A 143,222-nucleotide genomic window follows, 5' to 3' on the forward strand; every position below is an offset into this window, starting at 1 on the left:
GCAGCTTGCAGCAAGCCTGGGGCAGGATTCAGCTCAGATCTGCTTAATCTGCAGTTTTATGGTTAAAAAGGATGAATGCTCGTATTTAGTCTAAAGCAGTGCAGAAATATTAGATGCTTTTGCTTAGAATCCAAGGCTGACTTAATATTAAATAAGCAGAGAGACGGGCTTTGCCCATTTATGTAATGGTGATATTTTTAAATGGCTTGCATTGATCTGTCAGTGATGTTTGGACATCAGTAGTACTAGAGCGTTTCAAGCTGGGGATACTGTAAATCAGGAGCAGGGCTCCAAATAAACGCTTTCCTGCACTAGATTGTGGTGAATTGTCTGGCGGATTTGTTTGGGTTCATGTAGAATTATAGAACGCCTTTATTTGTCATACACCAATCAGCCATAACATTAAAACCACCTCCTTGTTTCTACACGTACGCATTGTATCAGCTCCACTTACCATATAGAAGCACTTTGTAGTTCTACAATTACTGACCGTAGTCCATCTGTTTCTCTGCATGCTTTGTTAGCCCCCATCTATATGGTAAGTGGAGCTGATAAAATGGACAGTGAGTGCAGAAACAAGGAGGTGGTTTTAATGTTATGGCTGATCGGTGTATATACATATGCTATTTTTCGCATTTCCCAGCTTGTTTTGGAAGCTGGGGTCAGAACGCAGGGTCAGCCATCGTATGCCAGAGTATTAAGGGCCTTGCTCAAGGGCCCAGCATGCAGTGGCTGCATGGCAGAGTTTGAATTGAATTTGAATTTGAATTGATAGCCCAAAGCTCCGCTCACTAGGATACCACGGTCCTATTTCTGTACACAGCTAATAAGCTCTACAAAAAAAGAGTCCAGATCTGGAAAGCTTATTTATGACGAAGTATTTATAATATAATTTGGCATTATTGAGGCCGTGTTTTCATCTGGTTTAATTATGGGGTGTTTGGCACAATGTGATAAGCTCATAACTGGGTGCAAAAGCCTATGAGGTGTGGACCTATTTAAAATGATTTTTTTATTTCTTAGGAAATTGAACAAATAAATAAGGTAATGAAATTTCTTCTTTTCACTCTCCTTTGTGTGCAGCTTGGAATGTGTTCACCTAAAAGTGTACTGCTGTAATAAAACACTGCAGCAAATAAATAATAACTGCCCTACAGACACCCATGAAGGACTTGTGATGTTGAAGTCATCAGAATTTTTATCCTTAGCACCGAGAGACCAGCACCGTTTTTGTTTGTTTGAATCACCTATTGTGTGTGACCAAGGTCTGTGACTAACATGCTCATGTGTGAACGTAATTGATTGTATTGAAATGTCACCACCACACAGTATGTAACAGTATGGAAAACACAACCCCCAGCGGACGCTTTCATTAAGAGTTTATAAATAGTTTGGGAAGCTTTTCTTGACTGTCAGTCTCAAACAAAGAGTGTGCTGCAGGACCTAAACACAACCGACCTCTATAAGAAACAAACCATAAACCACGAAGCCTTCAGTCGTAATGTGACCCGTCAATCCCACGTCAGGAACGAAGGCATTTTTCTGTTACCATGGACATCATAACAAGTGCCAACCAAATATTTATCTCAGGCTGACGTCAAACAAGATTCAGATAGCCTGACCGTGTTTAGGTCTTCGGAGTGTTATGATACTTATCATGGTAATGACAGAAAACAGACAGTAAATAAAGCCAGTGAAGGAATTTACAAACATGCTACCATTCTTCACAGTCGGTTAGGTTTGGTTTATTGAAGAGCTCTGCAGTTTGAGCTTTGAGTTTACAATTAGGAACATTCATAGCTGAAGCAAGGGCTGCCAACTGTGAAAGACTTTGTGGGAGTCAAGAAAAAACCACCAGAATTGATTTATTTATTATTTATTTATTTATTAGGATTTTAACGTCATGTTTTACAATTTGGTTACATTCATGACAGAAACGGTAGTTATTCGTTACACGAGATTCATCAGTTGACAAGTTCAATGTTAAACACAGTTGTGGACAATTTTGTGTCTCCAGTTCACCTCACTTAACGTCTTTGGTCTGTGGGAGGAAACTGCAGCTCCCGGAGGAAACCCACACAGACACGGGGAGAACATGCAAACTCCACACAGAAAGGACCCGGACCAGTGCTACCCACTGAGCCACCGTGCCGCCCCCACCAGAATTTAAAATCAGCAGAATTTGGATCTTTATATTTAAGGAAAGTTGATTTACAGTTGGGATATTATAATAAATTCTAAATTCAATCTATGATAACAATAGGAAACTGGATAGAAGGCAGAAGGCCGGAATACCCCTTGAGTACTTGGTTGTCCATCACGGTGTATAACACGTTTAGCCACACTACCCTGATTTGTAGCATTACCCAGTCCACTGACCGGCATGTTATTGGGAAGTGGGAAGAAACTAAGCTATCGGTAGGCAGACACATCATTCCAAGACACGGCAGCGGTGAGAAATCTGTACACGCAATGTCAAAATATGTTAGGATCCAAGATACAAATTCTATCTTCTTTCCGAGCTTCTTCTTTACTGATCATGCGTAATAATTATTTGTTGTTAAATAATGAATTTATTTACTTGTATTTTATAATGTTTCAGAAAATGATGATAATAAAGGTCAAGGAATCTTTAGACTAATTAAATATGCAAGTATTTATGTATATTCATAAATATGCAGATTACAAATGCCTACATGCCCAAGTTTAACTACGTTTAGTATTTTTTGGTGCACCAACGTAATAAGGAACCAGAGCTGTAGATTTACGATGTACTTTTAGATAATATAGCTTTATTAGCATTTGTAACTACTTTGTCAGCTTCATAACTGCATCCAAGTGATTTATATAACAGTAGCTAAATAGTTTATAAAATACCATAATTAACATAACTCCATGTTGATGATACGAACAGACGAACAGGCTGGCGGCCAATGGTTAATTAGCCTAACAAATTAAGTGTGCATTTTCACCATTACATTCCCAGTTTGCACCTTCTACACACCTTCTGGCATGTTTAAAACTTCCTGTACGTCAGCAATATCACACCAAATAGAGCAGAACTGAACTAGAGGAGAACTAATAGACAATAAAAGAGCCAGCGCTAATATTTTGCGAGAGGTTATTCGCTTTTATTGTGATTATATAGAATGCAAGGTCCAAAAAGTAATGAGACCATTTTTTACCATGCTGGCTTTGGCTGGCCTCTCTTATAGCTGCTCTGATTTATTTTAAGTGCTTATTGTCTGTGAATAATTTAATAAAAGGATGCTTGCCTTGCCTTGCCTTGCCAAAAATATGATAGTTAATATGAAAGGCTTTACTTTTACAAGAACTGCAAGGACGGTTGAGAGTCGCGGTCCAGTACTGCTGAGCTGCACTATAAAGGTCAGTACATCCAGAGACTGAATCTATATGGACGGCTCTGAAAGGGTTTCCTTCCCACCATTAAAAGCAAAGTAAAATCACCTGGTACACAGAGAACTGTAAGATGCATCTAAAACGTATAAAGGCTCACAGAAGACACAGCAAGTGAACTGTAGCACGGGTGATGGACACATGCTAAACGGTCACTGAAATCCAAGCACACATCCAAGCATTTTTACTATAATTGCGGTAATTGCGATAATTTGTCAAGCGTGTTCTTATTATCCTCTTTGTTCACTCTCTACAGGGTTCCCGTCACCCAAGAACAAGCCAGTCTTAGGTGAAATTAGTCGAAATCGTGATTACAGCAATTTTGATCATTTTACATGAATGGCAATGTAGGTGACGAGAAAATTGATCACAGCTGTATAACCGGAACCGTTTTGTCTAATTAGCTGGTAGAAATAATTCCAAATCTGGAAACATGAGAATATGTTGAATATGCTTCTGAATTTGCTGTGGAAAGCTTTCATTTTGCATAATTTGTATTCTGATGATGATGATGATGATGATGATGATGGTGGTGTTGTACATGAACACTTTGGCTCACTTTCCCTAGTGGGATAGGTTCTGGCAACTTTTTTTTCCTATAACTAAAGTAAATGTTCATTATTATATTTTTCTACCAGATTTTAATGTTGGTGAATGCTGGAGATCTGCCTCCTTTCTCTGTTGTCTAGTTTCTCTTTCCTCTCCCACATATTAGCCTTGCAGTTGTCGTCTAAAGAGATGAAACCTTGAGTTATGAAAGCCCACCATTAAATTCTTCAGCCTACTTTTGTATTAGTCATTGACGGCATTATGCCAGCCGATAACTGTGAAACTCTTACCCAACCAAGGCTAACCGAATAAAGAAGCTCTGAGTAACTTTTGCAAAAGGAAAAAAATCAAGTGATGCCATTTTGGCACAGAAAAAAAAACACAGCTCTGCATGAAGCCTTGAAACTGCGTCTCATTATTCTGACATTGCAGTTTATGTATGTGTTTTTGTACTGATTTAGACTATAAGTTTGTATACAGGGCAGTGGTAGCTCAGTGCAGTATTTGCCAGGTTGCCACTGTTGGGCCCCTGAGCAAGGCTTTGGATAAAAGCGTCTGCTAAATGCCACAAATGTACATGTATACACCTTAATGTTCCAGTTCATCCCAGTAGTGATTAGTGAAGTTGTTATTTATTTATTTATTTATTTAATAACGTTGTTTTACACACTTTAGTTCACTTTAGCTTCAGAATCGGTAGTTACTGCGTACACAAGATTAATCAGTTCACAAGCTTAATGTCAAACACAGTCATGGACAGTTTTCTCCAATCTCACCTCACTTGCATGTCTTTGGAGTGTGGGAGGAAACCCGGAGACATGGGGAGAACATGCAAACTCCACACAGAAATGAACCGAACCGCCCCACCTGGGGATCGAACCCAGGACCTTCTTGTTGCGAGGCAAGAGTGCCAAACTTAGTGACGTTGAGGACAGATTTTTGTGCAGGTCGGGGGAGTTTTTCCACAGAACATATTTGGAAGCATATAATCTATTTTATATCATTTATTTAATCTACCTGTAAGCACAGGTGTGGCTAAAACGCCGCTCTTAATAATATGAAGTCATGTCCACATACTTTTGACGTTTTATTCTTTTTACTGTCTGTGTAATCTTGCAACTAGCAGGAAGTTAATTCGCTTAATTAATACTCCTTAAACTGAATGTGTTAGTGATGCCCTGTCAGAGTTTCACCGCGACCCTGACCTGCAGTAGAACTGAATGAATGAACGGTGGACCTGTATACTGTACTGCGTTGCTCGAGCACACGCGACACTCACACTGCCCTCCGCTAATTGGTCGGTGACATGCCAGCTCGCGCTGCAGGCAGCCAATGAGCACGCGGCACTGTGAGGATTGGCGCGTGGACTCGGTGGGAAAAGATGCTGCGCTCGCGACCTGAACTTCAGTTATATGTGCTGGTCTCGCGCGGTGGGTTTGAATAAGTGACCGTTAACGGAATTTAACGGAATTTAACGGAAAACAGTAAACCGAGGACTTTTATACGGAGATAAAGAAAATACTGAGAAACTTTCGGTGTTTTTGGGTTTATTTTGCGGATTTGGAGATTTTTTTAATCAGAACTACACGCCGGTTATGGACGGTTTAAGATTTGTGATGTTCATTTCAACTCTCACCGCCTTCCTCTCAGCTGTAAGTTCACTGTTTACATATTAAAAATAAACTTGTGATTGTCTGTATAAATGTATACAACGTATATTGTTTTTATTTATTATTATATTATTATTTATTATTTTTATTTACATTTTATCCTTAAGTTTGTATTGATTAAAACGGTGACATTATTTTATGTATGTTTTAGGTGTGTATATTTACATACATTTATATACACCGATCAGCCATAACATTAAAACCACCTCCTTGTTTCTACACTGACTGTCCATTTTATCAGCTCCACTTACCATATAGAAGCACTTTGTAGTTCTACAATTACTGACTGTAGTCCATCTGTTTATCTGCATGCTTTGTTACCTCCTTTCATGCTGTTCTTCCCAGGTTTGTGTCTGATCCACTCACACCAGCACAACACACACTAACACACCACCACCATGTCAGTGAGTGTAGAAACAAGGAGGTGGTTTTAATGTTATGGCTGATCAGTATACACACACACACACAAACACACACACACACACACATATATATATATGTAATTTAAATATCACTACAATTGGTTTGTTTCAGTTATTTATTATTTTACAAAACTAAACACACTTTTATGCATGGATAATTACACATGATACACCGACTAGGCATAACATTATGACCACTGACAGGTGAAGTGAATAACACTGATTATCTCTTCATCACGGCACATGTTAGTGGGGGGATATATTAGGCAGCAAGTGAACATTTTATCCTCAAAGTTGATGTTAGAAGCAGGAAAAATGGGCGAGCGTGAGGATCTGAGCCAGTTTGACAAGGGCCAAAATCAAAAGTGGTCCAAGGAAGGAACAGTGGTAAACCGGCGGCCAAGGCTCATTGATGCACGTGGGGAGCGAAGGCTGGCCTGTGTGGTCCGATCCAACAGATGAGCTACTGTAGCTTAAATTGCTGAAGAAGTTCATGCTGGTTCTGATAGAAAGGTGTCAGACTCCATGCCTCGACGGGTCAGGGCTGTTTTGGCAGCAAAAGGGGGACCAGCACAATATTAGGAAGGTGGTCATAATGTTATGCCTGATCGCTGTGTTATGCCACAGAAGTAACTAAATAAATATTTTGTAATGATCTTATATAGTGTGAAATGCATTGATTTTATAAGCAGAACAAAGAGGAACAGAATGCATTGTGGTGCTGCCAAAGCGCTCCAGGAACTGGGGGGTACTGGGTTTGATCCTCGTCTTTATTTACAGTTTATGTGAAGTCGGGCATGTTCACCATGTGCCTGTGTGGGTTTCCTTTTCTGGATTATCTGTTTTTTCTTCTTTTATCATCAACATGGCAGTTGGTGGATTGGCTACTCCTGGTTGCCTGTAGGTAACAGTGAGTGAGTCATTGGCTGAGTATGTGATGCCATGGGATGGACTGGCATCCAGTCAAGTGTTTTTCTCCCCGTGTGTTTAGTGTTTCCTGGAAAACTTCCATCCAGTGCAACCTTGTTCTGGATAAAGCATTTACTAAAGATGGTACTGAATAAAGTACAGGGGTATTCTGTAGAATTTCTAATCTGCACAGTAGTGGTAATAACATGTGGTAATAAGGTGGTAATAATAATAGGACATCATTTCAGTCTTCTGCAGTATTTACAGGGTTTGGTTCAGAGCGGTTCAGAAGTTCAGTGATTAATAACCACAGAGCAGCATGAGAGCTCAGGTGCTTGTTTGCCCTCGAACAAGGTGCATGTTTTTCTTGACAAATCATATTGTTAGAAATGCTAAAGGAAAAACCGTCCTGCAGTTGCCGACCTGAAACCTGTTTATATCCTTCTGACAGTCTGGGTTAAGATCTAACGTTACAAATTAGTCCTTCAGCCAAACATCCTGCTTTGTAGAGGTCAGATTCTGAATGATCTCTGACACTGCTGGCATTTAAATTAGCGGCGGGTTGCAGAATATTCGGATGTTGCTTGTTATCTTGGACAGACGTTTCTTTGCGAAGGTCAGACCCTTTTGACAGGGCTGGTTTTCAAACTGATATGATCTTGACATTCAAATGAATGTTTCCTCTGAACGAGGCGCTCTGAATTCTGATGATTAAGCAAGCGTTTTAAAAAATAATCTTTTTTATAGCGTTTATTAAAGCCATTGATGTCTGCAGGAGTGTAGCTCGAAAATCTGCGCTACCTAAAAGATTATTACTAGGTCTTTTCCCCTGTTTAAGTTTATTTTTAGAGTTACAGACAATAAACTATAGTGCAGTAGAGGATTTAAGCATAGACCAAAATGGAAAAGAGAAGATGATAATTTATCAGAAATTTCAAACTTAATGAATATTTCATGATTTGTGGGTTTGTGCATTTGAATGCATTTGTATATATTTAATTCATTTGATGTCCTAAGGGAATTTCTGTGCACCCCTTCCTACTTTTCAAGCAGTGAGCTATTTAAATCTTCAGTAAATTTTACTATAGCTATGATAACTATAGACTTCTTGTCTTTTTTGTATTTAATTTTTACTGGATATAATTGCCATTTCATCCCTTATATAATTATATATATGATTGTATAATAAACGAATGATGCAAAAATGTTTGATTGTGATAACCTTTATTTATTGCTTACTGAGAGAAAATGTAAGTACCGGCTTCTTAAAGCTGTTGTTGCTTGTAAGTATAGAATCCACTTCTAAATGCTCCTCTCAGCAGCTCTGAACCAGGTTATTATTATCTATTTTTCTTATTTCACCAGATGTGAGTATTAATGCAGCTTAGCTTGATTTTATTCTGCTATGTGGGCAGGTTGTATGGCCTTGAGTTTGGACTGTTTTTAAAATGGCGTCTGACCTTTTTATGGTAGCGCCAATTAGCGGAAACATGCTCACGACCAAAGTCAATGAGGCATGACGGACACCACAACAGGAGCGCAGATTTAAAAGTTAATGATTGTTCTCTTTGGTTAATGTCCTTTCTAAGTTTTGTGAAAAACTGCAGACATGTTTCTGCATCAAGCAGTGTCCAGATGTGCTCATTCAACCCTTTTTACATTAACAGCTGTCTTAACAGCTGGCAAAAGTTTGATGCCTCTTCTATTTAGGTTATGTTTGTGTAGGGAATTGTGCAGAACCTCTTTTTAGCCCTTTGCTGTGATGGAGGGGATTTGCTTTTCATTTCTGGTCAACATACAAGCATGTTTCTGATCTTTCAGATCTAGCCTTGACTTTTCCCATCATTTTCATTTTCTAATGACATTTCAGACAATAAATATTGCAAGCTGGAAGAGCTTTGATATATTTTTTTTATATCACTCTTTAAATTAAACAAGATCTAGCTTAAATTTTTGTTTTTTTTGTCTGCTGCACACCACGCAATCAGTCAGGAAAAACGGCAAAGTGCTAGAGACAAGTGGAAACCAGCAATGGAACTGTACACTGGAAGCAACTCTGTCAGCTACCCAGTCCACCAGTGAGCTTCAAATCAAAGGCTTGCTAAAGAAGCAAGAAGGGAAAACTCAGCAATCAGGCAGCAGCTAGGCTGCACCATCCACAGGAAACTTAAACCAGACTTGACAGCTACAAAACCCAGAAATAAGCTGGGCAGGTCTAACCTTATCTCTGAACTCAGCACAGCTATAAAGACTGCGGTTCCTTTAAATAACCCATTTGTGCACCACTTTAATTACTCTGAACCTTGTAACCCTTTGGCCTATAACCCTGTGAAGTGATTAATTAAGAACATTTTTTAAAATCTGTCCTAATAGTGACCTCGCTGTACTGTCTAATATCATCCGATACCATGTCTCAGTCACAGATGGGTGCATGCCTAAATGGGTGTTTTGTGGCAGTTCTGGAGAAATCCTAAGGAATGTTGGTTTAAAAAAGGAATGAAAATAATTGTCTGAAACCTGCTGTGGTATTTATAGGCAGAACTGTCCATAATTGAGCTGTTAATCCATGTTCCCAGTGACTCAGTCTTCTGCCGTTCAAAGGCCAGCGTGTTAATTTGTTCCCAGTAGACTTTTCATTATCAGTCTGTTTGCCCATTCCATTCATTCACCATTTATTCATTAACTGTCTGTTTTAGCACCACTTTGTCCTGGTCAGGGTCGCCGTGGGTCCGATGTAATGAGATGACATATTTTACACAAACAAAACCTATTGTACGTATACATTTTTATATTTTTCACTTAATATGTTTAACTCAGCAAATATAGAGTAGACATTCTGCACTAGAATTAGCAAAAATACCTGTAATAAGTGCTGCATCAGGTGGCATATGATCCTTCCTGAGGTGAAATTGTTTGTGCTATAGGTTTTGCACAAACTTCAGCAGTAATCTCCAACAAATCCCCAGTATACTTATGTAAAATATAAAACAAATGAAATGAAAAGTATAATAACACATATTCCACTCAATAGCTTTGCATAATGTTAGGATCTGTCAGTGTTCCCATCAGTGGTTGATAAGAATGTTTTAGAACAGCAGGAACCCCAGGGTGTACATTTGCCCCCCCCATGTTCATTTCATGGTTATGATTTTGCTCCCGACTCTGTCAAACTGACCTCACTGAACAAGTCCGAGTACCCGTGCAGTAGCTTTATGAAGCCCCTGGCGATGCAGTGACCCGAAAGCAAGTCTCTCACACCTTGTCCTGCACTCACTCGCTTTAATTGGGTTGAGACTGACAGGTCTGATCTTTGCTTCGGGAATGTCAGTCTCATCAGGATTATCATTTATCCACACAGAACACTGTCCCCAATCTAAAAGTTTCAAGATTAAGGTCACAAAAGCATCGACACGTTTACAGATTTTACAAATTGGAAAATGAACTGTGTAGTAAATTCACTGTGAGGAACTGAACCATAAATAGTAATTAAAAATAATTGAAGGATAATATGAAGTCATTAAAAAGTATTATTAGGGAAATTAAGACCTATTGGCACTAACAAGTGCACAAAATAATAATAATTTATAATCATTTACATTTACATTAATATTAAATAGTAATAAACGTAGTAATTGCAAGTGATACAGAATGATGTCAGACATGAACATAATGATCTGGATGGTGATAAAACCCCGAATGAAACCCAAAACAAACATGGATTTGAAGAGATAATTTAAACGCAGAGGCATTGGTGTGAGGATAAGGCAGATTAGAAATTTGAACGAAGGTTTATTGGTCTAGTACTGGTGAATCGGTTAACCATTAAAATCCCTAAAACGATGGCAGTACTGAAATGTAGAGAAGATGCTTGATGTATTTCCTCCCTGAAATACAGATGTGGTATTAGATTACGTGGGTAAACAGGCCATCCAATAACATTAAGTGCTCATAAACTTTTATTAAAATTCTGAGTCATTTCTCACCTCCTTGTATGTGGACATTTATCCAGTTTTAAAGTGACTTAATGCTTAATTTGAGAGGCTGGAGTGTTTTATTCATAGCCCGTGTTTGTGAGCTGTGTTATGCATTAATTAATTAGTGCCTTCAAGACCCGAGGCAGATCCTCTGAGAGCAGAACTTCAGAATGAATGATGTCGCATGATTCTTCTGACTGCTGCATATTAATTGACCCGCTGAGTGATGAGCATCTAACTCGGCTTGCAAAGCTGTACGTCTGGAGAGACGAGAGAAAAGCTCCTGCTCCTATTATGAAGCTTGTTCATTTAAAAGCGAAGGAAGTAACGGTAATGAGCTTTGCTAAATACAACAAACTTCCATATATGGAGTGCAATAACCATCCAGATCCTAAACTCACTCAGCAGGTTAAGAGGAGGATTGTGGGATGCGAGTTTGGGAACGAGCTGGTCCGTGAGGAGAGCATTTAAAACAGGGTTTTTCAGACTTTTTTTTCAAGCCACCCACATTTTGTCCGTGATTTTTTACCATGACCCAGGCTACACAAACGACACATCAGGACAAAACAGAAAAAGAAATCTACTTCATTAATAAAAAATAGTGGAAATCTGGTCCCACTGTGGTTTACAAGCTGTAACGTAAAGCCTCCACAAGCAGGCGTTCATGTACAAGTTCATTTCGTTTTTATGTACCTTTAAAATGAGTTCATTTCTTTTTATTTTTTTTGCGACCCATTTTTTGGTGGTATTTAAAAGACTTGGGGTTGATTAACTGTACACATGTATTTTCTGTTTATATTACTAAACCCTCACGAATAGGAGGTGGAGCGTGCAGGCTTTATCAGGTGGATCATGTCGTCGTCGTCGCTCTACAGGGTTCCCTGAGCCTGACACAAGCACCACTGCAGGAGAAAGAAATGCTTTAGCTATTAAGTGGCAGCCACGAGGGAAAGCTCTGTGTACAATATGATGCCTGGTTTATTAATAAGCAGACAACAAACAGTGTGTTATTTACATATCATCTTTCATCAAGGGTTGAATTTTTAATGCATTTAATAACACAATATTTAATGGTAGTATTTTAATCAGATTTTAGCTGGATAGGTAAAAAGCACTAAAACACAAATCAATCATCACTTTAAGTAGATTTGCTCGACGTGAGCCAAATGCTGGATGGAAAAATTAAGAAGAAGTTGCAAACAAAGGTCTGGCTTAAAATGAAGCTTGTTTAGTTATTAAGTGGCAGATTCATGAGAACGGGCGTCAGAAACTTCAGGTCACGATACTCTGGTTTAACATCAGACCAAAGATTTATCACTAATATGTGTGGGAAAGTAAACACAGTTAAAGATCAATACTGCACATCTGGCTGGGATTGACTTCAAACGTGAATCTTATCTTCATTTCACTGATCTAGAAGAGTTAAAGCCGCTGGAAACACCAACACCCCCCCCTGGGTTCAAACGTGTTGTTTAGTGACTTCTGTTGTTTTATTGTGTCCCACACAGACCAGCGCGGTTCACATGTGTGACGTTGTAAACGAAATCGAGCTGGAGAGGGAGCGATGTGAAAGCAAAATCGAGGAAAATATCACATCAGGTAATTTTCTAGAAACTCGACTATTTTTCCTAACTGTAAGCACCAGCGTGTTAGTCAAGGTTGTGCACATTTCTGAGGATTTTATTTGTAAGGATTTGACAATGCAGGTAGGCTGATTTTTTTTAAAGGGCTCCTGAATGTCCGTACAAAAGCTTGTTTGGAAACTGCTTTGAGCTACGAATTGACTTTTCCTTCGATGAGTCAGCCTTAAGACCCACAGCCCGGTGTAAAAGACTGTGTGAAGTGTGTGTTACTTTGTTGAAAGATAACAGGAAGAATAAAGAGGCAGGATGCCCACACTCATCCTACACACTGGTTTGAAGAAGGTACCTATCTGGTGCATTATTTATTGATTATTTTATAAGCTGCTGTGCAGATGAACTTTGTTGGTATACAGTTAATGACTGGTGGCCAATGTGTTTCTCTGTACACTGGTTTTATGAGAGTCTGATAACAAAGTCTACAGAGTAACGGATTGGCTACAGTCAGTAATTGTGTACACACAAAGTGTGTCTGTATCGTAGATGTGGCTGATTATAAAATAATCACTGAGTGTACGCACCTAATGAGTGTGTGTATCATGAGGCCTGATTTATGGCCATCAAAATTTAAAATTTACAGTTTGTGTTGGTTACTGCACTATGAGGCAGAACTAGCAATCCTACGGCAATTCAGTTAGCAATCACGTAGTCAAAACGTCCAAGATGTCAGAGTGTAAAGCAGCTAAAAACACGACACGGGAAACTGAGTTTGGAAAACCAACAACCAATTTTGTGGACGCAGAGGGGGGTCAAAACACGGACGAGTATTTTTGTATTCGATGTTTGCTGGATGTTCTAGGTTTATATTACATTTTTATGGTAGCTGTGCTATGCATTGTAGCTTCTATTTATTCTCTCAGTGTTATTTAATGACTGCTGTGAAATGTGGCCCGTTAATGTAGTACGACCCTTGATATGAATGAGTGTGTGTGTCACGAGTGTTATGAATGAGTGTGTGGTCTCTCTGTTTCTATTCCTACTGTATAAGAAACAACAGCAGTTAGCAGCACAGAGAAAATGCAGCTGTGTCACGATGACCGAATATTTAATCTAACCCTCTGTCACAGGCTGCAAAGGAATGTGGGACATTATTGCTTGCTGGCCATCAGCCAGTCTGGGAGAGCAAGTGGTCATCTCTTGTCCAAACTACTTCAGCTACTTCAGCGACCACCAAAGTGAAGGTGAGCAAGCACAAAGCCGTTATTTTACTAAATGTCATTCGGAACGGAGATCTGTGTCGAGCCTCAGCTTTTCATTTCTTTGTTTTTTTTTTTCCATTAGCCCTTGTGGCTTTGTACAGGAGATGGTGTATTATTTACTGTACCAGTAGTTTTAGAAAATTCCCAAGTAACAACGTGTCGGAGAATAACAGTGAGAATAAATTCTGTATTTTTAAGGCGGTTTGTTGCAGGATTGAGATGTTGGTTGTTGATTGTTGGTCGCCGTCTCATGAGATATTACTGGAGGAAAAACATACACATTCGGACAATATGTCAGAACTAGGCAGTTGTAGCCTAGTGGTTAAGGTACTGGACTAGTAAGGTACTAGGAAAGGTTGCTGGTTCAAGCCCCACTACTGCCAGGTTATCACTGTTGGGCCCTTGAGCAAGGCCCTTAACCCTCAATTGCTTAGACAATGTATACACTTTGGATAAAAGCATCCGTTAAATGCTGAAAATATAATATTCTTATTTTTGCTTCGTCTGTAATTTTTGTAACAGAAAAAGGGACAGAAAACAACATTACTAATAAATTAAAACAAAATAAAACACTCACACGCTGATGTAAAAATAAAGACCTAAATTATTGCAGCTCAGGCGGCGCTGCGGTAAAATACACTAGCACACCAGAGCTGGGATTTCGAATATATCATATCTAATCTCAGCCATCTGGCTAGACTGGGTGGCTACACGAACAACGTTCGGCTGTTGTTCCTCCAGGGAGGGAGCCGGATAGGGACCTCATAACTGATGCAATTACGACCTCTGCTGGCTGATTAATGGTGTCTGCACAGAGAGAGGAATAATGCTGATCAGGGTGTGGCTCTCAGTGCACAAGGCTGATCCGCATATGAACTCACCTCATGCAGGTGAAAAGATGCAGTCGGGTACTGCTCACGTGTCGGAGGGTGTGTGTGTGTCGGTTCGCTCTCCTCAATCAGGGCAGGGGTCAGCATCGGTAGAGAGGAAGCGTAACGCAATTGGGTAAAATTTGGACGTGCTAAAAGTCGGGAGAAAAAAATGGAGAAATTGCATAAAACAAAGACGTGAATTATTACCTAAGCTGGCAGATATTATTGCTGCTCGGTTGTTAATTTTGCTTTTATATCTTGAGTCAAAACGAATGTACTGTCGCTTACAAGCAGCTTATTCATCACATTCTGTCTCGTGTTCTGATGTTCAGTTTATCTGCGCGTGTGAAACTTTCATTATCTTTCATAACGGGTGTCCCAAAATTCACGCAAGATTTGAATTTGGCGCCATTTGTGCGGTACAGTGTTGCCAACAAAAAAAAAAGACAGCGTGACAGCTCACAGTTCAGGGTTATTAACAATGGAGCGCTACACGAAAGAACAACGCGTTTTCATTGTTGAGCAATATTTTAAAAATAATGAAGGTTTGGCAGCTACAGTTCGCAATTTTCTTACAAAATATAGTCGGAATAGTGATTTAACTTCATCAACTGTGAAGAGATTAATTAAAAAATTCAGGGAGACTGGATCAATTAGTGATCTTAGACACTCTGGCCGTCCTTCAACAAGTCGTTCAACACAAAACATCGAAGCAGTTCGTGAGAGTGTTGCTGAGAGTCCAGGAACATCAATTCGGCACCGTGGTCAAGAATTGAACATTTCCAGAAGCTCTCTACAGCGTATTCTCACGAAAGATTTGAATCTTCATGCTTACAAAGTTCAATTGAGTCAAGAACTGAAGCCTACTGACCACGCACAGCGAAGAGAGTTTGTTGAATGGATTTTGGAACAACAACAAGTGGATGCCGATTTTTCGAACAAAGTCATCTTCAGCGATGAGGCTCATTTTCATCTTGATGGCTTCATTAATTGTCAAAATTGTCGCATTTGGGGTTCAGAAAATCCACGAGTGATTGTTGAGAAACAAATGCATCCACAACGTGTCACTGTTTGGTGCGGATTTTGGGCTGGAGGCATCATCGGACCATTCTTCTTCGAAAATGCGTCTGGTCAGGCAATAACAGTTAATGGTGCTCGCTATCGCGACATGATAATCCAGCTTTTTGTGCCTAAATTGCAAGATATGGATGTGGACGACATGTGCTTTCAACAAGACGGTGCCACATGCCATACAGCCCGAGAAACAATTCAATTACTGCATGAGTCATTTCCTGGTCGTGTAATTTCCCGTTTTGGTGATCAGAATTGGCCGCCCAGATCATGCGATTTAACGCCGTTGGACTTTTTTCTTTGGGGTTTTTTGAAGTCTAAGGTTTATGCCATCAAGCCCACGACCACCCACGCCTTGAAGGAGGAAATTGAGCGCTGTATCAACGAAATTCAGCCACATTTATGCAAAGCGGTCATGGAAAATTTCGACAAAAGAGTGCGTATGTGCCAGCAAAGCCGTGGAGGCCATTTACCCGATATGCTATTCCATACATAACCCTATACTGTATACTTTATGAATCAATTAAAAATGTACAATTTTTAATTAAAAACCTGTGTTCTCTATCAAAATTAATTCTTGCGTGAATTTTGGGACACCCCATATAATCCTCACGGCGCTTCGGTGTCAGCGACGTTACCTCTGAATCTCATTACCTGTCACGGATTTTGAAAGAGCGTCGCATTAATGACAGATTGAATTGCTTTTATATTCCACAGTCTTTACTGATTCTGTTGGTGTTTTGACTGCTGCGGTTCCGTCGTGCTCGTTACGTCTATGATACTTGTTATTTCTGGGCTGTGAATTTGTGCCACGACGCTCCTCTCATCGCTCTTGCTTACAAACAAATCCATCTACGTTTACATCCAGGAACGCCCCAGTGTGGGGGGCTATATCGCAGCATGACTCACAGGACGAGCCGCTCGGTCGTGATTAAACCGGGCCCGGACGTTTAGGAGAAGCCTGAGTGATTCATCGTCGGTTTCACTGAGGCTGCAGCACTTCTGAACGAGCGGGAATGTGACAGCAATGCAGAATGGAGCAGAAACACTCAATTAAGCAAACCAGTACTAGCATATGCCACTCATTTACTGTCTGTTTTACCACAATTTTATCCTGGTCAGGGTCACGGTGGGTCTGATTCATTGGGCAAAAGGTAGGAAACACCTCAGACAGGTTGCCAGTCCTTTACAGGCAGAAATACACATTTACCCACGGTAATGAAGGGCAATTTTTAGTAACTTCAGGATTTACTGTTTTGCCCCTAGGTGTGTGTGAGTGAGTGAGTGTGTAAGTGTAAAGATTTAGGACATGTAATTCATTTACTGTCTCTTTCATCACCACTTCATCCTGGTCAGGGTCACAGTGAGTCTGATTCATTGGGCAAAAGGTAGGAAACACCTCAGACAGGTTGCCAGTCCTTTACAGGCAGAAATACACATTTACCCACGGTAATGAAGGGCAATTTTTAGTAACTTCAGGATTGACTGTTTTGCCCCTAGGTGTGAGTGAGTGAGTGTGTAAGTGTAAAGATCTATGATATGTAATTCATTTACTGCCTGTTTTACCACAACTTTATCCTGGTCAGGGTCACAGTGAGTCTGATTCATTGGGCAAAAGGTAGGAAACACCTCAGACAGGTTGCCAGTCCATCACAGGGCAGACACAAACACAATTTACCCACAGTAATGAAGGGCAGTTTTTAGTAGCTCCAGAATTGGCTGTTTTGCCCCTAGGTGTGAGTGAGTGAGTGAGTGTGTAAGTGTGAGTGTTGCCTGTTAATTGATTGTCACTCTGTCCAGAAAATATTTCCGCCATGCTTTTAGTGTTTTTTGGTCCGCACTGGACCTACCATGACCCTGACCAAGATAAAACAGTTAGTGCAAGTAAATGAGTGAATATGTAAAACCTTAGTACTTTATTATGAGAGATAAAAAGCATAAAATAAATTGGTGCAAAATGGTTCATGACATGATGATAATGTACTTGGAACTTTGTTACTGTCCATTTGCATTTTTGCATTTTTTTTTTTTTACAATTGTGACCAAATACAGTCCAAGCTATTGAACGTCAGTGGAAACATGTCAATGGTGGGGCTTGATCCAATGACCTTTGGATCACTAGTCCAGAAGCTAGTAAGCAACCCTAGTAGGTCTGCACATAGCAGGCGGGTGAAGCTAACTGTGCTGAGCAGACATGAGAAATAAATCTTCTCTGTAAACATTTTGTTGGACCCAAAATCTCTTCAGCCCAACCTAAAGTTATCAAGAGAAGAAAATCAACAAACCACAAAATACCTCCAGTTTTCTCAGCGTGTCCATGTACCGCGACTTGTTCATCGTTCATTAGATGACAAAAACGACCCGCTTCTGGCGGCGTGTTTAGTCTGCGTATCTGACAGCTGGAGCCCCAGCTGTGTTGTTTATGATATCCACACCATATTCAGCAGGGGGGGGTTTAAAGGGCATTCTGGGCAGCTGTGCCACTGTTCCAGACTGTAAGACCACACAGAAAGCACCGCTTTACTGTTAAAGCGACTGGAACGGAATACATTGTTCTTCTAAATTACCGTATGTACACTCATTTATGCATATGTGCACTTTAGTTCAGTCATGTGTACATATGCACCAGTTCTGGAGGCGCAGTAGTATCGTTCATTGTATACTTCTACATGGATGGATGACTGGGCTTGGTTAGGAATCACCAAGCAAGTAATTGGCTTCTCTCAGTAAATACAAGAGACGCTGGACTTGTTTGTTTGTTTCTTGTCACTGTGTGTATTTGTCACACTCACAAAGACTACTCACTCGCGCAGAAGCACGTCCACGTAGCACAAGTGACTTTCAGTCTGTGTAGGTTAATTCACACCGGGTGTGTTTTCCCATGCTTCCACGTCCTAGTGGAGCTGCTTCTTTGTTGTGAAGCAGACCGAGGAGTAAAAGACAGAAGGTTGTAAAACTCAGACCGAGGCCCATATATTATTTACTGAGATCGATTTCCAGTTAAATGTGGTCAGGTTAAGTAAGTCAAGTAAAAATCTCTTTAAAACATCCTCCGACTGTCCGTCACTCTATAAAAGATCAGTGATCTAAAGCGGGAGTTGGAGTATAAATGATTGATCCAAGGCACTCACCGGTAGAATGATCTTTCTGCGGTGACTTTGGATGATTTGATGGGGTTTTATAACGGAGATAAAAGAGTGTGAGGTGCACGGTGAGACCTCAGATATTAATTAACTCTACCAAACACTGAATTGACAGGGAATCGACCTGATATTTGGTTATTTGTCCCTGAGCATCCTTGGATCCTTGACCACTACTGCTACTACTACTAATAATAATGATACATTTTTCTGTATGGATAATTTTAACCCAGCATGTCTTTGGCTTACGAAAGAACTAAATCTTCCAATCATTCAGTCAGAAGAGGACGTGTGAGGTCAGAGAATCCCTGGTCCATAACTGACGGTCATGCACGCCATTTATTTCATAGAATTGATTTTATATGCCAGTGAAATTTGGTCGAAACACCTAAACTTAGTTATTAGTTAAGTGTCCACATACTTTTGGCAGTAAAATGTATTTTTTTTAGCTTCCTGGTAATTGCTCAGGTTTATGAATGTGGATAGATAATGAGAGAGGTTTCATCTTGGCCCGGTATTATTAAAAAGATTTAAAAATAGGAATTAGCCATTATGTGTGGTGTTAATAATAATAGAATTTAATCTGTAACTTTATTTGTGTCTTTTGTCCTAACTGTCCGGACTGTTCCGTCCTCGTTCTTCACCTCAATTAAAAACTCTGATTAATGAGGTGCGCCGAGTCATTACAGCACTAATGCAGCGGCTGGAAAGTTCTTACCAGATAAGTAAGACTCAGGCGTGATCTGAAATCTGGCTGTTATTTACACCCATACAATACAGATGTTACACCCATACAATACAGATGTTACACTGCTGCAATACAGATGTTACACTGCTACAACACAGATGTTACACTGATACAATACAGATGTTACACTGCTGCAATACAGATGTTACACTGATACAATACAGATGTTACACTGCTGCAATACAGATGTTACACTGCTACAACACAGATGTTACACTGATACAATACAGATGTTACACTGCTGCAATACAGATGTTACACTGCTGCAATACAGATGTTACACTGATACAACACAGATGTTACACTAATACAATACAGATGTTACACTGCTGCAATACAGATGTTACACTGCTACAACACAGATGTTACACTGATACAATACAGATGTTACACTGCTGCAACACAGATGTTACACTGCTGCAATACAGATGTTACACTGATACAACACAGATGTTACACTAATACAATACAGATGTTACACTGCTGCAATACAGATGTTACACTGCTACAACACAGATGTTACACTGATACAATACAGATGTTACACTGATACAATACAGATGTTACACTGCTACAATACAGATGTTACACTGATACAATACAGATGTTACACTGCTGCAACACAGATGTTACACTGATACAATACAGATGTTACACTGCTACAATACAGATGTTACACTGATACAATACAGATGTTACACTGCTGCAACACAGATGTTACACTGATACAATACAGATGTTACACTGCTACAATACAGATGTTACACTAATACAATACAGATGTTACACTGCTGCAATACAGATGTTACACTAATACAATACAGATGTTACACTGATACAACACAGATGTTACACTAATACAATACAGATGTTACACTGCTGCAATACAGATGTTACACTAATACAATACAGATGTTACACTGATACAACACAGATGTTACACTAATACAATACAGATGTTACACTGCTGCAATACAGATGTTACACTGCTACAACACAGATGTTACACTGATACAATACAGATGTTACACTGATACAATACAGATGTTACACTGCTACAATACAGATGTTACACTGATACAATACAGATGTTACACTGCTGCAACACAGATGTTACACTGATACAATACAGATGTTACACTGCTACAATACAGATGTTACACTGATACAATACAGATGTTACACTGATACAATACAGATGTTACACTAATACAATACAGATGTTACACTGCTGCAATACAGATGTTACACTGCTACAACACAGATGTTACACTGATACAATACAGATGTTACACTGATACAATACAGATGTTACACTGCTACAATACAGATGTTACACTGATACAATACAGATGTTACACTGATACAATACAGATGTTACACTGCTGCAACACAGATGTTACACTGATACAATACAGATGTTACACTGCTACAATACAGATGTTACACTGATACAATACAGATGTTACACTGATACAATACAGATGTTACACTGATACAATACAGATGTTACACTGTTACACTGATACAATACAGATGTTACACTGCTAAAATACAGATGTTTCTGCTGAACATTGTCTGTGCATTAACGGGTCACTTGTCATGTGCAGGGGATCAGTATCTGTTGTTGTTTTGCAGAAGCTGAAAAGTCAAGTTTTTGACCCACACTATAGTAATCAAAGGGTTTGAATCAGGGTTGCCAGATTGCTTTAATGGTTTTTAAAACACTAAAACGCATTAAAGCAGCTTCAGAAACGTTAGCACATTTTGTAAAAATTATATCAAAACAAACATCTGTGATTTGTTAACTGACGGGACAGAGGCATGTTTTCCACCGAGTTTCATTATTTTTTTAACCAAACATCTTTAAAATACATTTACTTTAAACTAAAATATTTTTAAAATGTGCTTTTGCACAAATGGTCACAAAAATACTAAAACCTGACACAGTAACATCACAGAAAGATGCCCTGAGTGTTAAGAATGGACTGGTATATTAGCACTGACAGGGTGAAATATCAGAACATAGGAGTGCACATTGTACTCATAAACCAGAAGATCTGAACACTGTATCACTGATGCCAACCTGCATTTAAAATCACAATTATTGACTTACTGCCACCTTCGAGGTTTCTTCATACGTTTCTACACTCTGTTAGTTATGAAGTTTGATACTGAAAGTGTTTTCAGGTTTTCGCTTTTGCACGTCGTTGCACGACTTGATATGGGTGTTCAGTCATGCTGATACATGTCAGATCTCAATGGATTTGTGTGTGTGTGTGTATAAGTGGGTGTGCTTGCCATTGGACAGTGCAGTCGAACTGGAATAAAGATGCAGCAATCTAAAGATTTGCATTGCACATACATCATTGTCAGTGAAATATTCGATATTCATTACATTCCAGTCACTCTTCCTTGCAGTAGCGGTATGTCTGATATTTTCCACTGGAAGACGCTTTTATGAAGTTGTCTTCACATTAACGGCAGGTTGTTTTGTCAGGTATTTCCTTCCCTGTAATTTGCTGTGGAATATTTTAGAGCTCCTTACATGTCAGTCTCAGACAGCAGTGTTCAGCGCTGACCGGTGCGCTCACAATGAGAAGATAATACAGACATCGTGCATGACGGCGCTCAGAATTGAGACTTACGTCTCGACTTAGCCGGTCACAAAGAAACATGCCAGGCTATAATTTATCCAGCAGATTGTACAGAGATGATGTGATCTGCTTTATCGGTGGGAATCTTTTTACATTTATTTAGCGCTTAAAGGAAAACCGCCTTCGTATGATTCGTAAGACGGTGAGAGTGGATCTCAGTCGAGGCTCAGTGAGGGGGTTTAGGTGTCTGTAGGCTTGCTGAGAGAACACGCTGTACCTTCATTATCTGAAAGCTCTGCTGCACTGCTGCTCCCTCAGCTCAGCTCAGCTCAGCCCAGGTCCTCTCACCTAACAACACCAGCTTCAGCTACAGAGCTGATTCTGATCGTATGTACAGTGCTCTGCTCTTTATGACCTCCACTCTGTCTCTGTCATCCAGGTAATCTCTCCAAAACGTGCACCGAGGACGGCTGGACTGAAGTGCACCCCATAACCATTGCTCTGAACTGTGGGTATAATCTCAATGGCACAGTGGACGATGTAAGTCTGAATGTACATCACAGCAACTCAGGTGGAATTCTTTTTCTATGAATTAATAGGGCCACATCAAAGCACGCTTTGTTAGCGGTCTTAATTATTAATAGACACATACAGATATGTGTATTCAGATACAGGTAGTTTTTTACTAATGTTTAAAAAGGCATGTCATGCTTACAAACACTGCACGTTAGGTACCGTCTCTCTTTTGAAAATATAGAAGACTATCCTACTAAAGAAATCTCATCTTAGGGTTAAAAATCTGACCTCAGAGTTGAGAAAGCTTGAATTATTTAATTTAGATTTTCATCACACCTTTGTATCGTCCGCCTCTGAATCCGAGTTTTAATTTCCTTTCTGACTCCCTGGATCATCTGCTGCTCCTCTGACAGGCGAGTGTGACCCAAATAACATAGCTGTAAATGGCACTTGACATCCAAGCGTTTTTAATATAATCTTCAAAATGACCAGCTGTGAAATAGTAAAAGCTACAAGGGACCATTTAAAACCAAAACCGTTTATATCTTCTCCATAAAGTGTCATACCTAGTAAAGCTCATCATAAACCCTTGTCTGAACCCTTTTACTTGGAATGATTTTAAATCAGGGTTTACCAATATGCATGTTAATGATGGCCACATTATTCTAACACGGTTTACTGATAATTATTCATTTAATCTGTTCAGGTTTTCATTCCCTACATAGTTACAGGGACAACAATAGCAATGCATTAGCATTGCTGATTCACTGATCATTCTGTTTCACACATTGTTGTGTAGATTCGAAAGCACACAAAGAAACAATTTTCACTGATCAGCCTGATAGTATTTTGTAAATTCGGATGCATTTTGATTTGATTCCTGCAACACACACAGATAAATTATTCAAGCTACACTATTCCTTGATAAGCAGGTGAATTAGTAAAAAGTGAGGGCTTCATGATTGGTTTTAAAATGAGGATCCACCAAGGGGCTCGGTCTTTTCAGGGCTCTGTGCCACTTGGTGCCACTTGGTGCCAAACTTTGCAAAATAATTATCATTCAGTTCAAAAAGAGCATCTCTCACTACGAGATTGCACGAGATAATTTAGCTCTTTCACCATCTATCATACATAAGAAATCTCAGTCTGTGCAGAGCAAAGCCGTAAACCATCTCTACATCGTGTGGGATCTTCAAGCCCTCGGATGGAATTGCACGAGCGACCGCCATGCTGCTGTGATAAATAATAGTCGCATGGCTTTGGGAGTAGTTCGGAAAACCGCGACCTGAAACTCTATTCTGCAAAGAGAAAGTCGTACATCAATTCCAGACAGTAGAAATGTATGCTGGGACTTTAATGAGTCCATGTTTTTGCTTGTTTTTGGAAAAAAGGGAACACAGAGTTCTTGCTTGTTAGCAGAGAACGGAGCAAAAGCCGAAACCTTTTATGGTATGAGGGTGCATCAGTGTCCATGCCATGGGTGACTTGCATATTTGTGCAGATACCACTGACAGAGACGTCTTTTCTCGGGAAGTTCATGGTTACTTCAGCAAAACAATACCAGACCCAATTCTGTACACAAGCTTTATACAGTGATCATAATCCTGTAGTAGTAACTCTGGCACGCACAGAGAACGACGAATGTTTTCTTATATGAGTTCGTCCCAGCTTTCGGAATTTGAACTCTGATCTTAGAACCGAAAAGCCAATTAGCGCACCGGGTCGCCGTGCCCTCTGGAATAAAGGATAAAAGCGTGGAGCAGACCGTGTGCTCCTTAAGTGTCTGACCACTCAATGTTCTCCCTCTGGCTTCTCTAACTCTGCATCAGAAACTACAGCGGGGGTCATTCGAAAACAATTATGGAAAACCTGACCACAGAAGAAAAGAAGCACCAGTGAATCATACAGCTCTGGTGCACACAGGAAAGACAGTTATAGATAGATTTCTGAGATACAACAGAAGAAAAAAAGGGACCTTGGAGTGAAAATGCTGGTTCAATTAGGGATGTGGCAGGAAGGTGGATAAATGAATATGATTCAGCTGCTTGGGGCTGCAGCAAGAAAACAGACGTGTATGCACGTGTATGTGCGTGTATGTGATTGTATGTGATTGTATGTGCGTGTATGTGATTGTATGTGCGTGTATGTGATTGTATGTGCGTGTATGTGATTGTATGTGCGTGTATGTGATTGTATGTGCGTGTATGTACGTGTATGTGATTGTATGTACGTGTATGTGATTGTATGTGCGTGTATGTGATTGTATGTGCGTGTATGTGCGTGTATGTGATTGTATGTACGTGTATGTGATTGTATGTACGTGTATGTGATTGTATGTGCGTGTATGTGATTGTATGTGCGTGTATGTGCGTGTATGTGATTGTATGTGCGTGTATGTGATTGTATGTGCGTGTATGTGATTGTATGTGCGTGTATGTGATTGTATGTGCGTGTATGTGATTGTATGTGCGTGTATGTGATTGTATGTGCGTGTATGTGATTGTATGTGCGTGTATGTGATTGTATGTGCGTGTATGTGATTGTATGTGCGTGTATGTACGTGTATGTGATTGTATGTGCGTGTATGTACGTGTATGTGCGTGTATGTGATTGTATGTGCGTGTATGTGATTGTATGTGCGTGTATGTGATTGTATGTGCGTGTATGTATGTGCGTGTATGTGATTGTATGTGCGTGTATGTGATTGTATGTGCGTGTATGTGATTGTATGTGATTGTATGTGCGTGTATGTATGTGCGTGTATGTGATTGTATGTGCGTGTATGTGATTGTATGTGCGTGTATGTGATTGTATGTGCGTGTATGTACGTGTATGTGATTGTATGTGCGTGTATGTGATTGTATGTGCGTGTATGTGATTGTATGTGCGTGTATGTACGTGTATGTGATTGTATGTGCGTGTATGTGATTGTATGTGCATGTATGTACGTGTATGTGCGTGTATGTGATTGTATGTGCGTGTATGTGATTGTATGTGCGTGTATGTGATTGTATGTGCGTGTATGTGATTGTATGTGATTGTATGTGCGTGTATGTGATTGTATGTGCGTGTATGTGATTGTATGTGATTGTATGTGATTGTATGTGCGTGTATGTGATTGTATGTGATTGTATGTGATTGTATGTGCGTGTATGTGATTGTATGTGATTGTATGTGTGTGTATGTGCGTGTATGTGCGTGTATGTGATTGTATGTGCGTGTATGTACGTGTATGTACGTGTATGTGATTGTATGTGCGTGTATGTGATTGTATGTGATTGTATGTGCGTGTATGTGCGTGTATGTACGTGTATGTGCGTGTATGTGATTGTATGTACGTGTATGTGATTGTATGTGCGTGTATGTGATTGTATGTGATTGTATGTGCGTGTATGTGCGTGTATGTGATTGTATGTGCGTGTATGTGATTGTATGTGATTGTATGTGCGTGTATGTGATTGTATGTGATTGTATGTGCGTGTATGTGATTGTATGTGCGTGTATGTGATTGTATGTGCGTGTATGTGATTGTATGTGATTGTATGTGCGTGTATGTACGTGTATGTACGTGTATGTGCGTGTATGTGATTGTATGTGCGTGTATGTACGTGTATGTGCGTGTATGTGATTGTATGTACGTGTATGTGATTGTATGTGCGTGTATGTGATTGTATGTGATTGTATGTGCGTGTATGTGCGTGTATGTACGTGTATGTGCGTGTATGTGATTGTATGTGCGTGTATGTGATTGTATGTGCGTGTATGTGATTGTATGTGCGTGTATGTACGTGTATGTGCGTGTATGTGATTGTATGTACGTGTATGTGATTGTATGTGCGTGTATGTGATTGTATGTGCGTGTATGTGATTGTATGTGCGTGTATGTACGTGTATGTGCGTGTATGTGATTGTATGTGCGTGTATGTGATTGTATGTGCGTGTATGTGATTGTATGTGCGTGTATGTGATTGTATGTGCGTATATGTACGTTGATTACAGATGAATTTCTTCCATCATTGGAACTCAGTGTGGCAGTATGAATGAAAAACGCATTCCTCGCTCAGACGTGAGGCTTTGTACACTGGTCTTTTTATCAGTTATGTATGTGAATGACGTCTGTCAAGGCCTTCACCAGCAACTCGACATAACTTGTTTCAAATAAAATATTACTCACTTTAATGTGAACAGAATAAAGTGCATAACTTTAATTAGTTAAACCTATTAGTTTACATATTTATTTTATCCAGTTAAAACAGTGAGAAGCTGATTAAGCTGATGAAAGTGTTAGTGATAATCTAACTAAATCAATGCACTTTGAAATCTGTAATCATTTCCATGCCAAATGCACCACTGAGATTCGAACCCTGGACCCCTAACGTACCTAACCCGGTACCTAACGTGCAGAACTACCATCAGTCCAACATTTAATCGATTCCTTTAATAGGTGGCTCTAGTGTTTCTGATCAGCTGATCAGTTTATACGTTAATAATAGGTTTTCGTCCAGTTTGTGCCAGTAAGCAGATTGGCTGCTCTAAATTGCCTCTTGCGCTGGATAAGTGTGTGTTACGCCATGTGATGGACCGGTGCTCTGTCCACCTCATGCCCAGTGGACTGAATGAATAAATGAATGAATTATGGATGGTAATAAGCAGCAGACATGAAATTGGATTTGTGTTCACGTTGTCATTCATATAGAAAATATTTTCCTCATGTTGTTTTTATGAAACAAATGATGACGTGGATTAATTACCAGGCCAATGTTCTGTCAGCGATGTAGCCTCGGAGTGATTTCATTAACAAGATAAAGCTACAGCGCTGCACAGCGGGACTGTTAATGCATCATTTATTTTACTTTGTTCTGACGTCCGTATCTCAATGTGCAGACATTTTTACTGCACCGTTCATTTATTATTATTGCAACATTTAACAACATGAAAATATAAAACATAAAACGACTGCTTATTTTGACTTGTATTTAAACATTGTTCATGTAAAATGTCATGTAACGTCTGACTGTATGAAAAGTCCAGAGACCCGAGGCATGAAATTATTGCTTCAATTATTTATTGTAAAATGAATCTCTATCCTTATTACAGAACCTCTAAACTAATTCAGTTCTGTGCTAAAACATAAAGAGTTTTTATACAGTTGTTATTCAGACAATAGCGAGTATTAATAAATCTTCTGTCGATATGTAAACATGGTTGCTTCCTGATACAGAATCCTAAGAATCAGTTCATTTGATATCACGATATGTTGACTCTAGGCAAAACATTAAAACATAAAACATGTACGTAACTCTTTTTATAATCATTTTAACCTCTGATATTTGACTACAAAATATTTGAATTCTTAATGATAACCTTTGAAATGGCACCTCAGACATCTATATGTGTTCTTTAGTCTCCTAAATGTGCAGTTGGTGAGGATGGCAGTAGATTCACGTCCTGTTCAGGGTGTTCCTGCTTTGCGCCCAGTGTTTCCCGGTGGATACCGGACCTGCTGCGACCCTGACCAGGATAAAGTGGTTGATGAAAATGAAATGAAAATAAAAACGAACCATCTGAATTTGAGCTTATTTCTAAATGAATGCATGCTATAACTATAATGGACAGCGCTGTTAAGGCTTGTGGTGAGGCTTTAATGTCCAAACCAAAAATGCACTTCAAGTTCCTTAGGAAATATCTTAATTTCTCATGAAAGGATATTATAATGTTCGTAAATGTTTAGTAATTGATTAAGAATACAAATCCAGTACAAACATGATTTGATTAGTTGTAGTATTTGCATGATATTCAGATTTTTATCATATATACTGTAAGTTTGTTTTAAGGTCTAAGTTGAATGATCACAGTGTGTTTTGTTTTCAGGATAATTTCTTCCGGTCGATTAAGATCGGCTACACGGTTGGACACAGCGTTTCTCTCATCTCTCTGACTACGGCTATAATAATACTGTGTGTCTTCAGGTAAGAGAAAATCAATATCAGTTTTATTATGCAGTTTCATAGACACTGAGATACTCTACTGATACTGTTTATTGCTTTTAAAGTTTCTTTTCTGAAGAATGAATCATCCAGTACGAGAACTAAAGTGATTTTTTAGATAACAACAACAACACACACCTGATTGTGTAGGTCAAACTCCTGGCTCTATAAAAAAAAGTGTGATGGTGCATATTTGCTGAATGTACTGTCAATAGGGAAGTCAATGGACATAAATAAGACAGCAACAATACACACCTGATTGTGTAGCAATTCAGCAAAGAATGAGGGTTTCGGTTTTCCAGACCCTGACAGAGAGAGAACGGTTCCATTTATTAAATATTCATGTGTGTACAGAAAGAGAAAACTCCCACAGAGGAGGAATTAGGAGACCATTCCACAAGATTTAAATACTCCATAGAACGTTCTACACCAGTAATTTCATTATCAAGTTACTGTGTAGTAATAATAATACATTTCTAAAATTTTCACTTGGCAAAGAAGTGTGTTTTAATTATTTATTAACAGAAAAAACACTTGTGGACTCGTAAAAGTTCCAGGATTGGCATTAAATCCATCCTTTCAAATGTATGTAAACTTCTGTTTTCCAGTCCAGTTGTAGTGCATGTATGACAGTATGAATGTTGTGTGTGTGTTGTTACACCTCTGCTGGAATAGCCCCAGTCTCCGCTTGATCAGGGTTGTACTGGTTTTTCAGCGACATGTACAGTACTGTAAATCCTGAGCACATTACAGATCAAAATATTTACACTGTCAGCTGTAGTGACGTGTTACCAAATAAAACAAAACGTCATTGGTTTCTGGTACCTTCTGAAGGTGTCGGCGCTTCTAGTCGATTTTCTAAAGTCACGAAACTCGTGATGTCAGTTACGCCTACAGTGTTTATCAGAAGTTGTTAGTTAAGCTTCATATCAGAGTTCACAGTGCAGCTCAGCTCAATCAATCTAATCCCATAATCACCTCCAGCGCTGAGGTGGCGGGCTAATGCAGCTTAAACACATCACTGCTCAGCTCAGCGGGGTTCTCCAGGCCCGTTAGGGAGATTTAAAGGATAAGATCAGTGTTTGTAAAACAAATCAGTGTTTATTATATCTGCCAGCTCATCACCTAGCTTACTCTCGGTAATCCCACACTCTCATTTCGGTCATTAAGTTTGTGTTGTGTAGTTTACCACGGCACAGCTCATCCCGGGGAGCACTGGAGAAGATTACACCCACCAACAAAGCATTAAAAGTAATGAAGTGTGGTATTGCTTACACATAAAATGCTTTGTTGTTGTTGTTGATGGTTCACAGCAGCTTATCCGCTTCGATTTGTCGACAGGGAAATACTTTAGGAACACACCCCGGGGTCTTCAGTAGTTCGAGGGTTCAGCTATACAAACTCCTGGCTCTATAGCAGGGGTTTTCAACCTTTTTGGACATGCGCCCCCCTTCGTGTGCCAACCGCGACTTGCGCCACACACGCCTCCCCTTGGTGAACCACCACTCAGAAATCATAGAGAAATTCTATCGGCACATTATATAAATTCGTGGTTCACTTTGGTCAATCATAAGCAGTTCTTGCTTTTTCATGTCAAGCACACGCAGAAGTTCATCAATTACTAAGTTGGTTAGTTCAGGATCATCTGCTCTGACTGAGAGAAAACGTTTAGCTCCACAGACAGAACGACTCTGAGTCGGTGACCGATCTGTGGTAATAACCAGTTTAATTAAGCCTGAGCTTTTTAAGGTAAGCGAGTCACAGTTCTGTAGTAGTTGGTGTTTATTTGAGAAAAGAAACTTACGCTGCGCTTAAAATGAATCGACTCATGAATCACTTGTATATCGATACAGTGAACAGAGCGACACAAACACGTCCTATAACAGCGGTCGTTGCTTTTGACACCGGTTATCTTCACTGTGAGCTCTATTTTGAAGTTTTTTTTTAACTAAACTGAATAACATTAAACGTGCTTGTGTGCGTGGTCAGTGAGACTAATCAAATATGTCCCCCTTGGGTGAAAAATGAATTGCTTTAGTTTTAGAAGTAAAAAAAATCTCATAATGCCACGCCCCCCGGTCAGGCACACGCGCCCCCCCCCCAGACAAGTACTGGCGCCCCCCAGGTTGAAAACCCCTGCTCTATAGAACAGTATGATGGTGCATATTTGCTGAAGGTGCTTAATATTTTGATATGAATGATCTGTGCTGTAAATGGGGAATTCTGTGGACACGTTTAAGCTTAAGGGAAGAATAGGCTGCAAAATGTTTAGGAACCCCTAGTCTAGCTCAGGGTTTTGTCAAACTTTTTTTCAAGCAACTGCACATTTTGTTCATGATGTTTACCGCGGCTCAGGCAACAAAAACGATGCATCAAAATGAAACACAAAACAAAATATAGTTAATTAATAAAAATAGTGGCAATCTGGTCCCAAGATGTAACATAAAGCCTTCACATGGGGGCATACATGGACATTTCGTGTTTCTGTGCTTGTTAAAATTAGTTTATTTAATTACTATTATTATTATTATTCTCTGTGACCCAGGTCTGGGTGATAATCCTGCCTGTACAGTGATGTGGCAGGTTCAGAAAACAGAACCTCAGGAGTTCTGTATGTCCGTTATGCGCTGTAGTTCTGGCTACACCTAAACATGCACAGACTCTGAAAAACTCACCTTTACATGCAAATATAGTCACCATGTGCATGCACACCAGATTAAAGTTTAAAAGAAGCCCTTGAGGGCGCCCAGGTGGCACAGCGGGATAATCGACTAGCACACCAGTGCCAAGATTTTGATCTCCCGGGTTCAAATCTCGGCTCTGCTACCAGTCGGCTATGCACCTTCTAGCAGGCACAATTGGCCCGGGGGGGTTATCAATGCCCTGCAAGGACCTTGGTTGCCTGTACAGAAAGTGAAGGAGCGCGGAGATCAGGGCGTGGCTGTCTGTACTCGAAGCCGACCTCATGCACAAATCCACCGAATTATGGGAGAGTAAGAAGGGATTGGTGGACTGGGCACATGTCACAGGGAGTGTGTGTCAGGCAAATATACCTCCTTGGGTGCCACCAGGGTTCCTAGCAGCGGATTGGCTATGATAAATCGGGAGAAAAAGGGGTATGCTCATCACCTTGGTGCTCCCAGACTCATTTCAGTCATTAAGTTTCTGTTGTGTAGTTTACCACAGCACAGCTCATCCCGGGGAGCACTGGAGAGTATAAAAATAAAGAAAAATAAAGACCTTATACCCATCCAGCCCCTAGTCAGACATGTCTTGAGTCACCACTTAGGGTTCAATGAAGACAGACATCAAGGCACTAGTGCCTGTATGGTGGAATTGTCTGTTTAAGTCAGCGTAATTCATCATTCACTGTCTGTTTTATCACCACTTTATCCTATTCAGTGTCGTACTTGGTCTGATTTACAGATCAAAAGAAACACCAAGGACAGTTCTTTTTTAGTGAGCACTTTTAATTAAAACAAAGCAAAAGATCTTTACTTTTGTAAATGTTTCAGCATTTTCTAACAGGGTTTGATCAGATCTGGGACTGTTAGACTGTTATCTGTTTGTACTGCAGTAAAGAAATGAGTGGGAAAGCACAAAGCACAAAGCGATCTCCTCTAATGCCGTGGATGTAAACGATCCCAAAGGCCAGAAAATTCACAACAGTGTACAACAAAGAACCAAAACTCAGTTAATTACTGACTGGAACTAGACTGGAAAACTAATTAAAGGCTCAGATTTGCAGCGAAAACACTCATAACTTCACAAAGAATGCTGACAGAGATTGTTCCAAACACACGGGTTTACACTAGAGATGCAGGCAAGCGTTTATTTTCTGTGCGGACGTGGAATCACGTAGCTGTGATCTCACGTGTAATGACGTAAAAGCAAGGACCATTTCACAACATATTAAAAAGATAAAAAAAACTTCATCATCATGCTTTATTTTATATTAAGCTTTTAAAGTGCATTATAAGAGCATGTGGACACCAGACCATGAGAGTTTAATAGATGAATGGATTGATAGGTGGATGTTTAAATAGATGAATGGATTGATAGGTGGATGTTTAAATAGATGAATGGATTGATAGGTGGATGTTTAAATAGATGAATGGATTGATAGGTGGATGTTTAAATAGATGAATGGATTGATAGGTGGATGTTTAAATAGATGAATGGATGAATGCATGAGGAGAACGTATTTGTAAATAGATAAATGAGTCTGTAAAGATGGATGAATAAAAAGCTAAATGGACCCACATTCCGTTAAATAGATTAACAAGTGAATAGATGGATCAGTGGAATGAAAGAAGGCTGGTGGTTAGATACATTTCTCTCCTTTATTTATTCTTTTACTTATATTTCTTTTATATTCATTTTTTTAATTCATTTATTTATTTATTAGGATTTTCCCATCATGTTTTACACACTTTACATTCATGACAGTCACGGACAATGAGGAGGAGGAAACCGGAGCTCCCGGAGGAAACCCACACAGTCACGGGGAGAACATGCAAACTCCACACAGAAAGGACCCGGACCGCTCCACCTAGGAATCGAACCCGGGACCTTCTTGCTGTGAGGCGACAGTGCTACCCACAGAGCCACCGTGCCGCCCTGGTGTATTTGTAGTGCTCATGTATTCTGTGTTTAGTTCTCATTGTCTTTTCTCATTAGAAATAAAACGAGAGCTCAGTGGTGTACTCTAGTATTGTAAAGTTTGTACTCTGTGTATTTATACATAATTATTATATATTGAAGTAATAATAAGGGCGTGGTCAGGGTGGTGTTAATGCTGGAGGAAATCAGAAAAACAAAACCATTAAAAGCTAGAAATTAGCGCAGAATAAACAAAAATGAAATGATTATAATTGTGTAGCCGCTGTAGATCTGAGCAAAACAAACACGTTTTCACGCCGCCTCTTTGTGCTCCCGGCTTTGTCGGCTGCAGCTTTGATTACTTATGGGACTCTGACTCTAAAATGCATTAGTCTGGTTTTGTGGGTTTTTTGGATGAGACGTGGATGCGAATAAAGTCGGCAGGTAAAAGCTGCTCTGGAAAATGGAGACTGATTCAGCTGTAATGTCATTCATTTGTGAGCCGAGCTCATATCTCTACATCATTATTGTTATTCTAAGCAAGAAACTAGTGTTTAATTCGTAATGTATGTTTTTAAGTCACTTATCCTGCTTGCATAACACGAACAGATGTTTGTCTTTGCAGCAGTTCGATTAGATTTGAATGTATTTTTTAAAAATAAATTAAACATTAGGCACAAGAGAAAAAAGACAAGCCAAAGCATGTCAAGTGTGTAAACATTGCATCTCCATGAAAAGATCTTAAGTGGTCTCTTTTCTAACTACCATTAACAACCCTCGTTAGCACAGTCAGTGTCAGTGTTTGGCAGTCTGACAGCTCTTAAGTGAAAGCCTGCCATGTTGTATCACCATCCAGCCCGAGCAGAGAGCAGATGATGCTAAAAGACCAGATTTAAATAGCAGATACGAAAAGATGATATGAATAGTTTAATGGCACCAATGACGCATTTGATTTATTTATTGATTGTAGCGCGTCAACATGCGACTACCACCTCCACTAACTTTTTTTAAACATAAGTAACAACGCTAAACGAGTCGAGTGCTAGATTGAACCATGTGTGACACATCAGCTACTCCAGGGTTTTTGACACTTTTTTAAGCGACCCACATTTTGACCCAGATAACACAAGCAACGCATCCTACTCTCTCTGTACAATCTGGTCTCACTGTAGTTTACAAGATGTAACATAAAACCTCCACAAGGAGGCGTTCACGTACACATTTTTAAATATTATTAATATTTTTCTCTGCGACCCATTTTTCAGCTTGTGACCCACCTAAGGGTCGTGACCCAGGAATTGAAAAACGCTGAGCTACTCGATCCTCCAATGTGCCGTGACACGATCACAGACCAATTATTCTCCCTCTGCCCTAACTATTTAGGAAATGCGGATCATAGATCTGTTTTACAGTGTAAATAATTAATACTTAGAATAAAAAAGAAGGGATTTGAGTGGAAAAAGGCGAACGCTTAAGTCGAGCACAAAGCAAAGCCTCAGCACCGCGCTGAGCTGAAAGCTAGGCTTTATAGTGGTGAGCTTAGCTGCGGCATCTTAACACTAATGGGCTCATTTAGTTTATTTTGAACCACTACGTGTCGACCTGTGCGTCCTTCTGTTGGTGGAAGTGGTAGAAGCAGACTGACCTGTTATGGATAGAGACATTTTTCACTTCTGATGGTAAATACTGTCATAATCAGTGTCAGATCACTGTTGATATAAGATTTTGCTTGTGTGTTATCTGAATTTTGAACAGTTTATTATCTACTTATATCACTGAATTCACACAGTTTAGTAATGTTCGTCCTGGACTATTAATACTGAAAATACCTTTAAATAAAATAAACGTATCCTGTACGTATTTTTGCTGGTTATTAAATAATATCAGGACCACGCAGGGAATTTTGCGAATGTTAAGCCTAATTTTGGGAGATTCGATTTTAATCGCTTTTAATATCCAAATGATGCTCTGTGTTAATTATCCGGCCTGAACGCTTTCATTAAGACTCAATTATGTTTTAATCAGCCATCATTGTACCACTAATGTTTCTAAGGACACATAAAGATTAGTGGAACAGGGTTTATTACTGGGAAGTATTAAATAAAATACATGTGCACACTGTTTGCTTTGTGTTTGCACAGGAAGCTTCACTGTACGAGGAATTACATCCACATGCACCTTTTTGTTGCCTTCATCCTTAAAGCCATCGCGGTGTTCACCAAAGACGTCGTCCTCTACGATGTTGTACAGGAGTCGGACAACTGCTCCACCGGTTCTGTAAGTTCTGTTTATTTGAAGTAACAGTACAGAGTGTAGCAATATATTCATCATTCATGTATTAAAGTTAAACTTAATATCACTGTTAGCTCTGTAAGATTGGGATCACGGTTGGTCTTTGGTGTTGCCATTGACGTTTAACATCACTATTAATGACTTCTTTACACTGACGCACCTGCAATTTGGACACCCGCTGTTCCGCCCTTTATCCTCCTCATGTTTATTTATAATTTAATATATCAAAGTTCTTTTATATCTCAAACATGCTGTGAAAGGACGTTCAGACTAACAGACTCAGCTGTGCAGCAGCGACTGGAGATGTTATCGTCACTTAAACGTCAATCATTGTTCTCACGTACTGTTATTTTGTCCACTCTGTACCATCAAACACTATAAATGTAATCGTTTTTTAGTAGGAGTTTGTTTTTCATTCTGCGTCTTATTATGGGATCAAGAGTAAGTTTTTCTTTGGAGCTCACTCAGCTGAACACTCACTGTGGATCTAAGCTTATTTTATAATTGGGAGACCATGCTGACTGTTGTTTTATATACTGAAATACAGGGTTATTATCGTGTGGGTGCTTTAACTGGGACTGACAGGTAGGTATATAAAACATCTGTGAGCTTTTCTGGTTTGGTAAATTTAGGTTTGTTTACTGATGTATCTGAGATGAAGATACATTGGTTTGTTCTCCAGACTGACTTTTCACGTGTATTTACTAGTTACTGCCACCACACTGATGCCTAATGCAACATTTTTTGCTTCAAGCTCTCGAATTTACACCTCATTTAACCAAAGCGACTTATAGTTATGACTCAATACAATTCAAGCAAGTGAGGGTTGCAACCAGCAACCTTCTGATTACTGGTCCAGTACCTACCACTGGCAGCTCTTATTTTCCTGATTGCTGCATTTACTAATTTAATAAGTGGGGAGCACTGTCGCCTCACAGCCAGAAGGTCCCAGGTTTGATTCCCAGGTGGAGTGGTCTGGATCCTTTCTGTGTGGAGTCTGCATGTTCTCCCGTGTCTGCATGGGTTTTCCTCCGAGAGCTCCGGTTTCCCTCCACAGTACAAACACATGCACGTGAGGTGAACAGGAGGTACAAAATTGTCCATGACTGTGTTTGATAATAAACTTGTGATCTGATGAATCTTGTGTATCGTGTAACTACTGTACTGTCATGAATGGAACCAAAGTGTGAAAACATGTCGTTAAAATCCTAATAAACAAATAATGAATTTGTAAATAGTACTTAATAAACACATCCTCATACAGAGCTACGAAAACAGTGTGATGCAATAATATGTACAGTGAACAGATCATTCATGTTTCCTGCTCACAGGACGATTATAAGGAGAGAAAGATTAGAGAAATCGTCTCAAATAAGCTCGACAAATCAGGTCAAACTCCTGAAATGAATACATGAACCTTCTTATTGTTGGACGTGGGATAAATCTGTTATTGTACTTAACACTGGACCCAAATTCATAATGGAGATAAGAGGACAGGCTGCCCGAATACATTTCACTAAACCGTTTCATTAGTAATGTAATTTTAGTTTCACTGCACATAATATATCATTAAGAGAATTAAACATCAGGAAATTGCAGGCATTTTTTTTTTTGTGTTGAACTATCACTCACCTCACTGGAGCCTGGAGCTCAGGGGGCAATGACAGATCATTACAAAAATTCATTATGAAACGATCTGCAGCGGTTCCGTATTAAGCACGTGGTGAGACCTCAGAGAGGCCGATGCATCACGAGTCCGCCCTGTCTCTGGCCTCGCCCCCAGCCGCAGCTTTTAATCCATTTCGTGTAGCAGGAGGCTACGTTTTGGCCAGGCTCTTGGACCAATTTTAGATAATGCGCGTGCATTAGATGAAGTATGTTCAGCCAGCACTGACCCTCTTCATTTTCTACATGCTAAAAGCATAAATTTGTTTCCATATGCAAAACCCTTGAACTTAAGCCTTTCTGGTTGTGCTGTTTAAGAGGCTTGTTATTGCATTACTGAGCTGTGGGGGAGTGTGTTTAGGTGTTAATATCATCTTAATAGCTTTGTACAGTTGTGTGTTTAGTTTATAAAGTCTTGTATTGTGTAAGTTTGCCGTGTTGTATGGGTTATAGACATTTTCATAGATGTTTCCTCTTACATGGTAGCGCACCAGCACTGGGACTCTGAACTGTCCGAGTTAGAATCTCAGCTCTGCTACCGGTCAGCTGGGTGCCGCCTAGCAGGCGCAAGTGGCAGTGCCTGCAGCAAACAAAGGCTAAAAAAAGAGGGTGAGGTCTTCAACGCTGTTTAAGGACCCTGGTTAGTAGCCCGAGGCGCCTGTATAGAAGTGGAGGAACGTAGTGATGAGTGTGTGACACATTAATGCACCAAAGTGCGGCGAATGAGAAGGAATCGGTGGACTGTGCGTGCTTTGCATCCTATCGGGGTCTCCAGCAGCAGAAGACTAATTTGATACACTAAATTGGGAGAAAAAGGGAGAAAATGCAAAAATAAAATAGAAAAAATCTTTTTTTCTTTTACTAATTCATCCTCGTTTAGACTGAAATGAAATAAACTGTTATCTGCTCTGTGCTGAACTACCAGACACTATTGCTGAAAGTCTTATTATGTATATATTTATTTATTTTTATAATCATGCCTTTCTCACTTGCCTTTGTTCCCTCTCTGTAACACACTGGTTATTTGCTGTAGTCGTGTCTTTGTGCAGTAATTAGTCGGAGTGCAGAGGAAGCCTGATTGATTTGTAAATTCGTTATTTTAAATTAGCAGCTTCTGTGCTTGATTGCGTGATGTTTTTGGGGGACGTGGACGTGAACTATAATTCCAATAATAAAGCAGAAGAGTAGTGAGTGCTCACTTAGAAGAGGAATTGTCAGAATGAATGAATTTACTATACAACTCAGTCATAAATGTATGTGCTGGATGTGTTTCCAGGTCGGCTGTAAAGCTGTGATGATCTTCTTCCAGTACTGCATCATGGCAAGTTTCTTCTGGCTTCTGGTTGAAGGTCTTTACCTCCACGCCTTACTGGCTGTCTCCTTCTTCTCAGAGAGGAAGTACTTTTGGTGGTACATCCTGATCGGCTGGGGTCAGTAGCAATCGAATTGAAGGCGTTATGAAGCTGTCACACACACACACACACACACAATGATGAGCCAAAATGTTCATGGCTTATGCAGTGCTTATTTTGTAACAGTTGTGCGTGTGAGGGACAGGGATATGTGGCCTGATGACTGGGTTAGAGTATCTCCAAAACAGCAGTTCTTTGAGGAAGGACAAGCTCCAAACCGCTGACAGGTTGTTGGGCAGCCAAGACTTATTGATTCCAGGGGAAATGAAGGTTATGGCATCTGGTACTGACCGACAGAAGAGCTGCTTTGACTCAAAATGAAATTGCAGATCATTTTAATCCTGGTAATAGGGGATTGTGTCGCAACACATCGTACATCGAACCCTTCTGTGTACCGGCTGCTCACAATATTTACAAAATAGAATAAAGATGGTCACTGACAACTTTCAAAATATTTTCTTCAAGGTTTACATTTTTTTACACTTTACATGTTTTCTGGGTTTATACTTCCCGCAGTGTGGACTGTGAATTGTTAAATAATGACATAAATTGTACAGGAGTTTGTGTGTTATTAGTTTAATCAGAATGTATCTGTGATTGTTAGTAATTAATGGTAATTAAAGCAGAAATCCGGGTCATTCTAACATCCTTTTTCTGCTTGTAGGAGGGCCGCTGGTCTTCATCACAGCCTGGAGTTTCGCCAAAGCCTATTTTAATGACGTTGGGTGAGTTAGTCACAATAAACGCTTAATAAAGTCATTTATCAGTGAAATAAACTCCAACAGGCTTAAACTTACTAAACAATATATCGTAGAAGCACTGATGTTGTATACGTATGTTTCTGCACACGTATTAGCTGTATTCATTTCACTTGTTAAGTTTTACCACCAGTCAGTTTTACCACTTAAGCATCAGCACAGACGGTGTCATTTCTTCAAAAATCTTAATTTAAATTATTAACAGAAACACCCTCCTCTGTTGTTATTTTCTGTCAGGTGCTGGGATATCATCGAGAACTCAGACCTGTTCTGGTGGATTATCAAAACACCAATATTAGCTTCCATCCTGGTAAGCTCTCAATCTCCTGCTCCCCTGAGTGGAATAAAAATCCACTTATTCTGCACGATAAAAGGTTATAAAGTGACCTCGATTATATTAATTTAACCTGAAGGTGCATTGTAAATAAATTACCTGTCACTCACTGGTTTATATGGGCTCATTTCTGTGCCTTTATCTTGTGTATTAGATGCAGGTGGAGATCATTTTAGCTGTGTTGTTTTCTGAGGACAGAAATGTGAGACTTTTATTGATGACAGTGCAGTAGTCATGGTTACCGTGATAGACAAGGACGAGCAGGTTTTCTCCGCTGCACTTTAAGGACTTTTTTATAGTTTTTATATAGTTAGCTGCTCATTTTTGCATATCGGAGGGTGTTTAGTTTGGGGTGTGTTCGAGACAGCTCTGCTCACTTTGACAGACGAGGCTCTCTCATGGGATCATGGGAAAGTCACACACCAAATGTCAGTAAAGACCAAAGTGTGAAGAACGCTCTCACACACAGGATGGAAGAGGCTGGAACAGACAAGCAGCGCTAAGTGAAAACGGGGCAAACCTGACTGACCCAGTTTACTCCCAGCCTCTGAAGGTTTTAAGTCTCATTGATTTATGCTCTTGTTAGCAATGGATTTTTCTCTGAAATTGTGAACCCACAAACTTTTGACTTGTTAGTTTATAAAGAAAAGTTGTAAAAGTTCTAAAAGCAGGTCGTTTATTTAAAGCCGTGTGATCACTTACATACATATAACCACGACCACATTGTTTCAACACAAATATTAATCATAATGAGCTCAATGAATTAAGTCCTTAAATATTAAGGTCTAAAATGTTTAAAAAGAAAAAGTATATAAAAAATATTAAGAAGTGTAGCAGTATTGCACATGTACAAATAACAGTATTATTGCACGATTACAATGATATTGAGGTGGGAGGGGTAAGAGGGCAGTATTTATTAAACACAACAATGGCCCTTGGGAAAAAAAACTGTTTTTCAGTCTGGAGGTGTGTGTCCTTAGGACCCTATAACGTCTTCTAGATAGAAGTAGAGAAAAGGGATTGTGTTTTAGAATGGCTCTGGCTCTGCGTAGACAGTTCTGAAGACGTCCTCCAGTGTAGCCAGGGACTGAGCAATAAGACAACCCTCTGGAGGGCTTTCCTGTCTGCTTTACCATGCATTAATACAGTACGTCAGTATGCTCTCCACAGAGCAGTGGTAGAACGTCACCAAAAGCTCCATAGCCAGGTTGTTTTAGCTTTTTGACAGAGCGGCGGTGTTTGTGGTCCAGGTGAGTTCCTCTGTGTTGTGGGTCCACAGAAACCTAAATCTGGAGACTCGTTCCACTTCTTCTCCTTTGATGTTTAAAACATCCTGGTTAATTATTGTTACAGCCACTGAAATCGATAGTTATCGAACGGAAATATTGAGCATGTGCTCAGTTTCCATTGCCTGTGGAGCTGACCTTTATAACGGTCAAAAAACCACTACACAGAACGTGTCCTCAAATTATCAGAGAAATAAGAGCAGAGCTGAGCTTCCTGAGAGCGAGGAAAAATAACTCCATTAGGACCCATTCTGTAAGAACAGTGACCAGCTTAAATGCTGAGAATTTGTAGATGTAAGTGTTGTTATTTGTAGTCCATAATTGATTTTGGCAGTCATGCTTGGTATAATCCACACCACCGAGAGCTGTAACTACCTCCATCGTCCTCTGCAGGAAGGGGGGCGGAAACGAGCGAACGAGGGCCAGAGTCGGAAAAATCCGTTTCCCTAGTTAAATGTTTATGTAAATTTGATGAAGTCTGGGATTTGCGCTCTCCATCAAGCGTGTGATTTGTGTCTGAGGCATCTAGGGATAGAGCAGACACCTCTCACCTCCACCCACTCGCTCACTCACCGAGTGCAGGAGAGGGAAGCTGTTACATGCACATCACACATTTGATGTTTCCGCAAACGTTATTGAAGAAGAGGCCATTAGCCCTGTTTTCTCTGTGGTGCGTCCTGCTGTTTCGGGGCCCAGCGTGCGCCCCGTTCCTCTGCTCACAGAGGTCAGCTTTATAGTTTGTGACTGACCAGACAAAGCAATACTTTCTGTGTCGAGTCGTCCATTAGAATCACCGTGAGTCGGACATTAGGGATCACGACACTGAACGCGTGAATACACAAATAATGATGCTGTTCTTTTCTGATAACAGATGAACTTCATCCTGTTTATTTGTATCATACGGATCCTGCGGCAGAAGATCAACTGCCCCGACATCGGGAGGAATGAATCGAACCAATATTCGTGAGTTTATTTGGTGGTTTAAATTGTTTATTTAAAACGTGTTGATTGGTGTCTGGGGTGAACGTGTTCCCACGGTGCTTAAACGGTGCAGTACAGAACTTTTATCATGTCTAATGAACCCTGTCCGAGTAATCGAGTCAGGACAGGAAATAAATCAGGACTTCTTAGGTATTTAAGCTAAATTTATTGGGTAGTGTTGAGTGCTGAGTGGAGGAAGTTTATCATGTTGAGTTTAATTCACACTTAATACCCAGGTTGGCTAATGTGAATACCCATTACAATACACATTGATGTCTTCTGAGCTTTAATAAAATGTGAAATCTTTATTAAATAAATGAGAAATCTCTCCAATATTGGCTCAATTCGGAAGCAGCAGTCCAGCAGGGTGATGGGGTGAAGACGTGGTGCCACTTCCAATTTTCCTATCGTTTATATTAATGAATCCTGGCGCTCTTTATAAGCGTAAAGCTGATATTGATATAAAAAAGGATAATCATCAGTTATGCGTCTGTGTATTTTCAATGATTCCGTGTTTTGCTCATGGCCGAAGGGCAGGTTTTTTAATATTGTGTTTTTTTTAACCTTTGTCTAATGCACTCAGCGATCCACCGAAGACCGAGCGTGCACTGATTTTTAACAAAGAACGCATTTTAGCTCATGTCATTTTAATTTATGACACAGAAGAAAGGCATCTGGGCTGTTTGGCAGTGCCCAGGGGCGAAGTGAAGCTCACTGCATTAGACTCATCTCCGTAAATGTCAGTGGCTCATGCCGGCCCTCTCCAGATGACTTAATGTCCTTTGTCCTTAAGTAGCTTTTTACGATGCAGCATGCATGAGACCGTCCCGATACTTGAAGCTCCCGCAATTCCATCCCATCAGTACGATTATGTGGTTATTACAACACTCGGTTTCCTCTGCTCTCCTAGTAAACTCCGGTTTCTTATGCTTCAGATTACAGATGAATAAATCTTTAACCCGAAGCTATGTTTTCCTCTGGCTCTGCAGGAGGCTGGCCAAATCCACGCTGCTGTTGATTCCGCTCTTCGGGATAAACTTCATCATATTCGCTTTCATCCCAGAGCACATCAAAACGGAGCTGAGGCTGGTGTTCGACCTCATCCTGGGTTCGTTTCAGGTACGAGTGCGGTTATCGGATTTTCCAGCATGAGCACCGCTTGCAGGTTCCCGCTCCGTGTCGTGTCGATTCAAACAGGCAGGCAGGGGGGGGTGTTAAAAATAATCCCACTCGTATCAACGACGGTGGCTCGGTGGGTAGCACTGTCGCCTCACAGCAAGAAGGTCCTGGGTTAGATTCACGGATGGAGCAATCCGGGTCCTTTCTGTGCGGAGTTTGCATGTTCTCCCCGTGTCAGATACGTGCAAATTGTCCATGACTGTGTTTGACATAAAAAACTTGAACCGATGAATCTTGTGTAACTACCTGTTCTGTCATGAATGAATTAAAAAGCATATTTAGCATTTACAGCATAATGTGTGTAGACAGCAACATGACTGACTGTTGCTGTGCATTCTGGGTGATGTGCCCCATCTTTTAACTTAACATATTTTCCTTTGCACTAGTTATAGAGGAACAGCCTCCCACATCCTAATAACACTGTGTCAGTCATATCACATGAATACATAAATGCACTACTGGCAGACATCCCTGCTCATTCAGCGGTGTGTAATTAATGTGCTTAGTTCTCAAGAGGCTGTGATGAATGACTGAGCGTGCACAAATCCCGTCTGATACGTGTGTAAATAAGACACCTGTACTCTGATTACAGGGCTTCGTGGTGGCGGTTCTCTACTGCTTCCTAAATGGAGAGGTAAGCGACAGATCTACTGATTTTTATTTGTATTTATTGCTAATTAGATAACTTTTGGTTGAATATTTATTTATTAGATTTATTATTTAGGTTTATGGCCATGCCAGATACTCAGGAATATTTTTTAGAATGTAGATGGGTTTTGCATACATTTTTAAAGAAACTGCACAGCTATAATCCAGCGCTTTGACTCTTTTTACCGCTTTCCCCTCAGGTGCAAGCCGAGATCAAGAGGAAATGGAGACGGTGGCACCTGGAAAGGTTTCTTGGCTCCGGTACCAAGTACCAGCACCCGTCTATGAGCAGCAACGGCGCCAACTCCGCCACCCAGATCTCTCTGCTGACTCAGCGCGCCTCCGCCTGCCACGACGACTCCTCTATAGCTGTGTAGCACAGCTGGGGAGCTCCGGTTAGCCGACACAGGACAATCGTCTTCTGTAGATCCACTCATGCTGTGTGTCTTGTGCATCTGGGTACGTGATGCAGAGTTCTGTCCGGGTCCTTTAAATTCAGATGGTGTGATGGTACCACCGCGCGCCATTTCGTATTCTGTTGAGGTGATTGGGCACAAAGTTTCACAGACACACTCCGAAGTGGGGAGGGCAATTGATTTGGAAGAAGCTCTGAGCTAAGCTGTCATCCGGCTTAATTTTAATGACAGAAAAAACAACAAAATAAATCAATTTCCAAATTTAATCAATTAAATTATATTTAATCAGACTTGCTCATCACTGTTTCCCAGAAAAGACGAGAATTCTTGATTAATGGACAAAGTGGTAAAATTAAAGCACTCCATTAACAAGCTGCCTGCAGAAACAACTTAATAATAATAAAAAGAAGATGTGTGTACTCAGACAAAACTAGATATGTCCAGCAACCTGTCTTGTGTATTCTTGCCTAATGTTATGCTTTAAGTGTTTTTTTGGTGGAACTGGACCCAATGTGCCAGTGACCAGGGAAAAATTACGTAATAATAATAATATCACTACTAATGAAAATAATAATAAATATCAGTTATAATAATAGGGAGTGTGGGTACCACTGTGACTTTAAATATGATAAACACAGTAATAATACATAACATTATTATTATTAATATTTCACATTATTTATGAATGTATAGTTGATTAATATTCTAATAATCATTTACACATCATGACATTCACACATCATAATGTCACAAGTAATAAAATGGATTAAAACTCATAAACCTTTGTTGACAGGCTCGTACTGGACAGTTCAGAATCAGAGTGAGCTGAGGAGAGGAAGGTAAGAGTGAGGAAGAGGAAGGACAACAAGCTAAAGTAAGGGAGCTAGAGATAGAGAGAGAGGTGAGAGTTTATTAAATCAATAGGATATTATACAATAGGTTTCCAGAAAAGTTGGACATTTCATAAAATGCATTAAACACATGTTTACAAATCATTTTCTTCTACATCGTCACAGATGATATAATAGTAAACTTTATATTAGGTCACGTTCACATCTGATTATCCAACAATCTCAGTAAAAACAGCGTCCACAAAATAAACTGAACACTGGTGTAGGAAGCACTGGCAGGTTTTAATCAAATTCTAAAAATGTAATTGGTTCATATTTGTTATTGTTATTTTTTCCATTGTATTTACTCCCCTCTCTCAAAGCATTTACTTTATTCAGTAACGTGTTCTATGTTTGTTACCCTATAAAAACACGTTAATAAGCTAACAGTGTCAGTACAGTAGAACAAAAGGACAGGACCGGGATATTCGTACAGAGGATAAACACCTCTGAATTTAATGGACTCGACAGATGAAACAGGGCTAATAGTAAAAGCAGAGGAGACGCAGAGAGCTTTTATTTCTCTGCTCTTTTTTTTCTTTTCTTTTTATGTGAACAAATAACCAAAAGTGGATTGTTGACTATCCAAATTTAAATGGAGATACACTGTAGAGAGAAAATGTGACATTTCTCCCAGACACATGTGGATCATTTTTAAAACCATACTGCATGTGTGTGTGTGTGCGTGTGTGTGCGTGTGAGAGAGAGAGAGATGATGGGTTTGGAAGTCGGATGCCCTTCTCTGCACTATCGGTTATCATTCCCATAAGACATCATTCCCCGTCATCTGATCAGTGTCCAGGTTCTTTGTGATTGTGTTAGTCTTTTTTATGCCATATAGCAGGACCACGACGGGTCATTTTTATGACTGGATGTCTGATCTTATCTAGTGATGAATTCTGAATGCAAAGTGGACGTTTACCTTTAAGAGATTGATTCAAACCGGAGCTGCCAAATTTAATCTTGTGCTAATAGTTCAGTAGAAAAGTGACACTGTGGTACTTTTAGATAAAGCCGGTCTGTTTTTATCAGAAGAACAAGAAATAACAAATTAATCCAAACTACACACAGTACGTAATGCTATAGAATAAAACACACACACAAAGAACAATTTACTTATAAACTAAAGCACATTTATTTGCAATAAATCAAAAAGTGAAGTTTGGAATCATTCACTTTTCTGCATGAATCACAACTGAAAAAAAATCTTTCGTATTTTATCATCTTGTGTGTTTTACCTTGTTTTATTTATGACTCTGTTATTGATGTATGACATTTATTTACAACAGCAGCACTTAAGTTGTCCGGAGCAGCTCTGTCAATTTTGGAACGGGCTTTTCCTCGCCACCCATGTTCCAGCAGCTCCTGTTCCTTGTTGGTTTTTGGAGAACACGATTGACTGGACAAATTTTGTGTCATTTTTATTTTTTCCTGACTTTGGCTAAAGTAACCACTGTTCCACGTACTGTGTACTTACAGACGTCTGATTGTGCAGGTGACTGGTACTGAAAGTTGCTTAAAAATGGCTCTTCGTGAAATTCCTGACTAAAACCTATGAGCGCTACACTTTTCCATTGTTACATGTGGCTTCGCGTGTCCGTGCCGAGACTGCCATGGCATACATGTTTTTTTTTCACATGTGTATAAAACTTCCCCTCAGCTGTTACAGTTCTCAGATCGTTGTGCAGGTACAGTGTAAATAACTTGAACTTTGTACAGGTTCCTTTCATAGACCTCGTAACGAGGATGTACAGTTTGTCTGAATGTTCATTCATTTCACATTTCACGTTCAGTTCGATATAACGTAACGCGTGCCAACGTTTAAAACACAAATGACCTCTCGTTTATTGCCATGATGAATGTACGTCCTCACGAAGTGGATTTGAAAACGTGTATTGCGTCTGTGCCCAACATGTCGTGTACTTGAGTGTGTGATTTTTTCTGTAAACGATAAGCTGCCAACCGTTTCGGACACGCTGTACAGATTTAAACGGGCCTTTTAACATAAATACATGATTAGCTTTAGCACTGGATAGCGTGCTTTAATAATCTGTGTGTCGTCCGAACTGTGGAGTGCTGAATGCATGCTGCACAGGCAAAATCTGCTTCTACATGCAGCCAGAAGAAGAAACAGAACAGATATTTCCAATCATATGTATTGTTACCGTATTGTATTTTTGTAAAGAAAAAAGGTAAATATTTAACATAAATATGCAAATAAACTAGAATTATTGTACATTATTACACATTCTTGCTCTCGGTGCCTGGTCATTTGTTCTGGAATTCAATTGTAAGTCCTTTCTAATTTTAGTACCGAATTCAGGAAACTACTCAGAATTTCTTTTGCAAATTGGTATCAGTTAAACCGGCAGACCTGGTGTAGGTTGATGGTACAAGTTTCCTATAAAAATCTGTTTAACAGTATTTTGTCTTCTGCCCTGACTCTATCTCTGATGAAAACTGTGTTCCAGAACGGTTGGTGCAGCAGGTAGACGTGTTTAATGTGTCAGTATTCGTATTTAAAACTACGACAGTCTCATCTGTACATGAGGAGCCAGTTCTGAATGTTAAAGCAGGTCTTCACATTAGTCAGTGAATCAGTCAGAATAAGGATATTATTTCAGCTGCTCTTGTTAGGCGTCGCAACAGCGGATTGTTCCTCTGCATGCTTGATTTTGATTGATTTTTACGCTGGATGCCGTTCCTGACGTAACCCTCCTATTTATCCCGGCTTGGCTCTGACGGTTCCCCTGAATGACTAGGTTCATGTAATGCCGTGCGCCTTTATTAAAGTTTCCTATAAAATACTGTTTTAATATTCCTTTTTTCTGCCCTGAAACTATCTGTGAAGAAAATGTCATTCCAGAATGATTGGACATTAATCATAGGCTGCCTGTGGTTGTATTATGACTCAGATACAGTTAAAAACACTGGGGGGGGGGGGGGGGGGGTCAACAGTGCATGACGCAGGTTGTGCTCGTTGTCATTGTCCACTTTTCAAGCCGTATTGCATGAGCCGTCCTTGGATCCAGCGCGACATCGTTTCGGCTCGCCTGTATTACGTTAAAGTGATGCACTGCAGAGCCAACAGAAGAAAAGATGCGAGCAGCTTTTCAAAACCATCTATTCACAGAGGGAGACTGAAGTTCACATTTTTTGACCATGCGGTGGTCATGAGAGCTTGGTTGTCGCTCCTCAGAGTTCAAACGGTCCCCGGCCCTAAAGCGTGTTTAATGATTAATGTACGCTGAAGCATTAGTGCTGTTTAACATTCCTAAATGTTCTCAGATAGACCAACACGTGCCAGGTTTATGGGTTTTTCATACATAATCTAATAGCCGTGTTTAGTAAATAGAAATTTTACTTCCACAACCTGGGTCCAATTTCTGCAGACTTTATTTAGATTAGAGTTACTATCGACATCCATTGCAGGAGACAATGACTGTTCTATTTATTTATTTATTAGGATTTTAACGTCATGTTTTACACTTTGTTTACATTCATGACAGAAACGGTAGTTACTCGATACACAAGGTTCATCAGATCAAGTTTTTTATATCGAACACAGTCATGGACAAATTTGTATCTCAGTTCACCTCACTTGCACATATTTGTACTGTGGCAGGAAACCGGAGCTCCCGTAGGAAACCCACACAGACACGGGGTGAACATGCAAACTCCACACAGAAAGGACCCGGACCGCCCCACCAGTGTTATCCACTGAGCCACCGTGCCGCCCCCATGACTGCTCTAAAGTAGGATTGCTCTGTGACCAGCTAATCACCGTTCTCGTGGTGTTCTTCATAAAGGATGAATGTTTTTATGTTCGGAGGGTGCTCTGTTCAGGGTGTATTCCTGTTTTTGGATGGTGACTGACCTGCTGATGGTGACCCTGACCAGGATTACATTTGCAGCATTTAGCAGACGCTTTTATCCAAAGCAACTTACAATTATAACTGAATACATGTTTGAACAATCGAGGGTTAAGGGCCTTGTGTAGGGGCCCAACCTTCTGATTACTAGTCCACTGAGCTACCACTGCTACCATGAATAAATGTAGGATGGACTACACACATTCAGTTAAAGTAATACATTCCAGAAACTGGTTTAATGTATAGAGATAAAACAGATCCCTGTGTGGTCGTATTTCAGCAGCTGCAGGTACGGTATCATAAAACGCTCTTTCGTGACATTTCCGTCTTCATGCCAACGTGGCGTGGTCTTTAGAGCCGAGGTTACTGTTCCACACGGGGATGAAAAATTAATGCAGTTTGATTGAGCTCATCCCTCTCTTTGACTAATCCATTATTTACGCCCGGCGTCTTTTCCCTCTGTCCAGTACAGCCGTGATTCATGTGGTGTACAGAGTTGGGTTTTTGTGTGGGCTGCACTCAGGGCGGTGCTGGTCTAAATCATTAAGACTGCAGTCCGATGCTTCGTGCATGCTGATATTCGCCGCTGCGCTGCGCGTCTCTTCTCGTCTGAGATTGTTTCGAGCCTTTTATAGACAAGGCTGTTCTTTTTTCATTACACATCTCTATTTCCTACCTGTGTTTTCCAATCAGAAACTCTGTATGAATGAGTTTGGCAGACTTCAGTGCTGCCTGACCCTGATTAAAACCTGGCATGATACAGGCGTTTACTGAGGTTCTATTTGTTCTTGTATAATAATCACCAATGCGCTTTAGTCAAGCTTTAAAGTGCCAGTTTCGGAGCAGAGGCTTTTTTTCTTCCTGGCCTTGGCAAGAGACCACTGGTCCATTAACTTTATAATGAGTGCAGTAGCATAATTTCTACGGACGCACAGAAGTCACCAGCTACAGTCCATCATAATCACTAACGAGGAATTAAGAGGCCGTGCCACAAAGTTTAATGAGATGATAGAATATTTCACTGAATTAATTATATAAGTCGATGTATGTGCACTCCCGGTCAAAAGCTGGTCCAAACCCAAAATTCCTCTTAACGGTCGCAATAAAAACCACAAGAAGATGCCCTCCTGAGACCTGCATCGCCATCGCTCGTCACTGCCTGTTGCTGCAGTGAACTGTTGGAGTGTGTGTGTGTGGGTGTGTCCTTGGTTTGATTCCCAGGTGGAACAGTCGCCTCACAGCAAGAAGGTCCTGGATTCGATTCCCAAGTGGAACGGTCCAGGTCGTTTCTGTGTGAAATCTGCATGTTCTTTCAATGTCTGCGTGGGTTTCCTCCTACAGTACAAAAACATGCAAATTAGCCGAACTGGAGATGCAAAATTGGCCATGACTGTGTTTGACATTAAAAACTTGATCTGATGAATCTTGTGGAACCCCAACACGGTGCATTTACATTTACATTTTCATCATTTAGCATACGCTTTTATCCAAAGCGACTTACACAATGAGCAATTGAGGGTTAAGGGCCTTGCTCAGGGACCCAACAGTGGCAACTTGGTGGTGGTGGGGTTTGAACCGGCAACCTTGTGTTTACTAGTCCAGTACCTTAACCACTGAGCTATCACTGCCCTTCACTGCATTTACATAGCTGATAGGTGGGTAGCACTGTCGCCTCACAGCCAGAAGGTCCTGGGTTCGATTCCCAGGTGGTGCGGTCCGGGTCCTTTCTGTGTGGAGTTTGCATGTTCTCCCCATGTCTGTGTGCTGTCAGGTGAACTGGAAATACAAAATTGTTTTTCCATGATTGTGTTAGACAGACTAACCAGTAAGTACCTGTCCTGTCATGAATGTGTAAAAGAGTGTAAAACATGACGTTAAAATCCTAATAAATAAATAAGTAAATACATAGCTGCAGTAAATAAAAAAGTCTCCTGCATTTCTGGTGACCCCACATGACTGAAAACCTACTGGTGACACTTTTGATGAAATTTTACTTTGTCCTTGTAATGTAAAAATACAAATAAGGCCCTCCAGTATTGTATGGTAATGATAGCTGATATATATTCCACCCAATCAGCATATTTTCTACCGTTTAAAGCAGCGTGGCGGATGATAAAAGGACCTGGTCTGCACAGAACAAATCCATTTAGGAGTGAAGTTTCATCAAAGGAAAGCCGACACCCAACTCCAACAGCATGCAAAAACCCTCCAACACCAAAGCGCTCGGGGTTTCTCTCATCTTTACAGAACACTTACACAGTCGATTTGTGTGAGACGGCAGACGGACTGTGTTTACTCTAAACACCGCAGTCTGGTACGAGGGACTGGAGGAAGTTCTGTGTTTATGGACACTAGATACCCGAGCTTTACATTGTTTTACATTTTGTATTTGCTTTTATGGCATTAGCAGACGTCTTTATTCAACGTGACTTACCTGCAAATTAATACAGCACAAATAATTGATCATTAATCTAGTACACGGAACAATAAGGTCCATTTTTGCTGCTATAATTAAGTTTCCTGAAGCTTCGACTCTGAAACATGACTGAGATTTGCCCACGTAGCCAAAAGAGCATCACTGAGGTCAGGCACTGACTGGGTGATAAAGTCTGCTTACACTTCATCCCCGGGGTGTAAAATGGGGTCGAGGTCAGGGCTCTGTGCACACCACGGTACAGTCCACGAATCATTTTAAGTGCTACACGCTTTTGCACTCTAAATCCTCTCTTAGCCTGTGTGAGCTGTCAGTTTAAAGCTGAGCTGCTGTGTATGTTTACACTTTACAGCAACAGCATAAAGCTCTGACCAGGATGACTTTAGCAGGTTCAGTCCCACTAATTAAAACTGTGTTTACATAATTTGGTCAAGAAGCTCAGATCCATTACAGAACAGCTTGTTTTCAAGCCACCTAAGGAGAACGGAGGTCCCTGCTGAGTCTTGTTGCTTTTAAGGTTTGTTCCTGTAATTTTAGTGGAGTTTTTCCTTGCCACTGTCACCCTAGGTTTGCTCAACAGGAGGTTTTTGGTCTGTGGGTCCTGGATTCTGTAAAGTTGCTTTGAAATGAAGTCTATTGTAAAAAGCACTATATATATACTAATTATCTCTGATTTTAACAGGAGAACAGACTGCTTCTGCAAATGAAAAAATATTTCACACCAAATTACTAATTGAATGGTAATAAACTAATTAATTCGATTTAGGATGTCACGTTTTCTGAATAATCATTGGGCGCAGTGCTGTAACACTCTCTGGTCAGGGCGCCAATCCATTGCAGGGCTTCAGCCATACCCTCCTCAGATATAACCAATCATGTCAGTCTAGATGCCCGGCTGGCTGATAGTACAATAGTGGTGGTCTAGCATAATAGACCCCTGCACCACCTGAGCATCTGGGCAAATTATTATGTGCTTGTTTGACTTCAGTTGTATTAAAATGAAGTATACTGTATGAACATTTACTTAGGTTTTATGTGTGATGTTGCTGCATGGGTGGAGAACACACGTGCAGATCTGATTAGTTATTAGCTAGGGCCCTACTAAATTCACAGGAAAAAGTGCTTGATTTCTCGACCTTGTTTTTCAAAACGAGATTTCACAGATTTTTAAAGAAAAGAGCCACATTTCACATTTCATAAATTTAATGATAGAATAAATAGGAGCTACAGTACACAGCACAGCCTACATTAATAGTTGAATGTCAACCTAGAACATCCAGCGACGGTGCGAGGCTTCATGTTCGGTCTCAAATACGAAAATTCTCGTCCGTGTTTTGACCCCCTTTCCTGCGTCCAGAGAATTGGTTGTTAGTTTTCCAAACTCAGTTACCCGAGTCGTGTTTTCAGCTGCTTTACTTCGACATCTTGGACATTCTGACTAACTGATTGCTAACTGAATTGCTGTAGGATTGCTAGGACGCCTCATAGTGCAGATTAACCAGTAAACGTGAGACACTTGAACGCTGCGTGAATGAAAAATGTTAAATTGCTAAACACAAACATTAAAATTTGAATTTCACAGCAAGCTGCGTATTACACAGGAAACGGCTCATTTCACGGCCGTGAATTAGGTAGGGTTGTTGTTATGAACCTCACAGCCACACTTACATTAAGCCAACAAACAAAATTATCTCCCCTTCTGCTCCCTGGATCGTGAGAGATATGAGACTGACTTGAGATTTGAGTTTTTTTTGCTCAGCAGGTCATCATGCTACCTGCTGTATCTGACAGACTTAGCAAACATGCATGACCGATGGTGCTTGCGCTGCATTAAACACCACCATTTTTCTCCCATTTAGTCAGACCTGCCGCGGTCGGTGGCAGGCCGAGCCGCGAGGATAAATGATGCGTTTAGAATTCAGCTCCCCGCTTGGCACTGTGTTGGCACAGGCTGCATAGCGAAGCAACAGGATAAATGGATAAGCAGCGAGAAACCGTTTCAGCGTGATTCACTGGGATTAAATTTGTTAAACTTGTGACATCGTGTTGAACCTCCAGTAATGATCCTGACGGCTCCCTGTACCCCTAAACGCCACGTTCTTTAATGATGCAGAGCTGGCGTGTCGAGGACTGATGCTGGCATCGACAGGAAATGTTTTTAACGAACGCTGAATGCTAATTAAATTATTCTCAAATGAAAGACGATGTTTTATGTGCTTTCACACAAAGACAAGCTGCTGTAACCACATTAGCACTCAAACTGAGCTCTGCTTACACTTCAGCCAGGATCACAAGACCTTCTTGTTGGCAAACTTAAGCCATCAAGCTGTGAAATTCAGTAGTTTTACATCACAGACTTTTCAGGCAAATGGATTAAAAGGGTGCTCGGGTGGCACCGCGGTAAATTACCAGGGTTCAATAATCCAGCGATGCTATTTGCCGGTCAAGCGTCTACATACAGAAATGTCTGAGGGAATGAGGGGGCGCACAGAAAAGGGAAAAGGGCGAGAGGGTGTTGGGTTGGGGGGTATGATGGATTGGCATCCTGTCCAGGGGTGTGCTACTACACTGCGCCCAATAATTCCTCGTAAACCGAACCCACCGCGTTAAATGGCCCAAAATTTCTCAGTCAACTAGTCGCAAAACCAGCTATGAATGAGATCAACTCTTCAATTCTATCCATTCCTTCCGCTGAGGGACACTAGGAGTCTCAGAGTCAGGGTTCGAATAGCAGTGGTGCCACCTGCCTGGATTGGCACAATCACGTCTGACTGATGAAGGATCGAATAGATACCCAACATCTGCAACATCTTCGACTTTCCTACTTTTTGCCTGTGGCACTGGGACAAATGGTGAAGGCGTACAGAGAGCCGAGTGTCCGGGTGTGGTCCTCTGTTTGTGTCAAAGCTCTGTAAGAATCCTCCGCCGGTCAGTGTAAAGACTCGTAAGAAGTGGACATGTGCTAGTCTGCGACCCCCCCTCAGTCAGTGAGCAGTGGGGAAGTGAGGATGACCAAATTCAGAAGGAGGGATCATTTTGGACAAATGATGGCGCTCCCTGAAACACTCACTGGAGAAATAATCCAGAGCCACGAGGAAGCTTTTTCAGTCTGAATTATTCAGAGAGGAGTTTTTCCTTACAAGATTTTAAAAATAGACCTGCTTCATCCTCGCATACACAAAGCACAGAGATTTGGGGGGGGGGGGGGGGTGATAATGCAGTGGAAGGAGCCGCAAAGAATTGATTTAATATGAGGAGGAAGGACGAATTTTTATCCTCAAGCAAGAAGTAAAACAGATTGGTAACAGAATCCCTGAAGAGGTCGGATCATCTGACTGCAGGAGAATTTGAGTTTTATTAACGGACAGCGATGCACATTCTGTTATACAGGCTTACATGATACAGGATGTGTATGTATAAATAATATCAAATATTAATATCAAACAAATACTGGTGCTATAATCCTTTTAAATACGGAGTGTCAAGCTATCATAGCAAATCAAAATAAGGACGTTCATTTATTGTCTGTTTTACCACTATTCAGGGTTGCAGTGGGTCCGATTGACCAGGCGAAAGGTACAAAACACACACACACACACACACACACACACACAAAGGGCAATTTAAGTAGCTCCAATTGTCAATTCCACAAAGACACGGGGAGAACATGCAAACTCCACACAGAAAGGACCTTCTTAGCTTTGACTATCCAGTATTTCACTCAGATCAGTATAACAGAAATGACTGACCATTACACTGACTAACAAATCCCTTGACGTGTTTGGCAGCGGGGCAGAATCCAATCACAGTATATCCCTGGAGATTTAGTAATCAGAAGGTCACTGGTTCAAGCCCCACCACTACCAAGTCGCCACTGTCGGAGCCCTGAGCAAGGTTCTTAACCCTTAATTATGTGAATTGTATCAGTCAGAGTTATAAGTCGTTTGGAAGTGTACCTGCTAAATGCCATAAATGTCTTCTAAGGCCAGAGGTGAACATAGTGCTTCTATTTTACATTTAATACAGTGTTTTTAATACAAATGAGGATTTACACATTCAAAATATTAGATTACAGATATTACAGATATAACAAACATCGTTCATTCAGTCAGCAACATTTTAATAATCACAACTCACCCAGAAAACAGCACAAACTTGTAGATGAAACACCCTTCATTTATTTATTCATTCACTTCTTTATACGTTTATTTAATTATTGCTTATCATTGCGAGATTGTCAAGTTAGACATGATTAGTTGGTGCAGCATGACCAGGTTCAGCTTGTGCACAGGATCAGAATCTTCATCTGATCTTATCATTCTTACACAGAGAAAAAGGAAATAATCTGCTCTGAAATCTGCTTGATCCTTGAGCTCCTGGAACAGTTGCAATGGGAGCAATTTAGCAACCCTGTATTTTTCATTATGGGAGCTAGACAGTGCTTACTGGGTTAGAAGTAAGACCTCCTGCTGGTCCTATTACAGCACAGTAAAACGTGTTCAAAATCTCAGACAGCAGCAAGTCGAGATCTGGATCAGCTCAGCCAGGGACTAAATTTATAGTTTAAAGAGTTTCATCACATCTTGAGCTGATCGTGTTTACGTTTTCTAAAGTATAAAACTACTTTAATGTTGGTATCAGTTTTTAATTGAATTAATTGAATGTTTTTCTGTATTTACACCATTAAATCCTATAAAATCATTTAAAAATCCCAAATCTGTGACATAAAGAGTAGAAGTGTGTTTGCAGAGCGCCTCCTACTGTTCAGACACAAATACTACACCTCCAATTTGGTAATTACTGTATTAAAAATCACTTCATTTAATAAATTATTTTTGTAATCTGTTCATTTTCAGTTATTGCATTCTTATCAGGGTCGCGGTGTTTCTAGACCTGGACCTTGGCAAAACAGATCAAAATTAAATTTTCCAGTTAGCTGTGAAAACAACTAGGAACTTTCTATTTTGCAGCAATTATTTGTAGAAATTAAAATCTAGAAATCAAAAACCTAAAGTGCTTATTAATACAATTCATTCTGTACCCATTATCTTATCTAGTCACCTATTATTTGGGACAGGTAACATTTGTGAGGACTCCCTGTAGTTTTTTATTAACAAAATTAATATTAGATCATCACTTTTTTTTGCAAATGATCTTATATCATTTTTATTCTGCCAAAGCCTATTAGCTCTTCTTCAGATGTCATTCCTCTACCTCTTCCTAAAGTGATGTTTGACATAACAGCTCCAAATGTGATTTAATGTGAGAGAAAAAAAATCACCAACAAACCAGATTAGAATTATTTTTCAAATATCTCAAATCTGAGGTGCAAAGTGAACTTCAGACAAAACGAACTGATCAAATCAAGTTCAGCAGGAATAAAAACACACCGACCTGTTCGTTTATAGGACTTTATTTACAAAGCATGATAAATTAGCACTCAAACAAATGTCCATGTGTGAATCTACTAGAAGACCGAACTTGCATATCATAGCAAAATATCAGATTTACAGACATTACAGATGTAACAAATTCATCATTCATTTGGTCAGCATAGTTAATAATATCACAACACTATTAGAAAATCCCCAGACGTATTCAAACCCACACAAACTGCACAAGCCTGCAGATTAAACACCCTTCATTTATTCAAAAACTGGGAAAAAACAACCCAACACTAAAAGCATTGAAAGATTGTCGATTCAAATGCGTGTTGATCAGATTCAGTTACTGAAGTGAGACTGTAGAGCAGTGTGTAGCTACTGTGTGCTTATTTAACCCAGCAAAACTTCTTATTATAAATCCCAATCCCAAAGTTTCTACATCATTTTCATAGACACTTGATTCTGACCATCCTAGGAGGCGAACTTATACCCTTCTGGACAACACAAAACTGACTGCTGAGCCACCTCCGTTCCAATAAGTTTTACCCATTAAACATTAACCTGTTTACATTAAAGCACATCCTGTATAACCATTTAGTAAGAGCTGAACTAAAGCACATGTAATTACATGTTGAATTTTCTGTAACTGGGTGTTAAAGAATATTATTTGGTGTCTGTAAATGTATTTTTATAGCATAAGAACACAAAAGCAGATATTACCAGTAGTACAATCTTACATATTTAAAACAACACTTCATTTAGAATATAAAAAACTATAAAAACAATATCACAATAGGGTAAATGGGGTAGGGAAATGATCAGAGAAATGAATAACACCTTTATGAAATACACCCTGGATCTTTAAATAATAAAAATGTAAGATTATAAAATTAAGATTTATTGGTAAAGTTGTTAGGTAATTAGGAATTACAGTCTAGAAAGGTGAACAAAACCAGCTGCCATGGTAGTCAAATGTAATAAATTAATAATGTTAATGTACAATAAAAACTTGAAGGATTATGCCCCAGTTTATCTTTATTAGGTCCTTAATCACGTCAGTTGAGCGTTTAATTGACGCAGCGTTGAGATCTAGGTTCGAATCTAAGCGCTACTATCAGCCGGCTGGGCATCTACACAGACATGATTCTCTGTGTCCTAGGGGGGATGGCTGAAGCCCTATACAAACCAAGAAATAGGGTACTGCTAAACATACCAGCTAATACTGTCAGCTATAAAATCAACTTCTACCAATTAAATGTACAAAAATACACTCGTTATAGATTTGTAAACAAAAAATTAGTGCAAAAGACTATTCTGACTAGCTTGCTAGTAGACTAGGTCCGATATAATGTAGACAAATTTATACTACAGTAACATTTAGGCAAACAACGTCATAAAGTCGATCTTCACCACTTATTGTACACAAAACTCGTAATATTTTGTTAAACAACTGAAGATTTTTTTTCTTTTTTAATCTTTGAATGATTCAGAATAGTAAAGACAAACTACCTTATATTCCAAAGTCCCTTAATTTGTCCCTTTAACCTTTATTACATTCAAAATCCTTTCTGAAAAAGCTTATTGATTTACAAAATAATGCATTTAAACAAAGAGCTTTTATCCTTTACCCACACATATCAGAGTCAAACTGTGGACGGATGTTGTTTAACACTCGAGAGTAAAATGTCAGGTGTATTTATACTGTTTGGGCCAGTCAGTCCTGGCAGGAAGTCTTTTGTTGAAAATCAATGTGTTAATAGCGTGAATAACTGTTGTGCTGTCGCCGTCCACTGCTCCTTACACCTGTGTGTATTAGCAGCAGCACCAGGGGATCCTGCATGTGTTTGTCCTCACACGCTGCAGTCCGAGCTCCTGTCCAGCAGCCTGCGGTTAAGACAGAGGACAGTGGAGACGACAGCCACGCTCATGTGGAAGGTCAGCTGCCAGACGTTCCTCAGGCCGAACAGGAAGCCGTTGCAAAGCACGATGATGGTGAGGAGTGTGAAGCACTTCAGCTTCTTCAGGGACGAGTGGAATAAATATAGGTGACACTGTAGGATGTGAGGCACAAACACGCCTTCTTTACAAGGTGAATCCCCAAAACCACTTGAATTACACACAACTTAAGGGTTTGCTTCTAAAACAGCTACAAACCTTTCCTTTGTTTTTAAATATGAGCTAACTTACCTGTAACACACAGCACACAAACGCCAGCAGAAACGCCACAACGTTCCACAGGCTATCATAATCATCCTGTCACAAACAAACACAGACGTTTATTAATAACCTCCTCATGACCACATAAAGAACTGGCTAGTAACTAAACGCCCAGCCAGAAGATGTGACTGGTCACTGTCATCAAACCCATAAGTTCTTAAAACTGGTTTGGTTTTCTTTGCATTAAGCTCTAAACCGGGAAATGAGACTTTCATACCATGATGATTCATTTCACTCGTCTGTTATGTACGTAATCTAAAGCAGTATGTTACCTGGAAGGTGTATTCGATGAGGTGGACTCCCCGGATCAGATTAAGAGCAGCACACATGATGTTGAGTACAAGTGAGAGGATTCCAGGCGCTGAGACCGGCTCCATTCTCTGATTCTGACCTAGAGTGAAGTTTAATCATTTGAGCGGGTCAGTGTGATATAAACACAAAACACTGTAGTTTCTTGTTTGTTTGAATTAGAACAGTGGAATAAACCTGGCGCGGCTGTCTGATCGACGTGGCCGTTTGCGGCTCCGTTACTGAGCTGGATATCATCCATAGTGAGGACAGGAGGGGGACTGAGCTTCAGCTCCTCCTGCACCTCGGACAGAGTGACTCCGAGCGAGGGACCTCCACTCTGGTTATAATGCTGCTGCAGCTTCTGGATCACACCATCTGCAAAGAAGAATCAATCCCACACACAGAGATTACATTCTGCAGATCATATACGGACAGTGGGAGCCTAGTGAGTGGAGCTTTGGGGTGTCAGTTGAAAGGCTGAGAGTTCGAATCCCAGCCACTGTCATGCAGCCACTGTTGGGTCCTTAAACAAGGCCCTTATGGAAGGAAGAAATAAGGAGGGATCCTCCCAGGCACTAACCGAATCCCAGGAACGGGTACGGCCGGGCCGCCTGAGCGACCGCGAAGCTATCGAAGCCGGCCGTGAACTCCCAGCGAAGATCCTCCAGGAAGCAGAAAGCCACGGCGGCAGGCAGGCTGGACACGCACACGCTCAGGTAAGCCACGCCCTCAGACGCGAGGAAGCTGCAACACATGAGGACAAGATTGTAAATCATCAGCTTTTATTCACTTCTACACACAAACATATTTCATTCAATCGAATTCATTTCTACGGTATCGCGTTTGTATTTTTAAAGAATGTTAGAATCCCAGGAAACTTGGAAAAAAACCGTTTGACCTTTGTGCTCTTTCATTTCTAAATCATGTATTAGCTTCTCAGGACACCATCCCATCACAGAGCAACACACAGTCACTCATGTGGCTCCCGCTCACAGTGAGCGAGTGAACTGTGTACGCTGGTAACTCACTAGATATGGAGCTCGTGGCCCGTGATGATCCCTCTCTCGGGCAGCGAGCCCAGCGACTTCGATAGGGCTCGGATTTGCTGTTTCCTCTCCTGCAGCTCTCTGCTGTGGTGAAAATCTGTGGAGGCGGACAAAGGGAGTCCATCCCTGATCCGCACCGCCAACACGAACACAATCAGTGACATGCTCCAACACACACTCCTACACGAACACACATCCTGGAAAACACACAGAGAAATAACAACATGAGCCAAGTTAGCCAAGGATGGAGTAACTCTAGAATATGATATTAACATCAAGCATGAGTTATTACACATATTCAAGAACTTGGGCTAACCAAGAGTTTTAATTAAAAAAGGGAAATTACTGACACGAACATGTAGTGAATTGTAATTCTACACATAATAAAGTCCAACCCTTCTTTAGATACAGCAAATTGTGTGTGTGTTGAGCTTAAACTCTTCATGATGTTGGGCTAGTGCATTAGACTGCTGTGTGATCCAATTGCCAATGTTATTCAACCCTAACCCTTTCCTGATCAGGGATGCGGTAGATCAGGAGCCTATCCAGGGAATGCAACCTATGATGCAAGTCAACCAGGATGTAGCACCAGTTCTGCAACCTTTCAACACTAAATATCGCGATAATGCCTTGGAACCATCGAAAGTTCTAAAGTATCGCGATATTTTCCAGTAAGCAGCACAAATGCATGTGTAATACTGTACAAGAAGCATTTGCATTTTTAGTTCTTGACGATTTACAATTTATTAAATAATTAATTTTAGTTTGTATTAATACATGTAAACATTAAATATAAACACATGATATACTTGAGCTTTTACTGTTTTATCAGCTATCTTAAATAATTGCTTTAATATATAAAAAACTAAGACAGTTTTACTCATTCTAGGGTTTACCAGCACTAACAGCAGGTGCATGGATAAAGTGATTAGCACATACCTCATTGTTTGCTGATAATCTCGTTTTGGATAATCCTTTTATATAAACTGTACTTCAGTAAAGACCTAATTATTAATAAATCTGATCATTAGTTTTATTTTATTATTATAACTGTATGATTATTTCTGGTTGACAACCAGAAGGTTTTTTGTTTTCCTCTCTACGTTGTTCGAAACGTCAGAAAAACCTAAACACGGTTCAATCCAAATCTGAGGATTTGACCCAGTAGTGCACTAGATACGGTGCAAATGTTAATGCAGTAGTGCTTAACGTAGTGCTGATGTGTAAGGGAGCTAAAATGTATTTGGAACAACGTCCGCTATTGAAGGAAGTAAGAAAAGTCTTTGTATGAAGAGAAAAGCCTTAATAAATGTGATTGATTAAATTCACCCGTCTGATCAAGTGCTTGTATTATGAAATTTATTATTTTTTAAATATTTAAGTGCTCGTAAATGTGTGCGAGCTACATTGATCAAAATTAATCGAAGCCTTTCTGTAGTTTCGATTGCCTGTTTGTGCAGAAATGGTAGGTTGGGTCTCAAATCTGACACTACACTACTACCAGTGCCCTAAACTAGTGCACTTTGCCTCACAATGTGGTTACTTTTAGGCACACTATTTAGTGTACGTAATGCGGTTTAGGACACCGCCCTAGTCTCTGCCTTCTAATGGAAACAGCGCCCTCTGTGGTAGCATTAGGTTCAACACTGATCCTGTTTGTGTCGTGTACAGATTAGCCAGGTAAGGGCGTCACAAGTATACATTGTTAAATTGCAAATATTGGCTTTAATGAGAAATGCTTGAGGTTGTTTGTAGCTAATATTATAGAACGCCATTTCTGTTATGAAGGTTGTGGGTTTAAAACACGTCCACACTTAACTGCATTGCTTCGGTAGCTTGGCTGTTAGCTTTAGCTTTAGCTTATCTGGACAAAACTTTGGGTGCATTCCACATTGCACACTACTCCACTATATAGTGTGTTAGAATAGTGCGCGAACTGTGCTTTCTGTTCTCAGTGGAATACTATGTAGAATGATAGTATGAGCTTTGTGTTTTAGTGCTAAAACGCTGTAGTATATTATGTAGTTGTAGCCTAGTGGTTAAGGTACTGGATTAGTAATCAGAAGGTCGTTGGTTCAAGCCCCACCACTGCCAGGTTGGTGCTGTTGGTCCCTTAAGCAGGGCCCTTAACCCTCAATTCCTTAAGACTGTAAACTGTCTCAGTATTGTATCTCTTTGGATAAAGGTGTCTACTAAATGCTGAAAATGTGAATGTATATTCGATGTTAAAACAGTAGAAATTTATAAATTAAATTTGTATCTACAATGTAGTATAAGAATCAAAATATTTGATTTGGCTTCAGTCAACCTTGTATTATCCAGCTACAGAAGCCTAACAGAGTTTGCAGACTTAACTATCAGCTGGTGAGCTCGTTTAATTATGTGATTATTCTTGTGGGCTTTAGCACATATTTATGTTCATATTAGACATATCATGGCTCAAGATTGTCCCCTTAGAAACAATAATCCTGCCAGTTGCTTTAAAATGTCACATATTAAAGTGTTTACTGTCACAACACTTTTACATAGTTTCTATTATTTTGTCCACCCCTCTACCTACATGGGAGTGTTTTTCTTGCTTGTGTGCTTGGCATTTTTCCTCTTTTCCTCTCAGTAAGCGAGCAGACCTATTACAAGCCCCTGATGCCAAATTGTTCAAAGTTCCACAGAGCAAAATTTGTCCTGGCTTGACATTCAGGATCTGTATTACTGTTGGTCAAAATCCTTTTTAATCAGAATGAACCAAATTGTATTGGGCAGATCTGAAAATCACAGACTTATTCAATCCAGTGCTTTGTTAAAATGACAGAGATTCACACAAGCACATCATTTCTAATCTCAGATAATGCATTTGACTTAATTACCGAAGCATCAGATCAGTATTGGTTGACAACTTGGTATTGGGATCAATATCCAACTGTAGAATAAAAGAAAAACAGAGAACAAAATGCAAAATTAAACATGTAGGTACACAATTAAAAGAGGAAATAATAGTTTGGAGAGGTGCAGTAACCAGTTTTACGGCCTGCCAATACTTTTCCGTGAAGCCCATGCTGATTTGCCTACTATGACATTTCCTCCTGACATTTGGCATTTACCCAGACAGACTGCATGTCCTGTTTGCTGAAGCAGCTGGTGAGAATCAGAGATCCTGTTTGCACTAAAACTCAGCATGAAAATCAGATGAGCTGACATGAGGCAAACACGTCATTTTAGCTCTGATGAGAACTGTAGCTTGGTCTGAACCACACACCCAGGGGACTGCTCGCATGCTTCATTTCACTTACTGTCAGGTGTGTATAAGATTCTGGTAGCACTCAGATTTGTGTGGTGCCAGACGTGCATCACTGATTTATCTAAATCTGATCTGTTTGTGTCATTTTTTGCACTCGCACGTTTCACTCGAGATGGCTTTACAGATGCCATATAAGGGGAAATTTCACTAATCTCATGATCTCAGTTTCTTCTTTCCATTGCTTCAGCAGCACAGTGTTTAACTTGGTTTAACTTTGTTGTGTTTTTACAGTAGCCTGCAAGCAGCCTGTACTGTCCAGTATGGGGGTGAAAGATCGCCCCCAGTGCTACTTTGATGTGGAAATCAACAGAGAGCCAGGTAAACACATTTTAAGCTACTGTTCTATATAAAGAATATATATAAACACTGGTTGTTAGTTATTAGTGTGGTGGATCCTCCTAAGAGAGAGCAAGTGCTGTCCAATATCTAGATACATATTTTAGGTACAGAATATTACCAAAAGTATGTGCACATGTCTTTTAAATACTGAGATTAGGTGTTTCAGCCACACCCAACAGAATAGGTTTAGGAAACCTTTGCAACTGGTGTGATTTGAGGTTTGATGGAGCATGGATTAGTTTTATGATGTTAGACGTGGCAATTTTGTCTTTAAATGCCTTGGAAGATCTATAAACATCTATAAACTAAACCTGTATTTTTCTCTTTTAGTTGGACGCATTGTCTTCCAGCTGTTCTCAGATGTTTGTCCCAAGACAAGCAAAAATTTCCTCTGTCTGTGTACTGGTAAGTATGTGATTGTCAGACTACCTAAGTCTGTGTTATTGCCCAGTCCTGTGCATGTGCTTTGCAAATTATTTTTTACGACCTGAGTGAGGATTTGTTTACAGAACAGATAATTAAGAGAACTGGAGTAAAGTTAAAATTATGTAGATTTTTGTATATATAAAGACGTTCCTTTAATTTAGGTTGATTAGCATGAATTAAAATCAAATCTACTTTCAGCTCAGGAAGTTGGTATGTGTTTGCAGGTGAGAAAGGTACTGGTAAAACTACAGGGAAAAAATTATGCTACAAAGGGTCTGTATTTCATCGAGTTGTTAAGAACTTCATGATACAAGGTGGAGATTTCACTGAAGGTACGTTTATATATTTATTCTTCTGTTTTAACATGTATACCTCATTCCTAGTGGATCTTCTTTAGGACCTTACAGATGCTTTCTGCTGCATGTATACTGCTGTAACTAAATTATTTGTTTGTTCAGGCAATGGAAGAGGAGGGGAGTCCATATATGGTGGCTACTTCGAAGGTAAACAGATATAAAGCTATAAAACACCTTTACATATCATAAGCATATATGTGTTTGGTATAAATCTGTTAATAAAAGGTTGCATGTGCAGTTCACAAATGGGTATTTAGTATTTTTCTTAAACACTTATAGTCTTCTTGTCCTTTCTGGCTTATATTTCTGTTTGTGTAAATGTCGGGTTCTCCCTGACTCAGCATGGAGCTTAGGGACATTTCTTTATTTAAAAAAAAAACTAAAAAAAAACAAAGAAACAAGAATCTACCTGCCTAAATGTTTCAACATATTTTTTTATTTGTAGAGATTGTGGTCTTTTGCAAAATGAGAAGGTAAGAGATGTGCACAGAGCAGTAACACAATCTAAACACTGTTCCTTCCCCTCTCTTCATTATATGAGCCAGGCGTTTAGAGGCTGCAGTGCACTTCTGTTTGATTTGTTGTTGATTTTTTTGTTCTTTTGTCCTTTCTAAGTTAAAATATGTATATAGGGTGTCCACATAGTTTCACCTCTCAGATCAGATCAGTTCAGTTATACAGCATTTATTACATAATGCATATTGTTGTTCACATTGTCTGTTTTTCATGATAGACATTATTGATTATAATAAGACACAGATTTTTAAATGTCAGCTTAGTGCAGTGGTTGTTAATCTGTGTTACATGTATGTAGAATGTATATGTATACTATAAAATTGTGTGAGACTTCTGTTGGGTGCTGTATCAGCCCAGAATTTATTGCTTAGGCTCATAAATATATAGCATAGTGTTTACACTGCCTCTGAACAATGCTTTATTTTATAGTCTGGCAGTTTTTGTCCTCCCGGCTATAGTGTAACCAGGTCTTAGATGTTGTGTTTAATATCAAAACATTGTGTTGTCGTTTCATATAAACCTTCAGTAACAGATGGAAGGCGTACAACAATTAGGCCAAATGAAAACACAATATTTTAGAAAATGTGTTAATATAATGTACTTCCGAATATAAAACGACTCTGTTCTACCTCGTGCATGCTCACAATCATACAGATATGCTTCTAAACTATCATGACACAATATCGGTTGGATAAAGTTTATTCGAATGCACAAAATAGTTTATTGATATCTTGTCTCAAAGCTCTCCTCTGTAAACGAGCCCGCCAGCACTCAGTCCGTGTTCTGTCTCTGTATCTGTATCCAACAGACGAGAACTTTTCTCTCAAACATGACAGAGCCTTCCTTCTGTCCATGGCCAACAGGGGCAAAGACACAAACGGCTCCCAGTTTTTCATGTGAGTATTTGAGTCAGATAAGAAGAGAGCGTTTGTGTGTGAGGTTCAATATAAATGTGATCATTCATATAAATGTGCATCCAAATGTGTCTGTGAACCATTTAATGTGACTGACTGGTCGATATTAAATGGCACATCGTTAAATGTTTCTATTATTTATACAAAATACCTTTGTAGTAGTATATAGGCCTGTAATATTAGACACTGATCATGTTTACATGTACAGTGATCGGAGTTTACATGCACTTCAGTAATCTGATAGTGGGAAAATCAGTCAGTGATTAGATTTACTGTAGTAGTACAGTACCTGATATTCAAGGTCAGGGGCTTAACAGACACATTTGGGCTTGTCTGATGAGTGGAAGGACGAATTAGGATTTACCTCGTCAGCATCCATCCCTGTATCATTTAGAAAAGCTCGATAGCCTATAGAGGCTGTTTACAGTTTGTAATGGATTCATTTCTCATTATTACATTACTGTAAGTTGCACATGACAGATGTTTTGTCCCTCTGTGTACGTTTTCTGGTCCCACATTAATCTCGGAGACACTGCATACAGTATTAATGTGTGACGCAGGTGCCCTCAGCACGCTTATCTCTCTTCTTTTTCCCTTCTCAGTTTACGTTCACAAATGTATTACAAAAAAACTTGGATCCTTTTTGCTTACAAATGTATTACAATTTTTCTCTTGCCATTTTTGTGTAAAATTTGCAGAAACTCTTAACATCCTGCTCTGCCAAGGTAATGTGTCTCTCTCCAAGGCTGTGCTTCTCTCTCCTGACTGTATTTGTCATTGTTAGCTTGTATTTGCAACTTGTTACCTGTTTTTAACTACAAATGATACTGATATGTGTTTAAGTTTGTAAACATGTCCTGTAAAATTATGAGCTGTTTAATTAAATCGGCACTGGTCAATCATAGACTTCACAATATCATATATTGTATGAAAGGAATTCTGCAATCCTGATATTTAAGCTGCAAATTAATCATGAATTACTTCTGTATTATTATACTGTACATTCAACACACTATACAAGACTTGTGTGTTAAGCTGAGTCTTAAATTGCTCTCCACTTTCTCTCTCTCTTTTTACATGTCGTCTGATTCGCTGTTGTCGTCTGAATAATCTTACTACTAAAACAGAACCACAAAGACAGCACCACATCTGGACGGGTGGGTTTACTTTATAGAAATCAGTCTTACATATGTTCTCTACTGTTATTTAGCCCCAGTGTTGACTTATCAAAGCAGTAAAAGTCATTCCATTGAGTTTGCTGTGTTCTGCGTTCGGTGAAGAACAGTGCCTTGAACTGTGCATTTATTAATAACAAGAAGTTTTGTGTATCTGTACTCTGTATTAGCAGATACCTCAGGTAGGATCAGGTAGCATATCTGAAAAAAACACGTTCTAATGTTCACAAAATAGCCAGTGAAACAGCTCTGTAATTGGTTTTACTTTTATTTGAACTACAGAGTTCACGTGGTATTCGGGCTGGTCATCTCCGGGTTTGAAGTGATCAAGAAAATCGAGGGCCTAAAGACGGACTCTGCCAGCAGACCTTACGCCGACGTCAGAGTGATCGACTGTGGGCAGCTGATTACAAAATCTGCCAACGATGGTAAACTTGACCTTTAAATATCCTGTTCTGGGTAGAATTCTCCTCTGTAGTGAGAGATCATGGTGATATAAAGCCAGGCAAACCGAATCCCACCCAGTAGGTAGGTCAGATCTGTCCCAGCTTATTAATAATGATTAGTGATGGACATGGGTGACGGCAGCGAGAAATCATGACGACAGTAATTGTTTCATATTTGTACTTTTTTATTAAATACATTTTATTGCTCTATTGCTGACCTTTAGTGCTGGAGGGCAAGAAGAGAAAAGCTTTCTACTCAGAAGACGACTCTCCGAGTTCAGAATCGTCCTCACTGGAGTCTGGAGAAGATCCTGATGATGAGTATTTGCACAAAAAGAAAAAGCTTTCGTCCAAAAGCAGGCGTGCAAAGAGAAGACGGAAAGAAGCCGGAAGGAGAGAGAGACGCCGCGAAAAAACAGCAAGTCAGGAGAGGTGAATAAAGTCCTGTTATATTTTGCTGAGTCAGTTACAGTCACTCAGTGACATTAGGGAAGCACTGCAACAAAGAGGGAAGGGTGAGGGTTTTTATTACTACATCATTTTTAGGGCGGCATGGTAGGTAAGTGGGTAGCACTGTCGCCTTACAGCAAGAAGGTCCCGGGTTCGATCCCCAGGTGGGGCGGTCCGGGTCCTTTCTGTGTGGAGTTTGCATGTTCTCCCCGTGTCCACGCGCGTGGGTTTTTAAATTGTCATAACATTAAAAAGACTTTATTTTTTTAAATATATTTAAATATAATAAATTCAATCAGACTATCAAACGTTTACAAAGGATTCTGTAAATGAAAGTGTCTTTTGCATTTTTTGTTAATTCAATAAAACATGAAATATCTGGTTTGTCTAATACATGTAAAATCTCTCTTTAAATAAATTATAACGTCCTCGCTCGTGCCGCACTACCTGATTTGCTTTTTCATCACTTCCATTCATATCGGCGCTCTCACATATTTGCAGCCCTTCTAAACGAGAGATAGTAGAGGAAGAGGATGGGCAGAAAAAACAGAACGTAAAGAGGGAGAAGCCTAAGGTCCGACCGGAGGAGATCCCTCCTGTACCAGAAAACCGCTTCCTGCTCCGACGAGACGTTCCAGCGCAGGAAGAGACGACCGTCATGTAATTAATTATCTTTCATATAAAACTGATTTCTACTTGGATGCACGTTAATGATACCAGGCAGAGAGAACAAATGAAGCTTTTGAACATGACACTGTGTTTTTCTATATTTTAGTGCTGAACAGAAGCAGGATAGTGTCCCAAATGTTTCCAAACCAGTGGTCACAAAGTCCGGTCGGAAGATCAAAGGCCGTGGCACCATGGTATGAACAGTTTAATGTCATTAAAAAACAGAAAACACATTTTTTTTGTGTGTAAAAATAAACAGTGGTTAACAAATCAAGGCTTTCATATTAATGTCTTTACAAACATTTAGTTCTTAATTTATCAGCCCATTTGAGTAAGATATGATTCCTTGTGCTGGTTATGTATATTATGTATATTATGTATATTTATTATTTCTCAGTCTGATGTAGCAAATCATTTGCTGTTGAGCGGAACCAAGGTAATCCAGAATTATCTCAGCTATGTGGTCAGAGTAAGAATATAAAACGTTAAAAACCGTATAAATTCTCACCGCAGAGGTACCACACTCCTCCTCGATCAAAGTCCCAGTCTGAGGAGGACAGAGGGAGCAGCGAGACTCCTCCACACTGGAAGGAAGAGATGCAGAGAACCAAGACCTACCAGCCTCCCAGTGTAGAGAAATGGAGCAAAGGGGAGAGGTAGGATTATTAATATGTTGTAGCGTATCACCATCATTGAATCAATCTCGGGGAAAATGATCACATGCTGTTTTACTTGAACAAAATGAATATTAAGTAATATTCAAACTTGACTGAAAACAATCTTAAAGCAGGACAGAAGCTTTCAAGAATCAATAATGAGGCTGAGGTTTAACATATAAGCAAAATACTATGAATGACACACAAAGCAAACAACTGATCATAATACTATACCATATAATAATCTATGCAACACATAGCACAAGGCATGCTTCCTAATAATGGAAATTAATGTTTTTATAGTTGTTCTCAATGCGATGGTCCAGATGGGTAAAGTGTTAGAAGTCTGGCTTTTAACAACAGTTAGTTTGTGAATACATTGTAATAAAACTCGTACAATTCATTTTAGCTCAGTGTTCTGGATAATCTGGCCTAATAAAATATTAAGTTACCTATAATTATAATCATTATTTAATGTGATAACAGACGATTCTGCGCAGTACACAACATGGCCAAAATTATGAACGTCAAGTCCATCAATTAACATAAAGAAAGCCTTATGCTTTAAAGTATTTTCTCCAGTTGTTAATGAATTAGTTCATTTATTTTTGGGTGGTGTGACAGGTAACTTGACTCGGTACTGGAATTCCCATGCAGATTTAACATGGCTAAATTTCTGGTACTGTTTCAAATGCCTTTATATTCCTAAAGCATAAAATCTGTGTAACTGTGATGTCTTCAAATGTATTCAGTCGATTTGGGACAGAGCATCTCTGTTCAGAAACAGTCTTTAGGTTACATTTATCATAAGCTGACAGTAACAGAATACTTAATTTGACACTGTCAAGCTTTATAACATTACTTTTATCGAAGCAGGGCTGACAACCTGACTGGTAAGATGCTATAATGCTCCTATGACAGTGGTCCTTCAAAAGTCAATTAGTATGATCTATTCTGCTACCATTGATCTATAGAGATTGCATGGTATGCAGCTTTTGTGGCAATACAAGTACACCACTAATTAAAAAGAGTGTCTACATAGTTTTGGCAACGTAGTTTAAGTTGTTTTTTTTCTTTGTATTGAACTATAGGCACTAATAACTAAAGCACATTGTATGACTGCTTACTTACAGGTGGGATGATATAAGTGGCACCCCGTGGTCACGGTCCAGGTCATGGTCCAGGTCTCGGGAGCGCTCTTCAGACCGGACGTCTGATCACTCGGTTCAGCATCAAAAACACAAAAGAGAAAAGAAAAAAGCCAAACACAAGAGAAAGTCCAAGAAACCAAAGCATTCAAAAAAGCATAAAAAGAACAAACTCGGAGTTGTATCGTTTTCAAAAGGAGAGACGTCTGCTTCGTCTGGTAGAGACTCAAAAGCCTCGAACCGTCTTGAAAGAAAGTCCTATTCACGCTCTCGCTCCCCTTCTACCTCACGCCACTCTCACAGGTCGAACAGGAGACGGTCCTCGTCCAATTCGTCCAGAGAGTCGCGATCCTACTCCAGATCGAGAGGCAGATCCTATTCCCGAAGTCTTTCACGATCTGAGAGCGGTTCATTCTCAAGATCGAAGTCGGGGAGTCTTTCCGGGCGATCCGTCAGCAGATCACGTTCTTACTCTAGGTCTAGCTATAGTTCCAGGTCCAGGAGCAGATCTAGGACTAGATCTAGGTATAGGTCAGGATCACCATACAGTAAAAGGCATACGTCAAGATCTTCTAGAAGAGCAAAGCTCACAGATGAAACTAAAAGAAAAGCTGGGAATTTATTACCCACTGCTGCACAAGCTGTGGAACCCAAAAGCTCCAAGGGTGAATCTTCGGCGACCGTCACTGTTTTGCCGTTAAGCGACAGCCCGCCTCCCTCTCGATGGAAACCGGGACAGAAACCTTGGAAACCATCTTACGTGCGCATCCAAGAAACAAAGTTAAAGACCTCTCCAGCTCTGGTCAGCAGAATCGCTGTGGAAAGAAAAGCTCCACCCAGCGTTCAGTCTCACAAGGGATCCGACAGTGCTGACCAGTACGACAAGCAACCCGACTCTCATATGAGAGGAGATTTATCCAGGAGTCCATCCTCTAGTCGTTCCAGAAGCAGGAGTCGCTCTAGTTATCAGTCCGTGTCGCCTGGTCGCTACAGCAGGTCTGCTTCATCTTCATCCTCAGACTCGTATTATTCATACTGCAAAAAGTCCTCAAAAAAGGAGAGACAACATGAGAGTCCTCGTAAGACGGGGCAAAAAAGGACCAAGGATGTAATACACAGCCAGGCCAAACAGGATACATCTCCGTCACATTCTGGTGATGAAAGGGATACTGCAAGCGGTCTTATCAACAGACAAAATGGTTCCAAGGTACAGGAAAAGGTGCTCGATTCTGTACCACATGACTTAGAGTCTACAATGAAAAATCTTAATCCAAACAAAGCAAATTCTAAAGGAGAATCGGGATCCGGTTGGCAAAGTGACGGCGAACACCCAAGCAAGCCGTTGCCTGTGCCTGCTGATGCTCAGAATTCAGCTCCAATTCCTGTAAAGGTGGAAGGCGAACTCTCAGAAATGAAAAAGATGAAACTCTGGGCTCAGTGCTCGGACTCTGAAAGTGACCCCGAAATTCCAGAATCGAAGGCCGGCGAAGTTAAACACGTGTCGGACAAGGAGGAAGGGGAGGCGAGTTCAGAACCGGAAAACGAAGAGCCTAACCAAACTGGGCTTTCTAATCGACCGGGGCGAGAATTAAACCACGACAAGGAAAATTCTGATCGTTTTACAAAGGTTAAAAAGCACAAGAGTAAAAAGTCAAAGCGGAAGCACAAGAGAAGAAATTCCGACAGGTCTGGCTCGCACAGATCGAAGAACAAAACAAAAAGATCCAAGAAGAAACACCAGAAGCCGAAGGAGACGTTTCACTGGCAGCCTCCGTTGGAGTTTGGTGAGGAAGGGGAGGAAGATGATTCGCTTGTGCAGCGAGGTGAAGTCAAAGATGGACAAACAAAACTAGTAAAAGCGAATATATTAAAAGAAATAAGCTCTACTACTGAGGCTTCTAGGAGTGGAAATGAGTCTGAAAATGTGGCGAAACACCAACTAAAGCTAAATATCAAAGAGGAAAAAAAACCAGCACGAAACAGACAGGGAGGGATGATAGCATTTAGTCAGTCAAGTCCTAGCCAAGACCATATGGACGATATGGAAATCTGTACCCCAGAACACAACACCGAGACCACCGCGGAACCACTGGTGTTGGAGCTGCACACAATAAAAAAGGATCCAGCTCTACCTCAGTCCTCAGATACAAGTCTGTCTGTTTTTACTCCTGCCAGTGAATTAGAAGCTGCTACCACGGTCATCTCTGATGATACCAAATGGAAGCCTTTAAAGGGTATGACCGTAGTACAGTCAGTCACAGCAACAGCCGTAGCCCTGAACGTAAACAGAACCCAGGAGCAAGCAGTGGCCAGAACTCAGGGCCTCAAGATAGAGATCAAGAGCATAAACCGGGTCCGGCCGGGATCCCTGTTCGATGAGGTGCGCAAGACGGCTCGGTTAAACCAGCGGCCCAGAAATCAGGACAGTTCCAGTGACGAGGGCTCTCCCACTCCAACAGGAGAGCAGTCGGGATCCCGGGAGCATTCCCGGAGCAAGTCCCGCTCTGCGTCCAGTCCCAGGTCCAGGCACAGAGACGTGTCTCGCTCATACACTCACTCGAGGAGCAGGTCCAGGAGCTCCAGCTATTCGTCCAGGTAGGAACGACGTTTTATTCTTCATATTTTTGTCATTTGAAGATTGTAACAGCCTTTCCGGGGTACACTATTATTGGGTTTCTTTAATTTCTACGTCTGCATGTGACAGGAGATACAGCAGAAGCAGAAGGAGATACAGTAGAAACCGGTCCCGGTCCCAGGGTAGCAGCAGTCACGGCTACCGCAGGTATGTGTGGAAGCTGCTGTTGTGAAGACTACTGTTATTTTACTAAAAATGAAAAGCAGTCATAATTTGTATCACTTTTAATTTTGCATGTTTGTTGATTTGTATTTTTAACCCTACAGTTCTGCATACAGTAGAAGTCGTTCTAAGAGCTGGACCAGAAGACGCCACAAGTCAAGGTTAGTGCAGGTTGTGGTCAGTACAGTGTGTGTTTCAGCCCAAGCCTGATTGATTTCACTGTTTTATTAAGGGTATACCACTGGTTAACTTTGTACTAAAGTTGTGATCATTTGAAATGGTCAGTGTGTACAGTAGTATTTAAATGACTGGTCAGTGTAAATGTGTAAATAGATTCCCCCCTTGTAAACAGATCATTTATGGAGGTATAATTCAGGATGGTGTGTGTGTGAGGAATGTCCGGATTCTGATGGGCTTATGCACTTTTATTTTAATTTAGATCAGACAGCTACGACAGTTATTCAAGCCGCAGTCGAAGTCGCAGTGGTGGCAGGAGAGGACGACACAGACGAAGTCAAAGCTCTGACCGCAGGTCCCGGTAAGCAGGTTCCACTAAACTGATCTTGATTTTTCGGTCATTGTAATTTTTGTTGTATCAAAAAACTGTAAATGAATTAATTTATTTATTACAGATCGTATCACTCCTATAGTCGCAGTCCGTCGAGGCGGGGCAGCCGTAGCAGTCGTTACAGCTGAGATGGGTTTTCATGAGGGTTTTTTACTTGGTCAGTTGGTATGAAAGCAAAACCAGAATCTTTTTCAACTCCATTTGTTTTTTATAAAAATAGTTTCTATATGAAACAGGTAATAAGAGCCAGTTTAACTTGTAAATACTTTGCTGTGTGAATGTACCATGCTCTCGGTTTCTATGTTACAGTTATGATTTTTTTAATAAGATGTGTATCTTTTGAGCGGACGTAGGATGTATATGAATGTACTACAGTATTTTAGGCCACCGTGTTTTCATATCATGTCTCATTTGTATGTGAAGTGATGGGAGTTTAGATGCTCTCCAGTCAGGAGATTAAAGCCTGGTTTACGCTTCATTGATGGGGCTACTGAGTGCCATCCGAAAAGCTGATAAACCCTAAATTCCAGTGGCTGCTGCTTCTACCTGTGCAGGACTGCATCTCCTAAAGATTTTCCTCTAATCGCTATGCTAAAGTACAATGTGAAGAAAACTTAGTGTCCTAAAATATTAATGACATTTTACTGAGTATCTGCTTCATTTATGCTCATCTCATCACTGCTAAGGGGGGTTTTGAGAATTGGATAAAATGGTGAGCATAAGCCCTCGTACCCCAGATCGTCAGGATCCTGTGTGTTTACATTTTTGGTTCATTGACATGACCTGTGTTCGAAGTATATCATGTGACTTCCCACTGCTAGGAATGCTGATTGGCTGGTATCATGTGAGAATTAAAAAGAAAAACAATTACTGTAATAGGACGGCACAGCAGCTGGACGATATGGGTCGAACCTTGCCGTTTGTGATGTGGTTACTGTAACGCAGTTTGGCTGCCCCAGCGCTGCATACCTGTATGCATATCTTTATTGGACAATCACCGAGGAGGTGGACGGAATTTTTGCTTGCTTCTCTTTGGGAAAGTCCAGCCAAGCATCAATAGGTTTTGAAAGTATAAACCAGGCTTAAGGATACAATAGACTTTTGGTTCTGAATGACAGGGTTATATTTAAGTATTTTGAATTCGGTGGTCTTTTGTTATCATGATGCCAGTTTTCTGATCTATCTTACATTAGAGTGGACGTATAGATTCGTCAGGCAGTGAGTGAGAAACTATCCATATATTTTTTTAAACTAAGTTCTGAACTAACAATGATTACTTTGGGATTTGCTGATAAAGTTTCTCATTATAACTGCCAATTTTTTATCACTGTTTAATACTGTTACAATATTATATTAGAGACGATGTTATAGTACACTCGTATATTAAACGGAATTACTGTACATGTGGGATGCTTTTTCAAAGCTGACAAAACACAGAAGATAATTTGGAGATAATTATTATAACTGCTGAGTGAGAAGTGCAGAATCTACTTGAGCTCAGAAGCACAAACTTTGCCCACAAATGCTGCCAGTATGAAGTGTAAACTGGTATTACGAAACATCTACTTGAAGTGTTGAATATCACAGTAAATTATGTAACAGTTATCAGCACATCCCTACTACAAATATTTACTTTTGGTTTGGTTTATCCAGAGTATGATTGATTATGTTTGTTGAGACAAAAAAATAATAATAATAAACACCAGTTTACTTCTGCATTTGGTTTTCATTGTTGAATTTTTGTGAATGATTTTTAATCAGCAGCAGTTCAGCTGGCTCACACTTCACGACAGACAAGACACTTTGTTTTTATACCTGTATGAGCCACATCCACATTAGATGCTGTTGCTGCTGGACACTGACATGGGTTTGACCGCACTCCCTTTCTGTTTCTTTGTGGAATTTGATTTTGAATTGATAGAATTTCCAGCAATCTACATTTAACCACCTATAATGACATAAAATAAAAAAATTAAATTAAAATATGCTCAACTGTGGCCACTGCAACACTTCATAAATCAAGCCTTTATGGCAGAGTTGGTTCTTTGTATAACGGAGCTCCTTTAGAGTGACCATTGGGTTCCTTCTTACTTCCTTGATCGAGGTCCTTCTTGACCAGATGCCCAATTTCGCAAGTCGTGCAACTTTAGTCAGGTTGCACCAAGCTTTGTTCATTTCAAAATCATTTCGGCCACACTCAGACTTACCTACTGCAGGGATCCACAGACCGTCCCTTGGACTTCATGGCTTGGTTTTTGTTGTAAATTCAATGTATATTTTGGGATCTTACAGACCATATATACTCGATGGGCCTGGATACTAACATGACCTTAGTAGTGTGTGTGTGTACTGGTAGGAGTGAACAGGTGCAACAGTGTTGTTGGGATTTTAAAACACATTATCCAACATCCACATGATCCAAACAAAATATTAAGCCAACATGATCCTGTGATGAAAAAACTGGTAATAAATTGGTGGTGTTGGGGCAATGTGTCCTAAACAAATATTTTTGCAAATAAGGAGGCCAGTAAATGTAAATGATACTAAAAAACAAATCTGCTGGTGCATCTGATACACGGATACACCGATTGCCATGTTGGTGTCGTTACGATGCTGAGAATGATCCAACAACCAGGTTCTGCAGTGTAATGTGTGCATAGACAAATAGGCTACATGCAGTAGTACACCTACAAAGGGCTTCCACGTGATAGGTGTGGCTTATAAAAGGGTGGATGTATATATAAGGTAGGTGATGCTGAGTGTAAACCCATAGTGAGTCTTCTTTGGAGGAGTCCTAACCAGGAGTAGAGGAATAGATATGTCCAACAAGCTACAGGAGAGACAACAGAACATCTTTGAGAAGCTCTTAGGTTGTGTAAGGAACATGAGAAAGTGTGTAGAGCTGCTGATGGAGGTTTTATATTAGTGTGGGGTTTTACTGTACAGTATTAAGCTTTTTCTACTGAAGATCTTTTATTAAACACCCAAATCAGGGGTGTGGAGGAAGGAAGGAACAGTATTTTGTCATAACTATGCGCTGCAAGGGTTTTTCCAATCAAGTTCGTCTTCAAAAAGTTAATTTAAATAAAGTCAGATAAAGACAGAATCTTCATTTCTGTAAGATGGTGTTTCTGAAGCTGACCTTGTGTCTGGATTGTTTTCTACAGTCCGGATCTCTTTAAAACTCATAAGCCAAAAAACCCATCTGATCCCTGAGCTCCAATCACCAGCTCCCCCTGCACAACAGGCCATGGTAGCGTCCCGCCTGGGTTGCCAGATAGTGTCAGTTAATAAACACAAATGATTTTTTTTACAACCGTTTTTAGTTTGATTCTTATTTTTAAGCTTTTGTTTCAGGGCGCAGATTGTAATATGATAGGATGAATCATTTAATTTAATTTGATTTAATTTGAGTATGTGGAGCAAATGTAAGAAGTGAAGAGCTTCAGGAATTACAGTTTTCTGTAATGTTATTTTCTTATACATTATTAATATTATTAGTAATAAAACCAATTTTTATACAGAATTTCTGTGGGGATTTTCTATTAATTTGATTGTGTTTGCTGTCATTAAATTCCAGTTTATTATTATTGTACCTTGTGAATTGAATCGTACTTCTTTAACATGTTTTTTGTTATCAGAAAAAAAAAAAAAAAAAAAAAAATTATATATGTATATATATATATAATGAATTTACTTTATTTACTGTATAATTATACTAATACATATATTATATCATATATATTAGCTTAAAACAGTTAAGTATTATGTATTTTGCTTTGAAATAATCTAATTGCTGTTATTAATACTTAAATATAATACTCAGATACGCAGATTTATTTATTATATTTATGAAATACATATTTTTTAAATGTTAGTTATACCGTTTATTAGAAGGAGGCGTTTAATGGAAAACAGTAGTAACAATCTGGCAACCCGGAGCGGGTCGGATAGAAAGCAGGAGAAATGTGGAAAATCCTGAGCTGCTGCTGATGGAGCTCTGAGGGCCTGAAACCCCCCGACAGGAGAGCTGCTGGATCAGGATGGTATTGTAGATAAACCGGGTCTGTTTATACATGTGTGTCCATGTCATGTGTGGATGTGTGCTGGGTTGAACAGAGAGGTGAGTGTCGCTGCAGTTTGTGCACTTCAGCTCTGGGTTTGATGATTCCTCTGTACATTTCTGCTGCTGTAAACAAAGTTTCACTTGCAAGAAACAGTGCAGAAGAGCTGCAGGGATTTACTGCTCCATATACTGCACATACAGAGTAAAATTCAGCTTCAGGTCGTGACTGGAGCAGTCTTACTTCTAATGCACATACAAGACAATGTGAAAGTCTGTGAGGATTGTTTGTGGGTGTAAATAAATTAAATATAGTTTAGTTTGCAGGATTGTGTTGAGTGATCAAGTGCACACCAATGCACACCAGTCTGAACATGATGGTCCTGAATAAGACTTGTTGTGTTTTCCTGTCTGCTTTAACGGGAAAAGTTTTAGTCCAGGGAGTGTGATGGTCTAGTAAACATAAATGTACATATTTTATTTATTAAACTTAAAAAAAAAAAAAAAAACTAGATTTTCTTTCTAATAAATTGTGTATTTAATGCATGATTATTTCTAAGGGTATTATTGATAATTAGTCTTTTTTTAATAAACTTTGCTGTTATATTGCTAAAAATAGAACAAAAACACTAATGAGCTTGGACATTTGGGCCTGATTCACATTGAAAGTATTAAGTAAGTCCAAACATGTTGAATGGGTGGAGATCAGAGCATCGGGTACCACAGTTTTTTTCCACAGCAGAGTCATCAATTCATTACTTCATGTCTCTTACTTGAAAACACAAACACACATGTGCTTAAACTAAAAAGGAATTCTTTAAACTGTTGCCAGAATACATTTCTCTAGAAAGGTTACTGTATGTTTTAGGATTAATATTTCTCTTCATGCGGCCCAAACGATCAGAAACAGCTGCAGATTATTATTCCATGGTGATTTTAGGTTTGTTTATAGCTGTTTGAAAATAGAAACCCAGTCTCTGAAGCGCCAGGTGAGAAGTTTATATGTAGATGCTGCTTCCACAGGCAGTCTGTGAGTTTGAAGTCAGTAGTGAGTGCTGCAAATGATCCCTTACTGCCAGCTTTTCTTGCTTTAGACCTGAGCTGTTGTTGCTCCCAGACATTTCCACTTCACATAACAGGATAGCTAATCAAGTGACGTGTTGTAAAAGTGGCCACTGTAGGATGTAATAACTTTATTATAATACAATATTGTAATGAGAGGAGGAGATGAAGTTTTTAGATGAGGTTTCTGGGTTGATCTGGGATCTCTTCTCATCACAAGTGCAGTTGTGCATTAATCCTGCCTCCAGCTCACATCTGGGCACTTGGGTTATTATCTGGGTCGAGTCGTGGCGGCGGTGCCACATTCTTTCTGACTTTTAGTTGGTTGCTTTTTTAAATCTTGGTGGTAAAGTGGAATTTGCTTTCTTGCTGAGCTTCAGCTTCTCTAACAGCCGTTGGATGAAACCTGAATCTCGGGTGTTTGACTACACTGTTGCCGCTCAGTGTTTGCCGGCATCTGTAATCAGTTTTATGTGCCCGGAAGGTGCAGATCCACGGGCTCGTCTTTTGGCCAGAAGTCATGACTCAGCTTCTGTTAGCCGAGGACACAATAACCTCGCACACACACTTGTGTATGAATGAAGGTCAGTGATTATACAGCAGCTGTGAGGAGTCCTTGAGAGCTCAGACCGACCTGCGCTCAGGTGGGAGAGACGTGCAGGAATGACTGTACAGTACAGTTAAAGTCAGAAGTTTTAAAGCAGTTATGAGAAAAAAATCTGAGGACTCTACCAGCTCGGTGTGAACTGTGTGTGTGCGTGCGTGTGTGTGTGCGTGTGTCTTACTGGACTCTTAGAAGGGATTCAGTCTTACACTATTAGTTGTCTGACTTGCTGAGGTGAAGGTGCTGAAGGACACGTAAATTAGGGAAGCAAATACAAACAATGTCTGTGTGTGTGTGTGTGTGTGTGTGTGTGGTTGTGGTTGTGTGTGTGTTTAGTTAGGATAGAAATGTACAGCTTCAGACACTTGTCTCATTATTTTTTTGGACATTAAACAAAAGCTTGCTGAACTAGTTCATATTTAACAAAGAATTTTAAGAGTTTTAAATGACCAGTTCTGAAATAGTTTACTGGTTTTATATTCTTTATAAAAGGTTAATCAGTAAATAAACAATATTAAGCTGGTTCATACACACAGCACAAAGCAGCTGAAATCTCTTTATTCTTAACCAGAGCTGCTCTTCTCTTCTCGGTCACGTTTACAGGAGGCAGAGCGACTATTAGTGCTAATGCAAAGTGGAGCCAAATTTTACTTTTTGCAAATCGTGAAACCAGGTGACCGGCTGTAAGCTTGAGATCAGAAATGACCAAAAATCTATAATCAAACTGCAATTTGAGCCAGATGTGGGGTCAAATTGTTGCCGTGTGAATGTAGGAGTGAATATGTCTTTGTATTATTATTATTGTCGACAGCTGGGCAGTATAAATAATGAATAATAATTATTGTGATCAATATTTTAGCACTGACAGTAAAAAATACAGTACAGTTGATTTTATACAAGCCAAACATGTTGAACTTTTAGCTCTCGGTGCCCTTTACAGCACTGAAATGTTTTTTTTCTTGTGGGCCATGGGAGCGGAGTCGTTCACATGAGCAAAAGTCACTCGACAAGGGGAGATCTCATTCCCTCTTTCTGTTCAACTGGTTGGCATTCCTCTGTTGGCATGGAGTTACATGGTTTTGGCCAAGTACATACCAGTCCGGGGGGAAATGTGCTAGAGGAGACTTGGAATACAAAACCCTTTCTGCGTTGGGTTTAAAAAAAAACCCAGCAGTTTTTGAGGAAAATCAGCGACTGATTTGTATTAAAGCACTACACGCTTGTTTATACACTTGCTCTTATTAATAATACAAGCTGAAATTATGAGGTTGTGTTTTGGTTGGTGGTGTGTATGAGAAGGAATTCACAGAGTGGACAGTAACTACAGCAGGAGAGACGTGAAGCATTAAAAACATCCAAAAATAATAAATCTACCATTGGGGGGTTTCTTGTCTCTGCCTCATTTGTCTATTTGTGATATTGAGACACTTCTTTTACTCATGATTGTTTGCACTGACCTTTCCCTTTCTGTCTTCTGTGTGAAATGGTTTCAGCTCATCGTTGAGAAGACTGGAGACCCCTCAGATGAGTTCTGCATGCTAAAGGATGTTTGGCTTCATGTCACCATTTGTTGGACAGCCTGAAATAGCAGCACCACGTTCCCCCTGACCTGTTAGACAGCAGTGGCACTTCATTGTACCAGGGTGGGCAGCTAGAAGAAGATGTATATACTGAGATTGCTCTAATCGTACAGCCAGGGGACAAAAGAGAGATGGACACAAGGGACGGGGGCGGCGCCTACAACATTCTGATGGCGGACGGTGGAATAGGTAGATTGGCGCACCACGCAAGAGCGGAGAGTTTATGCAAGGTGGAAGGTGGTGCCAGTCCTGAGAAAGAGGCGCCCCAGGAAACCTCGGCCTCTTTCGACAGGGAGCAAATCATCGTAGAAGTGAACCTCAACAACCAGACGCTGAACGTCTCAAAGGGGTCAGAGGGCAAAAGCAGAGGGCACCATGATCAAGAGACTGGCAAAGGTGGCAACGATGAACAAGATGACAAACAGAAAGACAAAGACTTTGAGAATAAGGAGATGGAAAATAGTAGCAGAGATGAGGAGGAGGACGATGATGATGATGATGAAGAAAACAACCTTAGCATTCCAGAGGTGGCTCGAGGCATCGTAGAACGACCCCGGCGTGGCACAAGAGCAAGCTCCAGATCTCTGTGCAAAGACCCGAGCGGTGCCACACTGCCGCAGGAGAAGAAGCAGCAGGACAGTCCGGGGCAGAAGGTGAAGCTGGAGGAGAGGCACTTTGCTTGTAGAAAATGCCCGCGTGTGTTTAACAACCACTGGTACCTGGAGAAACACACCAACGTCACCCACAGCCGCATGCAGATCTGCAACCAGTGCGGCAAGCGCTTCATACTGGAGAGCGAACTGCTGCTGCACCACCAGACCAGCTGTGAGAAGAACATACAGGTACACACACACACACAGTTACAGAAACACACTTATTAATTTACATTTACATTTTCAGCATTTAGCAGATGCTTTTATCCAAAGCGACTTACACAGTGAGCGGAACACAATGAGCAATTGAGGGTTAAGGGCCTTGCTCAGGGACCCAACAGTGGCAACTTGGTGGTGGCGGGGCTTGAACCGGCAACCTTCTGCTTACTAGTCCAGTACCTTAACCACTGAGCTATCACTAGCCCTTATTCAAGCACAGACTCGGTCAACTCAGGTCAACTTTTAACACCACAGTGACCCGAAGCATATAGCCAAAACAACACTGGCTTCTTAAGGCGGCTCAGCCAAAGCCCAGACCTAAACCCCCAATGGAACATCTGTAAACTGCATCCAAACTGATGGAGCTTGAAAGAATTCGGAATCAAACCCACAACACAACAAAGCGTGCAAAGACTCATGGGGTGTGAATACTTTCTAGATTAACAGTCTGTCACCCTCTGCTCTGCTGTGTGGTTGAAGGACACCGTCTCTTACGTCTCCGTGCCTGTGAGATGAAGTTCGGCTGATCTGTATGCGCGTACCGTGCCGGGCTGCGGGGGAACAGCTGGATCCTTCCATTAACGCGATTGTGCCGAGTCATTTCCTCTTCTGACTCAGGTGCTGTAAAAATGCTGAAACTGCAAATACTGACCCGTACATGAGCAACATTAGCAAAAGCACGAGAGCTGCCAGCTCCTTTAGTGCCTTTTAGAAAATGACTTTCTTTGTGTAACAAGTTTTAAATCTTTTAAAGACTTTAGCAGCAGGAGTCTTTTAAAGTGCGTTCGTTATGGGTGTTTGGTATTGATCGTGCTGCGTTACATCGAAAGTGCCCTTCATTACAACCCTAGTCATGGCACCAGGAAGATGCTTTTCTCTACAGCTGAAGAAACACAATTTCTACACCTGCTTTCAGCCAAAAGTGTGTAGACACCTAACTGTACGCTTCCATACGCTTGCTGAATATCCCATTCCAAACACAAGGGCATTCATATGGAATTGCAAACCCTCCTGAACCTATAACAGCAACCTCCACTATTCTGGAAAGGCTTTTCAAAAGGGTCAGAAGTATGTCTGTGGGAATTTATGCTCAACTGAACCAATAGAGCCAATGTGATCTCGGGCACTGATGTCGTCCTAGAAGACCTGGCTTGCAATTAAGCTTTCAATTCATCCCTAATGTGTTTAATGGGGTTGAATTTGATGCTTCTTACCGAAACCGTCAAGCAAGATTATTTTGGACTTTCTTTGTGTGCTGGGGAACAGGAAAACTCTTTGATAGCGGATGATTTACCACCTCTAATTTTATACACCTTTAGTAAGGTGTGGCTAAAACATCTGAACTCAGTAGTTAAGGTTTAGGAGTTGTGTCCACATACTTTTGGCTAGATGGTGTATGCTTGTTTTACAGTGTGTGACGTGTGGAAAGGAGTTTAAGAAGCTCTGGTCGTTGCACGAACACAACAAGGTGGTCCACGGTTATGCCGAGAAGAAGTTCTCGTGTGAGGTGTGTGAGAAGAAGTTCTACACCATGGCGCATGTCAGAAAGCACATGGTGGGTGAGTACGAACAGCACAACCGCACATAATTAACTACTAATGTAAAAAATATATATACTAAACATACATACTAATTCAGTAAGATTGTGAATCAAACACAGTCCAAACTTCAAACAGGGCTTCGAACTTACATCTTCAAATCACGAAGCCAGAATTAAAGTTTCTTGGGAATCACAGCAATAAAGGCTTTCCATTGGAGTTTGGAACATAACTGAGGGAATTCAAATCATTTCAGCTGCAAAAGGTGCTTGGGTGGTGCAGCTGCAAAACATTTTAGCCCACCAACATCCTTTGGCTAGTGATTGGCTAGTCTGAGGGAGGAAGGGCTGTAGGGATTCCTCATTACTGCTGGCTGATAGATGGCACATGCACTTTGAGATGGGAGATACTGGACTCTCTGTGCACGATACAGATCTCCATATGAACCCACCTGGTGCAGGTGAAAATAAGTGGTTGGTAATGCACACGTGTCGAATTGGATATGACTAGATTTGGAGAAAGTTGGGGGATTGTCTATGACTGTCTTATTACACACACGTCTATTACACAAAGTTTTACGTTGTCAGTGTGGAGCTGCAGCTGGAAACTACTGGAACAAATAAAGAACTGAAACCACATCTGTATGATATTACAAATGCAAACTGCTCATACAATAAAGGATGAAAGAAAATCCAGCACTGTTTTAGCTTAAGCCAGGTACGGAAACTTCCTTTCATCTGCTCAGGACTGATCTGTATTAGATTCTCAGGGGGACGAGTGCTGCACTGACCTTGTCTCTGCACCGAACCGCACACACTGCAGACAAACAGTCTGTGTTTAATCTCTCTTAGCATCAGAGAGGAAATCTTTTATCTAGAAGTGCTTCCTTCCTCCATCAGTCTGATCTCTCATCCACCAAGAAACATGAAGCATCTCTGACTGATCTTCGTCCATAATGAGCTGTAAACAAAACTATATAAACAATATTTTCTTAGTGATCCCAGGATTTTGTTTGTTTTTGTGCAGATAAAATGCTTGATTTTGTAGCAGCTTGGCTCAAAATTGGTGGAAATTATTATGATTATTATTGTTTGCATTATTCAGGGTTTAGCAGGGTGGTGGTGCAGTGGCTCATGCTGTTGCATTACAGCAAGAAGGGCCTGGGTTTAATTCCTATCTGGGTGACCAGGGTATTTTATGTGTGGAGTTTGCATGTTCTCACTATGTCTGCATAGGTTTCCTCCCACAGTCCAAAGACTTACATTCAGGCCAACTGAAGCTACGAAAAATTGCCCTAAGTGTGTTTGTGTGCCCTGTGATGGACTGCCTTTTGGACAATGAATTGCACCCACTGCAACCCTGATCAGGATAAAGCTGTGGTAAAACAGACAATAAATGAACGAATGGTTTAGCTGCACTCACACAATGACTGTAAAAGCATTTTAAGTCGACTTAATTGGACAAAACAGTGCTTTCACTGTATGTATGACACAATAGACGTGTATAAGTGAGCAAAGCTGTGTGTGTTCTTACCCTCAGCACATACGAAGGACATGCCATTCACGTGTGAGACGTGTGGGAAGTCGTTTAAGCGCAGTATGTCTCTGAAGGTTCACTCTCTACAGCACTCTGGTGAAAAACCCTTCAGGTGTGAGGTAAGTTACAGACAGTCTATATACGAAGCGCTAGGGCATTTTTCCAGTAGCTGGTGAAAATAATACTTGAAAAATAATTAAATGCCCAGTCTGTGTCTTTGGTTGGGTTGTATGTAAGTATCTGTGTGTGGGGGGTGTTTATTAAAAATATACAGTGTATCACAAAAGTGAGTACACCCCTCACATTTCTGCAAATATTTCATTATATCTTTTCATGGGATAACACTATAGACATGAAACTTGGATATAACTTAGAGTAGTCAGTGTACAGCTTGTATAGCAGTGTAGATTTACTGTCTTCTGAAAATAACTCAACACACAGCCATTAATGTCTAAATAGCTGGCAACATAAGTGAGTACACCCCACAGTGAACATGTCCAAATTGTGCCCAAATGTGTCGTTGTCCCTCCCTGGTGTCATGTGTCAAGGTCCCAGGTGTAAATGGGGAGCAGGGCTGTTAAATTTGGTGTTTTGGGTACAATTCTCTCATACTGGCCACTGGATATTCAACATGGCACCTCATGGCAAAGAACTCTCTGAGGATGTGAGAAATAAAATTGTTGCTCTCCACAAAGATGGCCTGGGCTATAAGAAGATTGCTAACACCCTGAAACTGAGCTACAGCATGGTGGCCAAGGTCATACAGCGGTTTTCCAGGACAGGTTCCACTCGGAACAGGCTTCGCCAGGGTCGACCAAAGAAGTTGAGTCCACGTGTTCGGCGTCATATCCAGAGGTTGGCTTTAAAAAATAGACACATGAGTGCTGCCAGCATTGCTGCAGAGGTTGAAGACGTGGGAGGTCAGCCTGTCAGTGCTCAGACCATACGCCGCACACTGCATCAACTCGGTCTGCATGGTCGTCATCCCAGAAGGAAGCTGACGCACAAGAAAGCCCGCAAACAGTTTGCTGAAGACAAGCAGTCCAAGAACATGGATTACTGGAATGCCCTGTGGTCTGACGAGACCAAGATAAACTTGTTTGGCTCAGATGGTGTCCGGCATGTGTGGCGGCGCCCTGGTGAGAAGTACCAAGACAACTGTATCTTGCCTACAGTCAAGCATGGTGGTGGTAGCATCATGGTCTTGGGCTGCATGAGTGTTGCTGGCACTGGGGAGCTGCGGTTCATTGAGGGAAACATGAATTCCAACATGTACTGTGACATTCTGAAACAGAGCATGATCCCCTACCTTTGAAAACTGGGCCTCATGGCAGTTTTCCAACAGGATAACGACCCCAAACACAACCTCCAAGATGACAACTGCCTTGCTGAGGAAGCTGAAGGTAAAGGTGATGGACTAAACCCAATTGAGCACCTGTGGCGCATCCTCAAGTGGAAGGTGGAGGAGTTCAAGGTGTCTAACATCCACCAGCTCCGTGATGTCATCATGGAGGAGTGGAAGAGGATTCCAGTAGCAACCTGTGCAGCTCTGGTGAATTCCATGCCCAGGAGGGTTAAGGCAGTGCTGGATAATAATGGTGGTCACACAAAATATTGACACTTTGGGCACAATTTGGACATGTTCACTGTGGGGTGTACTCACTTATGTTGCCAGCTATTTAGACATTAATGGCTGTGTGTTAAGTTATTTTCAGAAGACAGTAAATCTACACTGCTATACAAGTTGTACACTGACTACTCTAAGTTATATCCAAGTTTTATGTCTATAGTGTTGTCCCATGAAAAGATATAATGAAATATTTGCAGAAATGTGAGGGGTGTACTCACTTTTGTGATACACTGTATATTATTTATACTTTGAAGGCATTTAGAAGCTTGTCGATACCTGTCATCTGTTTATGTCTTTGCTCATTACTGATGTCACCAGCAAGTACTCTGGTACTCAAGTACCAACAAAGCATTAATGCAAAAAAATTTAATTTATTCAGACTATTTAGTCACTGTTACTGATTTTAAGTAGCTAATGTCAGTCCGGCTAAAAAGATAACAACAATTTAGTATACTTTAAACAATAACAACATATCACATGGTCAGACATGAATACAACATCTTTATCTTCTTCATTTGCGGTATGATATACATACGAGAACTCAAGACTGTTTATGATCAGAAGTGACAGCAGTGTTGAATCCACTGCACATACACAGGAGACAAATCTCACTAGTGTAAACATGGACGCTTGTCTAGGAGCAATTGTAGCCTAGTGGTTAAGGTACTGGGTCTCTGATTTAAGCCCCACCACTACCAGGTTGCCACTGTTGGACCCTTGAGCATAGGCATTAAGGGCATAGACAGTATACTGTACAGTACAGTATACGCTTCGGATAAATGTGTCTGCTAGATGCTAAATGTAAATGTTGTGTCCACCTCTTTCGTTTGCAGAACTGTAGTGAACGGTTTCAGTACAAGTACCAGCTTCGATCTCATATGAGCATCCACATCGGCCACAAGCAGTTTATGTGCCAGTGGTGCGGCAAGGACTTTAACATGAAGCAGTACTTCGACGAGCACATGAAGACCCACACTGGTAGGACCCAGTTTATTTAGCTAATGTAGCTTTTACATAAAAAATTGAGAATGCACATAAACACAGCTACATGTTTAAGCTGTTAGCAGACTACTGTGAGCATTAGGTGAGTCAAGGCCTTATTTAAATATGTTTATTAATAAAATACTCTCCTTTAAAACTGTTTGTTAACGCTTCAGTCGCAACGCGCCCTCTAGTGGTCATGGATCGTCATTTAGCCCTCACTGAGCCAGTCGTTACACTCTGTAATGTTAAATACAATGTAATAGTCTATAAAATAGTCTGTTAATGTTTAGAGAAGACTGTTCTTACTAATTTAGGACCAAGATAAATATTTATTTTGTATAACAGGTGTTTTCTTTCGTTTTTAATGTTACAACTTCTCCACTCCACCTCTGGACATGGAACCATATTGTGTGTTCATTTTTATGCATTGCTTTTACGGCATGTAAATATATATTTTTCTATGTAATTCAGGAGAGAAGCCCTATATTTGTGAGATCTGCGGGAAGAGCTTCACCAGCCGGCCCAACATGAAGCGACACCGGCGTACCCACACGGGCGAGAAGCCGTACCCGTGTGACGTGTGTGGCCAGCGCTTCCGCTTCTCAAACATGCTCAAAGCTCACAAGGAGAAGTGCTTTAGGATAAGCAGTCCTTTAGGAGGTGACACGGGGCTCGTCGTCACCCCCAGACGTGAAGGGTCTCCGCCTCGTTCTCTTCCTGTCCTCCACTCTCTCAGCAGCCTTCCTCCTCCTCCTCTGTTCTCCAACTCCAGTAACGACTGACAGCTCTTGGTAGTAACCTGGATGCTCTATTAGTTCTGTTTACTCCAAAGCAGCCGATCATGGGATTTTATGAACGATGAGTGACTCCAAAGTGATGTAGCAGGTTGTTAACAGTGTGTGACACTGTATAATCCATATAAGCTGTACAAGCAAAGACTTAATCTCATAGAGATATTTTATATTCAACATTACGCCTCGTACTGCTCTAAATAGTTCTCATTTTTGTTTGTTTTATGATACAATAATAATAATACACAGTTTTCTTTTACCCAAATGCAGTCATTCAGCCGACGTGTCTCACCAAAATCCTTTCCATACATGTATGTTACTCAAGCAGTTCGTTATGAATAATGCTATGACGTAGGTGTTTAGTACATTATATACTGTTACACTAATAATCGAGTTACAAGTTGCTGATTAGTGCATTTATTTTATAACACACACAATTACAAAAAACAGACCACAAAAGCTTAAATTCTAAAGTTTTAAGCTTATTAACAATTTAATCCAGTAATAATGAACTTCATATCTAGTCTTTGTGGTTTTAGCACTTTAGTCTTTGTAACAATGAGAAAATGCTTTAAAGGATCACTAATGTCCATCCAGCCTGATGATGCATTATTGTTACACGCCAGCAGCTTCAGCTTATAATAAACTATAATATATTCATTATAATTATAATCTTTCCTGTGAATAATACGTATAAACCCATGTAAAACTATAGTACTTATCTATGACAGGCCTGAACTCTCGGTACTGTTAAGGCCTTACTTCAAATATTAGTCTTACAGGATAATAATTTCTCAAAACTAGATCATGTTAAATATTACAATTTATGTCTACGTCAATTAATTGCTTGCAATGTAACATCATTACATACAGGCTGTACTTGCAGACGTGTTCTGGTGCTTTGTGGTGAACTTGTAAACAGTTTAAATGAGGTTTTCTCACCAGTTTTACTACAGAATTTATGTTTATATTTTAATACCAGAGGGACCAAAGCGGTGTTTTCTCCTGTTCACTGTTGTGGTTGTTCTCTCACACAAGTTATTATTATTATTTATTCATACAACAGAACATAAATTACATAGAAAAATATATTAATTCTAAAGTGGTGGTAAAACAGACAATGAGTTAAGAAATGATCTAAATCTTATAACATGAATTTATAACATGCTTAAATGTACTGGCGTGAGAAATAAACCCTGCATCATTTAAACTACATGTAAAAATAATTCTTTATTAATAAATGTATTATAATATAGTTTTAAACTTTTAGAATTTAAACAGCAGGCTTTATAAATGCTCAGTATCTGTATTCTGTAAACAAGCAGGCATTTAATGTACGAGCAGTTTCTTTGTTTACGTTGCGGATCAGCCAAATGTGAATGCATGTAATGGAGGACACAGCACTTTCGAAAGAGTTTATAGAGTTTAGCTTTTGTACATGTAATTAGGTCTAGAAATCTTATTTTCTTGAAAAAATACCCTAAAGCACCTTACATGTTAATGTTAATGTCATGTGTGTATAGTGCTGTTTCACATGCACTGAAATGACTAAATACTAAAGTATTTCAAATCAAACCCAGAGGTCAAAAAAATTTAATTATATTACATGTCGTGGATTTATTGCTCATCAGTGCAATGATGCTATTAAACATGAATAAATTAAAAAGTCTGAGGTTTAATGTATCTGCTAACATGATACGATGAAGCGACCCGTACAGGAGATTTTAATATTAAACTGATGATGATTAATGTTGTTATTTTGCCCGTATTCAAGTACGTGGTTTATAAGATCATGATGATAAAATGAGATCTGAACATCAGCAATAAAACTGGTGTAAATTTGAACATGTAAATTCCTGATTGTTGCTGTAAACACTAAGCTTTACACTAAGTCAAGCTTTAAGTTTTAAATATGGTAAAAAGTCAAAATCATCAGTTAATCAGTCGTGCCAACAATGTCATGTTTGTGAATTTAAAAGAATTTAAGTGAAACACTTTGTTGTGTACGAAGAACTAAAATGAACTACACTTAGTGAATTAGTTTCTTAAAAAATAAGCTCATTGGTTTATAATCTTATTATATTATAAAATAATTACAGAATAATTAATTACCTTCAAAAAGTTGCACATATTTGACCCGTTTGTTGTAAGTTTGTGTGAATTTGTAAATGAAAATCAGACGTTTTTAAGGAGTTAATAATCTGATGCTAATAAATGCACTTTCTTTTTGTAATTATTTGCTGCTAGTTTTGTTAAAACTACATCTGTGTGGCTTTCTTACATAGTTAAAGATGTATTTGAATTTTTATTTTGATCATTTTTACAAGCTATAGTTTTATTCAAGAACTGTTAGACGCCACTGAAGAGGGTTGTATAGGACAGAGATCATCTTGTTCTGGCTTGGTTTTACATTTTTAATTAGAAGAGTGAAGCGAAGCCTAAATACATTTGCACATTTAAATGATTTTATTGTGAGTGTAAAGTTTAGTGATTGTCACTTTGTTTAAATGTAATACCTTACATTGTACTTACTCTTCCTCAATCTGTATTATATTACCTTTCCAAAGTATATCATGTCTAATTTACTTTAAATGTGAACCCTGTTTCATAGCTAGCGTTGTGATGTGAGAACTTATTATACGATTTTTATGTGGGTTTTATAACTCTGTAGTTATAAGATGCAAAAATGCTAGAGGTGCTAATAATACTTTAGAATGTATTTTATGCCATTTAACATATCACTTACTGTTGTAAAATAACAAATCTGATTTATTTCAATATTAAACCTAATTAAACACTATAAACAAGCCAAACCTCCCAGTGTGGTCTTGTTTTGTGTGTGTCTTGTCTTTTTACTGCAGGTTTGCTGAAATGAAATAGATTATTGTTAAAGTTTTTTGTGCATTGCATTTGTGCCATATATATAAGAGAAGAAAAGAGAGGATAATGGTTTTAGGTTGAGTTATAGGCAAATCATAACAGGTAGCTGTAGGTTAATGGACAGTGCAGTCGTTCCTAGACAAGAAGCAAAGTGTTTCTTAATTTTTTGTGGGCTTGGCTTGTACAGTCGCTGCTAATTCTTTTAACGCCACGTAAAAAAAAGAATTCCTTTATTACTATTATTAAATGTTTAGTTCACAATAGGCCGTGTTTGTGTTACAACTTAGACTGTGTGTGTGTTTCATGTTTGTTTCTATGTTTGTGTGAACTTACAACAATCAGGACAAATTCATGTAAATATTTATTTACTTATTTATTAATTTATTTTATAAAAGAAAACACTCTTCACTATGGTAAAACTGCCGTTCTTTAATAGAAAAAAGGTGAAAAAGAGTTCAGTGTGTTTCAGGGTGTGGTCACATTTTAGTGAGTCTCAGGGCGTTGAGTCGAACACCCAGCACCGTGGCCCCGGCAGTGTAGCGAATCTCTCTCAGGATGCCGCTCCATTTCCTCTCGCCTTCATCATACCTGCAGAAAGATTTTTTCTTGGTGTTTATTTTGTCAAATTAAAAGAAAAATCACCAAACATTTCAACAATTTGCTGATATTTAAGAAGGAAAACAGTAAGACGGGTTAAACTGCGACCAATAAAAGGTGCATGGAACAGTTGTCTCTTGTCAGGCTCAGTAAGATAAACCAGCCCTAAGCAATCATCTTTATTTAATATCCACACAGAAAGACATGCCATCAAAAAAAACAAAAGCAATACTAAACTCTATGAACGAATGGACACCCCTCTTAATTACTAAGTTCTGGTGTTTCAGTCAGGCAAACTTGTTTTAAACAATTCCAGTGGCCTGAACAGAGCTCTGCCCTTAACCCTACTGAACATCTCTGGGATGAATCAGAACATCTATTGTAAACCAGGCTTCCTTGTCCAACACCAGTGCCTGAAAATTGACTGAATGGGCACAAGTTCCATCAGACAATATTTACATTTACAGACAGAACATCTCTCTATATTGAAATTCAATGGTTTTAAATGGGAAAACTTAAAAAGATCTTTAATTTGTGTTTTCGTGGTTTCAAACTAAGAAAAATTTGTTCTATTTATTCAGTCACATTCGTTTTACAGCAGAAAGTATTAAAATGCCTCTAGACTGGCACAAAATACACAAACATGTGCCTAACAAGCGTCTTTACACTTTTGACCTGAACTGTATTTATGTATGATTTATTATAGTTAGTATTTGTGGTGTTACTATGTTTGCACATTTTCCGCATGTCTATAAACCAATTCTACTTATTATATTTTATTCTGGAGCTGCGTCCTGACATCCTACCTCCAAATATCGTTCATCTCCTGAGGTGTGAGCTCATCTTCATCATCTTTACCAGAAATCATTGCAAATCCACCTACAGCATAGAGGCCGTTTCCTACTGTGATCAGACTGAGGGAACTTCTCTCCTGAGGAAACTCCACGAACTCAGACCACCTAAAATATTATAATTTTATATTAATAATTTAATATATTTAATATTATAATAAATCTACATGTTTAGGTTTCTCACAGCACACACAGAAGCTCTGTAGGGTGTAAATATCGTATTGATAATGCTCTGACTTGTTGGTTTTGATGTCGTAGACTTCCATGCTGCCGGTGAGGCCAGTTTCTGTGACTCCAGCAGCAATGTAGATCTTCTCCTTGTAAACGGTGACACCGAACAGTGAGCGGGCTGTCTGCATGGGTGCCAGGTCCTTCCACTCACCCTTCATCGTGTCGTAAGCACAGACTCTATTTACACACTGCCTATAAGCCCAATAATTTAAAATGTGTCAGAATAAAGAGTGAAACTCATGATTTAATGAAGGATTTGGTCATTAATGTGGGAAAAACATACTTGTCGTCTCCTTTTCCTCCGATTACATACACGATTCCATTGTGAGACACGGTTCCATGTCCATACACTGCATAAGGAAGTGGAGCTGATTCTTCCCACTTACAAGCTCTTGATTAAAAGAAGTAAAAACAACAAATTATCTTCTTTGAATACTTTACATGTTCAAAAATGTTTTTGTGGACAAAAGCTATTTAAAATGTAAATAAATAAAAAATTCACAGCTCATATCACACTAAAACAATGACACAAAATTTCATCTACATTTTCAACAAGGGGAAATATTAAAAGTAATTTAAAAACTAAAAGTGAAGTTATTATTTTTTATTTATAAAAAAGGCAAAATAAAAAAGAATCAGTGCAATTAATTAATACTTTAAGGTCCAAATCAACACTAAAACCGAATTTTATACTGAAATAGAATATAGTACGTGTATCTTTTATAAGAATCAGTATGTTTTGTAGTGGGTTGTGTTGGTGCCTCACAGCAAGAAGCATTTGGGTTTGATTCCCCTGGCTGGGCGACCAAGGTCCTTTCTGTGTGGAGTTATGTGTACATGTTCTCTTTGTTTCTGTGTGGGTTTCCTCCAGTTGCTCCGGTTTCCTCCCACAGCCAAGTAAATTAAAGCTACTAAAAGGTTTGTGTGCCCTGTGATGAACTGGCAACCTATCTTAGGTGTTTCCTGCCTTTTGCCCAATAAATCAGACCCACTGCGTCCCTGACCAGGATAAGGCAGTAGTAAAAAAACAAACATGAATGAATGAATGAAGAAATGAAATGTTTTGTGCTTACTGTCTGTCATAAACCAGAACCGAATCCAGAGTTTGCTCTCCTTCCTTCAGCTCTTTGCCACCAATCACAAAAATGAAGTTTTCTGATTCACCCATGCCGAACAGGAAGCGTGGCGAGGGCATGGGGGGCATGCCCAGCCAGTCTGAACTTGCAGAGTCATACTATAAAAGATTAGAGATCTGAATGAGTTAAAAACATCATCGTGCAACATGCGAATGAGTGTACGTTTGTGTCTAGTGATTTCACACGGAACCGAACCCCCCGTGACCGTGACCAGGATGAAACAGTTGATGAAAATTAAATGAAATTAAATAAAATAAACAGATAAATAGATCTTAACTCAGACTAGTGGTGATGTGATGGTTGCTTCTGTACCTGTAAGAAGTATGAGTATAGCCGCTCATCTTTGCTTCGCTCATCAAAGAAAAGTCCTCCAACCACAAAAATCTGATTCTCCTTGGTCACCAGGCTGCAGTGATTTTTGGGAATCTGGCTGGAAATTGCTGCCACATAACAGTCATTTCCTGTGGGGTCATAGGCCACCGCTCCAGTTTCACTTATCATAAATATCAAGTCTCTGAGGAACATACCAAACCTCAGGTTATCATTCAGAATGCCTGGAAGCAGCTCCTCCTGATCTTCATCCTCCTCTTTATTATCATTTCCCTCAACGCCGCCATTCTCTGTCTTTTTCTTACTTGTGGAACTTTTCTTGACTTCTGCAAGCTTCCCAGCTCGAGCGTCTTTGACCAGCTGAAGCTTCTTGGCGATCTCTGGATCAGATCTCAGCCAATCGTGCTTCTCTACCTGCTGGACGAAGTAATCCTCTGGGACGAGACGCAAGCGGACGCAGTCGAGAAGCGCAGGCAGCTCCTGAAGACGCTGGTCCTCGTCGTGACCTATCCACTTGATCACGGCCTCAAAGACAGCTTGTTCCGTCTCCACGTTCAGAGTGTCCGAAGCCAGGATGGCCGCCAGCTCGCTTGGACCCAACTGGAGAAGGTCCTGATCGCGGCTGATGAGCTGAAAACGTTCGCAGGCAAAGTTCCGCGCCGAGACGGCCAGCCGAGGGCAATCGAGCATCAACCCGAGACGGAAGATGGCCAAGCAGTTGCTCAGACTCAGGCGCTTCTGCAGGAACGACACACAGACTGTGAAGATGGACGGAATCTGGAGCATATTTGCGAGAGCAAAGATGTCCTGCACGTTCTGCTCGGTCACGTTAATGCTGGACGTGTAGAGGTACTTCAGGATCATACCCATCACCCCGGGTTCCACGTCTTCCAGGACGATCTCTCGCTGCTTGCTCGCCTCTGCGCCGGACTTGAAGAACGCCCGGAAGTAGGAGCTGCAGGCGGCCAGCACCAGGCGATGGCAGGGGAATTCCTTATCCTTGATCTTCAGCACGCAGTCCACCATGGTGTCGTTTTCCAGCAGGTCGTACAGGCCGTCCTGCAGCAGCGTCTGCTGGTACAGTCGTGGCTCCTCCATCGGGTCTACAGGCAAAGCCATGTTTGCTCCTGATCAGCTTCGATTCCTCGTTCTTTAGGCAGAATCTGCCCAGCTCTGCCTCTGTCAGTGTCCAGTTCAGAACGATGTGGCAGGGCCTGGTTAGTGGACTTCAGCTGTCCCAACACTTCAACCAGCCACTATCTGGTAGCTTTTTATAGGTTAAGCTCTCAGAAGGTGTGGATCTATTTTGGTACATGTGAGACATGGTTAACAGCTGACACACTGCCCCAGCGTGGCTTTTCCTGAGTCATAACCACACTGGGAAGGATGGACACATCACACCAAGGGTTTTTAGTGCAACTTTACCCTAAATACCTTTAAAAGTGCTGTTCTCAGGGTTCTAGTAACTATTATTCAATTAATTTTATAACTATATGATTTTATCTGGGTGAAATTAGCTTAATTTATCTTTTTCCATTAAACCAAAGACTTTCCACATCTGTATATATGTATATAAATTTATACACACACACATACACACCATTATATATACTGTGTTTCTGATTATCTACATAAACTACTTATTAAAAGTTTGTAGTCTCGTGAAAGAGAAAATAACATTATAACAAAATTTCAACTGGTCAGGGCTGTAGTGGGTCCTGTTTTACTTGGAAGCACTAAACGCAGGGGTGAAACACCCTGTATGGGGTGGCAATACATCAACCCACCTCATAAATACTACAGAATAACATTCTAGAAACTATAGAACAGTTATGTAGAATAGTACTACAGTGTAAATACATTTTTAAGGGTTTTAGCCACTAATTCAATTAAATACATTTATAAGCTATGCAGCAACAGTTTAGGGAAGCCCGCTTTTCTGTTCTTTTTTGCTCTATAAAGACATGAGATCTCTTACCTCAGCCCCGCTTAACAGCTCTGGAATGAACCGGAACATCAACCGAACTTTCCTGACCAACATCAGTGCTCAGTTGTGCAAATGTTATTTTGACTGAATGAGCACCAGGATGTGTAATGGGGTAAAGATGGCCAGTGGCTTCACACGTGCTGGAAAACCAGTGGCCGTTCTCGGTTAGTGTGGCCGTCATGTAACAGATAGAGGTCGCCGAGTGTGCAGGGAAAGTGAGCGTACTCAAAACTGTGTGTAAAGAAAAGAGGAGAACAATAAACTTGATACTTATTTGTGTTGTCAGGTAGCTTTTTAATGCAGATTTTGTTTCCACACTTTAGACTTGATAAAAGGTTATTTACACAGTAAGAGTTCTTACAAATGATTTTTAGTAAACATTGCCGTTGCGTTTTTAGGTAAAAGCTACCACAACAATGAACATTTTAATTACAATGACAGTATCAGAGTAGTACAGATATAAGGGTTTGTTCAAATGCTTATTACATTTTTATTACCTGCTACTGTCATAGTGAAAAAATTGTATTTGTAGATCTGATGGTAAGGTACTTTTATTGATCATTTTCTTTGTACCTCCAAATAACCTCCCCTGCTTCTCTTTTCCAAACCTAAAATGATGACAACATTCATAAAAACACTAACATAGCTGTATTCGCATTCTAAAACCATGACGCCTTCCTACTCCGCTTTCTCTTTGTTAGGGTCTGCAGCAGCGGCATTGGCGGGCTCGCTCTGGGCCTTGATGGTGGCTGGAGGGGGCGCAGGCGCAGGAGCAGGAGGGGGAATAGGATCGGGATCGATGATCAGAGCCTGCTTCCTTTCTTTCTCCTTAATGATCTGCACCAGGCAGTAGGTCACAAACAGCAGAGTGATGGTGGAAAATGGAAAACCTGCAGGAAGGAACAAGTAGTCTGATCTTAATTTATTTATCCAGATGAATCATGAATATTGATGATGATCTTTTGTGAAGTATTAGAAAAAACTCACCAACTCATGATGGAAGAAATAAACACAATAAATACTGTCCGTTACCTTTCAGCAGGAGCCTCTTGGCGACGAGCTTAGCGAATTCAATGTTGTTGAGGACCAGGATGTTGTACAGGATGATACTCCAGTAGTTAAAAGTATTAAAACCGGCTCTGATTCGGCGGGACATGGATTCAGACATCGCTGACTGGAAGGTAAAAAATACAGTTCACACAAGACTGAACTGCTCAGTCTGGTTTTCTTTCTTTAATAACATAACAGATTTATTATATGGCCAAAAGTATACGGAGACCACCACAAGCTTCAAGATTATGAAGAACATCATAATCTTGAATGTGACTTTCAAGAAGTCCTGGGTTGCAAAAGTGGTCAAGACTTTGGCACAGTCATTTGTAGTCATAAAAATGGATAGATGTTAGACCTGTTAGCCATGGGTGTGGCACCTGAACTCAATAATTAAGGGCGTCCACATAGTTTTAGCCACATACTGTAAATAATTTCCAGTTGGCGTAGATCACAGCCACTTTTTTCTGGGGTTCAAGGCTTTGTAGGTTCGTGTTCTCTTACCTCAATGGTAGTGAAAGGCTCCACGGAGAAGAACTTGGACAACCACAGCTCAAAGTTCAGGCCAAAGCAGTTGAAGAAAGCCCAGATTAGGACCACCCAGCCTGGTCCAAGCCACAGTGCACAAATGCCATACGTGCACAGCGAGGCTATGAGCTCATCCACTACGTTATCATGTTTACCACCGAGGTAGTTATACACATACCTGCAAAATGTACACCTATCAATCACCGCAACTAAATCAGAAATGAACAAAAACATGCTTTTAAATAACTGCTGCATCCTGGTTTGGGTCACGGTGGGTCCAATGCCATGCAATAACACAGGAATAACTTCCTTATTCATCATTTATATTTATTTAAAACAAATGCTAACTTACAGCTCCTAATAAAACTGCTGAGGATTTTACTCAGACTCAAATAAACATAAAAATAATTGTGTACCACTTACTTGCAAAGCCAGTCATTAATTCCTCGATCAAAGTGCCTTTAAAAGAGCACATAATAAAGAAATCACATCAATATTTAGCATATTAACTGATGACATTAAATAAAAAGCATAAACGAAGCGTGTACTGACGTCTCAGAGAAGACGTAGAGCATGGTGATGCATTTGGGAGGTTTGGGAGGATCTAGATGATCCAGTCGGGCTATTGTGTTTATGACACCGAACATCACCGCAGCTTTCACCCAGTCGTACACCACATTTATATACGCCAGGCCAGCTGGAAAGGAGGGAGATACGAAGAAGTAAAATCATTACATATAGATTATAAATTAATATTAATAACAGTGGCTTGAGAATGAGCAAGCATAATAAAACACAAGTCACCGATAGCCCAGTCTGAGACGTGTTTGAGCAGCTTCATGTCACTGGGAATGGTTAGAATGTACATGAAGTGGAAGAGGACGGCAATCATAATGATAATCCCCAAATTCACCAGGGCCTGGATGGAAATGTTCCACATCTCCCTTTCTTTCCTGCTCAGGTTTGGGTTATTCGCCTGGTGAGGACAAAAATACATGACGTGACCTTATAGCTCAGAGGTCAGACGGAGGTCAGTGAGTTTATTTTATTGAACGTTTCTGTGTGTATTAATAAATAAGCAATTTATCAAGAATTTTTGAGTCAGATTGTGGCTTAGTTTTACACTGGAGTAACAAGACCTATTTTGCGATGTAATAGAAGTCTGTTTTATACCAGATGATGCAAATTTGGACCACAGAATGCATTAACAAATTATTTAATGCCTTTTTTGCCGACTTTTTTTAGCGTGCCCAATTGCCTGATTGCATCACGCTTCCTCTCCACTAATGCCGACCCCCGCTCTGATTTGAGGAGTTCGAAGCTAACCCACGCCCCCTCCGACACGTGGGCAGCAGCCGTATGCATTTTGTCACCCATACTAGGCGAGTGCATATATGCGAATCAGCCCTGTGTACGGAGAGACACACCCTGATCCGCACTCTTTCCCCGCCTCTGTGCAGGCGCCATCAATCAGCCAGCAGAGGTCGTAGTGCATCAGTTATGAGAGAGTCCCTATCCGGCTTAATATCCCACCCCTATATGAACAACAGGCCAATAGTTGTTCATGTGGCCGCTCAGCCCAGCCGGATGGCAGAGCTGAGATTCGATACGATGTATTCGAGATCCCAGCTCTGGTGTGCTAGCGTGTGTTTTTACCGCTGCGCCACCTGAGCAGCCTTAATGCCTTTATTATTGTTAATTTTACTCTTGTATCCTTAGATCTTAAGTTGCTCTTAATTTGTGTACATTTATTACTGAAACACACCAAAAATACTGTAATAAGCCATTGTTTTATGATCAGCTTAGATTAAAGCTTAATGCAAACTAGGTCTATTAACAATTACATATCCTTCATCAACAGACCAGGAATAAAAATAAAGTGCCACAGTTGCCAACTTAACCGTGGTCTATATTGAATTTATGAATTGACATACGTAGACTTCAATTAGACTTCAGTTACGTTATGAGCTGCATACCTGGACGTAGAACTTATCGAAGGTCATGATGGGCCCGAAGTAGAAAAAGGGGAGGTAGAAGTTATACTTCAGCAAGTCCAGGATGCTGTAGTGTCCGTCCTTTCTTTCACAGTTCTCCAGAGCAAAACTGATACAGCGCATGATGGTGAAACCACAACCGCCGTAGAAGAGAACAGGACGAAGAGAAAACTCACCGCTCACGAAGCCGGCCTGTGAAATAACGGCATAAATTTTTATAATGATCGATTCTGCTGGAATTTCTCACTTTAGAAGTGCATCCATGTGGTCTGGAGATCATGACACTGAATCCTGACAATGTAAGCCATCGTTCTTAGTGCCTTTCTTACTAGATTGGCGCCATGTAAGCCAATATTGGTTGTTTATTATGTGCTAATAATAATAAATGAGATGAAAATTTGCTGTAGGTTGGCTGAGAAAATTGGCTGGTAAAAAATTGAGCTTAATGAACTTATTGATTGTTTTTATTATACAGATTCTACATCACACATGGAACAGAAACTGAACAATCATTTGTCAAGACAATTAAGAAATAAAAACAAAATATAATGCATCATGCATCATGAGGTGTTTTTACTTTAAGCCATATGTACCTGCCAGGACACGAAGGGCTCCATTTTAAACGTGGCGAGGGTGACGAGTCCCGCAGCGAAACAAAGCCAGCGAAGTTTTACCAACGAGATGCTGTAGAGCAGCACGCAGTGTGAGAGGATCAACGTCACGTACGTCCAGCCCATACTGGTGAGGACCGCCAAGATTCCGTACGCCATGTACACCAGAGACCTGTACTGTAACAACAAGCAGAAACAACATGAAGATACATGTCGTTGTAAAAATGGGGATCGAATGTACAGTGTGTGATACACACCTGAGGAGCCAGCATGGAGCAGATCTTGCCAAACAAGACATGGCCGGACAGAGCAAAGACGATGTGTTCGCGGAACGTGGAGAACCACATCATCCATTCTGGATCAGCCGTGTCCTGCAGAGAAGTACAGACGAGACTGACCTCACCAGTCCAGAGGAACATGGCATATTTGGTTAGACTAGAAGGTGACCGGACCTTACCATTTTCCTGCCAAAGTAGTACCATCCAGGCTGAACGTGTGACCTGAAAGCCTTTCGATTTGCATTCACTGTATAAAGAATAACAAAATCGATTATTAAAAATTGGCATAAAAATTAATCTTAATCTAGGAAAACAACATGAACCTGATCAACAACATCTAACAGATAATAAGAAGAAGAATGGGTCAACAGGGTGGCTCAGCAGGTAATGTGGGTGCTGAGGTCAAATCTCAGTATACTTGTGATTACTATGGGAAAACATTTTGTATGCTAACTTTTAGGTAAAATATCACGGTGTCCATAAACTTTTGGTAACTTCTCCACCTCTTCAGACCTCTGTATTACAACAGTGGTGCTCATTTCAGTAATTGTTAACCACAGAACCCTTTTCTCGCAGACTCAACAGCACATGACACTGGAGTAGAAGATCAGAGCACCAAGATCTTTCCTGCAATCTGCCAACATGCAGAAGGTGGATTGGCCGTGCTAACTCGCCTCTAGAGGTGAGTAAATAGGTGCTGGGGTTATTATGTGTACATAGGTGCACAAATGACATGTTGGTGTGATTGCTAGGTAAGATGAAGAATGGGTCAGTTATGCTGTCTTGGACTCATCAAGAGTTAAACTTAATGACCTCCTGATGATAAGCTGACCGCTTTACTGGTTCTGTTTTCTATAAATACAATGTTTTTAACAAAAATAATATGTAATTTATTGTGTGTCATCAACAGTGCTTAAAATATACTTGTCGATGATCTTTGGTTATTTAATCCTGACTTTGTCCTTGAATGCCAGTGTTGGCGTTTTAGGCCCAGTGGTCCAGTAGCCTAACAAACACAGCCTCACCATCCTATTTTTCTTTCCCTCCCTGGTGTATTAATACTGACACATGATCCGCGCTTCATGGCCTGCATAGCTTCAGCACCTGGCGCTGCCTCACCGCCGTGGCCTTTAACTCGGACAATACGGTAGAAATAAATAAACAAGAGGGCGTGTGGAACGAGACAGGGGCTCAAATGTCCTACAGCAGTTTAGCTTCTGTATAGACAAAGTTAATATGCTAATGAGAAGTGAAGTTTCACTTGGCACTGCCTGGCCACAGACTGACCTTAATTACATGATTATTACATTAATAATTACAGTATGATCAGTTAAATCACATATACAAAATGTGTGTGTGTGTGTGTGTGTTGACACTTACAGCTGGACACGTCAAAAATCCAGCTGGCTGCCCAGAGCATTGCCATGGACAGCACCACATAATAAAAATAGAGCTCATACTTTGGAAGAGCCGCTTTGACCCCCATCATGCAAATCCACACCAGCACACCAGGCTCCTGAAGAGTAAAAAATAAATAAATAAACATGATAAAAATCTAATTAACAAGTATTTCCTTATTAAACATTTACGTGAACTTCTTTGTAACTTTGCTGCAATCACAGGTTCAAAAAACAGCCCCAAATCGTCATTCCACCTCCACCACACTTTACAGATGCTTCCAGACAGGTAGCATTTTACAATCAGCTGGGTCAAAATATACAGGAACTTTGAGATTATAAGATTATAAATGTAACTCTAATTAATTTCAATTGTTTGTTAATTAGAACCATCGAGGGGGGGAATGCAGACACCATGCGACAAAGTTAAATGTTATTTTGGAATTTTTACACCATTAAAGGACATAAAACTGTGGTCTCTTGCCAAGGTCAAGAAACACATTCTACACCACCAAATCAATAATCAATAATAAATAAATTTAAGGGTTTTTTTTATAAGGGTTTCCAGTCATACAGTCACAAAACAGCTGCAGAAATCATTTAATACACGACATACACGTTTCTTTACAATGTAATGGATGTAAAGTTCTGCCTACATCTGTATTAGTGGTGTGGAAAAATGACAGCTACACATATCTACACATAACATGAATGCAGAATGGTTTAAATGACGATCCTTAGATATTTTATGGCACCCAAAATCCCTCCAGTATTAATAGATGAAGGAAAAACTCTTGTCAAAGCAGAGACATTTACACTATGCAGCAGCTTTCTAATAATAACTGCAGCTCTTTTTTTAATCTCAATTGCGAGCATCACATCAAAGCTTTCCAATGTTTTATTTTTCCATCAAACAATTTCCTATTTACATCAAGAGTATGTAGTTATTCTGTACTTTGTACTGTACAATGTACTTTCTGTTACTCAGAGGAAATGCACTGCATGCAGGTGAAGCCGCTAAAGGTTAGTTTCATGTTATTAAAATTAAAACGTGATAAATATATCATGCATTGTACGTAGCAGCACTGGTCTGAGCAGCAGCTGCTGTACTAACCTTGAGGACGCGACTAGGGCGTTTAAATCAGTTCCCTTTAAAAAAAAAAAAAAAGAACTTTAAAACATTCAAAGAAAGTCAAACAAAACTGAAGGAAAGATCTGCAACACATCCAGAGCCTGGAGTGAGAGTCAATGGGAACTGTCATTCAGGGACAGTTAAAGGTGAAAAGCCTTTCCAGATTGGACAGTTTCCCTCCCATTCAGGCTATTTTTAATGCCACTGAGCTGGAGTGAACTGTCTTGCTTGGTAGCTTTACTAAAACAATTGCATTTGATTCAGCTGCACACAAACATCCTTATGAATTATAAATGCATTATATTAAATATAATATTAATTAAATAATGAATTAATTTTGATTCTCTGAGAAGGGCCTAAATACAATCTTGTAACCCTAAATGTCTAAATGTTGTCAGTCTCCACTGTCAGCCTACAAAGACTTTTAACAGTATTGTCAAGCAAGTCTGTGGGGATTTGTGCCTATTCAGTGAAAAGAGCATTTGTGACGGGTTATGAGCAGGCCAGACTTACAGTCCATGTCCAAATTCATATCAAAAGTGTTAAATGGGGTTGAGGTCAGTTCCTTCATACCAAACATCATGCTGAAACAGGAAAACACCCTCCCTAAACTTAGAAGTACATCATTTGTTTTATATACAGTGGAATCAGAAAGTAATCACACCCCATGACTCGTGGATTTGACTTTACTTTTACTTACATTTTTGGCATTTAGCAGACGCCTATATTCAAAGCAATCTACAGAACAGCGACAGTATATGTTGTCTAAGCAAATGAGGGTTAAGCACCTTGCTTAAGGGCCCAACAGTGGCAACCTGGCAGTGGTGGAGCTTGAACCAGCGACCCTTCAATTACTAGTCCAGAACCTTAACCACTAGGCTATAACTGCCCCACTGTACTTCAACTTCCACGGCCAAGTAGTGCTAATGCTAATGTTTCCTTTATAAAGCTTTGGTATGTAGTTTCATGGCTCACACTAGAGCAGCAACACAGAGCAAAACAGTCGTATCAATGACCAACAGCAGTTGAATATAGAAGATGGCAGCAGGCATGAAGTGTAAGAAGTAATAAGCACAATCATTCCAAAGCTCACCTTCTTTTAAAGGTAATGCCAATCCATCCAAATACTATGTTAACCCAGGGCACTAATAGCCACCGAATGCACCTGCAATGTTGTAGTACTTGCATGACTTGCCAACACACCCTCCCCATCAGGCACATGCCATCAGCATTAACTCCTCAACACAATAAAACTAGTTTTTAATAGTTGATCAATTTGTTTAAAAACAAAAAGCAATATAAAACATCATAATGATACATACCAGTACATTTCTGATCTCTGACCGTATAGACAGGCTGGTGCAGGGTGCATGTTCTACTGAAAACAAGTTTCACCTGAATGTTCACCTGGAGGCGTGTCGGGCCCCAAGACGTCCACGTGAACCAGGCGGTTCGGCAAACATTTTCTTAAGATGCCTGATTCACGTTCACCAATAAGTTCACATACAAGTTTTTTTTTTCCATGTTAACATGCCAGTTGATTATTTAATTATTATTACTTTTCTCCGTAACTAATTTTTTTTGGCTTGTGACCCACCTAAGGGTCATGACCCAGGGTTTGAAAAACGCTGCACTATATTATGTCTTGTATTTTAGGTACACTGATCAAAAGAGAAAGCAGATTCAGCACAGGTATGTCATTACTTGTGACACTTGTCATTTGATAAGAGTTTCCTTATCATGCCAAGTATTGATGCCACACAGCTGTAGGGTCCTGAGGTCCTGGATTTTAACCTGGCCTCAGAACAGTTCTCCCTCACATTTCTTCTCCTCAGTGTGGGTGTCCCGCAGGCACACTGTGTCCTAAAACCATTACAGTTAGAGCAGGGCTTTTCAAACCCTGGGTCGTCACCCACAAGCCGAAAAATGGGTCACAGAGAAAAATAATAAATAAACTAATTTTAACAAGCATGTGAACGCCCACTTGTGGAGGCTTTATGTTACATCTTGTAAACTACAGTGGGACCAGATTGCAGCGCATAACAGAGAGAGTAAGAGAGTTTGTGTTGCCTGGGTCGCTACAACAATTCCTAGAGAAAATTTGGGTCGTATACTGGTACCAATCCAGGGTGTGTCACTGCCCTGCATCAAGTGTTTGCATCACAGGCTCCGGACCCACTGCAACCCTATTTAAGAGAGATGCTTAATAAGAGTAAATAAATAAATAAATACGTTAGCTATTAGTGGTGATGAGCTTACATGATGAATTAGACATAACAGACTCAGCACACAGTATTACAGGTCCAGAAAGTGCTGGCATGATTTATTAAATTCAGGATGCACGTCATGTTTAAGCCATTTTTTGAACAGTGACCTCCACCAATTCACCATTAAAAGCACTCGGTACAGAGCCACTAGCCTGTAATCAACATCTCTGTCTTCTTTACAGTAAAAGACTAGAAACGTTTCATTCTTTGATAAAGCGTAACGGTAAGACTGTTCATTCTGTCCGGTTGGACGGTGTGGGTGCGAGTGTAGAAAATGTGCACGGGGTCCCATGTGAGGCAGAACAGCAGTGATCTATTCCTCCACCGTGTCCTTCTTGCTGGTCTCCTGACCTTCGAAGATGGGGTACTTGCTCTCGATCTCGGCCCACGTGCTGGTACCGTTGGCGAGGTCTCGGACGATGGCCGGCAACTCGGAAACCTGAAGGCGCACACACACACATACACAAGCACAGTGTCAAGTTTCTTTGCCGCATACACCACGTCCACGCTGGTTAAAGGATGCCATCTAGCACAGTAATCCCCAACCAACGGGCCATTTATTAGCAGATAATTAGAGTTTGCTACAAGAGCAATTAAATCTCCAATACTCTTCGGGTGTTATTGTCCCCAATCACCACTAGGTGGGAGCAGCGTCTCAGCAAAAAAAAAAAAAAAGCTCAGGATTCACACCGATTTTCCATTCTTTAGTTACTCTATTTTAAATCCCCCCGCCCCCGCGGTGCAAAAAAGGTTGGGGACCGCTGGTCGAGCACAAGCCCCCTTCTTTTGAAGTAAAATTTGTAAACAAAGTAAAGAGTGCACATTAAATACTTTAACTGCTCAGATTCATTACCTCGGCCCTGATCTGCCTCATGCAGTCGCGGTCCCTCAGAGTGGCCGTGTGCGGGGTCTTGTTGACCGTGTCGAAATCGATAGTCATGCCGAACGCCACGCCGATCTCGTCCGTCCTGGCGTAGCGCCTCCCGATGGAGCCCGAGGAGTCGTCCACCTTGTGGGAGACGCCGAATTTGGTCATGGCTTCGGCTGTGAAGAAAACCACAGGTTTAATTCATGAATTCATAACAAGCGATTAGTCTGTGTTCAAAACATCCGTCTGCACTTACACAGCTCACGTACGAACGGCATAAACTCCGGGTTCTGGCTCAGAGGAAGGACGGAGCACTTGTAGGGAGCCACGACAGCCGGGAAACTGAAATACTGGGACGAGCGCGAAGAGAAAAGTGTCAGCTTGAATAAGCACAACGTTTATTAATGCTGCCTACAATATTTTATATTCTGATAAACTGTGCTCACCGTTCTTTGCTCGTCGCCCTCACGGACGTGGAATGTGTGCTCGAAAATGGAGTACATGATTCTGCCGATACCGAAGGAAGGCTCGATAACATTGGGTGTAATTTCTTCAACTGAGGAGAAAAAAAGCACATTTTAGAAATGTAAGAATGAAGCTTTATATTAGTCACAGCTGGACTTTAAGCTCTTCTCTTACCATGCAGGGTTTTCTGGAAGCGTTTGATGCTCACCATCTCCTTTGTGAGTTTAAAGGTCTTCCCGTCAGTCTCGACAGTGAACTCACTGTGGAAAAAAAAAAAAAAATACAGACCTGTTTTACATTTGCTGACAAGACTTTTGCATTTGTGATTAGGTGGGAGTCTGCGCTTCAGCTTAATGCGGTATTTAATTACAGTTCAGCTCATTTATGAGATCTGACAGACGAGCTTAGTGTTAAAAATGATAATAATAATAGGGATCGTAATAATAATAATAGTCGGCTGGGGGCCTAAACACTCAGACACAACCAGCTGGAGGGATTCCTCACAGCTGCAATTGCGGCCTCTGCTGGCTGGTCGAGGCACTGCACAGAGACGGTGAATAATGGAGAACAGTGCGTGACTGTGTACTCGATCCTGATCCCTGCAGAAATATTTGGCAACCATGTACACATGTAGGAGGGGGCATGTAATTTAGGTATGGCCCTGCTCGACCAGGGTCGGGGCAACAGTGGAGAAGAGATCCAATCAGAATAATTAGATAAGACTAGATCGGAGTGAGAAAATGGAAAAATGCATAAATAAAGCATATAATAATAATAACAGGGACTGGCATAAAAGATCATCAGTACTGAAACAATCTGATAATGATTATAGACTCGTAACAAAAATAATGTTAGCCTGCACTTTAAAGTAAAATATTTGTAAATAAAATGAAATTATTTGAACAATAATATATACTGAACAATGATTTATGAACCAACAGACACCAATAATCTGGTGTAATTATAAAGAAAATAATCGATAAAGGTCAAATGTAAGCACATTATATACGATCAATAGTAAAAGTTACGACGCAAAGAAAAGAACTGCAGCCCGGTACTAAGTTGACTCTCACCCGTTCTCATTGAGCAGTTTCTCCTGATCTGTGATATAGCACTCATCACACACAGCCAGGAACTCCATCACCAGCTTGGCTTCCTTCTTGTACGCTTTACCGATCGCTCCCTTGTTCGGCTCGAACTGCACGACGTTCACGACTTTGTGCCAAGGAGTTAAAGACAATCACATCGAATCTGAACAAAACACACCTAACGCACTACAGCTATGTGCAGTAAGGATATGGGTTCTTTAAGGGCTTTCTCAGCCACCAGTGGAACCTTGGTAGCTCGGGCGTGGCATGTGAGATCGTAGCATGAGCGGTCAGCGCAGCCCACAATCTCAATCCATCCCTGAAAACACACACACACACACACACACAATAAGTCACATGACTCGGCTGTACAGCCAGAGCTAATCGTTTCACAGCTTTAGCTACGTACGTAGGAGGTTTTGGATTCAGCGTCCCAGCAGTCGCAGGCGTAATGGGCCATCTCGTTGTCCATGTGCTGGCGGAAGCGCACTTTATCCTTGGCCAGACCAACTTTGGTGAGGTAGAGGTAGATCCTCCCGATGAAGTAGCCCAGGACGGAGTTGTTGATTATGCCCTGAAAGGAAAATCAGGCTGTTAACAAAGCCATCGCAAGATATAAACAGCTTAAATAAGGTACCAAAAAACATGAAACTAAAAGCATTATTAATTTTTCCTAATGCATTTTCCTCCCCATTTATTCGTACCCTATTACATTTCACTTCCTTTACTAATACAGACCGACGTCCGTGACTAAAACCCGCCCTCTCGGACACGTGTGCAGCACCATGCGGCTTCATAATGGGATCAGTATTGCACACTAAATGACTGGATATTAAACCAGCTAAATTTACATGCACACATCTGTAGATATATGTTTATTTCTCACCTGTTCCACGGCGTCGCCGAGCTTCATGAGCTGTGCCGACTGGCCGCTGGTCTGAGCTTTAGCGGAGTACAGGAGGATCTCCAGATCTGCCACGCTGGGGAACTTGGAATGCACCTTTTCGTTCGGATCGACAAAGTGTTCGATCTCAGCCATGGTGAACTCTCTGTAAACAGAAGCGTCCATCAGTACCACTGGTCTTCTTCTATCCACACGTTCAGAGCTCCAATTCCAAAACAAAGTCAGTGAAGCACCCACCTGACACGAATGAGTCCCGAGCGAGGAGAGATCTCGTTCCTGAAGGAGTTCCCGATCTGAGCGGCGGCGAACGGTAACTTGCCCTGATTGAACTCCAGCAGACGTTTGAAGTTGAGGAAGATTCCCTGAGCGGTTTCAGGCCTCAGATAGCTGCACAAATTCAACAAGGATTTTATTTTAATGGAGTTTTGTATCAGTCGAACCATCACAGATCAACCGAAAGCCATTTTTTAGCGAGTTTCCTAAAAATCTTGACGCTGGGCTTGCGCAAGTGTCTGAACCTTGATTTTTATGTCACTTGAGTTTGTTTTAAAGCGACCGCCAGTTTGTTTTCATCGCAGTTCATAAATATTTATCTTGGTCAGAGTGTAAGATTTAACAGACAGCGCTTGTGCTTGTTGTACCATCCCTTAGGGTTGCAATTCTAATCAAACTCATTTATTCATTCATTCATTCATTCATTTCCCTTTTTATGTTTTACCAGTGTTTTATTCTGGTCAGGGTCACAATGGGACCAGAGTAACACAATAACCCCCTTTCCCCAAGACAATCAATAAACAATAGTTTAATTTACAGCTGCACCACCCAAGCACCTCGATCAAATTCATTTCAGAGCTATCTGGACTCACCCTGGCATGTTGCCTGCGGGACCGATGGAGGTCTGAAACATCAGATTAAATGAGATGGGAGGAGTGAGGTCATTTCCTGTGCTGGGAGACTTTACGTTGTACTTCACGAACAGATCGGCCAGCTCCTGCTGAGTGTAGTTATCCATCTGTAAAGAGCAGAAGCAAAGACTGTAAATACACAAAGTGCTTGATTTCTGCAACTGTTGTCTACAAAATCAGTAAATAAAGTTCTGAATAGATTCTAATAATGTTACTTTTCAACAACTTATCCAGGTAATGATGTAAACACCTAAATATGTGTAATTCCATGTCATATTTGCAGTAGTAGTTTGTATTTTAAGATGAATGTATAACTGAGAATTATTCACTAAAGACGGAATTTCCGCTGCGTGTTGTTTTACTGTTTGACCAGCAGGTGTCGCCAAACTCATTCATGTTTGCTCACTTGACTTCCATGCGCTTGTATTAAATGAATCGTTTGCTAAAGCATCTGAACCGCAACAATGGCAGCAAATTCTATAACATAACTTTTTTTGACATCCTACAGTGCGTCCTGGTGCAATCTCTTCCACAGGTAAGCAACGTATGTTCTCAGCCGTCTACACAATCTTGGAAAAAAAACAGGATTTCGTCTGGTCATCGAACTTCCTCAGTGTCCTGAAACATCAGTTTTTATCTCTGCTCACAAACATCAGTAAGCAGTGCTTGATTCTGTAGAACATACCATCTCATACAGTTACAATGCCAGCTCACTTATTATAGAGCTTGTCCATGTTTTCCAAGCATTTTCTCTGTAATAGAAAGCTAGATAAATGTTCTGTATGATGCATTAATCACGTAATGAGAATAAAAAGCTGTTACCTGTGTGATAACATTGTCCATTTCTTTCTTTGTATCCTCTGTGCATTTCTTGTCACTCATCAGTTTCTGGAGATGAGCTAGAACATACAAAATTGCAAACATATTAAAATGTAAAAGAAACACTGAACTGGTCAAATATATTGGGTTTCATATCCTGGTTCCACCTGCCTCCGTTCTCTCCATCTTTATTGTTTTTATTTTACACATTCATAACGTACATGCTGAGGTCTGATTATTACAGCTGTCTGAGTTTGTTTTGATACTGAGGAACTATGAGACACACACCTTTGAGAAGGTGATCAGCACGGAAGCACTCGCCATTCTTCACATCTTTCACCATGTAGTCCGCAAACTTGTCCACGTGCCCAGATGTTCTAGAGGAGAAAACAGGAGAATTTGATGCACATTCAGGAAATATATGTGATTCTAGAGTAACGTCAGTAAGTACTTAATTTGTCATTAAATTCATGATTCCTGAAAACAGAGATTCAGGAAAAGGCTTTAAAACAAACCACAGGTAACATACGAGTGTTTTACTGCAGAATAAAGTAAATCAAAATCACTAGTGTGTGCTGTGTATCCTCCAGATATTCCTGATTTCTTGCCTCCTTTTAAAAAAGCGCCAAAGAAATGATGCTCTGCAATGGACAGGCACTGCGTCCATCAGTGTTGATCTGTGCCAGGATTTTAACTGGGTTTACTTCTCACAAAAATCATGTGGCACCATGTAAAGTACCATCTTGTACCAAGGTGATGCCTCAGTTTCATAACTCCCAGAGTGATTAATTCTACTGGCTGACTTTCAGCACACAACCCAAATAGAAGCTGCTGTGTGTGAAGCGGTCACGACTCACTTGAGGACGGGTTCAGGGGTAAGCATGGTACAGTCGATCTCCAGGATCTGCTCCTCCTGGATGAAGTGCTGCCTCCACGCCTGCAGGATGTTGTTTTTCAGAGCACAACCCACCGGCCCGAAATCGTACAGACCGCTCACACCTGAAACACAACAAACGGAGAGATCGGGGATGGATGTAAGCACACAGTTTTAATCACACACCTTCCATTCGTGACTGTCAATCAACGCTGGTTCTGATGTTTAAGGAGACACTAAATCAGGAGATAAATTAAAAGCTTACCTCCATAAATGGCAAAAGCCTGGTCATAGAAGAATCGTCTCTTCAGCGTATCCTCCATCTTCACTCTGTCCACAACATCATCTTTGGTTTGCAGTGAGAGCTCCTGTAAAACAATCAAAACAAGGTGAGAACACCACACAAACGCCAACAACCTGTGCAAGCTCAGGCCAGCCAGCCACCGCGTCCTTTTCCTTTTGTACCACTAAAAGATCTCCGAGTTGCTTTGATTGATGGGAGAGACGGGAAGGCCAAACCCTTTACCCAGAGAACTCGATGCTTTCAAGACTCCAGGACATGAGCAGCTAGTGCCTGATATGAATCAAACTCGTGGTTTGCAGATCCTTCATTTAAAGCTTATCGAAAATCGACCATCACTCACCTTGGCCTCAAGAACCTTCTTGCGTGCCTTCAGCTCGGCCACCGCTCTGCTCACATCCACGTCTGGAGCGTTTTCAGCCTTCATGGTACGCACCAGATCCCCCTGAGCACCAGGATACACCAAGATTAAACTAGCACTTCTGTAATTGTAGGGTAGACATGCTTTTTCTTCCCACAATCCTTCAACTGTGCTGTATAGTTAAACCATGTTTACACTACTGCTAACAACAGACATAGTCTTAACATGTAAGTCAAGGCAGTCCATGGAACAGTGGACTCTTACCAAGGTCAGGAATCAGGATGCTATGAGAAATATTGTTTGGATGGTCAGACGGACACTAAGAGTTCTCAAAAACTGGTCGGCTAAGAATGTGGCTGATGTAACAGTCAAAAAGCTTTAAACCACTATGTGCTCAGAACACATACAGCTCGCTTGACTGTGGACAGTGATACCCAAGAGATTATATTATAATGCATAACCCGTTTCATATCACAATTAACAACAGACTCTAAAACGACATGAAATGAATTATTTGGGGTTTTTTAGGTGGATGTAAACACGACTGTAGACTGTGTGATGATATATTTGGGGGCAGCCAGTGGCAGACAGATGTGCTCAAACGTGGCAGTGCAATAGACAGATTGCACCAAAATCAAACTGAATTTATGCAATTATTAACAATTAAAAATAATCCATTATTAACTGTAAAACTGTAACTGTAACATTATTAATTGTAAAAGCAAATAATCAACATGGTATATATTAATGATTAGGAAATGATTGCAAAGCACTAAACACTAAATTATTGATCACTGAACATAAACATTCAATTCTATACTGTTTAAAAGGTTTAGGTTATTATTTAAAGACCCAGTAAACATATGATGATTAGAATAGCATTATAAAAGATATAATAATGAATAATTCTGGTGTTGTTTGTTGTACCTGTTCCTTCACCGCCTGTCTCAGTGGAGCCAGAATCTCTTCCACATTCGCGTCCATGTTTTGTCCTTCAGAAAGCTCCGACCACACGCTTTTCTTCCTCTTCCTACACAGGCAGGCGGACCGGGAGAAGTTTCGGCTCTGAGCTGGAGCACACAGCGGCTGCGGCCTGGCTCTGGTCCCCGGAACGATGCAGCGGAAAGTGGGTAGAATCTGGGCGCGACCCCGCAGCACTGCTGATGTTACTCTGCACAGCATGTGGAGGCAGAGCGCCGGTACCGTGGCGCTTTTTTCCGCACCCGTATTCGAACAGGTCCCGCCTTCTGCGCCAGGATTGGTTAGAAAGGACCCCGCGTCCTGCGCTCTGATTTGCTGGAATTTAAACATACAAAACTGCACCGTTCATTTTATTTATTTATTAGGATTTTAACGTCATGTTTTACACTTTGATTACATTCATGACAGGGCAGGTAGATTCATCAGTTCACAAGTCACATGCCAAGCACAATCTCGGACAATTTTGTATCTCCAATTCACCTCACTTGCACGTCTTTCGACTCTGTGAGGAAACCGGAGCACCCGGAGGAAATCCACACAGGCACGGGACACCATGCAAACTCCACACAGAAAGGGTGATCGAACCCAAGACCTTCATGCTGTGAGACGACAGTGCTACCCACTGAGCCACCGTGCCGCCCCGTAATTCATGTTTAAAGATTGAATGATGTGTGTAAAAAAAGCTTATTGTGTTTATTGTGTTTAAAAAGCTTATAAGTTTATTGTGAGTTTGTAGCTTCAGGTGACAATCCTGACTTGTTAAAATCTATCTGTTCAGAGCTTTCTTGACTTTCTTATTGTACTGATTGTGATGAAGTACTATAATGAGTGCCATCATCAGTACTAACAATGAATTAGGAGGACATGTGACAAACTTACACATTTAGAATATGACCAAATATACTGTCAAACAATCTAAGTTGACAGTATATTTGGAAATATTTTCAGAAAATCCATGCACATGAAAAGAAGTTTGTAATATTAGAATAAAAATTAACTATGAGTAAAGTATGGGTGATTTCAGAGCATCTATCTGCTCTGGATGTCTGTGATGATTATAACTGCACCCAGCTGACTGTAATAAACATAATTACATGTACATATTAAGTATTAAGTATGTATGCATTAGTATAGGCCTAGTAAAATACCTCTGAGCACTATAAACACTGGTAATAATTGGTAAATAATTTATGATTTCACATTTTAAACGTGGCTAGGATGGTTTAGGAAGAATAAATGTATACAGCACTTACTGGAGTGTCTTTAAACTTAAGTAAAATATTGATATTCTTGCATAGGGCTTTACCATGTTCATGGAACTTTTACCATGTCAAGTCATTCTGTTTATTTACCTGATATCACTTCCACAGTTCGTTCTATGAAAGCTATAAATCTATAAATCTAAGTTTAAATAAAGAAATTCTAAATATCTGTTTAATATAAGAACCGTAATCAACAGATATTCTATGAGTATGTATTATTATCATCCAATCAGAGCAGAGGGGGCGGGGATTGCCTAAATACGGGTGGAGATAAATACAGCACTGAATGATGAAATATCCAGAAATAGGTAAATCAGTTTCGCTTTCGGTGTCACACTTTCGCCATTCTGAAAATAATAAAATTTAAATAAAATAAAATCGCGCTTTATTTGTTTTGGCGTCTGAGGATTCATATAAGGTGCAGCTTATCACCAGCAGTGAGGATTAAATAAATAAACAGAAAGACAAAAAGCTATGTAGTACAGAAACTTTGGCACCCAGATCCATGTGTTTAAACTTACTCATTTATAATCAGTTTATTTTGCAGGTAAAGCAACAATTAATGACAAAATATAGAATAAAAATCTAAAATAGGAACATAATAAAATACAGGAATGGTTGTTAGATCATCTCAGTCACAAATCTTGTTGTTATCACAGTATAAGAAAAAGGAACTAGAACTTTAGTGGAGTTTTTCATGTATTTGGTCATAATTCAGTCAGTTATTAGTGTTTTTCCCCCATTTTTGTTTAATAAAAGCATCCATATATGTGTTAATGTAACTAATACAGTCATTTTATATAGTTTTGACAAATTTAATGCATTCCTAACAAAATTAAAACTGAGACTGAGAAATGCAGAATTACATCAGTGCCATAAATCCTGATGAGCTGTTTAATAAAAATTAAAAGCTGATTTGGATAAAGCTTCTGAAAAACGATGTGCTTAAGCCGGCTGGTAGTTTTCCACCCTCTCCAACAGAGCTTCTGAGTATCCAGGTGAGTAATACCTGTAAAACAGACAGTTAATTATAATATTTATTATCATCATTGTGCTTGTTTATTAAACATCTATAGTGTTAGTGCTTACCTGACTATCTCCTCAGGGTAGCAGTTGTTGATGATGTTGATGTACTCCTGAAGAGCAGAACCAGGTTCAGCTTTAATTTCCTGTACCTTCTTTAGTCCTCCGCTAGTCACGAACAAACGGCGAGCTTTACTGTCATGAGGAAGAACCTGCAGGACGAGAGAACACGACTCTCAGTCTCTCAGAGAGACAACACAATACAAACATTATCTGTGTTATACAGGGAGAGGAATTTACCTTACTGAATTGGCAGACGACGTGTTTGAGGACGTTGCTGGGAGCTTCGTATAGAAGAGGCTCCAGTGCTGGTAGGTAGGTACACTTCTGTAGAATGCTCTTCAGGGCTTTCTTGGCCTATATTAAGAGAGAACAACTCTCTTAAAATGAACTGATGATTGGGGGTTACAGTGGCAGAGCTGGAATAGGAACAACAGTTAGGATGTGCACCTTGACTTGCAGGTCCTCAGAGCTGTGTGTATCCAGGTAGAGCATCAGCAGCTTGGGGAGGATGTTGGCAACAGCAACAGCTTGTGCATGTTCAGGAGTGTGACTGCCGATCTGCCCGAGCGCCCAGGCTGTGGCAGCCTTGACGTGATCCTCGGTTTCCTCTGCCAGGCAGATAGCAAGTTGTGGAACCCCCTAAAGGAAACAGACTTCATTAAAGCAGCATTAAAGGACCCCATGTTAAACCTTTATAAAACGATTATCTGTGTTTATACTACAGTGTGCTGGCAGACCTTCGACACGATGACGGCCATGGCGAGGTTCTCTGAGTGTGCAGCCACGTAGCCGAGCATCATGATCCCGGGAAGTCGTACGTTTCCTCTAGAGTCCCCGAGGTAGTCGATCACTGCTGCTACACCTCCAGCATTCACCATCATCTGGGACAACTGAAGAGAACACAAACATACAGTGAACACACATGATGTGACGTTAATTTAAGTGTCATTTGGACAGCTCGATGTTGGGACGTCCGGTACCTCAGGGGTGTGTTTTGTGATCTCTCGCATCAGCGTGGTGACATTCTTCCTCACGTACTCATCAGGATCCCTAAGGCATCCGAGCACGGCAGGGAAGATCTCTGCCTCCACCACCAGCTCCGCCAGATCCACCGAGTGCTTGGAGATTTGGCCAAGAGCCGAGAACACTTGTCTCTGTTAAACAGAGGAAACACAAGATTATAACCTATAAACATCACTACTTTTTTAATGCTATGATGCATAGAAACTAAACTGAGCATAGCACGGTGGTGCAGCAGGTAGTGCGTGTTTAACAGGGATTAACAGATTAACAGGTAGAAGATGCTACATTAAAGAGTCCACAAAGAAGCGACCCCCAACTTTACATTTGTTAGAAAAGGTGGGCAGTAGTCTTAAACGGTGGTAAAACAGACAATAAATGAATGAAGAAATACATATAAATAATAACAAAAAGACAAAACAGACAACAGACAAAAAGAAATAGAATTATTGACATGTATGTCCTTTCTAAGCTCAGAACATTTCTGAGGGCTGTAGGTATTTTTAGCCAGTATTTGGTTTTAAACTGTACTGCAGACGATCACGTTGCTCTGACCTTCAATTTGGCATCAGGGTTCAAGGTCATCTGTGCCAGGTGGGCGATGGCTCCGGTATCCACTATGGTTTGTGCCAGCTCCGGTGAGTGCTTGGCAATGTCGCTCAGAACCGAAGCAGCGATCCTCTTCAGGGCGATTTCAGGCTCCTGGATACAGAGCACGAGCAGAGGAACGGCACCAGCATCCACCACCGCCTGAGCCAACTCTACAGAGCAAAAAACAAACAAAACACCCCAAACATAGTCACAAGAACTGAAGAAACAATAGACATGGGATTAGTGCAGCTCTCTCTAAATTCTTTAGCACAATCTCAAACCATCAGTCAGGAGGTTGATGGAGACGCAGCTTGGTGTTTCCACAGCACAAGGACCCAAAACCTGAATCAAAAGGGTTAGGTTCCAATATTTCATTACAGAAATCATTGAAATCCTGCATGTCCCATCGAGTTGTAATTCACACAGCTAGACTGACTCACGGCTGTTATGGCGGGCGATGTTACCCAGCGCCCACGCGGCAGCCTCTTTTACTCCAGGATCGAACTCCTCCAGTGAGATGACCAGAGCATCTAGTGCACCACAGTCCACCACGGCTTGTGCCAGCTCAGGCGAGTGCTTTGCAACTGCACGAAGAACAAACGCTGCTGCTTTCTTATAGAAGCGCTACAGAACACACATGGAGGATTATTATACAGAGTCATTTACAAATTCCAAAACCTTGACATATTAACTGTGTAAAAGCTTTATTATCTGTCACACTGGACAGAGAAGTAAAACTATTGGACAGTTTCCATGCCTTACTATAACTAATAAATGCTTTTTCCACACATAATATTCATTTTTCTATTCTAACCACTGTTGTGGTGACTGAGAAACTGAACAGAGAATCCACTATTGTACATAAAAGTTACACTAAAGTCTTACATTCTGCTCGGCTAAAGAATAGACGAGTTGAGGCAGGATGTCTCCCTTCACCACCGCCTCGGCTAAGTCGTCGTTATAGTTGGCGAGCCTTCCAAGAGCCAAAGCGGCCGTCTGCTGGATAGTCGGGACCACATCCAAGAGAAGAGGTCTCAGGAGGGACATTACACCTAAACCAAAGAGAAAAACAACAAAAGAACAATTCAAAGGGAAAACTGGCAGGCTGACTCGATATTTTCTTTTTGGTTCTACAAAAAAAGTAGAAAATAATATGTGCTCTTTAATAAAAAATAAGATACTTAATGTATACAATTTAAAGCAATATATTTTAAATTTAATTGATAAATGTATTTGATATGAGTGTATTGGTTTATCCAACTGATCTGTTATTACCATCAAATAAATAAAGGAATCTACCAATCTGTGAGGATGAGTCCTTGAGTAAGGCAGTGAATGTATAAATGAATTAATGTGTTTTAATAATTTGTGTTAATAATAATGTGTTTAAAAATAAGTTGCAATATAAAGCAGAGTTTGGGACACTCATATTTACAGCTTGGGTTTTAAACTGGTTTCTAGGCTGCTTTTATTTGCCATTGTACTTTTCCATACAGGCTGTGGGTTAAATAAAGCTGGTGAAGTATTATAAAAACATTCCCAGAGAAACAACATGGAGCTTAATCACTTACCTGCATTTAGAAGTATTTCAATATTTTGGGGTCTGTTGGCCAGCTCGGCAACTGTTTGCACGAACTGTGTTCTTCCTTTCTGGTACTGTTCAAACACTGAAAAACATGAAATATTCAGCACATTTACTGACCTGCTGCAAGCTGCATCTTTAGCTTCGTTCTTAAAGGACTTAACACTAACTGAAGGGATTTGGACCATTATTGGAGCTTCTAGTATACTTTTATAATTTTCACTTAATTATTAAATTATCAATTTAAATGTAATTAGGATTTATCTTTATGCAATATTATTTTAGTTATTTTAATAATTTAATTTAATGTATTTAATGTTTAGATATTTATATTAATATATATTTTTTAAAAAGCTACATTTTGTAGTAATTTAGATAAACACCAAAAACTATTGTTTATGTGATGCTATTAATATTATAGCAGCAACAAGTAAAACAACTTAGTTATTTAGATAAAAAACTTTCCCAAAATAAATTACTCAAAAATCTTATTAAAATGGGTAAAACAACATGTAATGTAAACAATGTACAAAAATACTAGTGGAAGTTCAGACAATTTTAAATCTCTTACAATAACAAGATAAAGTGTAACTATTGTATGGTGAAGTTTTCCTAATCTTGATATTTAATACATTTAAAATACATGGTAAAATAATTTGTTTGTAAATGTGTTAATGTATGTAAAAATAATTATGCAATTTTTATTCATTTTTAAATCATTTTAACCCAAGACGATAACAGTTAAAGTAAACCTTTTTTTTTATAGCTATAAGGTTTCATGATTTTAAAGTGTGAAGTTATTTAAGTAAATTATAAATAAAGCTACAAGAAAGAGAAAAATGTGTTTAAATGTTCTTCAGGTCCTGTATTCATTATCTTTAATTATATAAATACTATATTATTTATATGTTTATTATGAATATATTGTAAGTTTTGAGTATCAGATTATGTTCTTAATGAATTAATATATTATGTTATAAATGAATTAAGTTGTAAATGTGTTATTTGGTTAATTTGACTTATATTAAACGAGCTAATCTGGACTGTTTACAGTTGTGTTCATTTTTTTCTGGATTATATTTATTATTCCTCATTTAAACATGTTAAAATAACTTTCTCACCTTGTAAAACCTGCCGCTGGCTCATTATTACAATCCCAACAATAATAACAGAGATTAGAAATATAAAAATGTAGAAAACAGAAGCTCAACTTTCCCCTGTTTATGTCTCTGTTTGGAAAAGCGTTCCCTGTTACCATGCCAACAAACCGGAAGTATGACCTTGGGATAAATCCTCAACGGTGGTGTGGTGTGTAGTAACTGGAGTGCACTAGATAGGGTGTGGAGACGAGCCATAAACACTATGTAGTGAGGATTTTTTTTACTGTAATATGTTTTTATTTTCATTAATACAGCACATCGATAATAATCCTTCATTTTTATTAGCTATGATTAAAGGTTTTTAATTTTAATAGGCCTTTAATAGTAATTATTTAATTTAAAGGTTACGTTATTATGTCCACATGTATTTAACTAATTTAACTGTGAATTTATTATAGATTTATTATAGATATTTTGGTAAATGCATTACATATGTATCAATTACACATTACATTTACATTTAAATTTTTGGCATTTAGCAGACGCTGAAATCCAAAGCGACTTTTGAGGGTCAAGGGCCTTGCCTAGGGGCCCAACAGTGGCAACTTGATGGTGGTGAGGCTTGAACCAGCAAACTTCAAATTACTAGTCCAGCACCTTAACCACTGAGCTAACACTGCCCTATGGTAATTAAATCATCACATCAAATACCCCAAATTATTTAAGTTAGAACATTTGTAAAATATCATAGATAAAGATTTGTCCTGTTACAAGGACCAAGCTGAGGTGAAGAGCAGCACCAAGTCCAGTTTCTGCCACCAAATTCCTGGTTACATACATTATTACCAGCTTTAAAATGCAGCGTTTGCCTTTAATTTTACACCATGTAGACTGAAAAATTATTATTCTACACTAACATTATATTAATACACACTAAGCTACTATTATCCTATAGTATTGTCGCTCTACTTTATTTGGCTGTCTTTAAATGCATGTCTGCTTTAAATGCAATGATTTTTGTAATAAATACATTTAAACATTTTGACATATAAGTATAATATGACAATAATTACATGTAAACATATAAACTATTAAAATAAGTTTAAAATATTCATTTAAAATAAAATTAATATTTTCTTTACATTGTGCCACAAGATGGCAATATAAACACATCTAATTTATCTATAGCTCCAGAATCACGTATAGGCCTATTATGAAACAACAATTTGAGACAGATGTGCACTATAAATGTTCTGTACTCGTGACAGCAGAATTACTAGATTTTAAAACATGACTGTGGGGATTGACTTTATTTAGCCACAAGAATGTAAAAGAAAAAAGGCACTAAAATAGCAAATATATCTAAAGATTTTATAGACATTGAATATGTATTTAATGAAGGTATGATATACAGTACACGCATTTATGTCTGGCATGTGACTGGTCATTATTATTTATAACTGCTTTGACTTGATTATAGACTAAGCAGTGGTGGTTCCAGTGCTATCCAGAAACACTTGATCCCAAGTGGAAGTGCATCCTGGATAGAGTGGCACTCTATTGCAATGTTTTAAATTTACTACACCCAGGGAGAATTTATTGCAGCCAATCCACCTTCTGCATATTTATGGGAAATAGATGGTCACCCTTGGCCTTACAAAAACATAAATAGAAATTGTATACATGGCAGGGCGCACTTTAGCTGATCTAGAAACTAATAATGTGCCAACACCGTACTAAATAAACTTTTTGATATTTTTTCCTTTAATTATTCACATATCTTTAATAAACAAGTAGCGCCCTCTATAGGAAGCTTCTGGTACTCCACTGGAACTGACAGATCTGTAATGCAGGCGGACTAAGCGATTCTTTGTTTATTTCCTCTTTAATCACGTTGTTACGAAGCTGAAATGATAATAAAATCGAGATTGAAATAAGGAAGGTGATTTTGTTCACTGGAACACAGGAAAACAGGGTCGGTTTAGATTTGATCGGGGACAGAACGGTACACGGAGGTGTGGATGGTGTGTGGATGGTGTGTGTATATTGGGACAGCCTCGACTAGCAGCAGCGCTTCTTCTTCAACATCAACTTCATCATCATCATCATTATTATTATTATTAACATCAAAATAAACCTGCGAGCGAACGAAGGACTTTAAAGATAAAATATTAAATAAGAAATCCTGTTTCCATGGACAACACGTCCATCATTACACAGGTTGCAAATCCAAAGGAGGAGGAAATCAATTCATCTAGTCTAGAAAAAGGTAAGAGATGATTTTATACACAGTGGTGAGGATCAGGATTTAGTTTAATTTAATCTGGTGTTTATTTATGACATCTAAATAAACTAAATATTCATAAAAATAGTATAAGATAAATTAGGGACAGTAACGGTATTTCACTGTACATGTACAGTGTGTTTTATTTTGGTTAAATAAACACATTTACTCAGTAACTGCATGATTACAACAACAAAAACAAAACATAATAATAATAATAGTAATAACAATGATAACATACAATGTATACACACTTGCTTATCCATTATTATCATTATTATTATTATTATCATTATTTTTAGCATTATTTAAACTAGTGTTCTTGTATTCCTATATCTATATAAATATATATATATATATATATATATATATATATATATATATATATATATATATATATAAAAAAAAATATATATATATATATATATATATACATATATACATTTATATAATTCACTTATATAACAACATCAAAAACTATAACAAATATATTAAAATCACCATTTCAATATTTTTACTAATATATTCAACCTTTTTAATAATAATACTATTGAAATGTGATTATTCTGAGTTTAGAGAACAGAATTTTACAACAGCCAATCCACCTTCTCCATGTTTTTGACAGTGACAACAAATAGTATCACAATAGTAAACAGGCTCAGGCACACACACACACACACACACACACACACACACACACACACAGTTTCTTTAAATGTTACCACGTACATGCAGTCAGGCTCATGTTTATTTAAACTGGATTAGGTGTATAAGAGATGCATTATGTGCAGCACTCACATTTTCCACACAGTGTCTCATAAACTAGTCCTAGACTCATGTTTAGGTTGCTTTATACTGTACACACACACACACACACATACACAAACATGCCTGAGACGAATACGGATGTCCTCATTAATGGGAGGGAAAGAGCCTCTAGGGTTTTAAATAGTATCAGTTGCAGTAATTGCATGCACAGATTTTAATGAGATTGATGCTACAAGCTTGTAAAGATCTAGGTGGTATTTCAAGTACAGAATAAAAAAACTGCTTCTATCATCTAATACTGGTGCTATTGCAGTGATTTACAATGTGCAATTAAGAAAGTACAGTTCTAATGAAACTGGATCAGTGGCATAATTGTTTGTGTATTGTGCAGAGGTAGAACTTTAAGAACATCCAAGAATCCAAGAGATGCATGACTTCTTAAATGAGAGGCAGTTTGGGTCATAAAGCTGAGTTCTGTCCTGGCTCAATACAGAAAATTTACCTCCTAACACATTTTCTGCTTCAAAACAGGATTTTTCCTTTTCAAGTGCTTGAATTCTGAATAAACTATCATAAGCCAGAGCACGTCTATCAGTGCTGTTCTGGTACCACTTTAGTCTTTCTTATTTAATTAGGCTAAGAAGTGTGAGTGTTAATGGACATCAGTCTTAAAGACGAGCCCCTCGTGTAATAAAAATCATTTTTAAGCTCGGGTTCGGAGGTGAGTGTGGTTGTATTATTAGTGACCCATCACTTGTAAGCAAGGAAGTGTGTGTAACAGATCTACATCATGTTTCCAAACACGTCCCTGGTGTGTGTGTGTGTGTGCGTGTTTATAGATTTTCTTGGCATACATTATGGATGGGATTTGATGAGGTTAACATCAGGAACTCATTGCTCAGGGTTTTGGAATGAGGGAGTGATAAATATGGATCGGTGTGTAGAGTTGCAGCATTGTGGTAGCCGAGGCATGTTGGGCTACATAATGTCAGAGATCAGAGATGCACACTGGTATTTTCCTGATTATTGGAAATAATTTAGGGTTAGATACACATACGTTATTTCATTCTTTTGTATTTGCTGTCTATTTATTTAATTTGACCAACTGCTTTATGGATACCCGGAGAACGCTAACACTGTCTACCATAGTACCTCCTGATAACCTGGGTGAATGAGGCATGGACCATTCATTTTTTGATGGGTTGGGTTGGGTATCTCAGCCCCAGGAAAAGTAAACTTTGATGCATAACCTACAACAAGATTCTGTAGACATTTGGTGTGAAAAAACACGACTACCCTGCACAAAGCTTTGACCTCAACACCATCCATCACTTTTAGGATGAATTGAAATGGACCTTAAAAAATATACTGCCCAACATCAGTGCCTGACTGTTTTTTTGGCTGAATAGGAGTAAATCCTTGCTGTCATTGTCCAAAATCTAATAAATATTCTACCTGAAAGAGTAAAGAGTAGTAGTGCTCATGATTTTGTCACATATGAATGTGATCTGGGTGTCTGTATACTTTTGGTCATGTATGTATACTGTGTGATTGTAAAAGTATAGACACAAATTTATATATTTTGTTGATTTTGTGAATTAAAGGAAGTAAAAACAAATAATATTTGTGGCATGTGCAAAAGATATAACCAGCAACCAGCCAGCTAGGAGTCTGACTATTGTTGTTTTGGGATTTTTTGTATTGATTTCTTGGATCAACCAAACAGTTTTTCTATTACCCTAGTGTGCAATGTTTCCAGTGCCACTGGCTGCCACACATTCCCATTTGTTTACCAAGTTGTCAGGTTGTTTTTTAAATGCTGCTTGTTTTTCTACCTGTAACTAATTATCTGTAGAGGAAAAAGACTTCTCTGATTGAGTTTAAGGGTGAAATATAATGCAGTGCAGTGTGCCTCGCATCGTATAGCATTACAAGCAGCTTTGCTCAGATACCATTTAATCAGGTATCTCCGGGTGAGCTGTTTAATGTAATGTAATAAGATTACTAAGCAGCTGAGCTTGGTTTTTGTTGTCCCAGTGCGGTGCACTCTGCCCCCTTGTAAAAGCCAGCGTGGTATCTACATCATGCTGAATCAGATTTCACAGAGGAAATCCCTCCACTTGTGTTTCCCGTGATAATCACAGGCCGAAGCATATGGTGGTGCTTCATTTAACTCTGTAAGTCTTTGCGAACTGAGTAAATATGTCTCTTTCCTGCTGTTCTGCTTTAATTAGTTGGTTATATAAATAATATTAGGAATGTGGGTATTATTAAAAGGTAAATATTTAAGCATCCCAAGCGGTGGCAGCATATTTTTATTATTAGCTGTGTTGGGGCTTGATCCAGGAACCTTCTGATCGATAGTTCAGTACCTTAAGCTCTAAGCTACTACTGTTCGATGACGTTTGTCATTATTATCATCATTATTATGATTATTATTGTCAGCCATAGTACAGTGGCCCGGCAGCCAAGAGGGTTAAGGGTCTTGCATGGCAGAGCCAGGATTTGATCCCATACCCTTCCAGTTGAAAGCCCACAGTTATTAAATGAATACTAAGATCTGTTTGAATATGCAACGGTTTGATTGACTAGTTTTTACCATGTTTTAATTGAGCATTTTTAATTCATTATTACCATGAAACATCTTATTTCACTCTCCTCTGCTTTCACCAGTTCTTGACCCTTAACCTTGACCAAATTAAAGCGGCGACTGATTCATTTCTGAGTCTCGCAGCACCGCTGCTGAATCATTTCTCTTTATTGCAGAAATACATTGGGAATAGAGCGGTTCTATACACAGAGGTGCAAGTGTGGGTGAAAGCCTGAATAACTTCACATTCACTCGTGCCATGCAATCAGATCCTGTTTGCTAGTGCTTTACCACTAATGATTGGTTTCTTATACTGAGCGTTTCTGATGATTGTGCCATGTTTGCGTAATCATCCGACTTTTAGCTGGAGGAGCAGTCGATTCTATCTCCAGCGCCGCGTCGAGTTGATCTGGAGTTGAATTCAGGCCCGAGGATGAACATGATTAGGAATGCACCTCTGGGAATCCAGCAGCAATCCTCTGCTTGCCATGTTCCCCACCTCGTGGTTTTTAACCTGTATTTAATGATAGCACACAGCACGAACGAGTGCAGTCTCTACCAGCGGAGGATTAATTGAGCGCCTGGTGAACGGGAGACTGTCAAAACAGATCAATAGCCCTGCTGGAGGCCGACTGGGATGTGCTGTAATAAAGGACGCTCTGCAGAGAACTGAGATTCATAGCTTCCTACTTTCATATGTTTCTACATTAACATGTTATTAAATAAATAGGGCTGCGCAGCTCATGCAATCCCATCTTATATTACCTTTTTTGTGATTAAACAATTTAGCGTGACAAATAGGAGGGGAAATTTAAGAAATCTAAAGGGTGCAAATATTTTTCTCCCCAGCATTGCATTTTTTACTTGTGTTTCACATTAGATTCACATGGTTCAGATGTGAATCCTTTTATAAATATCCACTATGGTGGACTGGCTTCTCTAAACTGCTTATAAATACAGTAAGTAGGTGAATGCACTGTGATGGACATTCAACCTACACCATGATGTAGCCTTCATTGGTGTCCAGTGTTCCTTGGTGTTCCGTAGACTCACTGCGACCTACACTAGGAAAAAAAGTGGTTTCTCTGTCACATTATAACAACCAATCTGGGAAAGTCTGCAGCCCACAGTTGTTATGCATCCCATGCAGTATTATTTGCCAGGCCAATGCATTTACAACCAGTAGACAGGAATTAGCCACCAGCTCCTGACCACAGCTGACCAGAGCAAATGCTTTTTATATTGCACCACTTACAAACTGAAGTATTTGATTTGTTTTATTCCATGCCAACCAAGATACACTGGAAATTCACACTTTGGTCAGGTAAAATGATGGCCAGATGCCCGGCTGAATATTATGTTGTTTTTATCCTGTTAGGGTGTGTGTGTGTGTAAGCGAGAGTCACTATGGTGTATTTTTAAATCGCCAGTGCAGGGGCTTACAGTATTTAGAGATCAGGGAGATCTATTTAATGGTGAGTGTGTCTCTAGGGAAGTTTTCTGGGATATAAGTGTGTGTGTGTGTGTGTGTGTCTATGTATAAAGAGTGATTACTTTCTTGTAATAATTTAGAAATGTTTCCACCTCACCTGCTTCAAATTAAGACTATCGATTGCAATAACTAATCAAAATAAATAATACAATGTTCAGAATAATAACAACATTGGTAGCAATTTTTTATTCCTGAATAACCTCTCTCCATGTCTTCCTCCTCCTCCTCCTTCGTTCTCCCTCTAAACACTGTGGGCTGATCTCACTGCTGTGTTGCATAACAAGCCCGGATAGTCACATCTCCCATATAACCGCTCATCAGGCACGCTGCCTGTAATCCCGCCCTGCCCCTTTTTTCATCCCGCGCTCTGGAATGGCGCTCACGTGGCCTCGGGAACCGAGATCTGCGCGGCGTGACAGAGACTCCGTCTAACCGTGAAGGACACTGTGTGTTAGCAGTCATATTTTTTAACGCGACTGATGTTGAGATGTGCACGCATGGAAGGTTCACATCCACTCCGTGTCACTGTGAATTAGCTTCGCTGCCGGGCCTGGCGCCAGAGCAGAATATATAGTTGGCTGTCAGGATTCTCTAAATAGTGCAAAATGATATAGCAAATTTTGGAAAGGAGAAATGGTGATGACCTACCTGAGCATTATCTTAAATAACAAAAGCATTTAAAGGCAAAACTAATGTTTATTTTATGTCACTCCAGCGCACAAGACAGCTGCAATGTTGTGTAAGTAGTGAAGGAATACACAGAGCATAGTGTGAAAATCCACTGTGGCCTTTGAGTGGCTGAGGAAATCACCCGTCTGTAGTCTGTTCTGTTTTCTGTCTCGTGAAACAGGGAGAAGAACAACATGCTTGCAGACCTCAGTTAGCCGAGTTTATGTATGCTAGACTGAACTCAGTTGTTTCCTCCCTCTTACATCATCCACTAACAGGTCAACTGCTCGCTGTGTCTCGAATGCACAATAAAATGTGGAGTAGAAATGAGCAGTCGTTTAGAACCACTGAGATCATTTTTGGTGAGAGATGTGAGTGTGTGAATGTATGTATGCTGTATGTTGCTCACATGTATTTAGTGGTAAGGAGTGTGAATACTTTTGCTCAGATAGGTGATTGTCTGCATTCAAGTATGTATTTGGTTGCAGTGTGAATACCTTTGCTCAGATAGGTGATTGTGTGTGTGCAAGCATGTTTTTGGTGATAGGGGTGTGAATACTTTTGTTCAGATAGGTGATTGTGTGCATTCAAGTATGTATTTAATGGTGGAGAGTGTGAATACTTTTGCTCAGATAGGTGATTGTGTGTGTGCAAGCATGTATTTGGGTACCTTAAATTGTGAAATATTGAGAAAAGCCTTTCACTGTTTGACCTTTTCAGAATAAAGCTTGGAGGCTTTTTACATTATTTAAACACCTTTATATTTCTTCGCACCATTAATATTCCACTCCGCCACACACACACATGACCCCACCCTGACCCCTGATGCCCCACTCTCTCTCCAAGAGACCTCCAGCCCCTCACCTGTCTCTCTTTCATCATTTCTGTTGTAAGCGCTCACACAGCTCCTCGTGTGCCCTCTGCTTTAGTAACCCTCGCTGTACGTCCCACAGCAGAACCGAGACCCTGGTTATTTTCCACTTGGTATTTTTCCCCGCTGTTGGTAGGGAGCTTATTATCGTTTCCTGTCAGGAATGTGAGGAATTTCCTGTGTTTCCACTCCTTCTGCCCCTGAAAGAGGCCCAGCCCATGTGTGTGACGGCCCAGCATCACGTTACCTCTTCTACAGTGTGGGAAATGCTTCCGTCCCAAACATCAAATGTTGTTTTTCTACCGGTGTGCTGCAGGCGTATATGTAATTACAGTATGTGCAATGCTACTAATAATAGAGGGCAGCGATTTGTACAACCACATTTTATTTACTTCTTAACAATGTAAAATCATAATGTAATTATTAATAATGTAATAATTTTGCAACATTCTGCACATCATGCTTGAATGCAAAAAATGGTTTAGTCCTTTATATACAAGGTGGGTTGATGTTTAGCAAAAATGCATCAGGAAATTTGTAAAATGAGCAATTTCAAGAATTTAACGTATTGTACCCTCTACAGTGCATAATATCAACAAAATATTTGGAAAATATGGAGAAATCTCTATGTGTAAAAGGCACCAAAATTTTTTTTAAATCTCTGGCATGCTTTCTATGAAGGAAATTACACCTGAGCTTGGAGATATGAGCTTCTGAGGACTCAAGATCATTTAAAATCGAGCTTTCTGAACATTTGTTGGTATTCCTGTAATGCCAACCAATATTGGCGCAACACTAGCTGCAGGTCTGTGCTTCAGTCTGCATGATTGCGTAATCAGAGATTGCGGGTGCTAGACTGGGAGTCCAGAGTCCACACTGACTGCACGTCTTTGGAAAACCAACGCAGCTACAGACAACAAACAGACAACACGCAGACAAGCTACAGGAATCGAACCCAGGCCCTTCTTGCCGTTAGACGACAGTGCCACCCACTGCGCCACCGTGCCGCCCCACATTCTTTACAGTAAACATATTATTGCATATTTTTCTCTGTTGTTTGTGTTTTGGGCGAGACAGAAGCGGAGAGAATAGCATTAGCATGCACGCTGATTCCAAACACATTCCTGCGGCCAGCCAAAGAATATGTTTTTAAGTTTGTGTGTGTGTGTGTGTGTGTGTGTGTGTGTGTGTTTTCTAGTCCCGTGTTGTTTGTGATTTTAGAAAGCACACTTTGTATTGGCGCTGGAGCAGGTAGGAGGCCGGACTGAGCAGAAGCGTTTCCACACTGGCTGTTGTCCTCCACGCCCACTTTCTCCTCAGTTGCCCTGTTCTCTTTATTTATCTCGTTACTTCTCATCCTCTCATCATTCTCCTCATTCCTCTTAGCTTTCCTCATTGTTCCTCCTCACTCACATCATTCCTCCTCAGTCTCCTCATTCCTCCTCATTCTCGTCATTCCTCCTCATTCATCCTCACTCTTCTTATTTCTCCTCGTTCATTCTCACTCTCCTCATTCCTCCTCATTCACATCATTCCACCTCATTCTCCTCATTCCTTATCACTTACCTCGTTCCCTCTCCTTCTCCTCATTCCTCTTCACTTTCCTCCTCACTCACATAATTCCTCCTCATTCACATAACTCCTCCTAACTCTCCTCATTCCTCCTCATTCTTCCTCACTCTCCTCATTCACATCATTCCACCTCATTCTCCTCATTCCTCTTCACTTTCCTCCTCGCTCACATAATTCCTCCTCATTCACATCATTCCACCTCATTCTTCCTCACTTTCCTCATTCCTCATCACTCACTTCGTTCCCTCTCGTTCTCCTCATTCCTCTTGACTTTCCTCATTGTTCCTCCTCTCTCACATCATTCCTCCTCATTCACATCATTCCTTTTCACTCTCATCATTCCTCCTCATTGACGTTGTTCCTCATCACTTGTGTCATTCCTCCTTACTCTCCTTATTCCTCCACACTCACATCATTCTTCCTCACTTGCGTTGTTCCTCCTCACTCTCCTTATTGCTTCTCCACATTCCACTACATTCCACTCATTCCTCATCACTTACCTCATTCCCTCTCATTCTCCTTATTCTTTCTCTCACTTTGTTCCTCCTTACATCATTCTTCCTCACTCGACGTTATTCCTCAGCACCTACCTCGTTCCCTCTCATTCTCCTTATTCCCCAGGATCCATGTTGCTGTGCATTTAGCAGTGCCACAATCTCCCACTGAATCCACTAAGAACACAACAGTTTGCATAATATTTTATTTGCATGGCCTGTAAAGCTCGTCTTGTCTCTCATACGAACGTGTTCAACATAACAAAGCCTTTGTGTGGCGCTTCCTCTGAGAATATTAGGTGTAGATTACGGCACATTAGCTGCTAAAAAGCATCTTTTTGTTAAGAGGCTCGATCAGCTTAATTAGTTTTATTGTGGTTCAGTGTTCAGACTACAAAGCAGGCAGGGCGTATTAGTAGTTTAGCAGTAGCAGCACAATTTTAAAATAATTCCAAAGAAAGATGTTTTGGATTAGAATTACTGAATGTAGTTTTAAAAAGAGTATTTAGAGTAACGACCCTTTACTTATTTTGATATTTTGACACCTCAAGTATGTGATTTCAGTTCATACAATTAAGACCACGGCTGCAGAAATAAATTCAATGGAAAAGCGTTTATGCCTGCGCTCAGGTGGCGCAGCGGTAAAAACACACGCTGGAACACCAGAGCTGGGATCTCGAGTACATCGTATTGAGTCTCAGCTCTGCCTGCCAGCTGGGCTGAGCAGCCACATGAACGTCGATTGGCCTGTTGTTCATATAGGGGCGGGTCATTAAGCCGGATAGGGACTCTCTCATAACTGATGCAACTACGACCTCTGCTGGCTGGTTGATAGCGCCTGCACAGAGGCGGGGAAAAGAGTGCAGATCGGGGTGTGTCTCTCCGTACACAGAGCTGATCAGCAGCTGATCTCGTCTAGTGTAGGTGAAAAGATGCATACGGCTACTGCCCACGTGTCGGAGGGGGCGTGGGTTAGCTTTGTTTTTCTCAAATCAGAGCCGGCATTAGTGGAGAGGAAGCATGACGCAATTGAGCAATAAAAAAAAAAAATAATAATAATAATGTTTTTTTATTAAGATTTTAGAGTTGCTGTTTACATGGGGTCTTTAATAATTCAGTCTGTGTGTACGAACCTGCACTGATTGTTAGCCATGCTCAAGGGTAACACAGAACTAAAATAAAATATAAAATCGGCACATTGGCACACGGCTCTGGTAGTACCGCAGTGCCGCGTCTGCACAGTATCTGTTTTAGAGGAGGGTTTGGGGAGTAGTCTTTACTGCAAGTTGCGTAACTTCTTTTCTTCGAACCCATTACTGTGACTAATGACATGCATACAGCTTCGCACAGATCACACATGAAGGATTAGTGTAAAGGTAACAGGACACCATGGAAACACCATGTGTACGGGTTAATACAGAGGGTCAGAAGGTTTACCCTCGAGCGTGGCGTTCCCACCGATAAACAACTGTTAAAGTTTTCTTAAGGTTTTTTTTTACTGGCGGTCGCAACTTGGTTGGAGTGAGTGAACCAGATGTGAGACAGCAGAGGTTTAGGTTACAGGGCAGGAAAGTGTGCAGTGATTGTGCAGATGTTTTGAGGCGCGCACTGACGGTTCTGTTCTGTGCTGTGGTGTGTTTTGCTCTGTGCAGTCGCCCAGACCAACAGCAGCCTAAAGAAACACCGGAGCAGGAGCATCTTCAGCCCCTTCTTCTGCTGCTTCCGCAACTACAATGTGGAGGCACCGGTTCAAAACGCCAAGCTGTGCACGCTGCCTCCACCTGCCGAGGAGAACGAAGGCTCTCCTAAGGTAAGAACAATAGGTGTGAATGTAGCAGGTGTAAATATTAGTTAGTAGTAACATCTCTCAGTTAAATTAAAATGCATGGGATCTAAAAAATAATAAAGATAATCTGACTGAATAACGAGGGAGTGTCCGACCTCAACTTTTCTCACAAAAAATGACAAGTATGCCAGACGGCTGCAGAGCAACTAACAGAGTTATGTAAATAAATTCTTATTGATTTTTAATTTGTATAAAGGTGCACAAAAGTTCGGGCTCATCAGGGACAGTAAGCTAAAACTGTGGTGACGTAATCATCGTAATCTCTGTCTAAGTAGTGCGTCTAAATAATCTGCCTTATGAGTTCAATGTCGCATTAGAATCCTCTCTACTGAGGCAGCTGATCAGGTAGGCAGCAAGGCAGCTCACTAGGTTTTCACACAGACCCTGTATTGTCATTTCAGCTGTATACAAGTACATATTGAAACGAAACAACGTTCCTCCAGAACCGTGGTGGACAGTTGTAGCCTAGCGGTTAAGGTACTGGGCTAGTAATTATAAAGTCACTGGTTCAAGCCCCACCACTGCCAGGTTGCACTGTATACTATCACTACTGTAAGTCGCTTTGGATAAAGGTGTCTGCTAAATGCCGAAAATGTAAATGTAAATGTGGTGCAACTCAGAACACAAGCGCAAACAATACAATATAAACATTGCAAACAAAAAGAGAAGTTGCAAGTACAAAGGGGAATTAAATATGTCCAAATTGTGGAGAAAATAGCAAAAACAAATGAAATTATAGCTTCAATTTTAAACTCTCTACATTTTACCACTTCAGTTTGGTCAGTCTGTGCTTTGTGTGAGTCCCTGTGAGTGATGTATTGCTGAGTGCCACCTCTGTTACCCCCTCCTCGCCTATCTTTTGGTTTCTCCTTCCCTCTCTGTCCCCCTCACACACATAAATGAAGTTTTTGTGGAGTTCGGCGAGCCCGTGCCCAGTTCTCCCATTCGCACTTCTTCACAAACATGCATGTGTGTGCCAAGGCAGGTACGCGCTGCTATAAATGGTCCGGAGTCGGATCGCGTTACTGACCGCTGTTTGTTTGCGAAGGCCTCATGGTCTGCAGAGGAATGTCCCACTGTTTTACAAGTGCACATGTCCAGAGTGAACCGTGTTTAGACCACCTACTGCATTTATACAAACCTGCTGAACCCTAAAACGTATGAAATCACCGTATGACCAAAAGTATTTGGACACCTGACAATGTTTATTTCAAAAAGTGACCTCTATGTGATTTTTAGCCCAAACAGCAGCAACTCTTCTGAGACGGCTTTTTGAAAAATGTTTAAGTATGTCTGTGGGAATTTGTGCCCATTCAGTCAAAAGAGCATTTGTATGGCTGGTCATGAAAGCCTTAATTGATGTTCCGGTTCATTCCAGAACTGTCAGGACTCTTTAAACCAAGCTTTTCTTCATGTCCTTATAGAGCTTGCTTTGTGTACAAGGGTACAGTCATACTGGAACAAAAAAGGGCCTTCCCTAAACTGTTGTTGCACATTTGGAAGCATATCACTGAGTGTTTATTATTGATTTATTACATCTGTTAGCAACAGTGTGGAGTGTAACTGAAACACATGAATTCTGTAATTAAAAGGGGTGTCCTAATAAATTACCTGCACCCCTAAGGTTGCCAGGTTTTTCCCGAGTAGAGCTTTCTTTATCATTTCAAAGCAATCTATTAAAAATGACTTGTTTTTAAGTCAGAAAATAATCAGTGCAGCGTAAAACTAAGCACACAGTGCTGCTAATAACAAGATTTGTTTTTTTATATTTATATTTCACTGACCACCACTTTAAGTACATTCTGAACATAAGCCCAAGCTTCGAATATTAATGTAAGCAATTTGATTTTTAATCTTTCAGTTCATGTGTCTTGATTTTCTGTGTAAGCTATAGTGTTGTTTTGTTTTTCTTTTTCTCCTTCCCTGTGTTCTCTCTGTGATTGTCTCTCAGTGTGATCAGGTCCAGAGCCTCCCCGTCCCCAGTGTATGTATGTCTTATTCACTTTACCCGCCTGCTTGTGCCTGCGTCTGAAAATAAGCTTGACTCTTTGTGTTTTTGCTCCTCACCCCCTTTCTTTCGGTAAACAAGCCTGTCTAAGCTCATAATGAACCGGTTCTGTGTAGGTACGCCCGTGGTTCTTTTATCTATTTAGTTATCTCGCTTACAAACTCTGGTTGAAATAAGGCACGTCTGATTTAAAATAATAAATAATCCTCGTGTCTGGTCACATTTCTCGTACGTCTGTGCGGGTGTCCTCCAGGTACTCTGGATTTCTTTCATGTCCCAAAAAATGCAGACAGCAGACTGGCTTCTCCAAAATACCCCTAGTAGTCAGTAATCTGTGATGGAACACGTTACAGATTCAACATGCCGTCCATTTCACGGTTGGAACGATGTAATGCAAAATCAAATCTACACAAATCGTCCCTCTCATTAAATAGACTTGCTCAGCTGTGACCATTTCAAAGAGACACTAACGGAACTGGGATAAACTGGGATGCACCACACGTTCCACATGATGAAATTTTGAAAACTCACTCATGCACTTTCCTTCATCTTGTGAGTAGGTTTTGGGATTCGTCCCATTCTGTTCCACAGTCTCCGGAATCTACTGGGACATGAAATTGAATTTGCTTTTACCCCGTTTAGCTCCTGTCTGATGAAATTAAACTTCCCACAACCTTATTAAGCAAACAGCATTACCACTCGGCACGGCTATTAGACCAATGAGTGGCTTGTTTTTAAAGCCTCGATTAGAAAATGCCACCGAAAATGCCCGTCTCCATCTATGGAGTAATAAATGACAAAATCAGTATGACTTTAGTTATTCTAATTGTATTATTACCTAATTTATTAAAATCAGAAACTCTTGGTGAAAAGTATGGACTAGTTTACCAAAGAATCAAAGTCTGAACTTTCCTAAGGCATATTTGATGCTTTCTTTTTTACCTTTGCACTTAATACAGGTTTAAACTGGTATTAGATCGAGTTTTATGCATAATCTGTCAAATCACTTATTCTTCTCAGTGACGCATGAATGCATGTGATATTGATTGACTGACATGATCCAGGCAAAGCAAAGTATGTTAGCATCACATGATTTATTTACTAAGAGGATGTTAACAGATAAAATAGGATTGGCGCATCCTTACTAATCGGCCTATAAAATATGTGTCATGTAAGCTGTTCATGTTAAAAATAGAGCTTTGCTGAACCTGCACATTTCTTACTAATTACAGAATAGACGATGTGATAGGACTCCCATTGTTAGAGCTGCTGGCACAGATAAAACAAGCAGCAAGCTATTGGCACGTCATCAGCTTTGCTACTTAACACAATCATGACTCTCTCTCTCACTCTCTCTCTCTCTCTCTCTCTCTCTCTCTATATATATATATATATATATATATATATATATATAACATCACTTTTCTATGTACATAGTCACCTTTCAGTTTTTCCCAGCGTGGTACCAACCTTTAATGCCATCAGCATGGTTGAGAGCATAGCCACTGATGCACTGCTGCTTTCACATCGTCATCACATGAAAATCTTCCTCCCCTTAAAGCGAAAAATGTGGAAATGAGATGGAGCTAAATCTGGACCATAAGCGTCTCTCAGTCTCTTAGACACGACCGATTACTACTCCTCCCACCCTCACTGTTTCCAACCAAAATATAACAATGCGGAAACTTTTTCAGAATCCCTTGTATATATAGACAGATACGCAAAGAGGTAATATGTGCTTACTGTTGGATATGTATACTGTATGAGTACTGGAATAATGAAGATAGTGCAGGATTGTATACAAACTGTGTGTGTGTGTGTGTGTGTGTGTGTGTGTTCACCCCCTGACTGCTGCCATCTGTCTGCTACCCAGGCTAGAGGACATTCTCACATTTTACCCAGTGCAGTCTAATTAATACAGTCCAATTGCTCTTAATCGGCAGAATTTGGCTCCGGAAAAGACCATTACTATAATCCGATTCATTCAGCCCTGCCTGAAACAATCAGAACTGCTCTTTCATAACACCAGGAGATAAAAACTGGAAGGAGAAAAGCAGGTCAATGTCAAGTGTGAAAAATAAGTGTGAAATCAAGCTGTCAGGGTTTGGACGGCACACTTCACACAGTAATAATGTTAAGTTTGCTTTATCCTTCATCTATATTCAGTGTTTGTCCTTTTCTTTCCTGCTGTCGTTTGGGCGCTTAATTTCTCCCCTGCCTTCAGTCTCCAGCCAAATACCTCCTGCCTGAAGTCAGCATCACCGACTACGGCAAGAACTGTGTGGTGATCGACCTGGATGAGACCCTGGTGCACAGCTCCTTTAAGGTACACACACCCACTTAAAGGTTGAATTCACATACCCGTAAGTTCAAGCTTTCGGGTTTGAGGCTCACTGGGGCTGCCAGCCTGGTTGAGTGCACATAAACGATTGGCCGTGTCTGATGGAGGAAAGGTCGAATAGGGTGTCATTACCACATGAGCGTCATTGCAGGGCTGAGAATGGTCCACCACCCAAACATTATCTGATCAGTGGGGACCCTATAGGGGTCACCTTTGATTGACACATAGGCTTCAAAGGGCTGAAACTTAGATATGAGTACAGCAACTCATGTCAGATGATTTTATGCACTTCTTCAATTGGTGTTCTGCTTTGTGGCTGAGCTGTTGTTGCTTCTAGAGATGTTACAGTAACTGCATTTGTGATTAATCTAGCAAACAGAAATCTGACTTGTTGTAAACAAAAATGACTTTGATGTTTTTAATGATGTTCCTTTTGTTTATTGATCTAAAAGTTGTGACAAACATGAAATAGCCGAGACAATCAAAATGAGGGGAGTTATTTTTTCACAGCACTGTAGTTGAGAGGTAAAAAGACAACATGTTAGTTTTTAAAGAACTCTTTAACAACAGCGTGTCCTTAAAATGTCCGTCGGCTCTTCTTGGAAAGGAGAAGGGAGGCGCTGGCTAAAAGAGAGGCCTGGAGAAAGGGTAGGAGCAAGGATTGCATGCCTTTGTACACACACTCACACTTACACACACACATACACACACCACATGCACAAATACACCCATTGTGCCTCCCACACACACTCTACATGAAAAGGTTGTACACTAGGGCGTGTCCGTCAGCACACTATACTGCAAACTTCAAACTTCTGCACCTTGTCTGCGGAAAACAGCTGCTGTTTGTTTGTTTGTAATGTTCCACTAAAGTACTCGATACGTCAACACGAGAATCAACAACTTTCTGACGCATGACGCAAGTACAAGTTTCAAAATGACAGAAGTTTTAAAAGTATAAACACTGAAATGTCAAATAACTTTAGAATCAACTATCATGAAAAAGCATTAAAACCTGTTATATTGGCAAAAAAACTGTGGGTGCCACACACACACACACACACACACACACAAGGTTCTAACCTCGGTCCCCAGGACCCTGGTGCTGTTCGGCACCTTTACTAGGTGTGCAACTGTGCCACCCATGTTATTATTGAAAAGCAGTAGTGTTTTATATATCTAATAAATGCATCAATATTATTTTTATCAGTTTATCTATTTCGTCTACAGCACAAAGGTGTTTTTTAATTCTTTGTTGCTTTAAAATGCTCATAAAGCTTTAAAAATTCATATTAGTGATCAAACATGCCAACTAATGCGAAGCTAAACCAACGTTAATCAAAGCTAAAGCAGAAAAGGTCAGTGATGGTGTACAGAACGCACTAATTGACAGTTAAACAGGGTGATGTGGGATTAAAGATGCAGCATCTTCCTGTCTGTCCTTAACACACCTTGAAAAACAAAATACTTAAAAGAAAGAGAAGGTTGCCATGTTCTGTGGCGAATGTATTTAAATAAAAAGTGTAATTTCTTTTTAATGTCTGATATTTGTAATGTCTTGTCTTTTATTAATTGATTGAGGCTGCATTTTGGGTCTATTTAGTTGAAGGTCAAACTGAAAATCAATACATAGCAAGGCACAACTGGATGAGTTTTAGAATAAAAAGTGATGATGATGATGATGCAGGATTATTCAATGAATTAGAGGAAAAAGTCATTTTTGTCCACCTAAAAGCGTTTACATTTGGGTCCGTTTGGAGCTAATTCTTGGTTAGGCTAATTGTTATTAATGCTTGAGTTATGCTAAGCTAAAGTTAAAGATGTGTCCATGTTTATAACCTGGTGTCCTTACTAGCTAAAACAACTGCAATTATTGAGTTATTATTGAGTTTATGAGTTATTTCAGTGTCTAGTTTTCTGATTGTCGAGACACCTCATGCATTTACCCGATAGTCCTCACACTCCCTCTGCTGGATGTCCTCAAAGTTTTGGCTTTATTAATAATCCAGCTCAGCATTGCATTAATGAAGTACTTCTGGATTTGAACAGCTAGTTAACAATTTTAATTACTATAATTTGAACTTCACAACTGACTTACAGTTTTCAATACTGCAAATTCACTAAGGCTTGTTTACTCTCAGCCCAACAATCTGGTACACCTGAAATCAAACAGCTGATAGTTTCAGGACCTGTTACCATTTAACCAGAACAAGAACATCACAAATTATATTTAATTACTTTATCTCTTGGATGGAATGGTGGCGTAGCAAGAAGGGCTTGGGTTTGATTCCCCTTTCAGTGTGAAGTTTGCATGTTCTCCCTGTGTTGTCCCTCAGGTTCCAAGACATGCAGTCTCTTATGTAATTAGGTTTTACTAATATATGATATTTGGTATTATTTGTACAGCCTGACATACGTAAGTCACGTTCTGAGAAGATTGTATTGAACTGTGTGTATTTTATATTTACCATTTTAACCCCAGTTAAAATCAATCCTGATCCCTCTGACCGAAACCCAAACTCCTCCAGCGCAAAAATGCCCTTAAAAGCATCGAAATTTCACTGTACTGTTACTGTAATATTCGTTGATGCTTTTTTGGCCAGTGCCGCTCATCTGTACCTCTTTATTCTTCTCATGCAGCCCATCAGCAATGCAGATTTTATTGTCCCAGTGGAGATTGATGGAACCATCCACCAGGTAACATGCAAATGATATTACACACCACAGAATGTCAAGAAGTGTCCTGTAATTGTCCATGTAGAGCACATTCACATTGATTCCTATTCACATGAACATGCACAGATTTTATGGATGGATGGATGGATGGATGGATGGATAGATAGATAGATAGATAACCTTAGCAGGTTCAGACACTGTTACATTAGTATGCTCTTAAAGTAAATTCTTTTAGGGGTGACCGACTGCCACTTTATATTATGTATAGAAATGACATTGTTTATGATGCTGTAATAAATATAGTACATGAGTAAAAGAGAGTGAATGTCACCATAAATTTTGTGTCCTAGTATTGATGGCTGTTACCTGGTTCAAGTAATCCAGGATAGGCTCTGTGCTTCAGGGTCAGCCTGTTCTTGATTACTTGTACTGGGTGGCAGTGACTGAACGTCCTATAGAGGAGAAAGTAAACGTGTGTGTATGTGTGTGTGTATCCAGTATCCATGATGTGTGATATAGTGTTTATAAAGTGTGCTCCTAATTATGCTGTATAGAAAATGTATAGCGTGTTTTGCAGGTGTACGTATTGAAGAGGCCTCATGTGGATGAGTTTCTGCAGAAGATGGGTGAACTGTTCGAATGTGTGCTCTTCACAGCCAGCCTAGCGAAGGTAAATTCACACACACACACACAAACACATCTCAAATCTGAAAGCTTAATTTCATTTCTTTGTTTTTGGGTGTAATTACTGAAAAAGCGTTAACTCATATGATTATTAAATGCAGTTTCAGTATTCACTACACACCATGCACATGTAATTGAATAGTTGTGTTGTTTCGTATGAGCGACCAGTGAGTGTGTATTCTCTGTGTGTGTTTTTTCAGTATGCTGACCCCGTAGCGGACCTGCTCGATCGGTGGGGTGTGTTCCGCTCCCGTCTCTTCAGGGAATCCTGTGTTTTCCACAGAGGAAACTACGTCAAAGACCTCAGCCAGCTGGGCCGACAACTCAGCAAAGTCATTATTGTGGACAACTCGCCTGCCTCCTATATCTTCCACCCGGAGAACGCGGTAAATCCAGTTCTACACACTCAAACTTACAAACAAAGTGTTTTTATACAGTTAAGTGTGCCTACATTTAAGACGGATGTTTGGATGCACCTGACCACAATATGGACTAACACAGCAAAGGGTTTGAATGCTTTTGTAAATGAGAGGTTTAAAATTTTCAAAAACCCTTTAAAACATGTTTACCTTTGTCGTTATGCCTGATTGACTGAAGTGTAAACTGATGGGTAATAATGGTACTCATATCCATTCAAAATCAATGACCGACACTATTAAAAGTACAAAATGTCATAGGGTGTGAATATTTTCTGAATCCACTGTAGATACCAAGACAATATTTAGACAGTGTACATAACATTATTTAGTGTGTGTACATAGAAACAAATGTCACGCAAGTGTATAAATACAATTTCATTAAAACTTCCATATATGGATTCAAAGATATGCCTATATTCCTGTCTATAGACGTAAAGACACGCCCACTTAGAGTCGCTGTGTCTTCCATATATGGAGTCTATGACACATCATTTCCTTTTATATCCTGACTGTCTTTGGTCTGTGTCCTGCAAACAGATTGTATTGGTTTTAATGAGAACGTAGATACACGCTGACTTCGTTTATGTTTGGAATGGATACACGGCTATTAGTTCTTAGCATAGTATTTCTTAGTATTAGTATTAATATTTCTTACCAAGTACTGTGCTGACTCACAAATGGTTTTCTGTCCCTACATAAAGAATAACATGATGCCAGAAAAACACTCAAATGTCAACATAGTCAAATGTTACTGAGGTCTTTACCTGAGTATCTGTCTAATACATTATGATCAGGGCCATTCTGGGTCCGCAGCCCACCCAAAAGACACGGGGTGCAAACTAAGGGTCGAGATGATTCTTCTCCACTGAACTATTATGGGCATGGGTTTGGATTTGTTTCTGATCCTGGTGTACCTTGTGCTTTTATTCGCAGGTGCCGGTGCAGTCGTGGTTCGACGACATGACGGATACGGAGCTGCTGGATCTGCTGCCTCTGTTCGAGGGTTTGAGCCGAGAGGAGGACATTTACAGTGTGTTACAGAGTCTGAGGGCCAGGTAGCACTGGTACGACATCCCTGAGCCTAGACTGCTGTCTTCTTAGACATACTCGAACCTGCACCAGTCATCAGGACACGCCGTAGCCTTTAGAAGGCGCCAGTGGCTCACAGTGAAGGACAAAACGGACGTCAGCTAACTGGATGGACTCCATAAATGGATGGACGCTCGCCATGCTGTCTTTCAAGTTTATTGGACCATTCACCAACCGGAGACACTGGCAAGGATACTGTGTACATACTCCAATTTTCTAAACTTAAGAACCATAGGAATGAACACTAATAAATTTTTCTAAGGAAGTTTATTATCCAGAAGTTCTTTATATTTACCAGAATAAGGGACAAAACTCAGAAAACAAGCTACGAAGCGCTTCAGCTCTTCGGTTCATGCTATGCAGGCAGTCTTAAACACCAGTCGCTCCAACTGTGATTTTCTTTTCACCCAAAAAAGTGCCTTCTGACTTGTTTTTTTATAAACGTATTCTTTATGGCCAAAAATATGTGGACACCTGTGCATTGTGGGCTGTTACAGCCTTTTCAGAAAATAGTAATTCATTCGTAGCATTTGCCAGGTAGTTTATCCCAAAGGTATTTAATGGGGTTGAGATCGGGGCTCTGTGCAGGTCACTGGAGTTCCTCTATGAAACAAATTTAAAGGCGTATGTTGTATTTTATATTCCTATTAGCAAGGAGAGTGGGGTGTCTACATACTTTTGGTCATATAGTACATTAATACATTTTCTATGCTGCATACCTCCAATAATTTCCAAACCTTTTAATGCTGTAAACCCCTGTGGACATGTGAGAATTTATTTAAAATCCATGATGTATGACGAGGACTTTTCCTGACGTGCTGGTCTCCAGTCGTGTTAAAGAATCACTGATGGACGATTTAAGACTGATCAACTTTCTCTAGTCTTTAAAAAATGACATATTGTATTAAATGGAAAATAAATATAATATATTAAATTAAAATTATATTAATGGAAAATTTGATTTGCAAATATTATCCAAATGCAAAATGAATGAAGACACCTAACAAACTGTTAATCTTCAACTCAATTCAGTATGAGCATTTATCAGAATAAAAGTCACAGTCAGTATCACGAGTGGCTCACGTGTGAATAAAATGAAACCTACATACA

The 143,222-nt window shown here is 40.1% G+C and overlaps 9 protein-coding genes across 17 annotated transcripts; 4 read left to right on the forward strand and 5 right to left on the reverse strand.

Moving 5' to 3' along the window:
• Window positions 1-5,393: 5,393 nt before the first annotated feature.
• On the forward strand, window positions 5,394-47,412 carry vipr1b (vasoactive intestinal peptide receptor 1b). Of its 5 annotated transcripts, XR_010007413.1 has the most exons (15): window positions 5,394-5,618; window positions 12,450-12,540; window positions 13,649-13,762; window positions 22,648-22,748; window positions 28,596-28,693; window positions 35,455-35,590; window positions 38,547-38,700; window positions 39,347-39,407; window positions 39,678-39,750; window positions 41,932-42,023; window positions 43,031-43,160; window positions 43,813-43,854; window positions 44,069-44,327; window positions 45,078-45,185; window positions 46,464-47,412. XR_010007413.1 is itself a non-coding variant. In XM_062985541.1 (13 exons), the coding sequence occupies exons 1-13, from the start codon at window positions 5,562-5,564 to the stop codon at window positions 44,243-44,245; spliced, it is 1,326 nt and encodes a 441-aa protein (XP_062841611.1). In that variant the 5' UTR covers window positions 5,394-5,561; the 3' UTR covers window positions 44,246-44,896. The 5 variants fall into 5 exon arrangements, 2 of the variants coding, with proteins under 2 accessions (XP_062841611.1, XP_062841612.1); XR_010007412.1 differs by lacking the exon at window positions 46,464-47,412 and having other exon boundaries at window positions 44,069-44,411; window positions 45,078-45,253; XR_010007411.1 differs by lacking the exon at window positions 46,464-47,412 and having other exon boundaries at window positions 45,078-45,253.
• Window positions 47,413-58,387: 10,975 nt separating this feature from the next.
• sec22c (SEC22 homolog C, vesicle trafficking protein) lies at window positions 58,388-61,478 on the reverse strand. Its single transcript, XM_062986028.1, has 7 exons — window positions 61,358-61,478; window positions 60,401-60,615; window positions 59,953-60,116; window positions 59,568-59,747; window positions 59,354-59,472; window positions 59,052-59,117; window positions 58,388-58,915 (listed from the first exon to the last, which is right to left on the reverse strand). Exons 2-7 carry the CDS (start codon window positions 60,580-60,582, stop codon window positions 58,715-58,717), a joined length of 912 nt encoding a protein of 303 aa, XP_062842098.1. The 5' UTR covers window positions 60,583-60,615; window positions 61,358-61,478; the 3' UTR covers window positions 58,388-58,714.
• Window positions 61,479-62,076: 598 nt separating this feature from the next.
• Window positions 62,077-75,891, forward strand: nktr (natural killer cell triggering receptor). Of its 2 annotated transcripts, XM_062986025.1 has the most exons (17): window positions 62,077-62,098; window positions 63,945-64,031; window positions 64,383-64,457; window positions 64,703-64,810; window positions 64,937-64,981; window positions 66,159-66,246; window positions 67,392-67,421; window positions 67,722-67,867; window positions 68,110-68,317; window positions 68,837-68,995; window positions 69,111-69,198; window positions 69,518-69,660; window positions 70,794-73,403; window positions 73,513-73,590; window positions 73,710-73,766; window positions 74,045-74,143; window positions 74,238-75,891. In XM_062986025.1, the coding sequence occupies exons 2-17, from the start codon at window positions 63,974-63,976 to the stop codon at window positions 74,299-74,301; spliced, it is 4,056 nt and encodes a 1,351-aa protein (XP_062842095.1). In that variant the 5' UTR covers window positions 62,077-62,098; window positions 63,945-63,973; the 3' UTR covers window positions 74,302-75,891. The 2 variants fall into 2 exon arrangements, with proteins under 2 accessions (XP_062842095.1, XP_062842097.1); XM_062986027.1 differs by lacking the exons at window positions 62,077-62,098; window positions 63,945-64,031; window positions 64,383-64,457; window positions 64,703-64,810 and adding an exon at window positions 65,280-65,307 and having other exon boundaries at window positions 64,951-64,981.
• Window positions 75,892-78,201: 2,310 nt separating this feature from the next.
• Window positions 78,202-89,152, forward strand: zbtb47b (zinc finger and BTB domain containing 47b). The gene is made up of 6 exons (XM_062985687.1): window positions 78,202-78,296; window positions 81,396-82,324; window positions 83,766-83,913; window positions 85,432-85,547; window positions 87,892-88,036; window positions 88,514-89,152. The coding sequence occupies exons 2-6, from the start codon at window positions 81,614-81,616 to the stop codon at window positions 88,822-88,824; spliced, it is 1,431 nt and encodes a 476-aa protein (XP_062841757.1). The 5' UTR covers window positions 78,202-78,296; window positions 81,396-81,613; the 3' UTR covers window positions 88,825-89,152.
• Window positions 89,153-92,069: 2,917 nt separating this feature from the next.
• On the reverse strand, window positions 92,070-96,085 carry klhl40b (kelch-like family member 40b). 2 transcript variants are annotated; one of them, XM_062985367.1, is made up of 6 exons: window positions 94,841-96,079; window positions 94,466-94,626; window positions 93,676-93,783; window positions 93,399-93,584; window positions 93,117-93,269; window positions 92,070-92,301 (listed from the first exon to the last, which is right to left on the reverse strand). In XM_062985367.1, exons 1-6 carry the CDS (start codon window positions 95,975-95,977, stop codon window positions 92,190-92,192), a joined length of 1,857 nt encoding a protein of 618 aa, XP_062841437.1. In that variant the 5' UTR covers window positions 95,978-96,079; the 3' UTR covers window positions 92,070-92,189. The 2 variants fall into 2 exon arrangements, with proteins under 2 accessions (XP_062841437.1, XP_062841438.1); XM_062985368.1 differs by lacking the exon at window positions 92,070-92,301 and having other exon boundaries at window positions 93,137-93,269; window positions 93,355-93,584; window positions 94,841-96,085.
• An 823-nt stretch (window positions 96,086-96,908) lies between these two features.
• hhatlb (hedgehog acyltransferase like, b) lies at window positions 96,909-103,875 on the reverse strand. Its single transcript, XM_062985654.1, has 14 exons — window positions 103,818-103,875; window positions 102,687-102,822; window positions 101,486-101,553; window positions 101,286-101,399; window positions 101,011-101,205; window positions 100,400-100,609; window positions 99,228-99,399; window positions 98,976-99,120; window positions 98,847-98,882; window positions 98,400-98,601; window positions 97,878-98,019; window positions 97,528-97,735; window positions 97,343-97,453; window positions 96,909-97,076 (listed from the first exon to the last, which is right to left on the reverse strand). Exons 2-14 carry the CDS (start codon window positions 102,793-102,795, stop codon window positions 96,977-96,979), a joined length of 1,812 nt encoding a protein of 603 aa, XP_062841724.1. The 5' UTR covers window positions 102,796-102,822; window positions 103,818-103,875; the 3' UTR covers window positions 96,909-96,976.
• Window positions 103,876-106,130: 2,255 nt separating this feature from the next.
• On the reverse strand, window positions 106,131-113,871 carry gars1 (glycyl-tRNA synthetase 1). Its single transcript, XM_062985359.1, has 17 exons — window positions 113,615-113,871; window positions 112,670-112,771; window positions 112,291-112,393; window positions 112,009-112,150; window positions 111,440-111,528; window positions 111,155-111,231; window positions 110,294-110,439; window positions 109,665-109,814; window positions 109,410-109,572; window positions 108,933-109,097; window positions 108,734-108,842; window positions 108,509-108,653; window positions 107,610-107,695; window positions 107,417-107,526; window positions 107,227-107,320; window positions 106,956-107,146; window positions 106,131-106,541 (listed from the first exon to the last, which is right to left on the reverse strand). The coding sequence occupies exons 1-17, from the start codon at window positions 113,867-113,869 to the stop codon at window positions 106,416-106,418; spliced, it is 2,253 nt and encodes a 750-aa protein (XP_062841429.1). The 5' UTR covers window positions 113,870-113,871; the 3' UTR covers window positions 106,131-106,415.
• A 1,911-nt stretch (window positions 113,872-115,782) lies between these two features.
• spag6 (sperm associated antigen 6) lies at window positions 115,783-120,465 on the reverse strand. 2 transcript variants are annotated; one of them, XM_062985495.1, is made up of 11 exons: window positions 120,331-120,459; window positions 119,199-119,294; window positions 118,513-118,679; window positions 118,068-118,251; window positions 117,592-117,797; window positions 116,997-117,170; window positions 116,754-116,906; window positions 116,464-116,655; window positions 116,254-116,370; window positions 116,020-116,165; window positions 115,783-115,939 (listed from the first exon to the last, which is right to left on the reverse strand). In XM_062985495.1, the coding sequence occupies exons 1-11, from the start codon at window positions 120,353-120,355 to the stop codon at window positions 115,876-115,878; spliced, it is 1,524 nt and encodes a 507-aa protein (XP_062841565.1). In that variant the 5' UTR covers window positions 120,356-120,459; the 3' UTR covers window positions 115,783-115,875. The 2 variants fall into 2 exon arrangements, with proteins under 2 accessions (XP_062841565.1, XP_062841566.1); XM_062985496.1 differs by lacking the exon at window positions 115,783-115,939 and having other exon boundaries at window positions 116,064-116,165; window positions 116,259-116,370; window positions 120,331-120,465.
• A 2,025-nt stretch (window positions 120,466-122,490) lies between these two features.
• Window positions 122,491-142,377, forward strand: ctdspla (CTD (carboxy-terminal domain, RNA polymerase II, polypeptide A) small phosphatase-like a). 2 transcript variants are annotated; one of them, XM_062985386.1, is made up of 8 exons: window positions 122,491-122,578; window positions 132,702-132,859; window positions 134,847-134,879; window positions 137,128-137,229; window positions 139,885-139,941; window positions 140,498-140,590; window positions 140,805-140,990; window positions 141,957-142,377. In XM_062985386.1, exons 1-8 carry the CDS (start codon window positions 122,503-122,505, stop codon window positions 142,080-142,082), a joined length of 831 nt encoding a protein of 276 aa, XP_062841456.1. In that variant the 5' UTR covers window positions 122,491-122,502; the 3' UTR covers window positions 142,083-142,377. The 2 variants fall into 2 exon arrangements, with proteins under 2 accessions (XP_062841456.1, XP_062841457.1); XM_062985387.1 differs by lacking the exon at window positions 134,847-134,879.
• The last annotated feature ends 845 nt before the right edge of the window (window positions 142,378-143,222 follow it).

This window comes from Trichomycterus rosablanca, chromosome 23, assembly GCF_030014385.1.
Source record: "Trichomycterus rosablanca isolate fTriRos1 chromosome 23, fTriRos1.hap1, whole genome shotgun sequence".
Lineage (NCBI taxonomy): Eukaryota > Metazoa > Chordata > Actinopteri > Siluriformes > Trichomycteridae > Trichomycterus > Trichomycterus rosablanca.

Coding starts and splice junctions, on each gene's coding strand:
- vipr1b (XM_062985541.1), top strand. CDS start 5,562: ATGGACGGTTTAAGATTTGTGATGTTCATTTCAACTCTCACCGCCTTC. Junction 13,763..22,647: donor CAGCGACCACCAAAGTGAAG/GTGAGCAAGCAC, acceptor TCTGTCATCCAG/GTAATCTCTCCAAAACGTGC. Junction 42,024..43,030: donor AATGAATCGAACCAATATTC/GTGAGTTTATTT, acceptor CTGGCTCTGCAG/GAGGCTGGCCAAATCCACGC.
- sec22c (XM_062986028.1), bottom strand. CDS start 60,582: ATGTCACTGATTGTGTTCGTGTTGGCGGTGCGGATCAGGGATGGACTC. Junction 59,118..59,353: donor TCATCGAATACACCTTCCAG/GTAACATACTGC, acceptor TGTTTGTGACAG/GATGATTATGATAGCCTGTG. Junction 58,916..59,051: donor TTGTGTGCTGTGTGTTACAG/GTAAGTTAGCTC, acceptor CACATCCTACAG/TGTCACCTATATTTATTCCA.
- nktr (XM_062986025.1), top strand. CDS start 63,974: ATGGGGGTGAAAGATCGCCCCCAGTGCTACTTTGATGTGGAAATCAAC. Junction 64,458..64,702: donor TTTCCTCTGTCTGTGTACTG/GTAAGTATGTGA, acceptor ATGTGTTTGCAG/GTGAGAAAGGTACTGGTAAA. Junction 64,811..64,936: donor AGGTGGAGATTTCACTGAAG/GTACGTTTATAT, acceptor TTGTTTGTTCAG/GCAATGGAAGAGGAGGGGAG.
- zbtb47b (XM_062985687.1), top strand. CDS start 81,614: ATGGACACAAGGGACGGGGGCGGCGCCTACAACATTCTGATGGCGGAC. Junction 83,914..85,431: donor TGTCAGAAAGCACATGGTGG/GTGAGTACGAAC, acceptor TCTTACCCTCAG/CACATACGAAGGACATGCCA. Junction 88,037..88,513: donor GCACATGAAGACCCACACTG/GTAGGACCCAGT, acceptor TATGTAATTCAG/GAGAGAAGCCCTATATTTGT.
- klhl40b (XM_062985367.1), bottom strand. CDS start 95,977: ATGGCTTTGCCTGTAGACCCGATGGAGGAGCCACGACTGTACCAGCAG. Junction 94,627..94,840: donor TATACTCATACTTCTTACAG/GTACAGAAGCAA, acceptor AATCTTTTATAG/TATGACTCTGCAAGTTCAGA. Junction 93,270..93,398: donor TACGACATCAAAACCAACAA/GTCAGAGCATTA, acceptor ATAATATTTTAG/GTGGTCTGAGTTCGTGGAGT.
- hhatlb (XM_062985654.1), bottom strand. CDS start 102,795: ATGATGGGGGTCAAAGCGGCTCTTCCAAAGTATGAGCTCTATTTTTAT. Junction 99,121..99,227: donor CGTCTCAGACTGGGCTATCG/GTGACTTGTGTT, acceptor CCTCCTTTCCAG/CTGGCCTGGCGTATATAAAT. Junction 97,077..97,342: donor TTTCACTATGACAGTAGCAG/GTAATAAAAATG, acceptor CTTTACACACAG/TTTTGAGTACGCTCACTTTC.
- gars1 (XM_062985359.1), bottom strand. CDS start 113,869: ATGCTGTGCAGAGTAACATCAGCAGTGCTGCGGGGTCGCGCCCAGATT. Junction 111,232..111,439: donor TGCTGATCACCTTCTCAAAG/GTGTGTGTCTCA, acceptor TGTATGTTCTAG/CTCATCTCCAGAAACTGATG. Junction 109,815..110,293: donor CCCGCAGGCAACATGCCAGG/GTGAGTCCAGAT, acceptor GAATTTGTGCAG/CTATCTGAGGCCTGAAACCG.
- spag6 (XM_062985495.1), bottom strand. CDS start 120,355: ATGAGCCAGCGGCAGGTTTTACAAG. Junction 118,252..118,512: donor ATTCTTTAGCCGAGCAGAAT/GTAAGACTTTAG, acceptor TGTGTTCTGTAG/CGCTTCTATAAGAAAGCAGC. Junction 116,656..116,753: donor TGGCCGTCATCGTGTCGAAG/GTCTGCCAGCAC, acceptor TGTTTCCTTTAG/GGGGTTCCACAACTTGCTAT.
- ctdspla (XM_062985386.1), top strand. CDS start 122,503: ATGGACAACACGTCCATCATTACACAGGTTGCAAATCCAAAGGAGGAG. Junction 122,579..132,701: donor TTCATCTAGTCTAGAAAAAG/GTAAGAGATGAT, acceptor TGCTCTGTGCAG/TCGCCCAGACCAACAGCAGC. Junction 134,880..137,127: donor AGAGCCTCCCCGTCCCCAGT/GTATGTATGTCT, acceptor CCCTGCCTTCAG/TCTCCAGCCAAATACCTCCT.